Source organism: Macrosteles quadrilineatus, unplaced genomic scaffold, assembly GCF_028750875.1.
Source record: "Macrosteles quadrilineatus isolate MER2022 unplaced genomic scaffold, UCM_ALF_1.0 Scaffold_2__2_contigs__length_208266976, whole genome shotgun sequence".
Lineage (NCBI taxonomy): Eukaryota > Metazoa > Arthropoda > Insecta > Hemiptera > Cicadellidae > Macrosteles > Macrosteles quadrilineatus.
In genome coordinates, this window is record NW_026542595.1 from 129,796,544 (window position 1) to 129,916,833 (window position 120,290).

Genomic DNA, 120,290 nt, shown 5'->3' on the forward strand with positions numbered 1-120,290 from the left:
TTGCAATGTAATTTTCTGATTTTAAAATTTATTTTGTTCTGCATTATCTCATGTTTTGCAATATAACGTTCCATTACGAAAGTATAGAAACTATTACATACCGTACAGTAACACTTAAAATGATTTCTTTGAATTATCTTATTTATATCTATTGTACGGATTGGATGGTGTCTGCCTTTTTGACCACTTTTGCCAATATTTTGTCTTATCCAAGACAGATCATCATAGGTTCATGAGATTATTTTAATACATGTTTTCAATTATTGGAAAAGATTTCGATTGTGTAATACAATGCAAAATGTGCAGAAGGGCACAATAAATTTCAAATAATTTTTATAAGAAATATGTGCACGATTTAGAAAGTCATTAATCTGCAAAATGGCAATTTATTTCAGACTTTTTAGAGATGTTACTTAAATGTATTCATTCAGCTTAGTGAAAACACAATAGAGCCTTTGAATGTTATTAAACTAACTAAAAGGGTTGTGCATGTTTATACTAGCACTACTCAACAACAAAAACCATTTAATTTATCTCTAAAAGAAAGTTTGTAAAGTGCACCGGTAATTTACCAAGATAGTAACATACAAAATGCCCAAACTATATACTACAGAAAAGGTCAGGCATAGATAAAACGTCATACTTGAGGAGTATGTTTCATCTATGGTTCAGGACAGAGCCATTTTAATGCGTTTGGATTGTGGCATTTATCGATTCGGCTTATATTTTTATTAACCAACGGATTATTCATCTACAGAAGAAGTTCATCATGCCCTACTATAACTAGACTTCTCATCCCATTGTAAATTTTGAAACACGTTTTTCGTGTCTAGTTCATGTACGTGACACAAAGGCGCTAGTGTCGACGAAACTTTGTTTCTATTATTTTAGGGTTAATTTCTTGATTTGTGCTTTACTGTTTGGTTATATAACTAGGGGACAAGTTATGGTTTATGATTAGATCTTATTATTAGGTTAAGAAAGGTTTTAAATGGCTGTAATAACGGGAAACAAATTGTAAGCAAAACACGAACTCTACATAAACCGTACAGAACTAACAATAAAATTGTCCTCAGCTTTCAGCTGTTCCATAAGGATGAGAACTAAGGGTCCCTTAGTAAGGGAGTGTTTTGGTTTTATAGTATGTTTTATCATAGACTAGCCAACAAGTATGTTTTATCTATGGTTCTTTCATAGACTAACCAACACAAGTAGACTTCTCAATAAAAATCTCATTGTAAATTTTAAAGCTCGTTTTTCGTGTCTAGTAACTAGACTCTAGTTTATGTCCGGCGACACCGATCGCTAGTCTTGACAAAATTTTGTTTGTATTATTTTAGGGTTGGTTAATTTACTGATTTGTACTTTATAGTTTAGTCAAATAACTAGGAGACGAGTTATTGTTTATGATTAGATCATTAATATGTTTAATCTATCATATAATATATTCTTAATTTGTTGTGTCACATATAATTTCATATAGTAATGACTAAGTTATTTTGTGAACACGAAGTCGGTTAAAAACATAAAGAGAAAGAGACGTTATCTGATCAAGGCACCAGTGATATTTTAGACGAAAAGGTTTCTCTGTTTCTCAGCTTCGGCTTTTTGCAAATGTGTGAGCTATAAAATGAGTTTCTTTGTTCGAATTTTGCTCTAATTTTCTGATTTAAGAGTTATTTTCTATTGGTATAGCTGTTAAATAAATCCTTTATTCTTTTAAATTCATGAATATCAACCTACTCTGAAGACCAAACGTCGACACAATCATGGATATGGCACGGGAAGGTGAGCTCTGTTTTATTTTGTAATTTAAATTTTCGTTTAATTACTAGGCTAATTTTATTTCCTCTTAAATAAAAATTTGTTTTTACGGTGGTTTGTTTATTTAATAATCTTTACATTCATCTGCTTTCATGGATTAGGAGATGACATTTAACTGATTTTACAATTTTAAGTAATTTTTTTAAGCTTAGCATTTTTTAGACAAGGCCTAGGCCTAGGCTGCTCAAGTTACTGCGAACAAAACTTAAGGACTAAGTTAGCCTATGCCTTTTAAAAGTAGGGTTTCTCCATTAACCCTCCGAGTGTCCCTTGTTTTGGCCTTTAATGTCTGCCTATTTTTTTGCTCATTTGCAAGGTTTTATTAAACCGGATCTGAGAAGCTTGAAAACAATGTTAATTATACTGTTCTATATACCATTTAGTTTGGAAAATCACGGGCTTCAATATTATACATAAAACATAAGGAACATTTGTTTCAAAAAAATTTTAAGGTACGGTAAAAAAAAATATATTTTGGAAAATTAAAAAAAAAAAGGTTTGCGCTCAATGAAATTGTATAAATTATAGGCCTATAAATATTTGAAAGTAGCCACTTTGTTCTAAATTTTATGAGGATTACAAATATATAATACTTAATATAAGGAAGAAGTACTTAGATTTGCAAATAAATAAGTTATGGGCAAAAAACAGATTTCAGTACATAGCGTTTAGCTAAGAATGCATAGCCTAACCATAGCTAGGAATCTGGCTGATAATTTACATCAATATCACTACCTACTTCTTCAGGATCATCAACCAGCCCTTCAAAATCACTTAAATCTTCTTAAATAATGCATCACGTATATCACTACTTTTGATTTTTAACAATAAAACAATTATAAACGTAATAAAACACATCGGTCCGAGGTTAACCCAGCTGTTTACAAATACGCACGTCAGCTGTCTGCTACAATATTTTCGGAACTAAAATGAAAAGCGCTTAGAGACAGACCTCCTGAGAAAGCTCTGAATCTGTCAAATAAAACGATATACCTAACTCGATCCAGTTCAATCCGATTTAGTCAGTCATAGAGCCTTCGCCGTAATCAGTGTTTGTGAGTCGCTGCAGCGACAAATAACACTCGGAGGGTTAAGTTATTAAGTTTAATCCTAATTCGGCATATTAAGTTAACGACTGAAACATGTTGGCTAGAGACCTAGGGCCTAGGCCTAAGTTACTCTAAGTTAGCCTATAACTTAGGCCTATATATTAATGAAAGGCTAAATTATGACTTCATTGAAAATATTTGGCAAAAGGATAAAGTTTCTGATGGGATTCAAACCAGGGACCTACTGCTTATCAGCCGACCACTCTATCCACTACACCACGAACACCGATGGCTGTACAACGTATCGTTGTGGTAATGGTGTTCCGGGCACCTAGAACCCAGTGACGTCACTGCTGGACGCCTAATCCACGTCTGATTACCGGACGTGTATCCTCTGTGTTCAATAAGAGCATAAGTAACACAAGTCATTCTATTAGGCACTTTTGCCTGAACGTTAACTTAAATGAGCAGTTTGAACATGACTCAAGTTTAGGGTCAGATTTTGTTTAGGGTGAAGTGGGGTAAGTGCAACCACGGGGAAAGTATGGCCACGGCTGCTTATGTGGGCCTATCTAGCTAAAAATTCTTTTTAGGAAATAACCAAAATTTGCAATTTTAGAATGTTTTATAATAAGTTGTGTAGGCTAGGCTATAAAAAGCAAAATGTTTGAAAAAAATCAGCTTAGGTTTACTTGAATTTTTAATCTTAATGCAAGTTAAACCTTAAAACTTTTTATGATGTTTAATATGTAGTTTTCAGAAATAGGTTAGCTACCTATGTGCTGGATTACCTAATAAGCTAAGTAACTTTAAAATGAGAGCCGTGGCTACTCTTGCCCCGTCACTTTTTGCACACGGGGCAAGTGCAGCCATGGAAATTGCCTGGGATAAGTAGTGCAACCATGCCGGTAAAAATAAGTAAGAAAAAATTAGAAAAAGAATATTCTTATAGTTTAATAAAAATAAGAAAAATAAGACCATAAAAAAATGAAAAGTTGTAGAAATTGTGTGAATCATCCCTAAGTTATACCCAAGTAGGTAGGGTACCCTATAAGTTAACAAGCAATAAGTTAGTAATGTAGAAAAACATATTTTTGATATTTTACCCATTTTCCGATTATTGCACACATTTTCCAAAATGGCAACAAACTTGAAAAGTGGAAAACTGTGTATTTTATGGTCTTTTTTGGTATAGGGATGCAATTTTAAGACTTATTTACTCTTTGCATTTTTGCTAAAACTACTTGTTTAGGAGCTACTACATGATGCAAAATGTAGGCCTACACCGGAAATCATTTTTTCATAGGCTGTAACTCCTAAACGTAGACTTTTACTCTTACTGTTATAGAAAAAAAACCTTAGCTAATAAATTAACAATTCTTTCGCCATTTCGCTCACAGTAAAATTGTCTACAAAAAAAAGTGGTAATTGTATAACTTAGGTAGGCAAAGTGTTAAATAAAATATATTATATACAACAATTTTTTAAAAGTAAACTTAACTATTCTAATTCCAAGATTAATTTAGACACCAAATGACACTACTGTTATAAAGTTCAATTTATTCCCTACGTAGAAAAATCACAAGTTGTTTACTTTTATAAGTGTAACTAGCTGTAACCCGCGGGCTTTGCCCCGTTTAACTTCTTAATTTTCAAGATGATCTCGTTCGCATGGCTCAATCACGTCCTGGTTGAAGTTTGTTCGCTACGCTCACTCACCTTTAGGTTGAAGTTCGTTCGCTATGCTCACTCACCTTTAGGTTGGAGCTCGTTCGCTACGCTAACTCGCCTCCAGGTTGAAGTTCGTTCGCTACGCTCACTCACCTTTTGGTTGCAAATTCAATTCAATTCGTTTAGCTGTTAAATTATTTAATTAGCTGTTGTCATAAATGTAAAAGAAATAATAGTGCTGCACCCTGTTGGTAATCCTCGTAACTTTAATGCTATTGAACATCATAGAACAGAACCAACTTGTTTAATTGAAACAGCTGTTAAGATTCATTAATTCCATTTCTCATAAGGTTAACATGGGAAACTCCAGAACCAGCATGATCGGACTATGGGAACGGGGGTTTATGGGGGGTTTTATGGGGTAAAAATAGGTTTTTCCCATTTTTGACCCTACAAACACAAAATTTCACAATTTCTTTTCAAACCATGCTGTAGAGCTTAAAAAAACAAATAATTTAGTATAGGCTATTGAAGCGTTATTATGCGCCTAATTGTTACAGAAAAAATTCAAAAAATTGTAATTTTAAAATTCCCATGTTATTCTTATGGAGAATAAGCCAACTGTTGTAGTCTGCTTGTTTAAGAACATATTTTGATCAAATTTGGAAAATAAATTAATTTCTTACTAAACCACAGCACCTTTTAATATTTTACTTTAAAAAAAAATTTTACCCTCCCTGTTGCAGCAAACCTAAGTACTCATTAAACTAATTCTGTTTAAATAGGGAATAAATGTGATATTTTTAAGGAGACATTTTAGTTTAGATCCAATCAGGCAGATGGAAATACGCGAAATCTGCAGGTTTGCTGCAGCGGGGCTATTGTTATTTTAGTAAAACTTTAATAGCTTAGTAAAAAATTAGTAGATTTGCCAAGTTTGATCAATATATATAAGCAAACTACAACAGGTAACCTTTTTCTCTATAAGAGCAACAGGGGAATTTTAAATTTAGGCCTACTATTTTTTGTGCTTTTTCTCTAACCAATAATCTTACAAAAACACTTCAATATCGTATACTTAACTGTTTTTTTTTAAGCCCTTCAAAATTGTATAGAGAAAAATTAAGAATGTTTTGAGGGTCAAAAATGAGAAAAACCAATTTTTACCCCCATACCCCCATAAAACCCCGTTCCCATGGTCTGATCACGCTTATTTGCGAACTCGTTCGAATAAACATAGGTTTACACGTCTTTAAACCAAATTTCATCGAAATCGGATCATTTTTGCTCAAGTTATCATGCTAATGGACACATATATGAATTTGAACGGATAGTGTTTTTGGCCTCTTGGGACATCAAAACGAAAAATTGAATCGGTCCGGGTCCAGATCTTACCATGAGACCTACGGTAATAGCTTATTCCCTTTATGGGAAATTTGCTAAAAATGAAAAAAAAAATATTGACAGAATCAGTGAAAAACAAGCTATTAAACACTTGCCCCAGTTGTCAAATAAATTGCCTCTTATGGAGGATTCTATGCTTGGTTGCAATTACCCCAGATGCATGGGGCAAGTGCAACCAGTAGTTGACATGTTTTTTTATTTTATTTACTTTTTATTTACGGTAAAATTTTGCTGCACGGTAGGTCTACTGTACATTACCAAAAACTTTTCCCCTTAGCATCGATCCTCTGATCTAAGTCTTCAGATCAACAGATCTACACAGGCATAATCATGACATCACAAAGTTGTCGTATAGCCAAATAGGGTAAGTTGTTACAATTTGTTACAATATCAAGTTACAATTAGGCCTCTATTTAACCCCTTCGCTTACAACGACGGCGATCCGCCGTCGCGCTCCCGTTAGCCATTGTGTGAAGCGACGGCGAATCGCCGTCCGCTATTAAAACCTGTTTGTGCCGAGTTAGTTCCCCAGAAATCCAATAGATCGCATATGCTTCTTGTTCTATGATTTCCAGGCTTTCTTTTGGTTATATTTTCGTCATCTCAGTCCAGTCCAATCGGCAAAAAAACTGAAGTTGAAATGGTGCAACTTAGCAGCTGACGACGTCTACACTGGTTTCACAGCTGATACGTTGTTGTGTTTACTTCGACGATGTAAACATTGTGTTAGAGCCTTGTTTTACTTTATTATTTTATTGAAAAGTGTAGTTATCTTATAAAATAAGTTATAGAATTTACTTAGTGTAAGTTTTTATCAGTATTTTACTTTTTCGTCGTTATAATGACTGAGTTATTAGGCCTATCATGTCGTGTTTCACTTCGTCGTGATAAAGATTGAGCTACGGTATCTTGTTTTACTATATTATTCAATTGAAAAGCTTTAGTATAATACGATGAGTCTTCAAAATAACTTGGTATTCGTGGATGAATGTGGAAAAGAGTTAGATGAAAGTGACATTATAAAACTTATAGGGGATTGTGACAGTGACAGTGATTGTGACTTGTTTGAGGAGAGTGGTTGGAGTGATGATGATGATTTGGAAGGGAGCAGAATTCAAGTGAGTAATAAGTCTAATACGCCTATTGATTATGAGACCACAGTTTCCCCAGAACATAATACTAATTGTGTTAGGCCTAGGCCTTTAGAAAGTGACCAGTTGTTGCTTGAACAGCCTTCTTGCAGCTATGCTAGGCCTATGACCCCTCCAGATGCCCTTACTGTCCAATATAATTCAGATTTGTCTAGTAGGCCTGAAATATTTGATCAGCATGTATATCTTCTCCATCACGTGATGAAGAATTGCCTAAATCAGTCCAGTTTCTTGATCGGTTATACCGCGGTAGTATGAGCGCGCCTTCTCTCTCGCCTACACCGAGTGAGGAAGCTGACGACCCTGGTTTCCCTGACTCTAGGCCTATAAATGATATAGATAGTGGCAGGCATAGGCCTATGACCCCTCCAAATGTCCAATCTGATTTAGATTTGCCTATTAGGCCTGAATTATTTGACCAGCTTGCATCTTCAATCGTGCCTGCAGGTACATACCTGCCCTCTCACCTACACCGAGTGAGGAAGCTGACGACCCTAGCTTTCCTGACCCTAGGCCTAAAAGTAAACCTGTTAGGGGCAGGTCTAGAGGAAGAGGTAGGCCTATAGGAAAAAAAGCTATTTCACAACCATCTAAGCCTACTAAAAGGTCCAAAACTCAAACTAGTAACGATACAGCTCCACCAAAAAAGAAGAAAAAGGAGGGTTGGCAGTGGACCAGTACCATAGAAAGTAATATAATAAATAAAATCCCTTTTACTGGTTGTCCTGGTGTTAGAGCAAGTTTGGCTAGAAGTTTAGGCTCAGCTCCCTCTGAATTAGATGTTTTCAATGCGTTTCTTGATAATGACTTTTGGCAACATGTTGCAACAGAGACTAATAATTATGCCAAAGAAACAATTAAGAAAAAGAACGAAGCAGGCGGGGTAGGAAAAACTATATACTCAGAATGGTTTGACACAACTGCAGATGAGATGGCTTGTTTTTATACACTTTGTGTCCTTATGTCGCTAGTAAAAAAAAGAACCATACAATCATACTGGTCGCCTAATGCTGTAACTGAGACCCCTTTTTTTCGTAAAGTGATGCCATTCCGCCGTTTTTTGCTACTGTCCACATTTTTCCACCTTACAGACAATAATAGGAAACCTGTGAATGATAAACTGTGGAAGTTGAGGGATGTTATTGAGTACATGAACAGGAAGTTTTCCCATCTGTACATACCTGATGAAAACATAGCTGTCGATGAGAGTCTTATGAAGTTCCGAGGGAGGTTGGGCTATGTCCAATTTAATCCCAAGAAGAGAGCCAGATTTGGCATAAAGTTTTACAAGTGTTGTGAATCTGGAAGTGGTTATTGTTCTAAATTTAAGATCTATACTGGAGCTGAAGTCAAAGAAAATGTACCGGTTGAAGAAGGAAGTGGGGATTCTACACAGGAGGAAAAGCTGTTAACGAGTGAGGCGATAGTCGTTGAAATGACAAAAGATTTGGCAGGAAAAGGACATACTCTGACAATTGATAATTGGTATTCCTCACCTCTTCTCTTCTATAGACTTAAGCAAATAGGTTTCAATGTAATTGGAACAGCTAACTGGTGGAGATCAAACATGCCAGAGAGCTTCAAAGAGGGTAAACTTAAGTTGGGCGACTACGAGACAGCCTATAGCCACGATATGTTAGCAGTAAGGTGGCAGGACAAGAAGCAAGTTTGCATCTTGTCTACCTTTCATCAAAAAGCTGACAAAAGATCAACTGGCAAGAAAGACAGAGTTACCCAAGAAATTATAACAAAGCCAGAACCAGTGATCTACTATAATCGTTCAATGGGTGGAATTGACCGCGAGGATCACCAATTAGCGTCGTTTCCTAGTATGAGGAGGTATGCTAAGGGATACAAGAAGATCTTCTTTTACATAATGGACATTGGCCTTTTTAACTCTTAAGTAGTGTTCAAAAAATTAACCAGAAAAAAATTGGGGTTTAGTGAGTTCAAGGAGAGGTTTGTCAAGCAAATGTTTGAGTCGCGACAACTGCCACCGTACAATCGAAGAGGACGATCATCCAACTCAGAAACACCTCTGAGGCTCCAGGCAGCAACTTGGGGACATTTTCCTAGGCCTATTCCTCCAAATGAAGTCAAACAAACACCTTCAAGAAGATGTAAGGTGTGTAGTGCCCAGGGAAAGCACAGTGACAGCCGATGGGAGTGTGAGCTCTGCCTTGTCGCACTTCACATGCCAGAGTGTTTCAAGGCATACCACACCAAAATGAACTTTGCTTGACATTTGGTGAGTTTTTATAAGTGTCATACAGTATTATAGACTAGTTCCAAAACATATATGAGCCCTATGTAGCTAAAAATGACCAATAAAAAAGTTTTTTTTAATTTTTTAATTTTATTTTTATATGGTATAATAAAAAATTATAGTTATATTTTTTTTGGAAATATTTATATATTTTGAATCTACATTTAATTTTGAATAAAAAATAATAATATCTTGCATATAAATAGTAAATGTTGCCTGAAAAAAATTAAATCAGAAATGAATGAAACTAGCCACAACAAATTCGTTTGTTTTGGCCTAGGCGGGTAAAAAAAAAATCATAAGTGAATGGGTTAATTTCAGAGCTAGGACTGGTGTGGATGGGTGACATGCTGCTACAGAGTGATCCAATGATGCTCGATCATCAGGCTGACGCTCCGTACTTCACTGAGCCTCAGCCACCATTGGATAGATCTAACCTGGTATGCCCTTTTTCATATGCTACCGGTACTTAATAGTTAAGTTAGCAGAACAAGTTTTACAGTGGTAGGTAGGGTAAGCAGTCACTGTAATCTGTTGGTTATGCTCATCTACACTTAAGTCTAAAGTTAGGTACTTTGGGCTTGCGTCAGAGCAAGTTAATGGATGGTAGGGATCAGTACAAGATTAAGCATTACTAAATTTAAAAACTTTCACGATTGTGGAAAACCTCAATTTTCTTCTGCACACTTGTCAAACCCTTTCTATAATGACAGAAATAACTTACTGACTAAATGTAATCAACTCGATCCAAGTTTTTCCCGAAGTGATCCCCTGATATTTTCTGGCCAGCCCAACCCTATTAGATAAGGATCAACCGGTAAACATTAGGACCTTAAACCCTTGGTAAAAAGGTACACTTATCGACCGGGAGAACTGGGTTCTGCTGCTGGGAAAACCAGGGAAATGAACTTGAATCAATGAATGGTGATTTTTATCTGGCTTAGGCTACCTGAATAAGAAAGATAGACCTAGTCCAATCTTTCACAAGCCACATAGAACTTTTAATATAAAATAACTTAGGCATTCATACAAATTAGCTTTCTTCACTGTCACTGACAGTTTTTCAACCAAGAAGGGTCTGATTGAGAGAGAGATGTCTTCAGGTCCCTATTCAACCTGATGATGTCTCTCTCTTACCTCATAAACAATTAGTTACCTCAAAATCCATTGATTATTCTGGATCATTTCACATGCTACAAAAAATATTTACTAAAAAGAAACTTTTACAACCAATCTATTGACAAGTGTTACAACCATGATTTGTGTTAGTGTCTGGAGCAGCCGTATCAGCACGAGATAGATGGGTTCATGATGCTGGGAGAGTTTGAGGACCCATACTGCAACGATGTCTCGGACCCGAGCAAGTTCAATATGACCACATCGGCCACTCAGACTGCTGTGGAGCCTCGCTCTCGCAAGATCAAACCCATCAAACACCCCGGGCTGAAACTGCAGACTCCTATAGCCTACCAGCGGGACACGGACCCCAGTGTCATACCTATACAGCGGGACGGAATGGGTGAGTGCAAAGAATGTCGCTCATTTCTCCACAAAGACTTGTCATAGGTTTAGTCTCAGGGCAGAGGGAGACCTAGCAAAAGGGCAATTCCACGGTGTCGGACGTAGATTTCAGACACATTTTTACTGCTATTTTAATGCTTTAAAATTACTTTTTGTAAAAAACCTTAATCTTTAGTATTTTTATTTGAAAGAACAGTTCTTTAAGAACATTTTCATATGTAACATTTTTTAAATTTTAAAATCTTTAATGGCTAAAAAAATTTTTTTCTGCGGTGTCGGACGTAGAGTGCACAAAATCGATATTTCTTTTTTCCTTATTTGACTTTAAAAATCTGTGAATTTTAAAGAGATAAAACAACAGAAAAAATCATGGATGTAAAGAAACTTATTAGCTTTAAAAAGAGCCTAGGTTCAAGTTTTTTGGTTCAATAGTTTTGACACAAAAAAAAATCTCCTACGGTGTCGGACGTAGAATTTTTGGTGTCGGACGTAGGTTGTGTGATTTTTTTAGATTTACAAATAATAGGTAGTAATTAAATGTAAAAAAACGTTCACAATTTTATATGAACCCTTTTAAACATTTATTCATGCATTTAAATGAGCCTGAGCAAATAAAATTACTAAAATCCTCTATACCTGGGTTTAAAATATTTAAATTTCGAACATTTACGTTGCACAATATGGTTTGACATTTTACCTTCAGGAAAAAAATTAAAAGACTGATAAACACTTTACATCTTTTATTAGATATTTTGCTTATTTAACTTAAAAAAGTTACAGCTTCTTAATTCCTACAAATTACCCATTCTCTACAAATTAGTCTCTTTAAAAAAAATAATGAAATGAAAAATTCATGGGCACTTTGGGTTATATGCCTAAAAGTAAGACATGAGAAAATGTGTTCAAGGGAGCACATCTGGAAGTGGACCGATGATACTTTTAAATTTATAGTGGTCTCTTGTTCCTCCGTAAGGTTCAGGAGGCTCAATTTTCTTCACAATGTCTTTGGCTTTGTACATAATACAGTCTTCATCAGTTGGCCAGAAATAGTATGCACCTGACTTGGAGCAATGCATTACTTTCACTTTGGCTTCATTTTGTTCAACACACTGTACTTCACCTGGATAGTAATCATTATCGTATTTAACCACAACCCAGTCTTTTTGAGGCACTAAATCCTGAAGGTTTAGGTCATTTCTCTCTATTTCGAAACGCTCGCCATACTCCTGTTCTGAGTCATCACTGTCCGAAGACTCCGGATTTTGAACAATTTTTACTTTTCTTTTTACTAAATCGTCGCTTGTGTCGCCTACAATTAAGAAATCTTTTGATCCAGCTGCCGTCACATAATGCACTTTGTGAGTGTTAGGTACTGGTACGGAACACTCCCATATTTGCAGACCCTCAATCACTGCTTCTTGAATATCCTTACTTGAAATGAACTTAACTAAAACAGTGGGGTTCCTTAAAGCAGCAATCTCGGCAAAATCTTCTGCTGTGCTCAGAACATGACCTGCATTGGCTTTGCAATAGTTCCAAACACTTCTCTTAACGGTTCCTCCTATGCCGTCAACCACAACTTTGCCGTGGGAAGTTGCAAAGAAATGCCAGTGGATCTCAACCTCAAACTTACTCTGTAGAAAAGGGAGAACTGAAAACATAAAGCGATTCTTGAATTGAGCTGATGTTCCATCAGAAAATACATTGACCTTAGTAATATCTGGTTGGATTGATTTTAGTTGTTGTAGCAAGAAGTTCAAATAACAGTAAATTTGATTTTTTGTGTGCTCCAGATCATCAGATACAATAACACAGCTTTGACTGACATTTTCCGCAATCCAAGCATACGATGTAAAGACAGTAGCCTGGCTATGGGTCCAATGTGCTGACTGTATTTCATTTTGGTGTAGAATGGTCGCATTTTCTGAAAAATCCATTTGAAGTAAAATTTCATTTCCATTTACGCGTGTTTTGATCTTCTGGAACTCATTAGCTTGTCTCCTCTTGACGTAAGTATGGATCAAGAAAGGTTTCAACTGAGTTGTCAACTCACAAAATGCTTCCTCAACCGAACTCAATATTTTGATTTTCTGCACGTGCCCATCAACCTTCTGCCACTGTAAGTACTTTAGGGGTACATTTTCCCCTTTTGGTTTGTACAAATCAATCAGATTGACGCATAGATGGCATCCTCTAGTCATGCATAGTTTTGATTGCGAGTCACAAACAACTTTGTCAATAAATGATTTAAAAGTGGTTGAAAGTCCTGTGTGTGGTTCTAGAGACACTAATAATAAGCGATAAATATAGCGAATAATAAAAACTCAACTTAGGGTTTTATAGTATATGCAGCATGTTACGGTATTTAACATACACTACCCAATTTTAGTACTTTGGTGTCGGACGTAGAGTCGGACGTAGGAAATATTTTCTACGTCCGACACCATGATTAAAAAAAAACCATACATGATAGATTTTTTTCCAAACATGGATCATTTAGACCTATGTAAACATGCTTTGCATACTAGTTTTCAAGCTTTAAAAAAAATCCCTCTAGCCACAGTAAAACTAAACGTACATTTTTGGTGTCGGACGTAGAATTTAATCTTTCTTAATGTTAAACATCTGTAGGGTGGACGGAAAACCTTTTTCTTAATTCTAAATTGCATTAATATTTAGCTTTACTCTTAAACTATCAAAAAAATAATTCATAAGGCTTATTTGAGTAAATTTTGTTTGTTGGTTATGAAAATAACCAACATGGTTGTAAATCGGAGTGAAAAAAAAAAACGGTAGTCTATAAAAAAACATGTATATATTTTTTATTTATTTTTTTTTTTGTAACCAATGTTATCAGTGGAAAGCTACACTAACGAGCTTTCCAAAAATGTATAACAGTAATGGGTTTGATAAAGTTGACAAAAAAGTATAGAGGTTGACCATTTTATGGAATTGCCCAAAACCATGTGATTAGTCTAATTGCTTATGAATTTTTTTATGCAGTCGTGTACCAGTTGAATAGGTACCAGTTATTGCAAAAATATATTCTTTGCAAAAGAGTACCAGTAGTACTATTCGTACTTAACTAAAGAACACAAATTCTTTAAAAGTTAGAATTAGGGCCTATACCAATTACAATATTGAAGTTATAAAAAATGTTGGCCTAATGTTGACTGTACAAAAGACTTTTCTTTATTATTAATTTTAAGGTGTGATTATAATTTAAGAATTAGTAGCATGTAGGCTAATTAAGTGTGGTAATATATGGTTTCACTATGTGTGTTATAAACATATAGCCTATACAGAATAACCAAATTATAACAATAGCCTAAATAAAATGCTTAAAAAAGCCTGCTCTACAATAATATCAGAAGATGAGCTCCACTCAGTAGTCAAGCTAAATAGGCCTACCGAACCACCTTAATCAAAGCCTGTCAATAGGAATATTCACTCATCCTGGGTTTTATCGTTGCAAGTTATTCTCGATTAGCAATAGATGAAATTCAATTAGTTAATTACAGCCGACAGACAGTGGTTTATCCTTGAACAGCATTTTACCGATTTTGTAACTTAATTTGTCTTGTAAAATTAGTTTTAACAACATATGAACTCGAATGTTAGTACCAGTACTAAACAAAAAACAAACAACCTTTTGTAACTGCTTTGACTTAAAAAGAAACAGTAAGAAATAAAATATGAACGTTTATGAAAAATATAGGACAATTAATAATCTATTTATCACGATACCTGATTGAATTAGAAATAATTTTTTTACAACATATTATCATACCTTTACATAAAAGCTTTTCATTTAAAAAATGTTAATTGTTCCAATTTTTTGCAGCCGTCTGTGAGAAGTGTGGTGCCATTGGAGTGAAGCACGCGTTCTACACTAAGGAGCGCAAGTTCTGTAGCATGCAGTGTGTGCGAGGTGCTTCGGAAATGGACACTAATTGGAATGAAAACAACCAGGCTCAAGACGAGAAGCCTTCATGGGAAAATGTTAGTTGTTGTGTTAATTGCATTATTTACTATCTCTGTGTTTTAAGGCGCTTTGAGATTTTTACTTAAAATAGTTAAATTTGAGGAAAATTTTATCAAGGAAAAGAGTAATGTGTTGTGTACGTAGGGTACTCGTGAATACTGCGTTAACTTGAGAAGGCTACCTTTTTCTCCAGGTTTCTCAACTTAGATCTATAAGGCATAAGGATACAAATTTATTAGATGTTTCAATAAATTGTAGTATAAGTTAGGCCAACTAACTACAATGTGGGTGTTTGGTAATTTTTATCAGCCAAAAACGTCAAATCTTCCACTATGGAGACAATATCTCTCTATATTTTCATTGATTGCATGCAACTAAGTTCCTCAATCTGATGTAGCTGTTATGACCAAAAGTCCCTGGAATCCTCTTTGGGGTACCCCTTGAAATTATGAGTCGGCTCACAAACTCTTTTTGATATCGTTGCATTTTGGAGTAGAGCTTTAAGGTTTGTTTCGTGACAATCCAATACTTTTTTCTGCAAAGTAGCTTGTGTTGTAGAAAAATACTATTGGTCCTTTTTCTGACTTAACACTTTTGTTTAACAGCTGTACGGATACCAGCCACAGCCGCCAAGCTTGACTCCGGCCCCTCCTATCAAAATGGAACTGGACTATGAGAAAATCCCCCCGATACCTCCTCTGCCTCCTGCTCTGCCTGCTGAGGACCCCCACTTTCCCCCGGACAAGAGTCGGATCCCTGAACTGCAAGGAACATTTGACTGGACCTCTCAACTCAATGATAAGTGCTTCATGGCCGCTCCTGTTTCCTGTTTCAGACATGTGAGTGGTGTTCGACTGTTTTGATAAAATTATTGTTTACTTGTGTTAGCAAATATTAGTAGGGATGGTCAAGTCTCGAAATTTCGGGAAATTTTAAATCTCGTTACACGAGACAAGACTTCTTTTTGGCCGAGATTTTTATCGAGACGAGAATAAAAAAAAAAAAATTAAAAACGCCTGCAGAAAGTCAACGCAATACCCGCAATACAGGAGCGTGTTGTAGTTGCGTTTCCTTTGCGAAGGCGTTCTTATTTAATTAATTCTTAAAATGTAAATATTACTTTAATTATTTTAATAATATTACTTTAATAACATTTGAGAAGTTTTGTTAAGTGTAAGCAGTGTGAGGAATGTTTCATTACTATAAAAAGTCAAAACAAGTACTATTTTATAAAAATTAATATTGCTTTTATTTTAAGATTTATTTTATTTTAGGATAAGTTGAACTCTATCCTAACTGATATCACTATGTTTCCTAATCGTAGGCATTTTTAATCAGTTAGCCGTGATTAATAAAAAAATGTTATGCTGATGTTTTTTTATAAAAGATTGTAAATATTCTTGTCTATTATCAATCATTATTTTTGTAGGCCTATTTAAACAGTCATCTAACAATGTTACAAAATCAGGTAAAAATTTTGAACGTGCATTTCCCGTTGTGTATGAGAAGGGAAATCCCGTCTCGATCTCGTCTCGAAATTTTATGAGAAATAAAAAATCTTGTCTCATCTCGAACTAAAAATCCAATCTCGTCCATCCCTAAATATTAGTTTTATTTTAAGTACTAAACCTTGTTCAAAATATGCTTTTTGGGTGGTAAAGTGTAGGCCTAAAGCCGGAGTGTATTTTCCATTTTCATTTTATTTTACAGTGTGTCAAAAATATTCAAGAATACTGATGATATGTCATGAATTGGTGTCCTCAGACGTTTCACGCTCAATGAGATTGTTAGTAGGGACTGGGGTGTGCTCATTAGTGATTTTGATTTACCTAGGTATACGATTCAAAGTTTATAAGAAATGAGGTACTAGTGCATATCTCTTTACTATTTATTGTAAGTGTGACGAAACCAGTCTATTAAAAAAAAGTTGTGGAAAATCATTAAGTCAAACAAATTTAAAGAATCACTGACCTATGTTATTTGCATTTAGCCATTTTGAATTGTAGAAGTAGTTATTTGTTTACTTTTTTTTGATTATATTGATATATATAATTATATATATAGATTATACTCTAGAAATCTAGAGAATTCTATCGAAGAATTAGATGGTTCAAAAAAGGATTCAAACCTAATGCATATGGCATAAAAAACAAAGCAGGGCAAGTAATTATACAGAAAGCCGAGGGTCTAGAAGTATGGAGAGAATATTTTTGCGACCTATTAAATGGTGAAGAGGATACAAATTACACAGAACGAGCTACATTTCAGAATGTACAACCTTTTGTACCAAATCCATCCATAGAAGAAGTAAAGGGTGCAATAAACGACCTCAAAAACAATAAGGCACCCGGAGAAGATGGGGTGACAGCAGAGATGCTGAAAGCAGGAGGCCAGATAATAATAGACAAAGTACATAGGTTAATTAATGAAATATGGGATAAAGAGACTATTCCTACAGAGTGGCAAGAAGCTTTAATAGTGCCCATCCATAAAAAAGGGGATAAACAAGAATGTAATAACTATAGAGGAATATCTCTTTTAAATGTTACATATAAGATTCTGTCCAAAATTATTCAAAGAAGACTTGAAGTATATACGGATTCCTTTGTCGGTGAACAGCAGGCTGGATTCACCAAAGGCAGGTCCACTGTGGATCAGATTTTTATACTTAAGGAATGCTTAGCAAAGTACTGGGAGTTCAACAAGGAATGCTATTGTTTATTTATAGACTTCAAAAAAGCGTATGATAGCCTATTCAGAGCAAAGATATGGGAGAAAATGGAAAAATTCGGAATACCAGATAAGCTTATTAAATTAGTAACCACATGTGTCTCAAACTCTCGTTGTAAAGTGAAGATAGATGGAGAAACCACAACTAAATTTAATGTGAATACGGGGGTGAGACAGGGGGATGGACTCTCCCCCCTCCTATTCAACATTGCTCTAGAGGAAGCCCTACAAACAATAAAAAATGCACACATGGGACTAAAACTAGGAACGAATATTAATATATTAGCTTTTGCAGATGACGTAGTACTGATGGCCGAAAGAAAAGAAGATCTTAGGGTTTTAACGGAGATACTAATAAAGGAAACTGAGTATGTAGGGCTAAAAATAAATGATGCAAAAACCAAATTCATGATAGTAACAAGAGGAGAAGCTGGAAATAATGAAGAGTTTTTTCAAGTCAACAACCATGAATTCCAAAGAGTAAATAATTTCACCTATCTAGGCGTTCTACTATCTGACAAAAATACGGAAGACATGGAAATTCAGAATAGGATAAATTTAGCAAATAAGAGTTGGTACGCATGCAGTAAACTAATGAAATCAAAACTTTTAACGAGAAAGACAAAAATTAGAATCTACAAAACTATAGTAAGACCTGTACTTTTATATGGAGGGGAAAATTGGATCCTGAGCAAGAACTCAGAAAAGAAAATAATAACTTTTGAGAACTATATATGGGCCAGTATGTGAAGATGGAGTATGGAGAATCCGCCACAACCGGGAGCTAAGAGAATTATTTCAAGACCCTGATATCATTGGAGAAGTTAAGAGTAGAAGATTAAGGTGGGTTGGCCATATCCTGAGGAGAAAGGAGGAGAGTCTACTGAAGACAGCACTCAGAGGAAATCCGAGGGGAAGAAGACCAATAGGTAGACCGAAAGCCAGGTGGTGGGGTCAAGTACGAAAAGATTTGGAAAGGATGAGGCTTGTAGAGGAAGATGCATGGGACCGAGACTATTGGCGACAGCGTGTTGGCGAGGCCAAGTACCAGCTAGGGTACAAGTGGCCATGGCAGTAAGCAGTAAGTAAGTAAGTTATTTGTTTACAATGTAAGGCATGCAAGTGTGTTTGGTTTTGTTTAATCTATGATGTTAGATGTTTACAAACTTGTCTTTTTACAGTCTCCAATGGCAGATTGCTGGGACAACATAACCACCGGAATGAAGGTTGAAGTAGAGAACTTTGACTGTGACAATTTCTCTGAAGATTTCCCTAACTCTTTCTGGGTTGCGACTGTGTTGAAAGTGTCCGGTAAGTGTTAACTTGTATTTGAGCTGAAGTGTTTGATAAGGATTTATTTTTATAAAGTGTAACCCTTTGAAAACAGTTTTTTTTTTACTTATTTAACATAGGCCTAAGAATTTTTAGAGCTCCTATGTCTTATCAATTTTTACTCTTTAAGTTACTTCTATGAAGAACTTTTCAATATCCTTTTAGTTGAAAGCACAATCTAACCTCAATTAATTTTATTTTTTTATTTTTGTGTAAATAAGTAACTTATTACAGAACGAGATTAATTTTGGTTTTGGTACAATAAATGTGGCTTATAAGATTGAAGTTAACAGGTAAAATTATTTAATTCTTCCATGGATTAAATTGACAAGACAAATAATTCTGACAGTCCTTAAACTAGGATTATTCCAGATTTCTAATTAATATTCATAAAGCTAATAGAATAATAAGGAATAGATTGTAGTTAAATGGAATTGTTGCAGTTTGAACTCAATGAATTTGATGCTACTCGTATTTAAACAGCCACAACTGAAATTAGAATATTTTTGTGTGTTTTCCTTAAATATTTGTAGTATTGAGGATGAATTGTGATGAATTATTTAAGTTTATCCAATGAAATGCTCTTATTCGTTTGGGCTAAACATCCTATACTAATGATATTCCAATAAGCAATATATTTAGATTTACTCAGTCCAATACATTTGCTGTTGCTCAGTCAATTTTGCCAGTTAAGATGTGTTTTCTAATTTTATTTAAATTTCTCAGGCTACAAAGCACAATTGAGGTACGAGGGTTTCGGCACAAATTCTGAGAAGGACTTCTGGGTTAATCTCTGTTCCTCTTCAGTACACCCTGTAGGTTGGTGTGCAACTCGGGGCAAGCCCCTCATCCCTCCTAAAAGTAAGTGACTTGTCAGTAGAGTTGAGTTTGAGTCTGAACTTATTTTGAAGATCACATGATGATTTTCCTTGGCTATTTAAATTAAGTAAATTACGGCTATTTAAGCAAATTAAAAATGTACAATGGACATTGTAACAACACAAATAATAACTTTGCAAAGGTTATTTGAATTTTTTTTAAGTTATAGAGCAGTGTTGAGGTATCATGTCAAACAATCCTTAACAACTAGAGTGGCGTAACTCGCAACATATGTTTCTGTGGTTTTTATAACTCCACCAATGACAGGCTAACAAAAGGATCCACTTGTTGAGGCATCGTCAGAATAAGTTATACACAGTTTAAACACACAACAATTATAAATTATTGGGGATTTTAACATTGTTGCTTTCAATATTTAAAAATAAAAACTGTAACTTTGCTTGATGATGTAACAGTGACATTATTAACTTGCCTTGTTTAGGAAATAAAATATTTGAAACAAGTTAATGATTGTTCTAAGCATTGTTATATTTTTCAGCAATTGAAGACAAATATAAAGATTGGAAAGACTTCCTAGTCAAACGGCTAACAGGAGCTAGGACTTTACCGTCAAATTTCTATTCCAAAGTTCATGACAGTTTAAGATCCAGGTTTAGGTAAGTTTGCACTTATTATATACATGTGATCGTAGATCTTAGAATTGTACATTTTTACATAACAGCATCATTTACTTTCATATCAGCATAGTTTTTTAACGGGTAACGGACCAATGAGGTTCAAGGATTGAGAGAGAAGTAAAATTGTAGTGATTCAAACTTCAACTAATCAGCTGTTCAGGCCAATTTAATTGTTGAGTAATGCAATTAGTGTTTGGTATAATGTTTCGTTGCATCATTGGCAGAAACAATGAGAGCTTATAAAAACATAACCTCTCTTAGTTAGAAGTTATGATTGGTGATTGTTAGTAATTAAAAAACGGTTGCAGGTAAAGTAGTGTACGCAACTCGCGTTACGCGATTGTTGGCTTAACTACTATAAAATGACACTAGATCAGATGCAACAATATTTAAAAAAATGTTATCTTGGGGCAGAATCAAAATTATTATTTATCATTTGACTTTTGTCATTTAAATTTTCTTTCATAAATCAACTTTATTCCATAGCATATAAACTCTTTTCCACCAGGCATCCTCAAGAAACTAATACTGAAATTTCATAAATCAACTTGATAAGAAGCAATAGCAAGTTTTGATAAATTTTGAGTAATTAAACCCTTGTCGTGGGTAAAGTAGTGTACGCAACTCGCAAGGCTCATACCTTAAAATTTCTACTCGGGTCGTTAACACTATATTCTCGAAATTGTTGCGTGAACTACTGTAAAATACTGTTAAGGTTTTCCTCTAACAACACTTACTCATAATTTAGTTTGAGTGAGGTAGTTTGATTATTATCTTGGATAAATAAAAGTAACTACAGTATAAATATAAATTCAGTGTAAAGGAATTGTTCAGTTCTGAATTTAGTTATAGTACAAAAGTAATTGAATGAAGTAATTTAATTCTGCCTTGATTTATTTAATATAATTCTAATCTTTTCCTTCTAATCTTTTCTTTTTTCAGGTGTGATCTCAATTTAGAGGTGGTTGATAAAAATAGAATATGTCAGATCAAAGTAGCTTCGATTAAGAAGATTGTTGGCAAACGGTTGCACATTAGATACTACAACACTGATCCTGAGGAAGATGGTAAGTGGTTGAAATTTGTTTGGATATTGCTTTGAATCAAACTATTTTTTTCATCTTCCTGTTCTGTGTACGTTTTCTGTGGTATAAGTGCAATCAATAATATGTCAACTACTATTTTTTATGAAAATAACTGAAGTGTATCCCAATCCCACTGTTTTAAAAATGTTTCTAGAAAGCTACTTTGAGCATAGTTTAAATGTAATAATGTGTTACCAAAATTTATTGATTCTCGATACCAATAGGTACCTGAAATATTTATTCTCAATCCTTGATATAGATACGAGCTTTTAAAATTTTATTTCTGTATAGATTGTTTATTCTACACCAACCCCTGCCTTTATGATGCCCTTCCATAAAGTATTTTTGGACTAATGGGGTGTTTTACAAATAAAGGAAAAATGAATGCAGTCTATAAAAATTTGAATTTGCAAATTTAAGTTTAAACTCTTCTAACACATTGAATGAATGCCAGATTAAAGGTGAATAAATATATCCCCAAAAATATGAAAAACCATTTTTTTTTTATAACTAGAGGTGTGCCAGAGCCTGAGATTTTAGACCAAGTCAAACCCATGGACATCATCATCATCTCCCACGGTCATGACAAAATCATGATAATTTTCCACGACCGTGTAGACATTAATATCGTCTCCACTGGTCACAGAAACGTCATCATCATATTGCAGGATCACAGTGAAAGCTACAATTTTTGGATTTTTGAAATTGTTTAAATACTATATTTTATTTGGATTGTCTTGACTTAGAAGGAACAGTTAAGAGGCTCCAACATTTGATGAGCTTCCAACATTTTATTTTAGCTATGGTTTTACAGTACTTTTTGTATTAAATATCTTCATAACTGTGGACTATGTTTACAGGTGGGTTTTGGTGCCACGAGGACTCACCTTTGATACATCCTGTGGGCTGGGCTCGACGAATCGGACAGACTATTGATGCACCCCCTGCATACATTGATAGATGCATGAAGGTACCATCTTAATAAACTTCTTTTTAGCTATCAGATACTTATCAAAATATCACTTTTACTTGAGGTTTTGTTAAGAGAAATCCACGCGGTTGTAGAACTCATTATTATTGACCAAGGATTGCATGACATGACAAATAATCGATTAAACATAGCTTGCCGTACTCAACATGTGAACCGTAAGTTTACTTACTACTTATTTTTCGACTGTTAATCAAAAGTCTCATTTTCTGGCTACAAAAGGATCTACCTAAGTAAGTAATTACACGGTTTACACACAAAATTAAATGGATAAAGATATAACTACTGACTAGACATGAGTGTGCAGAACCAGAAGCAGACTTTCTATGTGTAAACTGTGTACTGTTACTTATTCTGAGTAATGACACTATAAGAGGTGGATCCTTTTACTTTCTCTCCCTATACATAGTATTATATGGAGAAAGTATTGTTTTTGTCAAAATTGTTCGTTTGAGTTTTGAGTGGATATAATCCATTTTGTGTCCCCCTGAAACCAAAAAAGTGGTTTTTGAAGTGATGTCTGTCTGTAAGCTATGTGTAGATGTGTACAGAGCTACAGACCACACCTGTAGTCCGATGTTGATGAAATTTGGTATGTAGGTACTAATCCATGGTATCTCCAGGCGTTTTTTTAATTTTTTTGAAATTCTGATTTTTAATGGGGATTTTTCCATAGTAGTCCTTTAGATTCTGAACGAAATTGTACAAATCCCATTTCCAAATTACGGTTCGAAAGTTATTGTAACTTAGGTTATCTTCCCATAAAAAATCCCATAAAATTACAAAAAATCAGATCTTGGAAAAAACTTGGTTTTGATTAAAATTATTGTGCTATGGTCCTTATAATTATAAACAAAATAATGCAAACCCCATAATGAACTGTAACAATTACAGTTCAAAGGTTATTGCAAACTTTTGTGATTTTTTTCCTACAAAATTATCATACATAGTTACTCCCACCGCTTACCCACGATAAAGGTTGTTGACAAGCTTATGGGATAAAGTATGTGGCTGATACCGTTTATTTTGTTGTCTGATGTTGTGTTTTAAACACAGAGAAGTAAGATACAGCGGAAACATGCGTATGGAACAACCGTACGCTTTTAGCTCGAGAATGGTGGGGCGGAAATATACTAGTAACGAGCCAGGAAGAGCCCAAACGGCTATTGTTTACAACCGCACAGGCTCTTCCTACAGCGTGAGCGCTATAGTACCTGATGGTGAGGGTGGAGAGGAGAGCGGTAGGGGACGACGAGTAGAATTTGAACCTGAAGCAAGCGACTGGTACTAGACACGACTTAAGTGAACCATTGAATTTTTTCTCTCTGTCTTACTTCTCTGTGGTTTTAACTAACTGTCAAAGAGCATAAGTTAACTACAAGTTCACATGTCAAGGATAGTTTGAAGTTTGAAGAGATATTTTTTAACTGTTTTGCCTAAAAGCTTACAATATTGTAATGTTAGCACTATCTGCCATAGGGCTCACATCAAAGCAATGTTACGTTGGATCATCTTTTTCCCAGGTCAGATTTTCCTTGATTGAAAAATGAAAAACGCTGCAACGTATTCTTCTAGTGTAAAGTGTAACTTTCTTGTTCCACAATGAATTCTTTTCCATTAATTCAAACTTTGTTATTTGCCAGGGGCTTAGAGACAAAGACGATGCCTCGGAAGAGTTGTTCCCAGTCCTGACCAGCAACCCGTTTGCTCCTGCCTCACAATGCTTCCAGGAGGGGATGAAGTTGGAGGCTGTAGATCCCCTCAACCTGTCAGCCATCTGTGTAGCCACTGTCATGAAGGTCAGCATGAGTGGGTTAAGTATTACGGGGTGAACCATTCATGGTGGTAGGAAGTAATGGTGTTTGGGGTTTTCAAATAGTTCATAGATTGGAAATGTTCAGATTGGGGACGTTTATTATGCAGTGGTACAACTTTTTTAATACCTTTGCTAATAGGCAATTTATTCTTCATTTTCTGTGTAGTCAAGTACAAAGGTTCAACTGAAATCAAAATAAGTTCATTATTTTACAGCCTAAGTTTACTTAATTAATTTTCTTTACCTCGCTTAATTTCTGACTATAAATTGGTCATGTTATGATTTTAACCTCAACAAGTGGCATTTAATTGCAGCTTGGAATTCAACGCCTCACTATAGCTTAAGTACAAGACACATGGTGCACCACAGCTGAATTAGGTTAAGTGAAAAGAATTTTAAAACCTAGTCTGGAGCGATAGTTTGGTCACTGCCACACCACAACCTTTACCTTGTTACTTTGGACAGCCCCTTCTCACTTTACACTGGCTTTAGCTCAAATATTATCCTTGGAAACTATCTGGAAATTCACAATGGGTTTTCTCTAGGTTCTAAACGAAGGCTATATCATGATCCGAGTGGACTCGTACGAGGACATAGGTGGTAAGGACTGGTTCTGCTACCACATGAGCTCCCCGTACATCTTCCCTGCAGGCTTCTGTGCCTCAAATAGCATTCCACTGTCCCCACCCAAGGCCTGGGAGAACGCACAGTTTGACTGGGCAGAATACCTCAAGACAACCGGGACCACCGCGGCACCCCTCCATCTCTTTAACAGGGTGAGTGACAGGACGAAAACCACTTTACTCCCACTTTCTTCATCTTTTTTCAATCAGATTTTGTTAACGGAATTGAATTTCATCCGAATGTGTATGTGAATTTGTTATGGATGTGTATTTAATTTTTTTTTATAATAAAGTTTGACTAACGTCTACTTTAAAGAATGTTGTGTACTATGAATGGTAGGGTAAGAATCCTTAAAAAAAAATCAAGTTTTGTTCCAACAGTCTTTAATTAAGTTCAGGGTAATTTTTTCCTTGAGGGCAAGGCGCAAACTGGTATCTTGTTTTAGGGGTCGGGTCCTCCTCTGTAAAAACTGATTTAAAACCTTTTAGACCATGGGTTTACAGTATGCCTCATTATTTGTAAATTCTTTTCGGAGATTAAGTCATCCCCTGCTGAATAAATCTTACCTGAGCCTAAGCAGGTGTTTTGAGAGACTGTCTCTTGGGTCAGCTCTTGAGCTAACTTGTTGCAATGCTGTTCATAAAGCCTTTACTACCTGTTTATCTTGTAGGAGATACCCAATCACGGGTTCGTGGTTGGTATGAAACTAGAGGCTGTTGATCTGATGGAGCCTAGGCTGGTGTGTGTGGCTACCGTCTCCAGAGTTATCGGGAGGCTATTGAAGGTTTGTCAACATTTACGCCCACTTTACAAATACATCATTAACAGACTGCTTTCTGTTAAATAATTTTGTCTGCCATAGGTAATACATCAGACATATTTGAATTTAGAAGTTAGGTTTTGATCAATTTTTTTTAATGTTCAATATCTCAAAACACAATAAACATTTAAGGTTTGTATTTGTATGGTTGCTAATTTAGGAATTGGCTATGCAATCAGGAAATAATGTATTGTCTGTTTCCCATTATAATTGTTAAAGAATACTTTTACTTTGATCATGAACTACTTTCTTCAGGTCACTAGTTTACACTCTTACGTCAATGTTTGAATAAATATAGCACTTCATCAAGCTGGGTCAAGCTTTTATCCTTGATTGCTGTAAACATCAGTGGAAATTGTGTGATACAAAATTTGTAATTTCCACTTTGGTGGGAGATTTTTATGATTATGCCATGATCACAGGAGCAGAACGATGATGATATGCGACTGTGGGGAGATTGTCAGTGATCGTTATGTACTCAATTTTTACATTTTTCTCATTACCATCCACTATTCTAGCTACCTAATAACAATAAGGGACTGGATTAGTAGTTTCATAGGTTTTACTAAAAGATTGTGTTATGGTATCATTTTATGAATTATCATGGTCATTGTTTTGCATTATCAGATCCACTTTGATGGGTGGGAGGAGGAGTACGACCAGTGGCTGGATTGCTGCAGTCCGGACATGTACCCGGTGGGCTGGTGTCAGCTTGTATGTCACAAGCTGGAAGCACCACCTACTCCGGTTAAGAACGGCGTCAATCAAGGTAGGCCTACAATCTATATAAGTCACAATTGAACTTGTTTCAAGCCACTAAAACTTGAAAATCAGCATCTTCGACTTGATTGTTGATTTTTTCAATATCAGCCACCCTTTCTCTCTCTGCTTGGATGAAATTTTCATAATTTACTAGAAATAAGTAGTTTCATACCACCAAAACTTGAAAATTGGCCACTTTAAATTGATTTTAAATACTTATTTTTAATATCAGCCCTCCCTCATCATCAGCCTCAGATAACATGATCACAAATTACAAGAAATAAGTTGTAATTATCAGCTAAAAACCATTATTAAGTAAATATTTGCAAATGAGTCAAAACTTAACTAAAAATTTTCATTTTAATTTTAACATTACTTAAAAAAAAGGACTGTACTGAAAATGCTAGGCTTAAAATAAGTGAAACTGGTGTTCACCACATTGAAAACTAATTAAATGGAGATGCAATTTGTTTTTAAATCTATGCTTACAGATAAAAATTTGGAAATAAAAGTAAAAAAATTGTGTGATTTTTTACTATCGTCAACCTATTGTTTCACCAAAATAATTTCTTAAATATTTTTGATTGATCAAATCTACTCTATATGTTCTTTTAACTAACTCTAATAGTAATAAAATGAAAATAAATGTACCAACAAGGTTGGCTTAATCTGTAAACTAATATTACAAAATAGTTTTGAGATTTTTACTGAACTCCACACCATCCTAACTCCTTTGTCCCTTGAAAGTCTCACCGAGAGGTGTCTGGTTTAGGCAAGACAGGCCGGATAGGTCGCAAGCGCCGACGCCGCATGGGAGGGAAGAAGCCTCCCGCGGTGGCGCTGCGCAAGCCCGTCACCGAGAGTCCGCTGGCGATGCCACTACGACCGGAGTACGCTGAGTGGGTCAATGAGCCTGTACAGGATAGCGTGCTGACAGGTACAATGTAGACCTGCACGCAACCACCGCACCAACCCTCCTTATCCTTATGTATGCTCAACTTCTGTGCCAAAACATATTTAAATAAAAGTCACCGAGATGTAACAGATATATTATCAAGACCTAAAAGCTATTTGGTGTAAAAATTGTTACTAATACCTTAGGACACACAGCCGGTACTCTATTCCATGTTCATTGTGCAGAACGAAGCACTCAAAGCCATCTCAAAATAGCAAACTTGGCAACATACCAGCAAAATGCTAAAAAAAAATTTATGTTTCTTAATTATTTAAATTGTCGTATTAAACATGAGTAAAACTTTCTTTGCACCTTCTCTAGGGTCGCCAGGACAATTGAAATAACTTGCAAGCAACGAAATGCAATACCTCTGTGTAGTAATTTTGTACAGCAAAACTATTTCCTATAAGACCTCTACTAAACTTTGAATTGATAATAAGTTTTAATATTTTTTGTTAGGCTGGCAGGCTTACCTGAATGTGTCCTGTAAAAACACTAACATTTTACTGCAATATAACACAAAATATGATTTTTGCTGTGAAAATCTTTAACCAAGTGATTTTTTCTTTGTAGTTCAACTGACTATTTCTTCCTACTGCTTGTGATAGTTTTGCATCTTGGTTAAATTGATGCCCAGTTATCTACCATTATACAAAGTTATGTTAAACAATTGGTAGGTGTATACCAAACAGATTTTATTATGCAAGTTGGTTTAACGTAATAATAAATAGTTTGTTTTGGTACAATTATCAACAACAGATTTTTATTCTTGTCCAACTATAAAAAATAGATGGATTGATAAAAAGTAGGATTTAAAATTGTTTTCGGCAAGTTGAGCATACTAGTTGTGTCCAGTTCTGATCCTTTATTCCCTCGCTTGCTTGGTGGACTGCTGCTTAGCTTCTGCAGACCTTGGCTGGATGTGCTTCCTCTGTGACCATCGTGTGTTTCCTGCTTTATCAAGTCTCTTCCTTTGCGCCTTTAGCTTTATTGTGTTTTGTTTGTTCTGTTTGTAGCTTTGTCTGTTTTGTGCTAAATTTCAGTTGCTTAGCCTAAAGAAGTATGTGTCTTTTCCTCCTTCAATCTGATTTAAATATATTTGTTGTTAGTTTACTCTACTTGTTTCTTTTTAAATGTTTTAGTTTTGTATGAAACATAGCCGTTAAATTGTTGGATCAATTTTTCTCAGGTGTGTGTTTTAGCATTACCAAAATACTATCCATCATTGCTTGTAAAAAAAGTATCTCAGCCTTTTTTTAACCAAATTAATAACTAAAATCCTATCTTAACCTGATGTGTTGATAATTCTGCTAATTTAAAATGCCATTTAAACCAGCTAGTACAATTTTTAGTCTCAAGAAGAAAACTTATTGGACACCAGACCTATGTAAAATTCTAACACAAATCTTTGCCACAGACGCTCAAAATAACCTGGTTCTGATAAGGCTTCTTTAAAAAAAAATACAAGTTTGGAAACTTTAGGGTAGTAAAAAAAGTGAAACTAAATCTTATCTTGAAATAGCATTATGTATCTTCTTACATTTATCTACATCAAGTACAAAATTAGCAATTACTTTTTTTTTAATGTTCACTTCAAATTAGGGGGGGTATTGCTGGTTATAGTCATAGTTTTGACTACGTTTGTTGTTGTGAAGGTGATGAGAATATGTCGCTGGTGGACGAGCTGACTGCTAGTCACCCTGAGACGGCTCACCAGCCCCCCGCTCTGACAGGGCTGTTACCACCAGCCCCACTGTGTGCTCCACTGCTGCCTCCGCCTGCTGACTGTAGCCCCTCCCCCACCCTCACACACCATCCGACCAGCACCACCACCACCAACACTGTCGTAAGTACCAACAGAGAAGTGAGGCACAGAGAAAACATTTGATGGTAAACTTCAGTGGTGCCTAGGGCAAAGTCCAACACTGCCCCCTCACCCTTATTTATTACAACGCTCACAGTTAAGGAAGACATTGAGCCCAGTGCAATAGTAATTTCTGCACTGTTTGTTTCAATGGCTCTGGGAAAACCTCTTAACCATCCAAACCATCTGATGTCGCTGCAAAACGGATCCGAACATGGATTGTAGATACATGGGATGTAGGACGTTGTAGATACGGATCGTCTATCTAACCACCAAATCCACCTGACCTAGTCACTGATAAATGGTAGAAAAAGGAGGATAGCAGCTAGCTTACCTTGAAAGTGTGGGTAGGCCATAGAACTAGTAGAAAAACATTTTGCACACAATATTTCGCCCCCTAAGGGACTTTGTCAAGTGTAGAGAGAGTTTATAAATTACAAAATGGCTGCTGTCATGGCTGATAGCTGTTGTCAACTATGTCAAACTCTCTCTACACTTGACAAAGTCCCTTAGGGGACGAAATGTTGTGTGCAAAATGTTTTTCTACTTGTTCTATGGCCTACCCACACTTTCGAGATAAGCTAGCTGCTATCCTCCTTTTTCTACCATTTAAAATCCTGGCCTAGAGCCTTTCCTTAAACAAAACTAGTCACTGATAAGTTGAATTATATCAATTTAAAGCCAAAATAAAATTTCACTAGACTCTTAAAAGTAAGTGCTAAACGACAGTTGTAATTTTTATCCAAAAAAATTTTGGAGACGTATTGGAAAAAAGTAGGTAGGCTATATTTAGAGTTACACATAGGTGTATTGACAATTTTGACAATTGTCATATTGAATAGAAGTTTTTTAAACTTGGCACATTTACTCATATACAGTACACAAGAGATTAATGGTCCCACTGATTTAAGGGGTTTGAAAAAACACAGAACTGTGAAGACTACACATGTCCACTTCCAACCCGCTATTCTCAGGTCTGGATATCAATAGGCTCTCTATCTCATATTTCTCCTGTTTCAAGTCTGACATCTTATTACTCTCTTCTTCAATTCTCACCTTAGCTATCCTCCTTCCTCTCGGACTCCTTCCCTCTTATTACTAACTACATTTTCCTAGCAATTAATTTTTGATATTCCAAAAAATCTAAAATTATTATAGCCTATTCTAAAAGCGGAATACAGAGATAGAAGTTAAACAAAATAAGTATCTTATTTCTTTAAGCCAAGTCTCATTTTTGTAACTAAGCTCTGTATATTATTTATAAAAGTATGCTGTTTGTGTTATCTATATAACTTAAAGCTGATGTTCCATCTTTAATAATTCACACTGTTGCAGCAAATGAACGGTTGGAGTAGTGGCAGCGCTGAGTCTCCGATGGTTGGCAACCGGGAACCGAGGGAGCTAGTACCTCACCTTTGGTCGGTGGAAGAAGTCGCTCAGTTCTTACAAGACAGTGACTGCGGCGCTTACACCGACAGATTTGTTAACAAGGTAATGTCAGAAACATCTAAAGTTTTAGATCTGAATCAAAATTGAAAACTTTAAAAATTGAGAACCTTGAATTAAAGTAAGAATTTTGTGAGATTTTTAAACAAAAAATGTGCAAGATTTTGTCGCAACCAAGGGAGAGGATAATGATGTTTCCGTGGGAGATGATGTCAACACAACCGCACGAGAGAGGTTTTGAATTCCGCTTGGATCACGGTTTTAATAACAATTTTTACTGTTGTTTTAAGATTTTAAAATTATTTCTGTAAGGAATTCGGATAGTTGGAGTTAGAATGATTTTAGTTCTGCTGTATTACTGTGAAAGCATGATTTCATTCCTCACAATCGTGATATTCCTGTTGTCCCAAAAAAAATTTATCTTAAAAACAATACAAAAAATGTCCTTTAAAAATGATAAAAAATATTCAACGGAAAACGTTTTATTTTGTATTTTGTATATTTGCAAGTTTACAAAAAGTACTACTGCAAGAGAGTAGCAGAGCTTAACCCAGGGCCGTCCCTAGGGTTAGCGGCGCCCGGGACAAATGTGGTCGTGGTGCCCCCCCCCCCCCCCCCAGTAATAGTCGCATTCGCATATTTTAATACTATGTTAATACGGGATGGACAGGATTGAATTTTTAGTTCGGGGCGGGATTTTTTCCTGTGCATAAACGACCGTCTTGAGTATTGCAGTTACCAAAAAAGACAAACAAAATTAATTTTTACCATTTCTGGCACTGATCTATCAAAACCAAAAAAGGGTAAAAATTTACAGGTAGGCCTATAGAAACTTGTGACTCGCGGTCACAGCGGAATCGTCGGTATGACTCGCGGTCACGGTGGAATCGTCGATATGACTAGCGGTCACGGCGCGATTGTCTGTATGACTCCGCGGTCATGATGCGATCGTCGGTATGACTCCGCGATCACGGCGCGATCATCCAAATGACTTGCGGTCACGGTGCGATCGTCGAAATGACTTCGCCTCCTGCGTTCGTGGAATTACCGTGAACATCGCTCGCGATAGCGGCGTCATCGTCACTCGCGAAGCGGCAAAATCGCCGATCGGATCAAATCTCGTCCCAAAATAATCCCGAATCAAATGTAATCATGTCCTGATAATCGGGATTTTTCCCGAAAATTTCCCAAAATTTCGGGTTAATACCAATAGCCGTTGCGCGGCGCCCCCTCAGCCGCGGCGCCCGGGGCAGCTTGCCCCGGTTGCCCCCCCCTTCGGACGGCCCTGGCTTAACCCCTTAACCGCCGTCTAAGTAGCCTAGTCAAAATCCGCGATCGCCACGTATTTTTGCCGTTTTTTGACGATTTTGACTTGTCATTTAAAAAATGGTACCAATTGTTTTTAAAGAAAATAGTTATCAATATTGTTTGTAGACATCTTCTAAAACATTAAGCTTTAACAATACTAAAATTTGAGATGGGGGGGGGGGTTTCTTGAGTTATAATAACAATTAGGCCTACAATAAAGTTTTTTAACAGTACTCACCTTTTTTTCTTGAGTTTAAAATAAATGTTCCTTTGAAGTAAATTAAAAACTAACTATTTACAATATGTACACAAGCTGGTTTAGTTCCTTTTAGTAGTGCTTCAGAGTGTGATATTCTTTGAAGCAGGGAACGACGCACAAAGCAACGCCGCAGTCCTCGCACATGTAACGCGACTCCCGCCTTGCTCGTTCCCGCTTCGACATGTGTTTGCAAACGTCGTCTGAGAAGTCTTCGCAAGGGCCTAACTGTGAACTGGGAATTTCTAACAACTCTAATAAATCGTCATCCTCAAGCATGTCACCAGCCATTACGACTAATATTTACTACTCATTCAACACTACCAAGTAAATAACCACCAAAAACCACAATTATAATGACACGCACAGTAAACGTAAGCTTCCGCAAGCACGAGTTTTACTCAGTGTTGGGAAGTAGCGCGCTACAAGTAGCGACGCTACAGTAGCGCGCTACTTTTTTTGTAGCGTTAGCTGTAGCTACGCTACTTTTAAGATTTTGTAGCTTTAGCTGTAGCTAGCTACATTTTTAAAGTAGTTGTAGCGGAATTTTAGCTACTTTTCTCGCTACATTAACATTGTTTGAGATAGTGATTTTTATCATAACCTCAACCTTACGTGAAACAACCTCTTTCAAACTGAGATTTAAAAAAAAATTAGGCCTTACTTTCTTGGCTTCATACAGCTGGTTGCAGCCGTTTCATTCCCTATTACAACGTTGTGTGGACATGGAGGCCATTAAATGAGTGTTATCCACATTTTTGGCTCTCATTTCCTTAATTTAAACTACTCTATGATTACTGTCAGTTAAAATAAAATCGCTAGATGCAGACGACGTTTAAACGTTACCGGTGACAAGAGAAGCTATTGAATGCTTGCAAGTGATTGACAGGGAAATTAGTAATCAATTTAGTTTGTTTATTATACCGATAGTGTTTCAACTTGGATTTTAATGGAAACCAACACTAAACCTTAAAATAATGAGAAAGCTGGTCTATCAACCTTTGCTTCAGCTGTTGATTGTGGTTCATCATCACAAGCCCTTCCTTGGTTAGATTACGAAGATTTTTCAAAGGTTTACTAAATTAACAAAGAGGAAATTACCTGATGTGATTTAAGATATGTATAGACTAAATGATAATTGTAACGAAAAAATATCCATATAACATGAAACTTACATTGAAAAAATAGCATAGTTTGCTCCTGGTAACAGCTCTTGTATAGGACTATTAATTCCTAGACGAATACCAAGTTCCAAGTTCAATTATTAGTAGGGATGGACGAGATTGGATTTTTAGTTCGAGACGAGACGAGACGAGATTTTTTATTTCTCATAAAATTTCGAGACGAGATCGAGACGAGATTTCTCTTCTCATACACAACGGGAAATGCACGTTCGAAATTTTTACCTGATTTTGTAACATTGTTAGATGACTGTTTAAATACTAAAATAATGATAATAGGCAAGAATATTTACAATCTTTCATTAAATAACATCAGCATAACATTTTTTTATTAATCACGCCTAACTTATTAAAAATGCCTACGATTAGGAAACATGGTGATATCAGTTAGGATAGAGTTCAACTTATCCTAAAATAAAATAAATCATAAAATAAAAGCAATATTAATTTTTATAAAATAGTTACTTGTTTTGACTTTTTTTATAGTAATAAACATTCCTCACACTGCTTACACTTAACAAAACTTCTCAAATGTTATTAAAGTAATATTATTAAAATAATGAAAGTAATATTTACATTAAAAGAATTAATTAAATAAGAACGCCTTCGAAAAGGAAACGCAACTACAACACGCTCCTGTATTGCGGGTATTGCATTGACTTTCTGCAGGCGTTTTTAATTTTTTTTTTTTTTTTTTTTTTTCTCGTCTTGATAAAAATCTCGGCCAAAAAGTAATCTCGTCTCGTGTAACGAGATTGAAAATTTCCCGAAAATTTCCCGAAATTTCGAGACTTGACCATCCCTAATTATTAGGAATCCTATCTGTTTAGTCCTAGCAAGAACAAGCCTACTATAGCCAACTTGTTACATAGCCAAGTAGGCCTACATGTTATTTTTACTTTACAAATTTCAACATGTTTAAATTAAAAGCCGATTTCAGGATAAGTTACTGGATACTGTTTTCTGTATCAACTAGGTTGAAGCACAATTTGCCCTATGCATAATGACAATAAAGGACGATTTCTTGACATTGAAAAGTGTTATTCATAGTACAAGTAACTTATCACTTAAAAGTTTATAGCAATGTCGTTTTTAACATTAAAAGAAAGGCAATAAACTCCAATTTCAGTAGGCTAGGCTCTGTAACACAAAAAAGTATTTTTAAATAATCGTTTTACAGTTTTATTGGTCTTAATTGTTGATATAAGGCATCTATATTAAAGAAATAAAATGAGCTTTTAAAATATAGTTTGGTTGTATGTCCTTTGAAATGAAATTTACATTTAAGATGCTTAAAAATAATGCAATTTTTAAAAATAAGTACTAAATATGATGGGACACCGAACTATTTGGTTCTGTTGTTGTAATGTTAGGTTTATAATGCCAAAAAATTAAATACAATCTAGGAATAATTTGTTTTCCAATTAATGTTAGATACAATACTGACTTTTTTTAGTGTTTGTTCAGTAAAAATGTAGTTGCAATTAATTTTACATTTACCTAATGTGCGTGGAATAAAAAGTAACGTCTTTGGAAAAGTAGCTAAAATTGTAGCTGTAGCTACATTTCAATGTAGCTGTAGTTGTAGCTAGCTACTTTTGCGGAACTGTAGCTGTAGCTGTAGCTAAGCTACTTTTTTGGAAATGTAGCAGTAGTTGTAGCTAGCTACATTTTAAAAGTAGCTTCCCCAACACTGGTTTTACTGAAACTACGAACAGAACTGATCGGGACCATTACTGACCACTAAAATCCACCAGATTGTAGCACTAGTCAAGCAGCACTGTCAACAACTTGTTTACGTACGTATATCAGAGATAAGGCGGGAAGTGAGCTGTTAAAAATAAAACACAACAGCTGATTACGTCAACATGAGATAACTCATTCGTGGCGGTTGCTCTGAAAACTAGTATCGCCCGGCATATCTCGTGCGTGGCGGTTAAGGGGTTAACAAAGATTGATAGTCAAAGCTGTATGAAGGGGGAAATTCAATCAATTGACACAATGTTTGATTAGTCTTTACATTCTCGTTTTTACTTGTTTCAGAACATCAATGGAGCCCAGCTGCTTAATCTCACGCACGATGACATCATGGATCTGACGGGTATGAAAATGGGACCTTCGTTAAAGATCGGTCAGCTGATTACCCAGCTGAAAATCAAAGTGAACCCAGCACAAGAGCGAATGAAGGCAGGTCTGAAGAAGTTTCTATGAACTGTGCTTTCAAACGGTTAAAGCAACTAGTAGCAATACGGAGTTATTTGTTTGAATCTGTTCCTCTGGCTAAACTGTTTACATAAATGTTTTAACCGCCTTATTTTACGGTACAAATGTGTGTTGGGTGTGAATTGTCTTAAATTATTTATATGTAATTGTTTGACTGTCGATAAGTCGTTGAAATTCAAGTTTGTTTTGATAACCAACTCGAAATTTATAAATGAAGCAAAGGTATTATATTAAACATTCTATTTTACTCTATGAATAGTGATAAACACCAATATTTGTTGTTATCAGAAACAATCAATAAGAGTGCTTCCTTGGTGTATGGCATTTGATTATTATGGCTTAGGTTAAATGTTGCCTTAAAAAAAGGAAAAGACAGAGGAACAGATATTGCTGAAATCAAAACTTTCAACATCAAAGAGTTTCTGTCTATTTTTTAGACCAGTGTGTACTATAAATTTTAAGAGACTGTTAATTAATCCTCTTGTAAATGTATATTTTAAACCTGTTAGTGAGTTTTTTAGTCCTGCGTTGTGTATTTATTTGTCAATCATGTCTTGAATATTTTAATTTTCCCAGTATTTGTGCTTTTATTAGTTTTTGTAGGCAGTATGATAACTCATTTGATCTTAATTTTGTAAGATATTATTGTATTGTCGAGATATCGCATCATATCCTTGACTTATTATTTTTATTTCAATCTTATTTGTGTTTATACTCAATTGAGAATCCAGGTTTTGACAGAGTAAAATAAACCTGTTAAAACGTTGTACTGATACTTTAATTAACTCTTCAAAACTTCTTGTCTTAATTTACTTCAAAGGCAAAGTAAATTATTATTCATCGGAGAATTGTTGAAATTTACCCTTCATTTTTAATAGTTCACAACGTATTACCAATTAGGGGACACAATTGCACACATTATATAAAAGTTTGGTTTTTAGTTTTTGCAAAGCATAACTGAATTGGTGATTCTGATTCATCCATATTTTTGGTTTTAAAACCAAATCATAAAAAATACTGGCCTAAAGGTCCCTCCCTGCACTTCACTTTGTATATTTTTATAATGTTTTGAGTAGCCTATCCTCTACTGTAGCTAAAAACTATCTGAAAACATATTATTTGTAATAGGTATTTGTCCAGATGTATTTATTTGTGTGGTGAATCTCCAGGGTATGCATATTTTGTAAGGAAATGAAAATGATTTTATTGTGTTTGTCTTACTTTGATGTTCTCATTATTTTATTTTTTTAATGGATTTGTCATAAGATTTGGTTGTATTTTGCATCACATTGCTACTTACGTTAGCTTCCTTGTCGGTGATATTCTAGTTCTAAGGAGAAAGGTGTTATATGTGTTGGTATTTTTAAATGTGTACAACTATTCCGTTGTATTCTTTAGCAATCGTTTTATTTTACAATCAAATATACAGTTTAAAATTATTTTTTTAAATAAGATTAGTCATAAATTTAACATACTCAGGTATATATTTTTGTCAAGATAGCTGGCTTAGGCCTACTTGAATGGGAAAGACACCATACAGGCACAATAAACAAAATATCTTCTTCCCTATAGAAATTCGCTAAAACTTTGAAACTCCATACTCCATAGGTTTGACTATCTCATAATTTTCAACCAAAATAGGATTGAGATGGAAAGCAAGATCTCCCATATGGTAAAAAGTTTATGGGTTTGTGGCAGAACGGATTCCTTTCCATTCAGGTAGGCCTGAGCCTGCTAATTCAACAATCGTTAAAAATCAATGCTAGTGCCCTATGTCATGTCATTGTGGATCAGCTGAAATAATTTTTAAATATAATTGTCATTGGTCTCTCGAATGTATTGAGTAACACACGATATCGCTCAAATACACACGAGCTGTTGTTGGACTTCAAAATCACATCAAAACCGCTTTTACAATAGGGTGAGAAGCCTATGAGCAATATATAAAGTCAATTGTTTAGTTTATCACAAATAACAAGACTTAAAATAACCATACTTGGCATCAAGGCATATTTCACGATGTTACGATACATTAAAATTTCCAGTTTAAAAGAACTTTGATTTATTTATTTTCAATTCACTTTATTCAGGATAAAAATTGGTCTTTGTTTTGGTTTACTGAGTTGATTCTGTAAAAAAAATGTTAAAAGATCAAATAAATATGCTATTGACTTGCTAGATGTCCCGGTGAATTCTCATACTTTCCTTGTAATTTTATTACATTGTGATATTGTGTTTTTGTCTTTCGAGCGATTTCCATAGTTTATCTTTTAGCTTTGTTACTGCATTACAAAGTTTAAAGAATATTTAACGATTTGTATATGCCAACAGTAATTATGTGAGGCTATGTTGATATACAGTTAAGCAGTCTATGTCAATAGTAATACTCGATGCCTGAAGGTACGTACCTGACATTCTACTTGTAACCCACTGCCCCTATGCCTTGGGCCAGCACTCCGAAATGTGTATATGTACATAATAAGTATAGGACGATGCCTTAACACTGTATTTTATCTGTAAGATGTACCTAGGCTAAGTTTAATTTCGTACTAGATACGATATTGAGTGAAACGTTTTTTAAATAGTTTTTATATTTTACCCACCACCCAGAGAAATAATGTACATATTACTCTCGATTTTTAAGAAGTTTTAATTGTATAATAAATTACAGTTTTGTCATACATATTGATTGAAGAATGTATTTTAGTTTATATATAAAATAATATTGTGGGTTGCACAAAATCTTTCTTGTTGGCTGATCACAAAGATGTTTCTCACCTTACTTGTCTGTTTTATTTTGTCTATTCAGAATGAAATACTTTAAATGACTGATACAAGTTTAATTTTAAGAGTGATTAAACATAATTGAGGGTTTGCAATCATCAAGTTTAGTCAATTGCTTAAAAAACGTTTTCCTCAAACTGTTTCAGCTCATTGAGTTTGAGGTTGTAAATTTTAGATCACATGAAAACAAAACATGTTAACTTCAGTGGTACAAGTGCCATGTACTCACTATATGTCTATCATGCATAAATATAATCGTAGTAGACACAATTTGTATCGGCTCATTCACTTAAGTCCTGTGTACTTAACCATCGGTTGTCAAAACTTGCCATCGTAAATAATTAAAAGAAAAGTCGTGTGTCTTCTTAAAATATTTATTGTTGAATTTCACATAATACACTTATTCCTTTCCGTTTTTATTCTGTTTAACAACTAAACGTCCACAGTGATTTCTTTTTTGTTCCCTTTAAGGGATTCTTTAAAAGTATTTCTATTCCTTTAAAATAGGTATAACTTATAGCAAGCACTGTACCTTCAACTATTTTTTTAAATACCTTGGTTATTTTTTAAAATGTCATCCCAAATCCCAATAAGATAGCGGCGAAGTAAGCTTTAACAGAAAGTAAACAAAAAATGTAGACAGCTGCTTGACTTGTCTAATTAAAAAGACCACTATCATGTCTTTATCTTTAAAATGTAAACAGTTCAAGCATTCACAATACACTGTGCTTTAAACACATTTTAAAACATTTCTGAGGCTTTTCTACAGAAACAACTACTGTATAGGGTTTCATCATAGCCTCCTCAAAGACAAGGCCCCGGCGAGACGAAAGGGGCAACACCGCTGTCCCGTCAAACCGAAAAAGCTGTTGCACTAATTTATAATGGGCGGTGTAGAAAATGTTTATCTTTACACTTTTATTATTTCTGTTAATACCATGATGGCGATAGGCATGACATTACCACACACCAACGGCCTTGTGTTAGAGGATGCTATGGTTTTATTCATGGTAGTTTTTAATATTTTTAAACTAACTACATTTGTATTTGATTTTGAATCGCAAACATTTTCTATATTTTGTTGGTATTCTTGGGTTATTTACCACAAAATAGAATACTGGGATTTTAACTACAGCTGTTTTTTTTTTTTTTATATAAGAGTTAGTTGTCAATGTGTACGGTCTCCAATAAGTTTGGTCTCCAATAAGTTTTCCGAGTTGGGATCTGGAACTAGCACCTGTTCTTTACTTAATTCCCTACTATTCTCTCAAGTTCCGATTCCTATGAGACGATTATTTTCTTCAAAATAAGCGATAACAATGTGAGGGAAAATTAACGCTTTTGCCAAAGGAGCATGAGAAAGGGTCAGTCCCTAAATTAATTTTTGCCTTACCTTTGTTAATACAACCATCAGAATTAACTTGGAATATACACATTTATTGTCCTAATTCAGACCATATTTTGGCATAAAACATTTATACCAAAATAGTTAGTTTAGAAATTTCCACAACTCAAAAAACTGATGGTAAATTTCTTTCAGGTGTAAAATATTTTACTAATCTACATTACCGTCAAGGTAAGTAAAGAAATCACCGCTAGGTTGCAGTCAAGTGCAGTTTGGAGAAATTGCGCCATGCTGTTTAAAATCATAGTTAAAGGTTATAAAAAACAAGAATGTGCACAATTAGTAATATTTTAATTTGCAATACATAAATAACTTAACTTTTTCTCTTCTTTTAGCGTTTTATACGTCATTTTTAAATTAAATTATTTTGTATTTCCTGCAGCAGAATTAGGAAGTAGCACTAGTCAACTTAGGATTTAAAATATATCATGGGTTGGGTAAAAAGTGCATTAGGAAAGATTTATATTATTTTTAATTTACTTTGATCATATAAAATAGATAATTGTGGTTAGAAATCGACAGAAGTAAAAGGTTGTTTGATTCAGAAAGTATAGATTTATTCAATGACGCCATGTTAGAACAGCTGGCATCTGTGTCAGCAGGATACTCCTACGTGGGGAGTAATAACAAAAAGTAGTTCCTTTTCATTTAGGCTATGCCGATGATAAATTAGTATTATTTAACTACAAAATCCATATTATAGTATTTATGAACTTTAATTTTGTATACGATTGGTTCGCTTTGTTTTAAAATTCCACAAAATATATTTTGAGCGTGCACGTTGCGCGGCGTAGTAATCTCTTGTAGACACACTCGTCTCTTTCAGCTGTTTCCCGCCAAACAACGCCATAGCAAACCGCTGCGAGGCGTAGTGCGTACGGCTGGATTTGGAATTAGTGAATTGTGTATTTTTCTATGCTGATAAGAGACAATTAAATTAATTGTTACTAGTGTTTTTTGTGAGAAAATGTCTACGCTGAGTAGAAGTGAGGAAAAACTCCGGCTGGAGGATTTACAACATTATGATCAGGAGGATATTAGTTACTGCAGGTAAGATACGCCCGTATTCTCTAGCACGTTATATTTACCAACAGAACAATAATTTCAAACTGTTATTTCAAATATGTGTACACATTTTTAGATTGGTTTGTCTTATTCTATCACGGTTGCCAAGTTAAACGTCATATTGTTTATTATTCGAAGTAAAACTTACACAAACTTCCATAAACTTAGTGTATGTTATGAATGACACCGGCTGGTCAGCTGTTACGATGAATTACGCCATGTTGCTCATTCCGAGGAAAATGTAAATTACAACACTCGTACGATAACTCTCCACTATTTCAGATTGTTGATACCCTATTTTTAACTTTTACTCTCGGCCTTTAATTTTTAATATGCTCTCTGGAAATCGTCACGGTTAGCCTATAGGTTAAATTAAATTTACTTGGCCTAGCCTAACTTAAAGCCAGCCAAGTAGGTAACTTATATGCTAGGCCAGGCCTGTCGCCCAGTTCTAAAGTAGGCCTAGCCTAATAATGCTGGTTTTTAGAATTTTGACCCTATCTAAATTTAATATCACTTTGCTGTAAAGTAGGCCTTTTTCAAATCATTAAGTATTTAATGCACTCTTAGCCAACTTGGTGTTTTCCAGCTAACTTATAACTTACCTTACGGTACCTAAGATTAAGCCTAAAAAGTTAAGTTTTCCAGCAACACTAACTTAAGTTAAACCTAGTCCATCCAAATCAAAACAACAAAAGATTTTGTCCTCTACGACCAACCCAAACTTGGTGTTTTAAATTTGATTAGCCTATATTAAGTAGTCCTAGCCTAATTATGCCTTTTTGAGCGGAGCGAGCGAAGCGAGCGTAGCTCTTTGGGATCAACTTCAATGCAACAAATAAAGCAACATCACTCAATAACGGCAGTACACATTTCTGCTAAACTTAACAAGATTACTTAGACTAATAGTGAGATGGTTAATAAACAAACAAATTTCAATTAGATAATGCTAATGCAATTTAAAACGAACTTAAAATTTAAAAATTTTAACATTAGGCTTATGGGATTAAAGTAGCCATATGACAGTTTTTTGTTTACAAGAAAAATGTAAACAAGATTTGTGTTGCCAGCTGATTAGAAACAGCCAATGTTAGAAATCAGGATTTAATAAGCGATATATCGAACCGCATCGAAATCGATATTTAATCCGATAATACATCACAGGTTATATTATGTTGAATTACATCGACGTTGCAGTAAGTTAATTACACTTACTAATAAAACGCAGATTGAACACTGATCTAATTTAGGCATGCGGGGAAGGTAGGTTGGGGTTTATGAGTATTCGTGACTACATTAAGTGTTTTGAAGTAAGGTTAGATCAGGGAGGTAAAGTGTAGGTTATAGGTAGGTGATCGAGTTGTTTATTTGTGTTGCACCATATAATTTTTATCTTTTGGAATAGTTGGTTAAACGGGGAAACGATTTCAAAAATGTTTGCATATGGTCTTAACAAACCATCTACTGTAATCAATAATTCTAGCAAATTACTACATAAAAACCAAATGAAAAGAACATTTGGATTTGGACCTTTGACCAAAGCAAAACTAACATATAATTTATGAAATGTGAAAAGTTGTATATCATTAAATACTATTCTGTAATATTAATAATTATTCGGCAAATCCTCATTTTAATGGCTCGGCTGAAAATGGAATCTGCGTTTTGTGAAACAGTAATTTGGTAACAATTCAGTAATTTAAAATGTTGACAACAGTAGCCTATCCTATATAAATACTGTTATTTGATTGCCAAGCCACGGACTATACATAGGCCTACGTCCAGTTACAACCGTAATAAGTAAATAATTAATTACCTGTAGGCCTACTTATAGAAGTACACCTTTAACCATGGTATGGATAATCGTCTAGGCCTGTCCAGAAGTAGGCTACTAATTTCTAATTATATTATCTACATTTTATTTTTAAGGCATGACTTCCCTTCTTGAAATACATGATTGATAATTCAGTTCATTTTAGTCTTTACATTTATTCTAGATGTTTTACATTTGAAAATAGCCCTACATTTTTCGTAGGCCTATGTTTGATCTTTGACTATCAATACAACTAGACATTCCATCCCCATGTTAAATTTGTAACCAGCTTCTTCATCAAAATCTTTTGTATCCAATAGCCAATGGTATTATTAAGGACAGTATTAAAATGCCGTCTCTAAATCGTCCTAAATAATGGTAGAAACCTAAATTCCAGTTACATTACAATCACATCCTCCATCAAGAATACTTGGTATTAACAATCATAAATTATTTCTAGCAAAGAAAGCTGAGTTTAACCGATTGCAGGGGTTGAAATGAAGACCAATGTTTATGTTGCACAGTTGAATTTAAATATAAAATTTCCCCTCCAGTTGTAATACTTTAATACTCGTTTTTTTAATAGTTACTGTTTTTTTTATACTTTAATATAGCCTACTTTAACCGATTGTAAGGGTAAAAGATGAAGTCCAATGTTTTTGTTGTAGGCTACAGTTGAATTTGAATGTTAAATTTCCTTTCTCTTTTTTATACTTTAATGCCCTTTTTGGATATTAATTCCAGATTCCAACTACTGTAATATTTTCCTGGTCAAAACTACCATAATGCACTTTTGGAAGAGGTATCTGAATAACAAGATGTAGTAAAAACAAATCTGAATTATTATAATTTTAATCAATAAAACCAGCATTAGTACATCTATTGACTTTTTTACATTTAGTTACTTATACAAATATCAAATCACGTTTGTTCCGCTCAACTGGCTTTCACCTGTCTGAAAGCAACCCTAGTTTTAAGTTACCTAATGCAAGTTGAGCCCTATGAACCCAAACAGTTTAAAGTTAAGTTACCGGTAGGCCTAAGGTAAAATTCTCTATGTTGACTAAATAAGGCTAACTTATGCCTATTCGAGTTTTTATATGTCATTAACTTACAGTTGATTTTAACTTAGGAACTTATTTAGCTTTTTAGCGAATTTCCCATAATAGGGAATAAACTATTACCGTAGTACCTACTCATGTTAAGACCTGGACCCAAGACCGATTAAATTTTTCATTTTGAGGTCTCTAGAGGCCAAATCAACATATATTTATAGCCTATAAGTTATATCTGTGTCCGTTAGCGCGATAACTCAAGCAAAAATGATCCGATTTTGATTAAATTTGGTGCAAGCATGTAAACTTACGTTTATTCAAACAAATTTGCGATCCAGCATAATCGCACCATGGGAACGGGGGTAACTTATATGGGGGGGTTTAAGTTAGGGGTAAAAATGGGATTTTCTCATTTTTGACCCTTAAGTTAAAACAAACAAAAATTTGCCATTTCTTTTCAAACCGTTTTTGTAGAGCTTAAAAAAAGAAATAATTTAGTATGTTGAAGAGCTGAATTTGGAAAATTTTTTTTATTTCATCCTATAGGCCTCCTGACGTATGGTCAAAAACACTTTTTACCTTCCCCGTAGCAGCAAACCTAGGCACTCGTTAAATAAGTTAACTTACCGATTTTTCTGATCCTAATGGCTGCTGAGAATGTGCGTGTAGAGAACCTGTGATAGGTACATTAAACTTATTGGTCGCGTTGATTAAATTTGGTGCAAGCATGTAAACTTACGTTTATTCAAACAAATTTGCGATCCAGCATAATCGCACCATGGGAACGGGGGTAACTTATATGGGGGGGTTTAAGTTAGGGGTAAAAATGGGATTTTCTCATTTTTGACCCTTAAGTTAAAACAAACAAAAATTTGCCATTTCTTTTCAAACCGTTTTTGTAGAGCTTAAAAAAAGAAATAATTTAGTACCTATGTTGAAGAGCTGAATTTGGAAAATGTTTTTTATTTCATCCTATAGGCCTCCTGACGTATGGTCAAAAACACTTTTTACCTTCCCCGTAAAGTCAAAGTCAAAGTCCAAAGTCAAAGTCCTTTATTCAACCAGATTGACAATACATTGCATTGGCCAAGTCAAGAGATTACATTTTTATGAAATTAATTAACTACTAAATACATTATATACAAATTGTTTTCTTTTATGTTTAATAAGGTTAAAGCCTACCAGGAAATTCCCGGACGCTGTAGCAGACCTTATTTATCAACATGGACTTAACTAATTTCCTGAATTTTCCGATATCCTGTTCGGCTTTCAAAGGGAGAGGGAGGTCATTAAAAAGTTTTACTGCATTGAAGTGGAAATTTTTCTGAAAGAAAGTGGTTGAGTGTCGTGGTACTGAAAGATTGAAATTGTTGCGGAGACGATAACTATGGGTACTTGGAGAGCTATATGATGATTGGTTTTTCTTGATAAATGATAATGTTTCTAAAATGTAAATGGAAGGGAAAGTTAGAACTTTATGTGATCTGAAGACATCTCTGCAGGATTGACGACGGTGAAGGGAAAAAACAGTTCGGAGAGCCTTTTTTTGAAGCCTGAATATGAACTGAGTCCTTTGGCTTTCACACCCCCAGACAGGTACAGCATATGTCAGATAAGGATAAACTAGTCCATAGTAGGCTGTCAAGAGGACCTCACACGAAACAGTATGTTTAAGAGTGCGGAGCATGAAAATCCCAACAGATATCTTGTTTGAAACATGATCGATATGCTTGTGAAATTTGAGGTTCTCGTCTAGAATTAAACCAAGGAACTTTACATCTGGGGAGGGGGAAATAGTGGTATCATCAAGAAGAACATGTATGTCAGTGGATGTGCGATGCTGAGCAATGCTAAATTGAAGGAGTGTGGTTTTGTTGGCATTTAAGATTAGTTCATTATCCTCACACCACTGAAGCAGGCAGTTGGATTCAAGAAATAGGGTCTGTTCTAAGGCCTGAATACTGGGATTTGAAATGGTGATAGAAGTGTCATCGGCAAAAAGGCATATGTTTGCAAGATTCAAGCTGGATGGAACATCATTTATGAAGATAAGGAAGAGAATCGGACCCAAGACGGAACCCTGGGGCACACCTCTCCTGACTGGGACTTCTGAAGAGGAATGGTTCTGCAAGTAGCCACTTTTATTTACAGCTGGTATCATAACAAACTGTCGCCTGTCTTTCAGGTACGAAGAGAACCAAGCATGAGCTACTCCTCTAATGCCCAGATCATTCATTTTTCTCAACAGTATATCATGGTTCACGAGGTCAAAAGCTTTGCTAAAATCAAAGAACATCCCTGCTACTTTCTGACGTGAATCCATATCCCTCACCACTCTGTTTATGAGACCAAGCATGGCACTGGTTGTCGATCTGTTTTTTACAAATCCGTGCTGGTTTTCATATAGGATGTTTTGGGACTCTAGGAAACTCCATAATCTATTAACCATTGCTTTCTCAAATACTTTACTAAAGGTTGATCGTAGCAACAAACCTAGGCACTCGTTAAATAAGTTAACTTACCGATTTTGCTGATCCTAATGGCTGCTGAGAATGTGCGTGTAGAGAACCTGTGATAGGTACATTAAACTTATTGGTCGTAGCGTAAGTTTAACTTATGGTAGGTAAATGTTTTAGGCTACAGTAAGTTATATTCTGTTAGGATTATGGATTTTTTAGAAGAGTGTCGTCAATCCTTTTATATTGCTCTGCCACGTTTTTAAGTTAGATCGGTTTATTACGGTTCAGTTTAATAATGACAGACGATATAACTTAAGTTTAGACTACCATTTAAGTTTACTTAACTAATTAGACTTTTAACTCAACTTAGGCCTATGAAAAAGGTCATGTCGATACTGCAAATACAAATTGACGCTTAAACTTATGTTAATTTGTGGCTTTAAAAATAAACAGTTCTTAATTTTTGTTTTCATAAGCTCGATCTAACTTAAGCTAGCCTTTAACTAAGTTAACCTAACCACTGCAGCACAGTATGATTAAGTTTTCTTGAAAAAGCCTTAAATGGCTTAAAACTTACTTCATTGGTTTTATAAACTTATGTGAAAACTAAGTTAAGTTAGGCCTAACCAATAAAGCCTAAGTTAACTATTTGAATAATGTACAGTAGCCTAAGTACAGTACCTATCTATTGACTAATGAACAAATAGGTAGGCTACCATAAGTTAATGATAATATAACGGAGGTTCTCTGAGGAACTGTATCTTACCTGTGCATTTCACTTAACTAGTTAGGCTATCTAAGTTAAAGTTAGCAAAGTCTTAAAAACCTAAAGTAAGATTAAGTTAGGCTGCTGTAAGTTTACATTTAAATTTGTTAACTTAATTATGTGGCAAATCTTTTTTCTGGGCAGCATGGTTTTTCGGATCTAAAGCCCCATGCAATTACTTATGGTTTTTAAGTGTATACCGGTAGGTAGGGAGTGTGAAACAATCTGCGAACAAATTAGGCTACATATCTCCTTATATACCTAAGGATGTATCAAATGTAGGGAAAGTCGCAACATGTGTTATCAAATTAATCAAAATGTCACGGTTGAGGTTAAGTTGTGCAGGTCAGGTCTCATTTGTTTAGACCAATTGACAACATACATTGTCAAAATCATAAGACCAATATTATTGACTTAAATTTTAAAATTAAGTTGAAGTGTATCGAGTTTGTCCGTCAGCAAGAAATTGGCATTCTAACTTGAGTTATTAAAATTTACACCGAGAAATGACTTAAAAATCTATGATGCCACATTTCAATGCTTTCCCCCCAATCAAATCAAGTCCACATCAGACCTAGGATGATTTCAATTAAAAGTCTGAATATTAATTAAGTGAGAATATTTTGACTTTAGAAATGCGGGGACTTAAATTTAAGTCAAATAGAGTGAAATGTTATTGGATAAAGTGGCTGATTTAAATACCTGTAAGTTATGTTTGATGGGGCGTGGATTATTGTTCTTCTTTGAAGGTGATAGGAAAAATAGGCATGTGTGGAGAAAATACACCCTAATGAGTAAGAAGTAGATCTGGATTCCATTGGACCCAACATCAATCTTCTCCCAAACATTTCCTGTGTTTACACTGTAGTTGGTTCTATTCCTGGCACTTGGTAGTCGTCTTATCTTGTGCGACTTGCCGCCGCTCGTCAGTTCATTGGCTCCTCATGAATAATCAGCTGTAATTTCACGCTTGTGCGTACAAAACTCTTGCGTGTGAACAAACAGTTGACACCGACAGTTTAAAATTTCACTTCAATCTTGCGTGTTAACATGGGAAAGAGGCGTCTCTATAAGGGAGGTGCGGAAGGGGTCGTGTTAAATCGTTACGCTGTAACCATATGTTCAGTTTTGATTTTTGTCAAAAATCGCCGGTTGATTGATTTAAATTGCTATTAATATTGTTCAAATATTTCGTTTAAATTCTTTGGATCTTCAGTTTATAAGCGTGTCAATATCAGCTGTTTACTATCTTTCTTCCAAGTGACACGTGACTTTGTTTACGCCGGATGTTATTATTTACTTCCCTGAATCATACGGCTTCTTTCCTGTCTCTCCCGGCCAGTAGAATTTCACTCGTTTGAATCAATAGGGAAGCCAGTTGAGGTATATAAAGCGCATTATTTTCTCACTTAACAACTTATGTTACCTATATTTTAATAGTTATACTTACATACATATAAAGATTTTGGAGTGCTTTGGTGTTTTACGTTATTTGTTTGAATTTGTGCTTGCGTCTTTGTATTACAACCTCATGCCGTTTATCAAGGTTTTATTTCCAGACAATGGACTATAGTATCTCTTACGAAGCACCTTCATTCGTGTTCTTTTGTGATAAAACTGTTCGAAATACAAATTTTGCTCCGTAATGTCCAATGTTTACGAGCGGACGGCACGAAATTGGCGTTGCTGTCGGAAATCTCGTTATAATTTATCGTCCACTTTCATTACGCAACATACAACCCCTTCAGAAATGTCGTGTATAAATTAAATATTTGATAGCAACAAGATTAATTATGAGACGAACCCGGAAACAAAATTACTTGTGCACATTTATGTGGTTGTTTCTACATTAGGTACAGAAATGTCATGAACTTTATTTATCGATTATTGACGCTGAAAATCTGATTTTCGTGGGAGTTTGCTGCAGCGTTTGCATAGTGGCCAAGCACTAAACTGGTGAGATAAAATTAACCGTCTCTTTACACGGCGGTTATCGCTCGGGTGGCAATTTAGTATGGTAATGAGGTGGTGTTGGGCCGAGATTGTCCGCTAAACAAACAGTAGCGGTGTGGGAGGGTCAAGTGCGAATGTCGGCAGATAATTGCTACTCGCCAGACCGTGGCGAACATCAGATACGTTCAATTTTCTCCAGAGAAACAATTTTACTGCACGTCCCCTAATGAACTCATCGGCCGTCACGGTACCCGCGCGAGGTCGATGTAACGATAACAACACGATATTGTTAGATTCGGGTGGGAATCGGCCACGGAAACTCGTTACGTAGTTAGTAGTCATACCACTTGAGTTTGAGCTCACTGTGGTGACGGGTGACGAGTTTGTAGAAGCGTAGCGACCGTGGCGTAGTCGACGTAGTGCGTAGCGTCCGGCCGGTGGCGCGAACCAACAGCTGTTCCAGCCGCCATTTTGTTTCTCCAGGTGGTCGTCGCCGCAGCTGGCGCGGTCGCATCGATACTATCGATTGTTGACAGTCGATTGTTTATACACACCCTTCACCTGTCCCACAACGCCTCCTTATCCATTATTGGTTATTTCCTGGCCTTGTGTACTTACCACTTTTGGCGCCGATGTTATGAAATATTAAGTGTTTGGAAGACGTCGGAAACTTTGATGTTAAGTTTTTCCTCTTCAGCCGCTTTTGCCTTGTTGAATACTCGTCTTCTTTATGGAAGATGTTATTTATGCTTTAGAAGTCCTTAGGCTGTCGTTGTTTGATGTAGGCCTACCCGTGTTTGCAGAAAAATTCTTTTTGATCTACGATAAAAATAAACTGTATAATAATTGGCTCACACTTTTTCTCTTTCTATTTGTATTCTGTTACTATTCATTTTTCTTAAAAATCAGCTATTTGGATTTCTCTAGCTAGACGATCTCAACACACTAGCTAGTTTTTCCGCTTATGTTATAACCAGTAATAATTTTAGTAATAATTTCATTGTTATAATATCGCTGCAATATCGTGTGATATGATAGCGGCTGTGGTTGTACCGCGTGATGTAACTGTTTGCTATCAGGCGCCAGCTGATGATTCACAGTCAGCTGACGGAACAGCTGTGTGCCAACCCGCCGAGGCCTCGCGCCGTTCCCTGCGCCCTACGCTTGCTAATCTACAAATCGATATTGATATTGTATTACGTTTTGTCAACTTTTAGAATGTGGATCATGTCATGTGTCTACGATTTGAGCTTATTCGTTCGCGTTTTGAAGTTTCAGATGGGCTGACCTTCACAAGTTGAATAGCGTGAAAGGCCTTGAGCGGTTTTGAGGCACCAAAAGGTGGCGATTTTGGGAACGGACTGCTTTGTAGAATTTGAGAACCTTGTTTTGTGATAGTAATTACGCGTTCTTCCTAAAATCTTTGATCGATATTGTGTTGTCCCGATCCTGTTGTAAGAATCATGATAAAGTCAAATGAAGTAATAATGATACACTTTCAGGTTTGCTTTCTACGTACGGTAATAAACTTTTACATGTGGGCATTTTTTATTTGATAAAGAGTCTTAAACCAAGACAAATAAGATGTAGGCCTACGTTGAATAATGTAAGATAATATTAAATTACGAGTTTTTATGCAGTGAATACGAACTCAAATTTTGCGTATTTTTACATCATTGTAGTAGTTGCGGTTTTCACGCCGCGTCTCTCAGAGGCGCCCTGACACCAGCACGGCGCGGCGACGGCGGCCCAAGATAGACCTACTTATCGTCAAAGCCTGGCAGCCGCTGGTAAGCCGATACGATACCAAAATAAAACCGGAGGTGTCGAGTAAATTTAGCAATACAGCTGTCTGGAGTAGTGCGTACCCTCCCCCCGCACTCCGTCCTCCCATCAGCCTACGCATATCCGGAATTAATAACTTCTTCCGCCTCCGTCCAGCTTAATTGGGAAAGAATAACTTTATAATTAAAACACTTCCTGCTGTATCAATTTGTATAAGCTTTGTACCGCACGCGATCGGCCAGAAATCAATCTCGACTTTGCAATTCAAAGTGTCCAGTGGGATAATATGAGAGTCTTGCCTTTTCTTCGACCTACGTCGTGTTTGGCTTTCATATATTTAGATATTGTACATAACTGTGAGAAGTAATCCTTGTTATCTCTTAACCTAGTCCAAGTCCAAAATCGTTAACCGCCTAAAATGTTGACACTGATATTGCATTTTTAGGGAACAGGTTATTGTACTTCGAATTGTTTTCATAAAACGTTCGGTCCGCGAAACCTGATCGCGACCGATGTCAGCATCGACATATTAGAATGCTGAATCATTTTTATCTGTCAGTCTGTCTTTGGACAAACAAAACCATCAGTCTCGAATCTCGCACAAACGTGTACGGTGTCAGCGTCATTTGAATTGAGGATGTGGAGTCGTCGAAACCATGTTGAATCTTGAAGGCATGTTGTCGCTGACACACTACGCCAGCAGTTTAAATTGAGGAATAAAAAACGATGATACATTGTTGAAGTTTCCAAAATAATTATGTTTTTAATGGAATAATCTAAATACAATATCTCGAAAGTACAATGTACGATACATAGCTAGTGTAGCTAATTTGCCAAAACCTCGGCTGTTTTCCAAGATATCCAAGCTTCAGTATGAAGGGTGCACTCGTCAACCTGTGGATGTCTAGGCGCCAATGCTAATACATAGTGAGAGGTGAAGCCCCAAACCTGCTGTCTGGGTCACCCCCGTCTCCAGGCCGATGCCCTTCCCAACTGGCGTTGTTTGGTAAACAAACCTTGTTTACGTTTTTAACTACTGTACCCTCCAGAAGTTCCAGTAGTGAAATGCAAAGCACTGTGTTGCCATGCTCCCAAAAGTATCCTAATGATGAATGATACTCAACATACGATATTATATGATAGGTCACTAATTATTTAATCAGTGCTTGCATACCATATTACTCGGTCACACCCCACGGCCAGATAGATCTAGCTAATTTTTACCATTACTCGGGGACTGATAACAATTTAAGGTCAAGTGTAGCACAATTTAGTTAAAATGCTGGATATTTTCTCAAACGCTTTGTCGGGATGTGAAACGTTTTTGTATTGAAACGTAACTCCCACTACTATAAACTGATACATTAACAGTGGCGCAGTAAGTTTTCGGACCTTCGCAGATCCAACAGAATGTTTTTGATCAATTTTAAAATCGGATCAGCTGTTTAACTTTAGGTTTTACAATGTTAATTGCATTGGGCTGATTTCATCACCAGTGCTGTGTTCTAATCATGGCATCCGCCAAGAAAGAAATCAAATTAGCTGAATTACATTCCATTTTGATTCAACGGAACATTACGGAAGCATACAGTACAGAGTGGCTTTTTGTTTAAAGGTTTAAAGGATATCTCCACGATATCGGAAGCAGACAGTACAGAGTGGATTGTTGCCATTTTGATATCTCCAGGTCCGGAGACTCCAGACTGTCCGTGACCTTCGGTTTCTCCAGCCTGGCGTTGTTGTGGGTCAGGCGAACGCGAGAGTGCACGCCGCTCACATTCCCAGCCGACATTGACCTCAGCCTCCTTCCTAGCCACTTCCCAGCCGTTCCTTATCGGCTAGCTCCGTGGTTTCTTTCAGCAAATCCGCGCTGGATCGGTATTCGGCGTCATTCATCAGGATAGTGGACAGAGAATCGTTTTTAACATGGAGATTGTGAATAGTGCAGTAATATTGGTGATGTTTTGATATAACATTTTGTTGTATAGTGTTAGGCTTCGTGTCTGAAGTTCGCTGGTTCGATTCCAACACAGCTCGACATTCTGATAATAACATGCCCAGGGGTTGGACCGTTCCCTTAAAAAAATTAAATAATCGTCTACTCAGTTGCGTAAAGGAAAGGGATTAGGGCCAATACAGTTTAAGTTCATCGTATCCTCGCCTAAGAAATACGGTATTTATTTTTTAATGGGGATTGACAGGATTTGAATCCAAACCCTACACGACTTTAATCCCAGGCCCTAAAGCCCCCCATACACGGGCGAGCATGTTCGCGAGCATGTTGGCGAACATGTTCGCGAACATGCTCGGCGTTGGCAACAGACGGACGAGCATGCTCGCGAACATGCTTGGCGTTTCCAAGAGACGGACGAGCATGTTCGCGAACATGCTCGTCGCTCGGTAGCGGTTCCTAGGCCTATTCTTGCTTCCCTTGTGCTCTGTGACAGTCAAGTTGTGTGTAGGCCTATTTAGCCTACTCCTGCTTTTTTGCTGCAATTACAGCATTTAGTTTTTTTTTTCTTTTTGCAACATACGCATTATTTCTTAGACATAAATCAGGGTCGATTTATTTTTAGCCGATTTTGTAATCGGCCGATCTAAAAATCGACCGTTTGTGCCAGGCCTTAAGTTATCGGATTAAATTCATCCGTCATGGTTTGAAAATAATGTTGATTAAAATTCCATAGTTGTGCAATAACATTTCTCGTAGTTTTGCTTATTCTAGCCTTTCTTATAATTATTTAATTGTGAAAAATTACTACAGAATTGATTGTACACATTTGTGTAATAATATACATATTGTAATTGTTGAACCCTCTACTTTGGAAACTCATTTAAATTTGTATTTATTGCGTTACAAACACAAATAAATATTTATTTAGCTTCTGTAAACATTGATTCTAAATCTATTACTGTAACTAGAATACATTAGAGTATCAACACCATGATGATTACAAGTGCAATCTGTCTATTGCGGCTACTTTGTAATGGCGACAACGAAGTAATCGTTTGGAATCGGAACGGTTACTTGTGATGAGTCCACGAGTGTAACTGGAATCATAGTAGCGGCTACATCGATGGAATCATTTAGCCTATCTCTACCCAAGTTGGAGCGACGAACATGCTATCGATCATATTGGTCGTCCCCACAGACAGGCGAGCATGTTCGTGTTCGGGCTCGCCAAGTCCGACGAGCCGAGCCCAACATGCTCGCCGCGACGGATCCCACACACGGGCGAGCATGTTCGTCGCCAACACCGTCACGAGCATGCTCGCGAACATGCTCGCCCGTGTGTGGGGGGCTTAACCCATACACCATTCTTTTCCACACTTTTGTAAAATCTTGTTTTAAAACATACTCTGAGGTTGTAAAATGGTGTAAGTACTTTTACCGAAGTATTTGTGTGAAATACGCGTCAATTACGTCTTCTGATGTTTCAAAATTGGGATGGTTGTAAAATACGCCTCTTGGCGGAATGCGGTCAAAAAGGTAGTAACGGGGATGAGTCATGTCAGAAGTAGGGAAATGATGCGGGACACGAGGATATCCTTATTAAAGCGTCCTGCCGCCCCTCTAAACCCGCCGTGATTTTTGTCGGTTTTAAACTGTATTAATTTTGCACAGCGATAATTAAGTGCTATCAATCGGCTCTTTTCAATGAGACTTGAGAATCAACGATGAAAGAAATTGTGTTTCCGGTATAAATACCATTGTACAATATTTACATTATGTACAAACGGAAGTTTTGTCAGTCGTTGAACAAAGTAGATATTCGGCTTTACAATATGCAATTCAATAGTGGGTTTTTTAGGTAGTTAACTGGTAACAGAAACAGACAAGCACATGATAAGAAAATTGTAATAACCCTGCGGTATGCTAAATGCATTAACATTTTGACAAATTGTGCTAAAAATTCATAGCACTTCTCTTTCAGTAAAATAACTGTAAGTCATTACGTAATGTACAAAGTAAATCAAAGATAATTACACATTTAAGAACACATTTAAGAAAAAGATTCCAATTAAGTGCCCCATTCTATTTGTTTAACAAGTTTTATTATACTAAAGCTATTTGAGTTGTAGTAGTAGTGTTGTGTAGTTGTAGTAGATAGTGGCAGGCAGCACATCAATGACGGCTGGATACGTTATGAAAGGGTCCATTGAATCTGCTGACTCACCTGATACGCCGCCTCTCGTTTCCGGCTCCATTCATACAGGGAAAGCGCGTGTAGTTGACCGTTATTTACCTTCTATGTGCAGTCTGTTCTTGTATTTGACATATTTATCCTCGGTACGTTGGCGGTACGGATCGTGGTGTAGGCCTAATTTATGTGAATGTGGTAGCCGTGTAGCAAAGCTCCTTCACCTAGATTGCACTGCGTGGTTGCTTGTATTATCAGTTTACTCCGTACAAGCCTCGTTTGATAAAGGTAGTGCTGAGTGGTCAATAAAAAGAGGAAAATCATTTGCCTTTGTATCTACTCCATGGCCATGTTGGTACAGACTCTCAATCCGTATGTGTGTTTCTACAGAATAAACTAAGTACATGCCGGAACCCTACAATGCCTTACGTTTACTCTTGTTGAGAAAGTGATTTCTTCTAATATTTATGTATCCTCGTAGATTTCAAAAGCCTTATAACGTTGAGTGTTTGAATCTCCAGCACAGAAAAGAAAGGTACGGATGAAACTTTCAAGGGTACGTAAGTGGTGTCTAGCACTAGTCGATGGTGTCTAGGGCAATGTTCAAGATTGTGGATCGCCACTAATTTGATGTTCTCCCTTGAACAGATCTCCCTTTTCCACTTAAAATCTTCCCAGTTCATATCCCCTCTCAATATCTACGGAACGCTCTCAAACTGTGCCAAAATTCAAACAAACTGGTTTACCCGTGGGTAACCTATTTTGGGCAACACTTGAGGACTCTCATTAAGATATTTTAAGGATTGCTTGTCTTTCACTACAAAGACATTGCTTTGTAACTCCCAATCGCAATGATTGTTGGTGATGTGTGTTGCAGCCTTGGGGATCGGCCGGACTCGCCTGGGCTTCGCCACCACGGCGCCATGGAGCAGGAGAAGAGGATCCGCCGGGAGATCGCCAACAGCAACGAGCGGCGTCGGATGCAAAGCATCAACGCAGGCTTCCAAAGCCTGAGGACTCTGTTGCCGCATCACGAGGGCGAGAAACTTAGCAAGGTCAGTAGAAGATGTACTTTGGCATTGTAGAATTAGAATGATCATTGCAGACTTCTGCCGGAGATCTGTTTGCAAGTAGATTCTTTAGCTTTAATTGGACACACGTCTTCTTTTTCCTACCTGCAACACCAAACCACGATTGACTTCCTTTTCCAAGGGTCTTCTTCACCTTCGCCCTTGAAGAAGACAGAGTAAAGAAGAGAATTGGGCAAAGAAGATAGGATTTGGCCAAAGGATTGGCAAAGGCTCTAAGAAGAAGACCGCGGGTAATTTCTAAATAAATCCAACAATTGTGATTTTCTATTTTGTCTATCAACATTTTCAGAATTTCATGCCGCTCTCAAAGAGCAAGCTCTTTTCAAGATCAGGTTTGCTGATGGTTTTTGTTATTAAGAGCTTTGTTGCGTGTCTTTATTATGTACCCCAATTCAAAGCAAGGTCAGTTGATTGTGAAATACTATTTTTGATATTCAGTGTACTTATGAGACCCGAAGAATATGCCATGTTCACTTCACGATCCCTGCAGAAAGACGTGAGGCGTTACCGAGAGGTTCTTCTTATTGACGACCTACTGCTGAGTAAAATCGTGAGTAACGCGAAGCTGCGGGTATAGCCGTTTAGCGATGCTTTATGACACCCGAGCGCAGTTTTTGCCCTCGTCGTCGCGTGCCCGGCCTGACAGGATGTAGAGCGTGGTAGCTGGCTGGCTGGGTCTTACCTTCTAATTGTTCTCACCAATTATCCACCTCTTTATTGGCCATTAATTAAGCATCACTCGGGCTAATGAGAGACTAGTCGTTTCCTGTCTGGTTTTCCACGACGTGGCTCGCTTTGTGATATGGAACGTCGAGGACTTGCTTCTTTTACCAGGAACTTCGCTATCACATGCAGACTAGGTTTTAGTTTGCCAGAATTTGTACGCAAGTCTCTGCTACCAATGATTAGAATTGTCCAAGGTTAAAGATTTCGTCAAGGATTAGGCTCAGAACTTTCCCAACTTTCAAGAGGGGCTATCAAAATTACTTGAGCAAAGGCATAATTAATTTTTAAGTGCGGTTTTATTCAATTTGTCCTGTTTTAAAATTACGAATTCATAATGTGTAATGAGTTATCGAAAACTGTTAGGGGCTTGCAAAAAAAATCATACAAAGTTTTCTACCCAATGATGATATTCTTCTTCCTGATTGAGCTACTCCTTACTTTGACGTAAAATAAATGCTTATAATTTCTAAAAGAACAAACGAACTACATTAACAAACTCCCACCGTGTTTGTTTCGCCATTTGTCCCCATCTTAAATAATTGATAATTGATAATAATTGATAATTGATAATTTCAGCAATAAGTAATCAACTCTATTAAAAATATTCAATTGTTTCTTCTGAGCAAACTATTATTGTTGTTTGAGTCTATTAATGTACTATAAACAACATGCAGCGCTCAGGGAAGGGTGGAATAGAACGAGAAAACAGCTGACCTAGACTGTAGACCAGACAAACAGCTGATGTAAACATCTGTTATTGTAAACAACTTGGCCGCGCCCGCCCGCCATCACGATTCCTCAATTCCCCAACGGTCTTCTGTAAATAACTTTTGTCACGGCATCTTCGTAACCCGAGGTGCTGTACGTTGGAAACTCTACCTCCACGAAGCTATGTGTTGCTAGAGGTAACGTTGTTGTGGATTTCGCTTTGTTTTTCTCTTTTGTTTTTAATTTATCCTTTGATATAACTATTGACACATGTCCATTACTAAGGGATTTCGATCATTCGTTAAGCTTGAATGAACTAGCCGGAGAGCCGTTGGCTGTATTACATCATATCCAGCATTATTGTTTACCAACAAGTTCTAGCATCGGCCCAAGTCAGTTTCTTTTGTTTTACCCGTCACTGGATCCGTTGAACGACAGGTTCCCGTCGCGATGTTTTGTTTTCTCCGTCGCCGTATCCGGTTTCCTGTCTCTTGTCCACATCCGGTCGAGGCATCACTAGCGCTGGCACGTGCGACGGCCGATGGACGTACACTGAACCTCGTTATTGCTACTTGAACCTACATGACTAGCCTACTTGAGTAAGCTGTCCACTGTCCTACTCTCAAACTTGTAGCGTTGGAAGCGAGTATGGACGAAGGGTTGATCGTCTGTTCGGAGTAGTTTCATTAAATTTGACGAATGGAGGCTTTCGTGCTCGTCCATGAACGTAAATGGAGGTGCTTATCAACTGCGGTTGGCCAATCGAAAAGAGCTTGACTCAACCTATGTTGAAAATAATGTCCATACACAAAGCTGTTCCCGCTGTATAGTAATGTAACTAACAGAAAACATTCTCATAAGGGAATACAAAAAAATCCATTGTATTTCCGAAGAAGAGCGACAATAAAATTGGTTTTGATACGACAGTTCCCAACATTTTTGCAAACATTTGAGCTGTTTTGTTCAGAGATCACACAAGAGAGAGAATTGGTTAGATTTTAAGGAATAGTCTCAGTCCACTTGACAAAAGTACAGTATACACACATAGTGTTTATAGTGTGTACGAAGGACAAAAGTATTGTTTAGGAAATGCGCCTTTTTGATTTGTTGAGAATGGGTGTGTGTGTTTTTGGACAAAGTCCTGTTATTGGGAAGAGTTATCTAGAGTATTGAGAAGGCCCTTGGCTAGAATTTTTTTCCTGTTTGTTGGTTGTAGCAACATTTTAGGTTTTAGGTTTTTGGCTTTGTCATACGTTTTTTACAAAGCTATATTGCTGCCAAACTGATGTTTTTTAGGAATCGTAATTGTGGTGTACATCGACGCAGAACATTTTGCCCCTATATATCTGCCTAGTTATGTTTATGTACTACACTTTAGTCTTGGATTACTATTGTCACACCACGGTGGTCCTGTTAACGAGCCATTGTAACCGTCAATTAGACATCCATTGTAGACTGACAGCCGCTACACTTGACGTAAACAACAGTTTGAGTCAAATTCGTAATGACCCATTCAGTGGAAATTGTCTACATGGAGGGCCTCTTGATGAAGTTAACGTCAATATTTTAACCCAACGTTTGAGTGGCAGAGTACAAAACGGTCGATGAACAAGCTGCCGTCCCTGGTGTAATTTGTTACGACAGGTGGTTTAACATGTGTTCGCGTCAGTTGCTTCTGCCTTCTGCCCTCAATTTACAGTCCTCTTTAAAACTTTTTTCAGCCTCTGTTTTATAACTGAAAAGTTTTTGAACATTTCTTCATTTGTTTACACACCGTGTAGATGTTGTGACAAATATTTTCTCAACGAAAAATCCGTATAATTTGGAAGGAGAAAAGCAGGGAATTCTTACAAGAGTCGATGGAAGTTTTTCGTGTGTCACATGATGCTGCGAAGGACCTTGGCCCGTCGCTCGGTTGTCGTGTTGCTAAATATATAGCGCGTGTGTATATGGGTCAGTCTGTACGTGCGGCGGCTCACGCTACCGATTCTACCTGTGCTCAAAATAATACTTATTTAACCCCCTGAATTGGGTCAGTCGGTTATATTTTTAATGTGTAAATTGTAGATTTTTATTACTCTGTTATTTTGTAGGCCTATTGGATTTTTGTTGATTATTTCTTAGGGGTTTACAGTGTGTGAATAAGTTCAGTAATAGATTATATTAATCGAGAGAAATTTATAAAAATGAATATGTCAAATAAATAGTGTTTTGGTTACCCCAAAAAGCGATGTAGTAAATACAATCACTTTTTACGGACTGATTTAATTTTGCTTTATCCCCCTTAAAACTTTGTTTTACAGCGTGCTACGAAAGAAAAATATACTTTTGGTTAAAGTCCTTGACACCTGCCAAACTCCAATGGTAGTAATTTGGTATGTAACAGATTATGACGCTACCATTTGGTTCGAAACCCACCCAAGTCCTAAGTCCACGTATTTATCAATTACATTTCTCCCTTGTGATAAGAACTATTTGGTATTGGAGATATTTTCACGAAAACTAATCAATGATTTTAATTGTACGTGTGTTGGCTTCATTTTACCGAGGGTGGACGGTGGAGTTGGGGGTGTGTAGAGTGTAGGGGTAGGAAGTGCGTGCAGTTGCATCACCGGTGCATGTGCAAGTGCATAGCACCACCCGACACGCGGTGTACAGTGTCCCAATGTGTCAATTCTAGGGTTTCCTGTGCGCCGAGGCGAGCCGGTGTCCGATGTCAATGGTAGGGTTTCGCGACCCCCCCCCCCTCTCCCCCTGTACCATGTACCACGTGACGTCTGGCGGCCTTCTCTCTCCCCGCGGAAGGAAGCGGTCGCTCTTTGTTGCGAGCTGCTCCCGCCAAATTTTCGCGCGCTTTGTGATCATGCGCGGTGCTCGGTGGCATTGAGTCTGCGCGGCTGGCCTTTTCGGGGCCGTCCTTGATGCGCTTTTTGTTGCTCCTGAGAGGTTTTGGAGTAGTTCTTTGTTCGATGCGTTTAATGTCGATCTGGATTATTTATTAATCCGGAAAGATTTACCGTATATTGTAGGAAATGACAGTTTTGCGTTTAGATTTTAGTTTAGTTTAGTTGTTTGGATTTAGTTTAGTTTTTAGTGTTATTGAAAGTTTAAAATTACGATTCTGCAAAGTACATGTATTTTGGCCTGTTCGTGTTGTCATTTTCTTTTTGATTCTTAATTTGTACAGTTAATAATTTGTCTTAAATTCCTCAAAACCCTACTAATTTACGCAGATTTACTTCAACTAGATACTCGTACATTTATCCATTAGTAGATCATCAATCTCAATTTACTCTGTACAAACAGTGTACGCTATGCAAATTTTATTTTTCCCACCTGTGTTGTCTATATTATATTTATCATGTCCTTTCTTTACATCCTACCTAGGACATCAAACTCTGGTCCGGAACCTTTTTTACTTTGCTTCAGGATAGTTTTAGAACGTCGCTGCTTATCAAAGAGCTTAAAGCCACTGGTGATTGACGGGATTTGAACCCGGGACCTCGTGGACCGATTTCCTGCGCTCTACCACTGGAACAGCTCGCTACCCCATATCCAACAGCAATGAATGGTGTAGGTGTATGATTACTATTCCATTGCAACATTCCTTCAGGACGGTGCAGTGCACTGATGAGGTTCTGGATGAGACCTATTTTATCCATGTAGATGTGTAGCGGTCCGCTCGGCCTCGCCTCGGAGGTGTGTGTCAACCTTGGCACCTACAGCCCACTGTCTAGACATAGACGTTCGCCTTGTGTTGTCTTGTTCACTGACCTAATTTGTCCGTTGCCAGTTGTATCTACGGTGTCCGGTTACTTGATATACTCATCCACATCTGCTTTCTGCCAGAATCGCGGTTTTTTTTTTAAATGAATTGCAGAAGAGGAAAAGTCTATGACTTTTATTAGCTCGGTACTTTAGGACCCCCTCCCTAAATTGACGTGTCAAAAACGGGTAATTTTCGAAGACTGTGAGAAACTTGTACCGTGTCATGATCCTTTTTCACAGAAATCTACGATGCGATATATACATTTTCCCTACAAATATGTTTTTGAAAGCATGTTGGACAAGAACAGCTGATTGGTGATCTCACCAGTCCCTCATGTTAATGACCAGATGACGTCACAGACCGCGTGTTATTACAGCTGACACTGAGCACGACCTCGGGTCCAGCCAAGGTGAGGCTGCCGCTGCCCTCACACCCTTTGTCGATCACCGCCCACTTCCTGGCTGGCCGAATCTTGCCCATTAGGGGCAATTATGTTCGACCTTACGGAAACTTTGGCATTGCACGAAATGTGGTGCTTAAATTGTGGTTGAGCCGCTACAGCAGTGTGAAATCGCTAAGGAGAAACATATTTAGTTACTGCAAGTTTTTTCCAAGTCCCGATGCTATTGCAGTCCTTTTCAAACGACAATTTTCTTAACTTCTATGACAATGGGAGGACCGGAAAAACAGGGTTGTGTTTCTAGCCTAGTGGTTTGTGTTTCGGACTTCGGTGTGGGGTCGACGGGTTCGATCTCCGGCTTATCCACACAAATTTTATGGGTTTGAACAGCCTCTCTTTAAGAGAGTTTGTTGTTCCTGTTGAAAATTCCACTGGGGTAGACCCGAACACTTAGATATAAAAGCGTCAATAAAATGCAAATGTGTTCGATACGGGGTGGTTACACGGCCAATTTGGCTGGGTTGTGCTTTGATACCACCTGTGATGGGATGTAGGTATATTGTGTTGTGTGAGGGCGGGGTTACAGCGTGTTGGCTGCTTAATTACAAGCTGTGCTTTGGTACGTAAACGAAAGCGGATTGGAAACTCTGCAAAACTTCTGTGGAGAACGGTGCTGGGTTGGTAAATTAAAGTTTTGAAGGAGTAATCAAAATAGAATCTTTTGCTGTTTATGCTGAAGTCAAAAGTCAGGTCGATTGAAAGTCCTAATTTATCTCTGTCAATATTCAAGAAACTGTCGGGTATGGCGTGTATATCTTGGCGAGGTAATGTACTCCTGTGTTCAGCAAGTCCAGTATCGCTCTGACCTTTATCCAACAAGCTAGACCTTTGCTAACAGCGGCCTTATCTAGCTGTTTATGTATCTCAGTCATGGACGTTTTATGGATCATGCAGACCGACTGATGTCCTCAATCGTTTTTAACCCTCACCAACTCAGCGAAAACTAATTGCTGTTCATTTTCTTCAACTTAGTCGTTGCTGTGTTGTTGTGTGTCTTAAAATATCTTATTTATTCCTTGGCAATAAGCTTCTTTAAGTACCGCATAGGAACTGTGTTATTAGACCCTTAGTCTTAACGTGTGCTATAAACCTAAGCAATAAAACCGGCTGAATAGGTATCAAAGTGGTTAGCGTGTGACTGGTAATTCAGTTGGCCAAATCGATCTGAAGCGAATCTGAAATGATCATGCATGGTTTTGGATACAATTTGGTTTGCAACAGATATTAGAAGAAGCCATTTCAAGTGTTTGCTGGGTTGACTTGATCAGTTCACGGTAGCCAACATTGTGTCAGCGAGTCAGCGACTCAACCACGGTTGTCTGCGTCTCTCTCTGCGGTCGATGACAAAGCTGAAGGCCAGGTGGAGGCGGCGTCGGGCGTCATGGTCGGCCGCATCGCACCCAAATACAACAGAGAACAGACAGACACTGCATTGCGTAACTGCTTTCTCCACCGCGGTGAATCGAAAATTAATCATTACACCTTCATGTCACGTAAAATATGAGTGAGAAGTTCCGTTCAGAAGATTTATTGGATTGTAATCGCCCGCGACCTTGAGGTTTGGAGGGAGAAAGCTGAACAATTGGGCATGCCTTCGAGTTTGGAGGAGTAATTGAATTTGTATCCAGGCTTAGTCGATTAGGGTTGAATTTGTTTAAGGAAATCGAATTTACTCCACAGTTGGTCCTTTTATTTAATTATTTGAGAAGAATACTAATGTTGTACATTCAATCGCGAGTTTCCAGACGTAATTGATTTAGGTTAATGTCAACCAAAGGAATATAAAACTTTCAACTCGAAATCAGGATTTTAAAAGTCATCTAATATTTGCTGCTAGTAAAATATTAAAAGTGATTTTAAGTTTTTTGAGTACCATTAGTGCTTTTCTGTTCAGGAAACAGAGAAAAGCTTAGAAAAGATTACTCTCTTTTGAAAATATTATTTTGGATAGAATAAACATTTGGTTCGTGTTGGCTAATTGCAAATGTTCTTGCGGAAAGCAGTGAGGTAGGTTTTGATTACTGAGCGGTCGCGCTTACGGTGATTTTGATCTTTTGCAAGGAATTTTTCCATCCAGGCTTCACAAAATTGGGAATTCTTTTCGGAAAAGTCAACTTGTCTAATGGACATTTATTTTCTGAATGTTGGCAACACGCATGATTTAACTGATGGATGCGAGGTGATTGCTGTGTGGTTCATGTTGATCGGATCTCTGCTACATTGTAGCAACACAAAGACGCTGAGAGGCCAGTGAAGGGTGACGTCGCATCAGACACGGACCAGACAAAGAGTCGTCACCGCCGTGGACCATGACCGTGGACACTGTCAAGGACACCACACAACACGCTGCCGACTCAACAACAAATCTTTCCAAACTCGAAGTTTGACGATTCCATTAGTTTAAGACATGATAATGTACAATTGGAATTGAAATCAATCATGTTTTTGTCGGTGACGTATTTCATTCCTTGAATGAGACGTGTAGGCCTATGCATTTCGTAGAAGAACCCAGTAATTTTCTCTGCACAGTTTGGCTTACATTTTAGACAATTTTCTCAAAAATTGGACGCTTGGATGAATGAGGGAATCCTGAAAATGTATTGCTCTTGAAACTGAACCCCTTCTGAATTTTTAATTACAGTCATTTTGCTGAACTTGTTGCCTAAACTTCTTTAATGCACATTTTCATTGACAGGTACTGCTTTAACCTCGCGCGTTTTCCAACCAGTTTCCGTTTCGTTGATCTAACTGTTGAATTGTCAATTGCACTTGCTAACTTAATTTCCCAAATTTCATGAACTTATTCATTGACACGCATTTTAGCCAAGTCAACTTGTATTCTGCTTGGCAGATCAAACTGGTGTTTTGCCAACGCCGGGCGTGTAGCGTATAGCGTATCGCCGGGACGTATTGTTTACCGCGAGTTGCGCGTGACAGTTACACGACACAAAGACGTGGCGTATGATTTGTACGATGCAAAAAGCCAGCAATTAAATGCAGCCTCGGCTCTCGTGGATAAAATGGAAAGTCTGGGCGGCGAGTGGGGTAGGTAGGCCTGTATTGATCGTCGCAGCGGCGACACCCCACCCTACCCCATCCACCATACAGAGATTGGATTTGAAAAATTAAATTTCACAGCCCCGTTTGTGTTCCCTTGAAATTGTATGAGGCTAGCGGTTTGAATATTTTTGCTGCTTAAGCGTTTTTACTCGACAAGTGGTTTTGCGTATTTTATAGGCGTATGGAGAAGAACTTTTACTATATTATGAGAAAGTATTGTCTATAAAGTGAAAAAAACTTCAATTTGTATAACGGATAATTTGTTTAGCATTACACGATTTTCATAGTCAATTATAACTGCTATTGTTTTCTATAAATTTCTACCTTATGATGTATCAAATATTTGTTTAGATTGTACATCTCGATTATCATGGTAGACTAAACAATGTGTAATTTATTACTGTACTTTATTTTGTTCGGAATGCTCCGTTGTTTTTCTAGTCCCTCTGTTACTTTTCAATGCAAATTGCATTTGAAAAAGAAATCTGTAAGGATAGTAAACATTCTGGAAATTTCAGAATATTTCAAAAATATTCCAAAGATGAGAATACTGTATATCAGGCAATTTCTAGGAGGTGGTCCTATTATAATCTCGGTTGTTGGCATCATTTACACCACAAATCCTACTTTTCCCCCAATAATTGATGGACTGGAGTAGTTTAGTGGCGTTATTGGGTATTTAATGAGGCTGCCGGATCTGTGACCTTGTGTGGCCTGGCTCAGCTGTTTGCTGTTATCGACCAGCTGATGATCTGCCGCCAGTCCCGCCACCAGCCCTACTATCACGCCATAGTTTACTACTCATACTACTCCATACATCGTCTTGTGCTATTTTGAATTAATGTGAGATATGTGGAATTGATTGACTAAGAATTCAATCGAATGTTGAAGGGGTCATGGTTTAGTTTAGTTTGTGTAAAAGTGATGATACTGTAGTAAAAAAATATTTTTCGTATGTTTTGTCGTAACTTCTTGCCACTAACATTCAGTTGACAGTTAGTACACAGATAGCACACAATTTTATCTTTGTACAGGAACAATTGTCTTGGTAGCAAAAATATTGAACTAACTTTTGTTTATAGTAAGTTATTTTTTGTTCTTGTTCTGTTGTGATAAACTCCTAAAATATATTTTTTTACATTTGCAATTCAATAGAGTTATATTTTCCGCAGAATTTTGCCACATTTATCCAGTTCAACGTCATGAAATCATTTTTGTAATGTTACGTCAATTGTCATATCTTCCGTTAATCGCTTAGTACCGTTCTTCAGTTCGTACATGAACTTAAAACGATTTAATTTAATCCAAGAAAATAATCTTGGAAGACGTAGGAAGCAGCGTCACCGCCATAAAGTCGACGAGCCGTCTGCAGTTGTTAATGGCCCAGACGTACGGCGGCGGGAAGGGTAGTAAGCCATCGTAAAAACGCGCGGGAACACGGGTCCGTCGGGGTGGCAGTTTGGCGGGAAGGGTGGGGTGGATCGTTACCGTTGCCATGACGACCAACGACCGGGCCTCGACATCGTCTGGTCTCTACGTCATCGTGACGTCGATACTCGATACCTACAATGCTACTATGCGCCGATTGATGTCGATTATATTGTGCATTTGGCTGCTACTTCACCCAACTGAGTTTCTGTTGAATGTTTTATTTTTAAAATAATTCGTTCGTGTCACGCGGCACGATTAACCTTTTTTACCGTAAACAACCTGTGTTGGATTTTTAGCGATGAAAATGTATAGTTTAGGGGAGAATTTTTTTTCTTTTTCTAAATTTTTGTTTCAAATTTTATAGCAAAAAAAATGCTGAAAATGTGGTGCTTTGGACGTGCCAACATTGCATATTAATGTTTCCTAGATATTTTATTCTTTTTTTTTATTTTCGACTGTGTTGACAAGGTATTGAAGAACTAAAGAACGTGTGTTATTATGTTGTGTTTGTTGACATGATTTGATGATAGTTTTACGTTTCGTTGTTTGTTTGGGGGTTTTTAACGTTCCAAACTCCAGAATTGTTACTACTTACTGTCGACCTTTTTTGTTAGATATCATAATCAATTGAGAATCGATAATCTATTAGAATCGAACCAGCGAGCGACCTTCAAATTTGAAGCTGTGCACTTTAACCCCTGAGTTGTCAACATTCTTGTTTCCCTATGGATCAACAAGTACACACTCCCCTCTCCCAGCCAGGGTCGTTGTGACAAAAAAGTAGCGAAGAGAGAAGTTTGGCAACTGGGGAGGTCGACGTTGCAACACTTGTTTATCTTAACTTGGCACATCCTAAGTTGCTTTACTGCCAGCGTCTGTCGGAATAAATATTTGTCAAATTCTAGAGTCTTCCTCCTTCTCCTCTTGACGCAACGTCAATATTAGTGTGCGTAAAATGATTTGAATGATGGCCTGGTGAATATGCTATCAACTACGACGAACGAAAAATTATTTTGATCCACAGTACTTGGGAGTTTGGCAGCAAAGAGTGACCTCTTTCGATGGTTACAACGCTATCTTTAGTCAACCTCCTAGCTCCCAGGTGGGCTTTGATTATATTTGTTTGGACTAGATTTCTGCGTGTGCTCCACAAGGACGATTTGCGGTTTTGGCGCGGTCTGTTGCCAAATTCGATTGCTGCGATTTGTCGATTGTGTAGTGTAGAAGGTCGATGGTCTAGTTATTTTAGTTATAATCGCTGAGCTTTGTATTTAGATTTAAACGCGTTTGTCGTGAAATGTTTTTTGGTTGAAATATCCATTCGGAGTCAGCAGACTACGTGTATTTTATTTTCATTTTGTCAAGCATGAAACAAAAAACTAACTAAAATATTGACGTACTGTACGATAAATACAACTGTCTTCAAGAAATTTTAATGGGCCGTCCAGATTTCCTACTCTCGAAAGTAAACAGTTTAATATATATTTTTTAAGAGTACTAACCAAGACCTAAGATAACATTGCGTTTAGGTATGAAATTTACTCATCCCCCAATTTTCCTTTTCTCAAAAGTTAAAAATTGCTGTCCAACAAACAGGCTGTCCAAAATGTTCCAAATAGAACATTCCAAACACTCCAGTTGTCTTGCACTACATTGTGAAGCGGCTCCAGAACACTCCATTGATGTTCCTGACCCAGAACAGCTTGTGACGCAGTTTCGAGTACCCCCTCCCCCCTCCTCCCACGCCCAAACTACGCCACTTTGATCTTGTATGCGCGCTTGTACGCACCCTTTGTTGCATTGTATGAATAGTTCAATTGAAATTCCAAGTATGCTGGAAGTCCTCGGCGATTTGCAGACTTGTTATAGTTTTCGGGGTTGGCTTTAGAAGGGTGAGTTGAACACTAGGGGGTAGTTGTAGATGTACTGATGGCGTGTGATGGCGGAGTTCAGCAGCTGAGTTCCCACACATGTCTCGTCATTGTCTGTCACTGTGTCTAATCGTCCAATTGACCAGCCTCTTGTGTAACACATTCACTGTACATTGTCCTGTGTCCATCCTCGTCTCCGTGACGAGGAAAACTCAGATGCTCACTGCGATGATGGTGCCTACAAAGAATGATAAGTTATTTGGATTTAAAAATACCCGGCAAGACATGATGTTGCAACAACTTTTTACTAAAAGGAATTTTAATTTTTGCAACATTATATGGAAAATTTAACGACTGGGAACACGTTGGTGAATTAGTAAATGAAACCATTGGTACTATGGTTATTTACGACGTACTGACGTTTCTGCTCACAATGCTTTTGAAATATCGAGATGGTGACAGTCAGGCGAATTTAATGTCAACTATGATTGAATATGTTTTGAATGGCCTTTGACTGACAGACTACTCAGTACCCAGTTCGCTATTCAAGACATATTAGCAGGAAATCCTCAATCGTCAAGTGCATCTTCCACGATTAGTAGGCTAAAACGTGCTTTTGTTTTACTGTAATCTAGAAACTTAACAATTAAAAGATTCATGTTTTAGAATTGGTCGTAAACAATCATACTATGTCACAATGTTATCGTGTCTGGGAAAAACTGCCATAGCCGACTGTGAAAGGTCGAAAGGTCGCGCCAGTATCGCACCTCCCCTGCGGAGCCCCAGCTCGTAGTGTCAGTGCGCCGGCGTAGTGGCCGTGGCCTTGGAGAAGAGCAGCCACCCTGACCAATTGCAGCCATTCTCCGCGGTGCGCGGCGCACACGGGGTCATCGTCATCGCGCACCGTCCTTGAACATTCCTCCTCGCAGCGCACCAGCGACGTAGTCGGGAAATCGCCGGTTCGATCCTGTCAGTCCTAGAGGAAAGTGAATATAGTGCTCGTCGAGTAGAAAATGTCGCTGGTTCGAACATGGGAAGTCAGTAACATTATGGTTCGAAATTGGATACATCTGTCTTTAAACGTTGAGTTGTTGATTAAAGGTTCTGGTTGAAATTAGCTGATATTATTCAGTAATGAAGCTGTTGTCAAGTCTTAGGTAGGTTACTATTAATTTGTCTCTATCTTAAAATGCACACCATGGCGAGTCTGCGTACTAAAGGGTTCTACTTGGCATAAGTTAAGGACGATTCCTTCGACATTTAATCTGCGTTGTATAAATTGATTGAGGTACAGTCGAAGGACATAAAAAAACGAAAACGTTTAATTTACGGATTAATAGGGGAGCTGATGCTTACAAAAATCACTAATAAAAAAAAGTGTTTCTTTAAGGTTGTGTCATAAAACGTTATTATAGTGAAGCAAGTTGTTTTACAGTACTGCACGTAAGTACTCTGTTTTTGTGTTTTAGTACGTTAAACTGATAATGAAATTGCCAAAACAATGTTGATAAATGCTACAATATGTATACAACAGCAATCCCCTATGTGTGGGAGATCAGAGGTACTCTTCATCGACTAGTCAGCTGTTTGTCGTGCTCATTGTGTGTATATTTCAATCAAACTTATATTTCGTTGTCTACGAAAAACTTACAGCGGTATTTGTACAACAGCAAATTCTTTCGTGCTTATAACATGTCTAGTCTCCCTCCTACAAGCTAGTCCCCAATTGACGATCAGCTGATGAGTAGAGTTATCAGTCAGCTGGTGAGAGGCGCGGCACGGCACAGCTGAGCTATCAGCTGACCTCAAATAGTCCGTCTAGACACCCACCCACCATGTCTCAATTGGCCGGCAGCGGCAACTCGAGTTATATCCGTCCACTCTTGATATCTGACCGCTTCTATCCTCGAGCACCCAAGTCGACAGTCACTACAGCTGATGAAAATAACTCTCTCTAGTTTCATTGTTTTATAATTCTTTTTGTAAGGGCCCCGGTTGGATTTCGAGAAAAATATTTTTGTTCGAAACTGGACCCAGCTGTCGCTGATTGTTGGACATTTCATTAATGGTCTTGGACGAACAGTTACACTCGGTAACAAAGCTTTCACATGGTCAATTCAACCTCAACTTTCATCCTTCGCTCATCTTCTACTTAAAATACGCGCAAACATAAACATGCACGATGCACGTGTAGTAAACCCGCCTTGTTTCGCTCGTGTTTTACGAGTGAAGCGTCAAAATTGGCGGGTAATCGCGTGAAAGTAGGCGGGAACGATAACTAGACCTTGTGTAACGCCGAATCGTAAACGCCAAGTAGACCGCTAATAGGGCCCTTGATGGATTAACTGCATGGACATGCATGGCGTTCGCTAGTTAACCTGGATATAATAAATCTTTCTAGATCAGATACTTTCTGGCCGGAGAAGGCGAAGTTATCTAGGTATGGTATTCCTTGTATATATAGGTGTAGGTGTAACTAATATTCATAGTGCCAGTCGCGAAATCTAGAAAATCAAATCTACTTGAGTAGCGTTGTTGACGATATCAAAACGTAACTTTTTAAATAAATTAATTTATGTGCGTAAAATGATCTGGTGAAATTTATTTACTGATTACCCAAGGAATAACATGCACTATAAGGCCCCTATTACACGAGGTAGCCTGGCGACGTCGCCAGCGACCAAACTGGCTACTCAGCTTGTCATGGGGCATTGATTCTTATGGATGTTATTACACGAGGGTAGCCAGCGACGCAGCCACACTTTGGCGACCGACTGGCTACCGAGCCCCGTCGCCACTGTGGTAGCCACTGGCTACCCTTATTGGCGACGCTGCGTTGTAGCATATGGAGCTTATTACACTAGGTCGCCAGTATCACGTCGCCACTCGGTTAGTTCATGTCACGGGGGTACTTGCACACTGTTATGTTGCGTTCTGTTGTGTTGTGAGTGTGTGAATTGTTCACTTCAGTTGATAAAATGTCTATATCATCCTTTATGACTCGAAGAAACTGGATTGTGACATACGAAAATAATTGAAACATTTTTTATTGTCCGCACAGAGCTCATCAAAAAGGGTGTAATATAACCCTTTTGATTCTCTTGCACTAAGCATTGGATGAACGTACATTTTTCTCTTCCTTTGCCTCCTTTTCTTCAGAAGTAACAGAAGGAGAAGATACTTATAATAATATAATCACTTATTATTCACTGTAAACACCGCTCATAACAAGTACAGGTGCAAGACAAGCACTCACAACAACGGCGCCACGGCGGTAAAATTCTGGCTACTCAACTGGCTACTCAACTGGTTATAGGTTTGGTGGCCAGTGCGTCGCCAGCTACTGCCGCTGGCGACGTCGCCAGGCTACCTCGTGTAATAGGGGCCTAAACATGAAGGTGCCACCCCTCCTTCGTGGTTTAATATTTAAACTTGCATAGTTCCTTCAACATGTCCTTTATTCGCTCTCCCTATTCTGCCTCCAGTTAACCCCGATTTTCAACCATAAACTTCACACCATACAAAGCGACAATGGTGGCCAAGTTGAAGTTTATTCCCCATTGAAACGTTCACCGTGAGGTGTGAGATGTCGTACTATTTCTACCATCTTTACTGCCTTTGAATGAGACACGTCTACCTTGGGATAGGTGAAGGACGAATATTTATCGTGAAAGATAAAGTGTGAGCTAAAAGACGAAGTGACGTTTTGTTTTTGAAAGTACAGTACTTGGACTGTGAGGAATTGATTTTATCGTGAAAGATAAAGTTGTGAGCTAAAAGACGAAGTGACGTTTTGTTTTTGAAAGTACAGTACTTGGACTGTGAGGAATTGATTTTATCGTGAAAGATAAAGTTGTGAGCTAAAAGACGAAGTGACGTTTTGTTTTTGAAAGTACAGTACTTAGACTGTGAGGAATTGATTTCACTGCTGTTGAAAATGTTCTCTTCTTTTCGATTATATGTTAAGTTCATTAGTACAAAATGCATTGGTGCTGTTTTCGCAACGTTAAATAAATGAAAACATGTTGATGGACAGTTGAATCTTTAAAATCATTAGCCTAGCTGCTAGCACAGCGGATAATAGGAGAGAATGGTGCAAAAGAGGATGTATTGACGTATTGTTTATATTCGTTTGACCACCTATATTTTTAAACCACAAAAATTAAATTTCTTTGTTTATTCGTCGTAGGAAAAATCAAGTGAATACTACGGTTTTCAGGAATACTTAGGTTGCATAGTAATTTTTAAAGATAACCCTTATAAAAAGTACTGTAAAAAAATTATAAAAAATGAATGCAAAAGCTGCTTACAATACTCGTGATTAGAGTAGTCGGTGGCATGAATGGGCAGCAATCCTGAGTACTTGAATGGGCGTCCAAGGCTACGTGTTGTGGCGTAGTACACACACATCTACCGGTATACACACCACTACACCACTACACTAATCAGATCAATACACTATACTCTGCGGCGATACAGTTGTATTGTTCATCCGTCTTAAATGCTAAACAAATCTCATTAGCTATAGCACAAATATTATCTATATGCTAAACATATTGGGTGCTATTTGCTGACATTCAAAATATGCTTTGGATGCTACTTGTTATTTTTTCAAGCATTTTGAAAAAGAAAAATTCGGAACCTTCAATTTTGTGTCTACAGTATGTGAGAACATAATTAATTAATAGCTCAAGCTCAGTATCTGAGTGTTTAGTCCTAGCTTAAGTTTGGTCTAGGTTGCCCGATCGATCCTGTGAAGTCAGTAGCTTGTTGGTAGTTCGAAACTGGACCCAGCAGTCACTGGTCTTAAGGCCTTTAAATAAATGATCCTGGCAAATGAAACAGCTGATCTTAGGCAGTGAAAAGGCTACACGGAACATCTCACTCTTCTGCACTACCCTTCACTCATTTGGGCTAAAATGCGCTCATTGGTGGCGTCTGAATACAGATTCGAAGATGAACAAAAATCCACTCGGCTACCTAGACACTGTTCATGGTCAAGGTAGGTTAACTGCTAATGGTTTATCCATTTCATTGGTACAAGCTAGATATTTTGTCTGTAATTCGATCAATGCTTTCGAATCTTCAAAATCCATTATCAATTGATTTGAACGGTATAAATTGCCATAAACCCAACGACTCAAAGATCTACCCCCAACCGCAGGGATCTATCTTCAAGATCTACCCCTTTGGGAACTCCTTAGCTCTCCCTCGTAAACCTTCTGGTATGCTCTGAAGAACTGTCTCCTAGATAGAAGACACCCACACCATGTCGGATGCAGCAGTTTTTCACCTGGTTATCGACGTTAGTCACAGGAAACCCCACCCAGGATAAGGTGCACTTAGTTCTCGCCTTCGTCTGCTAGGCGACCTTCATTAATCACTTCATTGTATCACACCTCCGCCTTGTTTACACTTGCACGCCAATTTAGGACACAGCTGTACAAACCCAGGTGTGAGCTGTACTGTTCATGTGATTTCACTGGTGTGCGGTAAATGTTTAAGTTTTGCAAACTCACAGTCACACACTTTCACTGTAATGAGTTAAAATGAAGTTGTATTCGAAAGGGTCCTACAATTTTTAGGACTGTTAGGAAAATTTATATTTTGCAAAAAAATTGTACCCTAAACCAAAAGAGTTTTCAAACGGGCATGCTCTTTGTGTTTAGAAATAATTTAATAGAAAAAAAATAGAATCAAAATCTGAACCAAAAAATATAATAATAGTAATTAAACAAATAAAAATGATTCTATGTAATATGCAATAAGTTTCAAATATGATTATTATTTCTTAATATAGTAAGGCCTATTAATTAAGCTGGGGACGAAATTGGGCGTACTTTAACCCAAATAATAGTGGAGGAGGAGGATGAATGTAGAATGGAAAGGTGTTCCTTGTGGAGCTTAGTTACTGACTAAACCAACTTTTTCCTAAGTCATGAATCATTTAGAAGCCAAACGATGCCTATAGTTTCGAACCATGGAAATATGTCTGGTTTTAAGAATATATTATACATTCATCTAGATGTCTTTGGCCATAAAGTCAACCATTTATTGACGTACCATATGTTTAAACTATCGCGCTTTAAACCGTTTATATTCTGGGAATCCTCGTTCTGCCTGTTGTCAGTTGTCATGGAAGATATTTAAACATTTAATCGCCAATTTGTTATCGCGAAGAGAGGTGTGTATTTCGGCGACAGGTGCAGCAGTGTGGGCCGGAGCGTAGGTATGCGAGTGCAGCGGAAGTGAGAAAGTACGCCTGGGTGTAGTGTGGGCGCTGCCGCTGCCGCGTAGGAGAATGCAGTCACTCGTCGCTCGTGTAGTCGTGTACCGGTTTGAGAAAACACACGCTACGTGTAAGTGGGTACTATAGTCTGAAAATATTTGTGATCACCTCGTGTTGAATCACACTTGTCTTATTTAGCATTTTTCGCCTCCAATAAAATGTGTTCAAAAATAACGTTTCGTATTTTTTAGTGTCAGACCCAGTGGAATTTTCAATTAAGTTGTTACAAACGCCTTTAAGGTTAAAAAAAAAAACTCATCGAATTTTGAATATGCTAGGGATTGAACCCGTCCGGCGCACCGAAGTCCATACACAAACACGAGACTAGCTAAATATAAGAATGATAAGCTGAAAGAAAGCATATGACCATCAAAGCATTAAGAAAGTCAAGTTGTAATGATCTGGTGACTGGTACCATATGTCCATTTTTTTATTTTTTATTGGCTACATTTATACAACGTTATACTGTATTGTACTCTGAATCTTGATCGCTGCACCAATTGTTCGTTGCTGTGGTGAAAGATGGATATGCAGTCAAGCACTTCCCGTGAAAGACGTTGTTATCCAAATGTATGCAGCCGATATAGCATGTACACTGTACAGTATGTAATGGTACTATGTAGGAAGGAAGGGAATGTCCGGTGTGGCTGTATAATTACAGAGGCTGCGTGTTGTGTGCGGACCCGCGGCAAGGCTGTCTCGGGGCCGCAGACAAGGGCTATTTCTGGCGGGTCTGGTAGTGGAGGGGAGGGAATGTGGCTCTCCCGGCATTCCTCTGCACTGCGCCTGCCCGCTGCGCTGCCGAGTGCCGCTCCCGCTCCCGCCAGAATGTTTGAAAATCACCGGACAAAACACCGTGTAACTGTATTTTGGAGGCTGTTATTGAACCGCCACGAGTTTTATGGCCGTCCCGAGATACTTGAACTGCCACGATCATTAGAGCGGATTATAAGGGTCAGTTTCGTAGGGTTGTAAGACAGTTGAACTGCCACGCGGGTTCTGCAGGTAGCGAGGGAACTTTTTGAAATATTTATCCCTCCAGTTTCCCACTTAGATATATGATGGACTAGGAGTCAAGTTTCGAGGCTACTGCGATCAAAAAACTGTGTACTTCCTAGTACAGAAACACAATGTTAAGTATTAAGGATTTCGTTTTCTCATAGTTACTTCCTATTATTATTTTTTTTTTAGAAACATATTACGTGTTTATTATACTTCATTTGTGTGCCAACATAAAAAAAAAAAAACACTTCAAAGATGTTTATATGTCAGTATATATTCTATATTTTATCACCTTTAAAATATTGAAGATACGTAAGCTGTTAGATTTGTTTTGGTTTTAGTTTCTTTATTTACTTTTACTTGAGTTACCATCTTGATTCTCCCATGGACTTTTTTCATTTCAAGGGAAATGACCGTACGTTTTTCTTATAATGTGGGATGGTGTTAAAACTTTTGAATTTTATTTTAATTATTATTTCAGCATTGTATATTTTTAAAACACAGCAATTGATGTTGCAGAGAAATGTTGCGTATATCCTACTCTACAATACGAGCTATGTCTGTTTGTTTGTCTGAATATAATATATACCCTGAAATCCAGCGGAAAGATTTTGACTAAATTATGGAATTAGGGACTTATAGCCCTAAAACCGTTATTGGTGACAGCCACTACGTTAAGAAAATTCGTATTTTGCTACACAGCTAATTTGAAAATTAAAAAATTTAATATTAACGTTATGAGTAATAATTAATGCTAGTTTGCGCAATTTTAAGCGATCATTTTCAACATCGTTAACAAAACATCTTACTAATATTATAAATGGGAAAGTTTGTGTGTTTGTTTGTTTGTTTGTTTGTTTGTTTGAAGTTCAATCACGCATAAACCACTGGACGGATTGGGCTGAAATTTGGCATCATGATAGCTCCCATTCCCGATTAACATATAGGCATCTTATCTCAAAAATCCTTTCGGCCTCCGCCCCAGTGGCTCTGTAGTTCCCCATGTTAACCTTATGAGTATTCATATTTCAAGGGAATTATAGAATTTAGTCTGCTGTTTCAACTAAAAAATTTGGTTCTGTGATATTCAAAAGCATTTAAGTTGCATTTATGTAATGAGGACTGTCAGAGTAGGATTGTTTACAGTTATGTTTATGTTTTTAATGTCATGAATAATTTGTGATTTTTTGAGAATTTTTAATAATTTATTCTTATTACTTTTTAGGTGAAGTGGTAGAATATTATGGCTATAGTAGATGTGTAATACCATACCGTCAATTTGAAGAAGCAAATTTTATCAAACTTTCTTCTCCCCCATTACAAACGCATAACTGCAATAAGCATTTTAAACTTATATGCCAACCCCGTACGAAGGACGGGTACTCTGCTAGTAAAAATATAATTTATATAAATAAATATAAAATATAATTTTGTTTTTTAAGTGAACTGTCGCCATTACGGCTAAGAGCTCTGATATAAAACCAGGTTAATTTGAATCCATTACAGAATGTGCTGTCATTATACATTCTAGAACTCAATTATTGGTAATTTGACCGAATTCGTTTTGTACGTTAATTCCGGTCTTTGTGTTAGCCTCATTTTGGGCCTGAAATTCCAGCCCGTACATCGACATTTTTGCGAAACTTTAAGTAATTTGTACAGGGGGTAAAACTACAACTTGGCTACACAAATAATTTTTCTTTAGGGGGGTTGAAATTCCAGCCCGTACATCGCCATTTCTCTGAAATCTTAGAAATACGTACAGGGGGTAAATCTTCCGGGGATGCGGAATACTATCCCCCGGAAAACTACCCCCCCAGGTGAAACTTGACGTCACAAAATCTGCCAACTAACCAATATGGAAGCCGTATCCGCGACTGGAATACTACCCCCCCTAGACAAATCATGCTATTTAATTTTAATTTTAATTCGAGTAATTCCATTGGATAATGGAATAGTCATGTGGTGAATATAAAACAGAATTTCGAAATGTTACAGCAAGTTTGGTTGGTTAGGTTAGGTTAGATTAGAACTGTTTGACAACTAAATTTGAGTGTCCGTGACTGGAAAACTACCCCCCCGGTCTCTGACGTCAATATGACGTAGGGACCTGTTTGGGGGGGGGTAGTTTTCCGGGGGGCAGTCTTCCGGCGACCCGAACCCGAAGAATCCACGCATAGTATAGACGGCGTGGTATTCGGTATATGCCTAGATTTGTACATAACTGTTAACATAAGCATGCAGTGAGCAGGTAAATTTTGTTTTCGCGTAAATCCTCAACCTACAATTTGCATCTTTACTATTACGAATTATTTATTGATAACAAGCTTATATCAACTATAGGATGTTCAACTTTGATATTTTTATTTATTTATACCAGGCTTGTTTAATTCTTGGCTCTAAAATATATACCAACTATAAACCAACTAAAACATATAACAAACCAGTTATTTTCCAGGATTCCATGACCTAATGAGCAAAACTGATACAATACTTTCGATAAGATAGCTGTTTTTAATAAATTGTATAACCATGTTAAGAACTAATTATGACAACTTAAAAATATGTCAAAGCTAGCTTTAAATGCAATAAAGGAACCATGTTATGATTTACATTGGCCGCAATTCTTAGTCCACAATTGTATCCATATTGTCCGTCAGTTGTAAAAATAATCACAGTTCGATATACAGTATTACACAGTCAATATATCACAGTCTGTGATATATTTGATGTATAGTTGATAAGGTTGAAAACGATTTTACCTACAGTCACCCAACAAAGTTGGCTTCCTTGCAATGTTTATTATAGTACAGAAAGCTGCTAATTGCTGCATTTACTTACTTTGTCACACGGTTTATACTTTGTCGTACTATTCATGATTTGGCGCACACCAGGATTCAAACCAAACAACACAAAACAGCGTGGTTTTATTATGCACGTAATCTGGGTACGCTTGGAAATAGGTTGGATACACTTAAATATAATAATACTATGATAACTGTACTAGAGTTATTGTACTATGATAGCCTGTACTAATAACCTAATAACTACAGTTTGTTGTTGCTTGATTTATTATTGTTCCTTATATCTTAACTCTTATTCCATCCTATATCTAAGTGGGATAATGGAGGGATAAATATTTCAAAAAGTTCCCTCGCTACCTGCAGAACCCGCGTGGCAGTTCAACTGTTTTTCAACCCTGTGAAAGTAACCCTTATAATCCGTTCTAATGATCGTGGCGGTTCAAGTATCTCTGGACGGTCATAAAACTCGTGGCGGTTCAATATTTCCCATTTTGGATCGGAATTTTGCCTAACCCGTGGCGCGTTTCGCTTATTTCTTTGAGTTTGTATCTGTAGGTTCCAAATTATGAAGTTTACTATTTAGACGATTATCGTTGGTTCCAAATAACTATGAGTTTAATAAAGTATTTTGATGAAAGTGGTTTGAGTATCTTAAAGGGGGGTTTTGCAAATGTATATAGATTCATGAAGTTGCGAGTTAGATAGCTTCGGGAAAAGATTTCGGAAACAAAGAAATGTTAGGGTATCCTACAGAAATGTAAACTGTCGGTATTTTGAGTTATGCAGACTTAGGCCTACGTTACAATTTATAATAGTACATTATGCGAAAACCTTGTTTGTATACAGGAGTACTCGCACTTCATTTCGTAATAGTGGGTAATAAATTGATTGTTCTTGTTCTGAGGTTTTAAAACTGGCTGAAACAAGGTATGAAGTTGCGAGTTGTAAATAGAATGTACAGAACTACTGTATATTGTATGACAGAGTAGATCAGCTGTTGATGGCGTGGCAGCGACGCCGACTATCTGGCGCCAGCCCGCCGACTCACAGCTGTTCACCCGCGTCATATAACCTCAAATCACCGCGACAAAGATCACGCGCTCAGTCAGCTGATCTTCTGCGTCATCTTGGCGGGAAATTATAACCAGCTGATAAAAAATGAGATGTTTATCTTTCGCTGTCTTTATCTTCATCTGCAGTCTTGTTTTCTAGGTTGGTAGCTTGGTATTGCATCAGTGACACTCCGTGTATGTGCTTGTAAACAACAAATTCTTTTGCGAGTACGATTTCGCGGTTTTACTTTATTCATCCATATTTATTTATACATTGTTAATCATCAACTACAGCAGCATCACGACAATAAAAGTGATTGTATAAAATGGATTGTGTGTTATTTTATTATATTTGTGTCTGTGTGGCCTTTAAAGTACCTAGTCTAAATCTATAGAAGTTGGTTTTAGATGACATGGAATCACATTGCTTCGAGGAATTTACCTTGTACGCTTTTGAAAGAAAGTACGATTCGTCAAATACAATAAGGCTGAATTTGTAGCTTTTAGGTTCGGTTCCAACAAATTCGTCATGTTTTCCCCTCTCGTTCGTTTCGAAATGACAGTAGAATTCTCATTTCAACCTTCGATTTTGTCCACTGAATCTTTCCTATGTATTTTTCAAACTTTACTTTATTATTTTGTCGTGTGAGGTAGGTTCCTAGTTGTTATCTATTGTTTTATCTGTCAGCTGATTCTACGCCCAATCACGGTGGTCAGCTGATGAACGACCTGAGTGTGAGAACAGCTGTGAGTGCCTCAGGCTCCCCCCTCCATGTTTAGTTTGCCTCTTGAATGGCCGCCACATTCCATCGCTGGAATGTCGTGCCGAGACCGGTGAGCACCGACATTCTCACAATGGACCCCACAGCATACAGCTTCACAGGCAGAATACAGACCGTGTGCGAACTCAACTCTGGAATTCCTGCCTCGTTTAGAAAATTTGGACAAAACCTGATTAATTAAGTGATTCAAATGTTTTCTGAGTGGGTTAATTGTAGGGTAGGCGAGATAGTTCTTCAGAAAACAAGAATCAATAGTAATATTTTAAAATTCAATATTGATAAAACTCCTGGGGATGGTGGTGTATTTCAATTGCTGTGTCTAAGAACTTTGTTGTATCCTGTAAAATTTGACGGATATTTCAGTTCTTCAGTAAAGGCCACGAAGTAACAATGTTAAATTCCAAGATACCATTACGTACTTGAGAAAACGGCATAATGTAAAACAAAGTACCATATTTTACATCACGTAATTAGATCGGGCAAAAACTACAGTATTTAAATTTACTTCAGAAAGCTGAATACGTAAAGCGTCAATAGAAAATCATCATAAAAAAAAAATAAATAAAAAAGCGTCATTTGAAAATTGGAAAATCCCATTAGTTCAGGATCAAAAGTTGATATGGAAAAATCTGACATGTTAAACAATTATAATACAGTATATCGAGTTCGTAATGTTTCGTGGAACGAAATGTATTTATACGTAGGAAGGAATGTTGTAATCTCTATTTTAAGATGGGACACAACGCCCCCACCTCCTTCACTGTCAGCTACTGGACAGATAATTACCGAATGAACAGTCGGGTCGCCCCCAGATGTGACGTCATAGGTCAAAGGTCGTCGGTTATCAGGATCATCCCAACGTTTCCGCTCTATCCACCAAATCAACATCTCGATCCCCCAGCATTTCCTTTTAATTCTCTAGTAGTTAGCGCGTTTATCAATTAGGTTTTTGGCACAAGGCTTGCATTCCGATATTCTCTTATTTGTTTCACTGTTGTAATTAATCTAATGATATGGCAAGCATCGAAGCACTTCAAGTTTGGACTGAGGATTGAAATCGCTCGGAATTATTTGCTCGTTATCGTCTAATAACATTATTATCACTAGTAGTTGTTCTGTCCGTGCTTCGTAAGAATACGTGAGTGAATAATGTGGATCTCTAAAAAAATAGTTACACACACTTACCATGCAAATTAAACAGTGAAATCTCAATCGCACGTATTGATTATTTAATGCAAATCTCTTGTGTATTTGCTCAGGGGAAAAGTAAACAAACTATAAAGAAAAACAAATCTAACAAATGATGCATCTTCAAGATTTTAGATGTGATTAAATACAGCCCTTTGTATTGAGGTTTGTGCCCTTATGGTTGATCGAAAACCCGATATAATTGGGGAAGTTGCACATCAAGACCTTTAAAGCCATTGACAGGTGTGCTGCTTACGGTTTTCTCAAGTTCGTGATCCTTATTAGCTTTATATATAGATATCTAATAATAATAATTAATAGTGTGATAAAATACTATACTGCAGGTACATCACAACCCATAATGTACCATATTCAAGCATTTCCAAACCGACTCTTTCCTACTGAAACTCACGACCAAAACGCCCGTAGAACATACAACATAAACGCCGCAATTGCCAGTCATAGTCATTATATCACTGCGAGGGCAATACATTACGTAAATGTACCTCAAGGGGGGAGGGGGGTGGCTAGACAGGAAGGCGGGTATTTATAGCATAGCAAATTACGGGGAACATTACCAGAGCAACATGCGAGCCGGGCTGACAATAGCCGCTGACCTAGGCCAACGTGACTACGATACTGGGGTAATTGGCGCGTGAATCACTACCACCACAGACACAGACTGTCTTGTCAATTGTCAATGTGGCATCTTCGATGGTCGTGCATTAATTGCGCCAATCCCTCTAAGGGTCCCAAAAAATGTTTCACTTGAGGGGTGGGTTGCCGGCAGAAGGAATAACCTTGTTTACGTGTCCTCCTTTCCTATTCTAACCTAACCTAACCTAACCAAATATACAGCCAAAGAGGGCCGCCACTTGCCACCCCGCTCCTTGGAGTAGTTGGCGCAATTCAGGCTACAGGTCAGTTGGCGCAATTCCTCTTCGACATCCCTCAGGATCCTCTATGGGAAGGCTGTTTTATTCCAAAAATGCCTCGCTTTCAGAAAAATTTAGGTATGTCGTGGATAATACCAAATTTAAGGGAGTAATCCCAACCGTTTCCCCATTTAAGCATACCTTCCGAATTGATCAGACGACTAAAAACGTAATTTCGAATTATGTAACCTTGTTAAAAAAACTATATACGTAACAACAGTCTATTAAATCTGAAACATATCCCTAATTTACATAAACCTACAAATAGTTTCATAATAAACTATAGACTAATATTTTTAGTAAATCAGCTGATCGCCCAACGCAAATCTAATGGAAATTACATTCATTATTATGAAACAGGCCCTAGTCTTGTCCTACAAAATAAAATGGAGCAAGAATTGTCTCTAGTGACGTCATCATAGCTGACAACTAATTACCAAAGAAAATATTTATAAACTTGACAGACATCGTTATACGAACAAATTAACCCAGTAACCGCATTTGTTCAGTTCAGTCTAAAACAACATTGATTACCCATCAAAACCTTACGTTCATTGTTAGGTTGTTTTGTATGGATAATTTAGAGGTTTCATTTCGGTGTTACAGGATAGCTCTGTCAGCTGTGGTGACGTAGACATGTCCATTAGCTATGACGTCACATTACGCAACGTGTTAATCAGCCCAGAGGTGATGTGCAAGTCAAAACACCTTTACAGCTGGTACTTCTTGTCATTAGTCTCTTTCGTCACTCGCTGGGAATGTTTCTCTCTCCTCCGTTATGCTTTGTAATTTCGGGTGTAATCAGAGAACGCGGTACAGGAGTTTGCTTCTCAAAAAAACCATTTGAATCGTTCTATTAGGTTTGGACTTAAAAGCATGTAATGACTTAATCTCATGACGTTAGCCCGGAACTGTTTTACACATTACCTTCAGGTTAGTCCTAGAAGGTCTGGGCATTATCATATGGATAACATATGAAAATCTATTGGTGAGTTTCGGAATTTGAACCCGGGACCTCCACTTCGAGCTCTACCACTAGACCAGCGCTCGCTCCCGTTGCCAGTAGTAGGATGCCATTGCACTTTTTCCATTGTTGGGTCCTATTTGTATCTTCTCTTATAAATGTTGTAATGGACTATTCCACAAGTGATCATCAACAATCGAGGAAATAAACAACAACAAGGAATTTACCAACCCCTATTCCACGAATAATTGACCAACTATTATCAAATCAGATAATGAAAAGGGGAATTGTATATTAATTTACGAAATTACTAAGTTTATTCGACTTTTACTTTAAAAATCGTTATCAAAGGTTACCCATTACTTAAAACAAATAGGTTGGAGAGTTTTGTAATAATCAAACCCAAATTAGGACCTATTGTATATTTTTAAATATCTTGAATAAAACATCTGTTTATTTAACGTAACACGATATATCTTCTCGGCTCGGACAACAACAACAACTACAACAACTACCGTAGTAGAAACTAAGTTTTCACCTCATACACAAGCTCACTTTGGTTATTCATGAGACTTTTCCCAGAAGACACTTAACGTATTGGTAATTCCCGTGACAAGTTATTTAAAGCATATGCAGAACTGTGACTCACTCCCAGCTGGTAGGTGACGGTGACTCTAGGTAGTGACTCGCTGGCGCCTACAATCAGTTTCTTGACCCGAACTTTCTACAACCAGCTGACCGCTAACAGCTGTTCTGCCATTGTGCAACGCACGGATCGGATTCCGCCGGTTATTCCTAGAAATGTTGTTGTTATTCAAGTTTAGTGGCTTTTGTTTTTCTCGGCAGGAATTTTAATGGATAGCAAATAGCGGGCAATTTGTGATGTTTTAGTTTTACTCGTTCCTCGTTGTCTATTGCGATTTGGTGAGGAATGTGTGGGGATTTGCTTGAGATTACCATACTGCAATTATTGGTTGGAAACCTACAAAAAAGTATACAAGCTTGTCAACAATATTTGCAAAACAAGGAGCCCTCCCCCCCCCTGAAAATAAATTCTATGAATCCCTTAACCTTCTTCATATTTTATCATTTTACCTTTTCTTTAGGAATCCACCATGTGTAAAGTCGAAAATAAAATTATGGGGGACAAGTCTACGAACAGGTTCTAGGAGCCCCTCTCCCATTAGCCCCCCAACATTCCATACCACCTGATTTGGAATCACGACCAGTCTATATATAGACACATCGTGTCGGCCGGTGCCTGAGGCTGTGATTGGCTACTTTCCTTTTGGTTTGTAGCAACTTTAATTGGCTCGAAAATCATCTTGTTTCTCATTTCCTATTTCGTATTCCTGTTTTGTGCTGGATTTGAAAATTTTTACAGTTTTGTATGTCAAGACATACTTTTAGCTAAATTTTATTTTCTGTTTCAGGTATGTATTTTCAACATCATGGGCGAGTTTTGGTAACGTATCTTACGATAAGTTTAAATGCATGGCTGATGATTGGAATGTTTATTCACTGCAGTAGATGTTAGGACAACTATAGAGGTGGCAATGACTTGAATATGAGTTCCCGCCGGATTCGCGAGCCTGCGCGGTCAATGCTCCCACATGTCAACACAGAGTAATTGGCAATATTCATAACTCAGCCACAGAGCAAGTGAGCATAGACAATGCCTGATAATTACTTAGCCTGTGCATATGGCAACCTGAATGTTAATGGGTGAATGGAAAACATGACAACTTTAAAGGAACTTAATTTATTCATACTAGTAAAACAAACATACATAATCAACAAAATTATATTAAAAATTTAAAATATCAGTTAAAACTTAAACCTTGTACTTAAGGTAAATACAGAATGCATGTTTCAAGTACACTGAACAAATTAATACTGTAATACAACAACTCAACTGAATCAGAAAATACTCATGTTTGTACAATACCAATGTCACCGGCATTACTGAATAAATAAATAAAAATAAAATAAAATAAATTGAATAAATGGTTTCAAATTGTTAAAAGTAAAACAGATTTGTAAACATTGCAAAATATCAGTTGAAATTGTAACTATGTAATTCATTAGTAAAATTCACTGGGATGTATCGAGAAATGCGAAACAAAATGCACAATAACTTAAAAACATATTGTTGAAGACCATTTTCTACCAATGCCAATGTCAAGGGCACTCAGGGTTCAGACATTGCAACCGAAGCTTATTGTGCATTGAAAAAGTCTAGAGCACCACTGCTTGTAGAAAACTCCAGTAGTTCAGTGGTTTGAGATTTAAGTAATACAGAATTTGTAAAATATCAGTTCATATCTGAACCTTGTACATTATTAAGGCTAAATTGCATCAATCTCGAGAAGTACACTGTATAACAAATTGATAGCCCAACAACTCTTCCACTGAGTCAGAAAAAATGTCTGTATATCACTTGATCCCTGCTTGACTTAAGGCAAATGCCCATCACGTTTCAAGAGCACCCTGCAAAACGCTCAGATATTCCGTCTCCTACACTGTATCAGAAAGCATACCTTTAGATCACAATGTCGATAGGTTCACCTAATTTAGGAAACCAGAAATGTGATGGCTTGAGCTTCAGCATACATGACATCAGTACTCCTGGGACAAAGCAGGTGGTGTCCTGGGGCGGTCAGTGTACTTGGAGATGACCTGCAATATCTCAGATCTGAGGGCCAGCTTGTCGGACCGAGGCACGTCCTGCATGAAGGAGACCAAGGATAGCAGGAATTGTCGGTCCTCCTCGGCATCTCGCTCCAGGAGGCTGATGTTGAGGCTTGTACAGGCAGAGGTGGAGGTAGAACTGGAAGTGGAGAGCCTAGGGGTCACATCAGCACTTGCGGAATTGTTTGTGGAGGCTGTGGTTGCAGAGCTGGAAATATACAATCAATACATCAGACTTGAATACATCAGTGAAAATATGCCCCACCATGAATATACTATTATGTATCAGTCAGAATACTGTATTATTTTGAAAACTGTTGTGACAGTTGGAATTCGCTCTGATGGTGAATAAAATACAATTTGATGTTTTATATCAAATTCTGCCTACTTTTCTCATCCGTCTATTTAAGAAAAACACAAATGTTGGGTACAAGGATGTGTAGGCTACATGAATTAGATTGCATCGTTTTGCACACTTTGACCCTCATCGATTCAGATCATGAGCCAGATTTTCACCATGACCAGTTGTTTCCATGGGATGCAATGATGAAAATTGAATAATTGTGTAGTCTTTCATCGTCCAGATATTTGCACCAATACCTTGTAAATTAAAAGTCAATTTGTGGGAAGAAATATAATCTGTAGTAGATTTGTTGTTGTTTGTGTTTGTTGTTGTTGTGTAAGATATTTGATAAAATTATTGACATAAAGTGCTAAAGATTTGTCAATAACTAATCAGTAATACTAAAGCATTCCTACAAGTATTGAAAACAGAAACATGTAGCCTAGACATTCAAGAATGAAAAATTAAAGGATGATTCAAATGAAGGAATCATAATAATCTTTAAGTATAATGAGCAAAATTTAAGATCAAGAATTACCTTTTCTTCCTTATGGTTGGTGCAAGGAACAACAGCTGATCATAGTAAGGACTTTTCTGCACTCCTCGCTCCTTTCCATCGACCTGACGGAGATGGTCTCTGACAAAAGACTGTCTCAGCCGGTCCCACTTCTTCTGCAGTTCCAGACCTGAAATTCATTCATATTTTTACTATTTGTCAATGCTTAGGTCTATTAGGCGACTTAACGCAGAATCCAAAGAAAGATCTGTGACGCTGACTAAAACTAATTATAGGTTTAATAAAAGCTGTTATCATGCCAGTTAATTATTGGCCTTCCCTAGTCTAATTTTCTCACATTTGGTCCGTTTCTCGTCCGTTGTCCGTGTGGGGAAGTCTGTCCAAGCCATCTTGCAGATCTGCTGCCAAGCGATGGCCATCTTCTTGTGTTCTTTCGCACCGTTGCTCCATATCGCCGGTCTTTTTTTCACTTGCTTGATCAATTCCGGAGACTCCATGAACAGCCTGTGTGTATATCGTGCGTTATAGTCGAAATGGCGGGAAGACGCGCGGGCTTTCTGCTTCCCATATCGGCCGCTAGGTAGCTCTCATGTCAAGGTCACAACGCCGGCATTCTGCATTGCCAAAACAAAACAATTTTGAATCAAAGATAATCATGTCGCGGTGCAGTGACTGAGTTAAATTTGGCTCTTGTTTTATCATTTTTGCGATATCACTTGAGTGTTACTTTTCGTGTCTGAGCTGAATATTACCTTTCGCAAATGGGAATTTTTGTTACAATCGCGAACTAACTTTTTATTTTTGACGCCGTGTTAGCATTTTTTTCAAAAGTTAATTTTGATAATGAAATTTATCTTAAGCTTTCATGGCACTGTGTAGTTCTAGAATTGATTAGTATACTATATCTTAGCTTTTTTATTCCTCTAAATTATAATTATATTATATAGCTGGAAGTTCGTAATCAACTGTCATTTAGTATTGTCAATGCCAGTTATTTTGGAATAACTTGTTATATTTATTTATGTAAATACCGACTAATCATTTTATATCATAATCAACCATTTTAGTAGATGCAGCAGATTTTGTTCTGATGCCAGACAAAATGCAATTTTAATTCGTCGCAAAAATAATTTAACTTAGCTTTGCAAAACAAGTTTTTGGATCAGACTTTACGCAACGTAGCTTATAGCCGTGTTTAAAACAAAAGCAAACGCTCATTGTTTACCCCAAGATCAAAGGGTGGTTTTTAATTGGACCTCCCTGTGATTAGAGAAGTAGGTCGCGGGGATGGGGCGTTATTTACAACAGCTGACCTTGCATCAGCGGCTCTGGCACGTGAACGTGAAAGAGTGAGTATCGGAGACAAAAGTGTACTTGAGTGAAGAGACGGTGACGTCACCTTTACAGCTGACAGGGCGGGGCGCGCGCAACACTACATCACAATGATAGAAAATTGCACTTGTCGATTTGGTTTGGTTTGGGATAATCGATTTCAGAGTTTTAGGGTAGTTAGTGTATCTAGATATATCAAACTATTATTTTACCAAACTATCTTCATCCCTTTATTTGTGTCCCTTTATTTGTGTAATGTTGAAAAAAAGTTTGTTAGTGATCTCACTGACGAAATGAAATTTACTCGCAAACACATTATATTGTTCTCCACCTAAACATTCAGTATCTACAATAGCATTAGCATTTACTCGAGCAACAGTTGGTGTTCGTGTAGTGTCGACGTATCATGTGATCTATTAGTTCTCCCAGTCAGCTGACTATTACACCACACATGCTAAACAGCTGATAATACGTCAACGACCGTGCGATACAGCTGATTGTTTATCAGCTGTTTTACAAATCGCGCTGTTCTAAAGATTTATTCATTTTATTTCGTTTTACGTTTAGATTAGTTTTACGATTGTTTGATCTGACCGATGAGAGAGTTTTTGATTAAAATCAACCTGACAATGTCCCCAAGCTAGTATTGGCTTTAAATCAAGCTAAAAATGTCCGATAAAATATTGTAGTTGGAGATTTAGGCGATGTTTTAATCATTTTTCGTGGCGGATTTGTATGTAAGTAGTTGAGAAGATTATTAATGATCTAACAAAATTATTAATTAATAGTAGCCTATGCAATTTGATTAGTATTTTATTTACATTAGTGTTTATGATGGGTTGTATCCCTACAGCTATATTTTGTTGTATAGTTAAAGATATTTGAAAAATAATAGTAAATCGTGTTCAACTAGTATTGATGGTCAATAATAACATTCAACGGTGTTTGTGTATATGAATTGTTTACCATTCTCAAGTCTACTGATCCATAACTAATTTTTTCTTTGCAATAACGCATATAATGCCAAATTTTGCAACATCGTACATTTTACATTGTTAAAATACAATTTTTGTGACTGATTATGTGACATTAGTGTTTATGATGGGTTGTATCCCTACAGCTATATTTTGTTGTATAGTTAAAGATATTTGAAAAATAATAGTAAATCGTGTTCAACTAGTATTGATGGTCAATAATAACATTCAACGGTGTTTGTGTATATGAATTGTTTACCATTCTCAAGTCTACTGATCCATAACTAATTTTTTCTTTGCAATAACGCATATAATGCCAAATTTTGCAACATCGTACATTTTACATTGTTAAAATACAATTTTTGTGACTGATTATGTGTGTTGAGAAACTTTATATTTGATATTTTCTAATTACAGTATTGTGCCATAATTTATGTAGCCTTATATAAAAGAAGAAGGCTATAGCCTTCTATGTAGCCTTATATGTAGGCTAAGTATAAAAGAAGAATTAATTAAAAGTTAAATTCTAATGTAAGGGTTGTTTGAGACGAAAGTTCTGATTTCTAATGTAAAATCCATCCAAGTAGGACGTGGAAGTAGGAAGAGACTGGAAGGCAGGTTATTTGAGGAGTTTGGGGCCGTGGCTGTTGACCCAGGATTGTGCGGGTGTTACCCCCAACCCCATCCCCCCAACCACCCACACCCGCACCCTCAACAGACCAACGCCCTTGATGCGGCTGCAACGCCCAATATCGCAACTACCCTCTCTTGCTCCAGGAAAAACCTTTCGACATGCGAATTTGACGATTTTAAAATTTAAACTGTATGGGTTTGTTTTTTGCTCTGCCAGTATTGTTAAATGTTTGGATTTTTGTGGGAGCATAGATTTTGATGCATCTCGCGACTCGCCCTTCCTTTACCAAACATTACTTACCTTGAGTCATAGTAATTTAAAATACGTGAGTTGTGCGCTTGTGAAAGGTTGAGCTGTTCATAGGGTTCCTTGTCGCACTAGGTCTAAATTTAATTAAAACCCTAGCTAAATAAGCTGAAATCTATGAAAGACAGATTGAGAGGGAATTTGTAAAATCATTGTGTAAGAAGAGTTTAATTTCGGGTGTTTTTCAGAAAAAGGCCGCCACTATTTAGACTGTGGAAAACCCACAGCTTAGGTTAGTGACACGTTTTTGTTATCTACTGATCAGAAATAATCACAAACACTCAAAGATAATCTAGCACAGTTCAAATAGTGGCGACACTCTTCTGAAAAATATCATAAATTTTCACTAAATAATTGTTTAATTGTTTGTATTGTTGTAATGGGTGAAATTGGTACTCCCAGGAAACACGTTTTAAGAGTCATCAACATCAATATCTGGGTTCGATTGGGATTAGTAATAACCCGATCAAAACGGTGCGAATTCGGAAATAGAATCTGTGTCAGTCTATTCGTTGATGGTAAAATTACAAACCGCTGACTCTACAATGTGACACGATGTGGATTGATTTGCCGGTAATGACGGGTAAGTGAATGGCACATTTACAACCTGGTTGTAGTGGGGTTGCCGTGTCCCCTGTATTGATCGGGGCGTCGCGACGGTGGCGCGGGGGACGCGACGCCGGTGGTCGACGTCGGAACTACACGTTGGGCGTGGTCAGGCGTTGACGTCATGTCTGACCGTCTCGTCGCGACGCCCGACGCCGCCGATACTGCAGAACCCTTGCGTAACAAATTCATCATGGGTATATCTGGGGTAAAAATGTTAGACCACATTACAATAATACAATGTGAAACTATATTTGAAACTAATGTGGTTATATTTGCCGCTCAAAATCGAATATTAGCTTGGAACTAGGTCAGTATTCTCTGTTTCACTCCTGTTTTACATGTGCTCAATGGATATAATTTATTAAATATGTGTCGAAATCACCGTGTTTACTTCACTCATGATATGTGGGAAAATAAGGCTGAGTTCAGGCAAAAAACCATTCCTAGTACATTAAGTAAAGATTAACGTTTCCACAATTTCCGTCGAATATTCCACTCCACGTTAGGGAAAAGCTCGCAGATTTTTGCATTGAGGTTAGAAAATACGAAGAGTTAAAAAGTGGTATGTGCAGTGTGCAGTGTTAGTCGAGTGGCGGCATTCTAGAGGCGGTGGTTATATAATGAGGCTGCAGGTGAATTAATGAATGAATAAACTAGTGGATGTGAGTGTGAGAACCTTGACGACGACCACGGGTGAAGGAACCCAGCGGCCTTGTAGAGTGCATTGCTGCATTGTAACAAACTCGCCGGTGTTATAGTGCATCACGCGTAAACGTACGAGAAGTTGTACTAGCTATCTCAAGAGTTTGCACGATTGATAGTATTGCTTAAATCATCATACTGTTCAGGGACGCGACTTGTAGTTACGGTACAGGGTCTCAGTTTAAAGCTACTGCTCCGAGAAGCAGCTTGTAGATACTGCTCAGAGATGAAGATTAGTTTTCTGCTCAGAGACGCAGTTTAAAGCTACTGATCAGAGAGGCAGCTTGTAGTTACTGCTCAGAGATGAAGATTAGTTTTCTGCTCAGAGACGCAGTTTAAAGCTACTGATCAGAGAGGCAGCTTGTAGTTACTGCTCAGAGATCGATATTAGATGCTTTTCAGAGACTCAGTTTAAAGCCACTGTTCAGAGAGTCAGCTTGTAGTTACTGCTCAGAGACGAAGATTGTTCAGAGACGCGACTTGCAGTTGCGGTTGAGAGACGCAGTTGAGACTCTTCAGAGATTCTGCTGTAACGTGAAAGTGCGTTTCCCAATGACAAAACAATAAAAACTACACTACGGCTCAAGTTGCTTACCGTCGGCGTTACTGTAGTTGGTTTGTTGCAATGCTGAAGAGTTTTTAGTTTAGCTGGGTTCGGTACGGCTCAAAGACCAGCCGCAGGCCGCAGCTAGCTAGAGACGGCTGCCGTTATCTCTCTTATCACCAGCTGATTGCGCCACCTGTGTGCAGAGTTTTACACCGGCTGATAAGTGATAAGGGGAATCAATAACCTTTGCACCGTGTCGAGCCTTCCGGCCTTTAACGAACACTATTTAATGTTTATAGCCGAGAAACTTCACAATCTGCTTAACTCAGTCAGCTTGAACATTGCAACGCAACTCTTCGAAAACATAGTGGCGAAACAGTTACAATATCGTTAGTTATATTTTGCTTACTAATTCTCAAATTAAATGGCACTAGTTTGTCTCGGCCTTGAGAGAAGCTGAAAAGGCGTTGGGATGAAATGCAATTGTAGAATCGGTTCGTTTTTGTCAGTATAATCATCAAAGGTTATCTCAAGAGTTTCATGAATAGCAGTCTCTATAATTAGGTCTTGATCTTAAAGCATATTGGTGAAATTCCAATTCAACTGTAGTAACGATTATTATTGTTGTTACCTCAAAGGTCAAGGTCACGTATATTTACCAAGTTACCAACAGGTGGCGCTACGGTTGTCGTTGACAGTGTGAAATCTCGTCTTATTTATTCTCTTTCTCCCCCTGTTTTGCTGCATAAAGTCTGTCCTAAATCTTTGATAGAAAGATCCTTTACCTTTGAGGTCAGTTTCGAGAGTCTTGTGTAGCCTCGTCGGCGGAATTTCCGTAAGATACGACGTTTTATCGCCACGTCCGGAACAATATGGCGCATTCCTTCCAAGAATGGATGGCGTCAGCGGAAACCGTTTCTGATTAATTCTTAGCATCCGTTGGTCTTGACTTCGGTCTCAATCAGTAAAGTCAGTACAATGGCAAAGATTGCTGATGTGAAAATTTAGTTTTTATGTATTTCCTTGGGGTTTGCTGTTCCAAATTCCCAAAATGAAAGTCCAAAAGTGCATGTCTCTTAGAGGCATTTAATTTTACTATTTACCTCAACTGAATTTTTACGTTGCTGGTTGTCCACCGAAACTATACTTTAGAACACAATATTAAGTTTCGCATGATTACAAACAATTGAAATGCTTGGAGCGCCGAGTCAGCAGGATTTGCTGCGGCGTTAAATTAGCGAGAGGATGATGCTAACGATGATTAAATTCGACCGTCAGCATTCGGCGTCAAGCGGCGTGAATAATGTAATTGTAAATTGACTAATTACAGCGCCAGGGTAGCGGTAGAGTGCGCGGCTATATATAGCTTGTGGTGCGGCGCGGCGGGAAACTACGCGGCGGCCGCCATCTTGGAACAGCTGACAGGGGCTCCCGCCGGGTGTTCAACAGCTGATCTCAACATCTGCCGCTCCACAATACAAAGTTGATGCTACATTGTCTCTATGATAATGTTTCACTAGTACGCAGCTGTTTTACTTTCTAGTAAAGAACTGATTATAATTTACATATACTTAGCTTCACAAACTAACCTTGTTAAGTTTACGGTTTTGGTATTCCTTTACTGTAGTACATTTGATATCACTAAATATTCCTTCAGTGACTCGGGTGGGGGATAAGTAAAGTCGATGTTTTAGCAATTATTCATTTAGCGTAGTATGGTCTGCAGTGGGCGCAGATGTGAAAGTGGTGGCCGGATATAGTGGGCTGATCAGCTGTGTGGCGCGGCCGTGACTCATGTCTGTGCGCCAAGGTTCCGCCGCACCATTCATGGACTATGGACCAATACAATCCTTTCTACTTTCTTTGAAGTTGTAAAATCTAATGTATATGCTGCTGCATAAATTATGGCCCAACTATAGCCTGTGGTCTATAAGTTGTGGATATAAACTACCCCTAAGTTATTTCACAATCCTTTCTACTTTCTTTGAAGTTGTAAAATCTAATGTATATGCTGTCGCATAAATAATGGCCCAATTATAGCCTGTGGTCTATAAGTTGTGGATATAAACAACTTGTTTATTACCCCTAAGTTATTTCACCTCGTTTAGTTCCTGCGTAATCTATACACTGCTGGGACAATTTATCAATTGTGGTATCGGTGTAATATATAAGAACGGTTTAGCCTAATTTACGAGCTAAATATAGTTGACGCTTGGTATTTAGTTTCATATAATTGTGTGATGTTACTTTTCCGCAAAGTATATTTCATTGTGTGAAATAGCATCGAGGTAAATATTTTGATGGACGAGAACCCAGTATTTTTAGTTCCGTAATAACCCCGACTCATTGCGCAACGCACGGTTCAAAATGGAACTGCGGGTCTATTTTCGTCAGAGGGCGGCTCGACGGCCGGAAACAGCTGGTTGGCCGGATATACTTCTTTGTAGAATTATTGCATCAAAAGTCTGTTGGCATGGGCTATCGGACCGCCTTGTCGTTATCTTAGCAGATGGAGAAGGGGGAAGCATAGATGTCTATTTAGCTGAGCCTAATTATGTGGTCAGAGTTGTAAACGTCTAAAAATATCCGGCAGAGGCTGAAAATTTAAAACGAAGTTGGGTATTGCGAGTCCATCAAACCACAAATTGCTAGACGGTGCTTTCTAAAACGTAATAGAGATTTTGGAATCGTTAGTGACCAACGCGTTAGGTGTTAAGAATTTTAGGTCAATTTGATCTTTTTGAAATACAACATACTCGAATCGCCAGAGATCGAATTACAACAGATAAGTGAGTGTTTACCTATTTACCTTGTATAACCCCAAAAAACTTAAATATAAAAAACAGAGAAATTTAGTAAAATGAACGGTGCGGCGTGTGTTTTCAAAACGAATTTACAAGTAAAGCACGTGGTTTTGGCTGCTCCAGTTTGAGCGCCTCGAAGGGACGAGAGCCGAACAAAGACGATGGCTTCCTTTGTTCGCTCAAGGTCTCGGGGGCCAGGTGGACCGACCAAACTTTGGTGAGGGGAGGGGGGGGGGGGCTCGAAACCAGTTCCTCTCAGCTGCTTCTGCTCTACGATTCTGGTGCCGCGCCACTCTATTTTTGTCTTGTCAGACTCCTTTTACGAAACTCTCCTCTCACGCCTCCTATCCCCTCCCACTCTTCACCTTCTTGGCGGTCCCACGTTCCCGCTCTTAGAAATTTGTCCTTTCTCGGAAACTGGGACCGACTTTGTTCGATTCCTACAAAAAATACGTGGTGGGAATATATCCAGGAAAAGTTGCTCACGACCTCAATAAATGATTATTTTGTGGTAGTAAATTTTCATGCAAACTCGGAACGTTATTGTACGCTAATTTGGTACCACTTTGGAGCGGTGCTAAACACATTGAGTCAAACAAACATGTTTGTGTCGACAGTTATTTGTTATGCAATAGTAAGTAGGTATGGATAAAGATGCCGCTGAAAATATACAACTTACGTTGAAGATGCCGGCTATTTGTCAGCTGGTGAACAGCTGTTTTCCCCCACCTGACGCCCATCAGCTGTCTGCCTTTGTTGTGTTTTGGTTTGAAACACCTGACTCTCCTCCACTAAATTTAACTGCTACAGGCTTCTTGATAAGATAGTACTGAGTAAAAGTAATTTTTATGCTTATACGAGCATCGAAGACTGGTTTTGGCTACAGCAGTCTAGGAACGACAAATAGATGAGGGAGGAAGCTAATTCAAAGGTGCATGTATCCAGTGTGAGGCAAATTCAACTGTAGCAATAGCCTGAATGCATTTTTAGCCTACTTAAAAGTGTCTTATAGACAGAAATCAACACCTTGGAGATCACTTGACTGAGGAACAAAAGCCTGATGACACAGAGCGGTGTTATGTGAGTGAGAAGTGGCAAGTGCAGGCATTAACAGTGTGGATGTGTTCTTTGATGTGCCCTGTAGGTGTTGTCAAGTGTGCTTTGAGCTCACATGAAGACCTCTCCAACACGTCCTGGATCATGATTCTGTAGTGTGTGTTATGGCCGACAAATAACTGTCTTTGGGTGTCTAAGTCATAATGTAGGCTAAAAGTCTCAGCAAGACACACGCTTTGACACAAACTACTTTATTCTTCCCTTAGAAAATGAAGAAATACTGATGGAACAAATTATGCCACTAGAAAAAGCTTGTCGATGTTGTCGGTCTAAAATGTCCGATAATATATTTCATTGTTGAGGAAAAAAGTCCTTACACTTAAGATTTCACAAATCGTAAAATAGGGACAAAGTTAAGGGCGATATAGAAATAAAAATGTTTGAGAGTAAGGTAATGAAATATCAGTTTATCTTCGCCCCTGTGAACTTATCGGCATTCAAAGCATGGTCAATACTGTACAAGAAAGATGCATATTAGGTTAGTAAAACTAGTGGCTCATGTGACCTCGCTGCTTCCAAGTGACTGGGAAATGCACTTTCAACTCATTAGTTCATAAAATATGAAAATAATGCAATATGTTTATATTTTGGAACTGTTTGTTTCAGGCGGCCATTCTTCAGCAGACTGCAGAGTACATCTATCAGCTGGAGCAGGAGAAGACCAGGCTTTTGTCTCAAAACTGTCAACTCAAGCGACTCATCAACCAACACGAGGGAGAAACCAACTCTGCTGTCAAGAAGAGGAAGACTGAGACAGGTAAACATACTAAACCTTATTACAGTAATTTGAGAATGTTGATTGTTTTGTTTAAATACTCATCAAACTCATTCTGACAGATAATTCCAATTTTTTGTGGGGATTTTTTGAAACAGTGTGACATTCCTTTTGTTCAGTCTGATTCTGTTCTGAAACAGGTGAGAAAGTATATAAAAAAATAATACGATTAGTACACAAATACAGCCAAAGCTGGGGAATCACAAAAGAAAGACCACACCCAGACAACAGTAGCGTATGTGCCAAAATAAGAAACCAAAATTTTTGAAAGAATATAATAATTAGTAGTACTGAAAAGGGGAAACGCAATATGGTGGCTCAGGCAAGACTAAGGAATCATAATCCAGATAAAAAAAAATTCTACAAGAACGCCTCAAATAACTCTTCTACCTATTTTTTAAGGTTGTGAGGTATGATTTACTTGGTAGACTGATTTGTTTGTTGGTTGTGACAGGCATGGTAGTGGTGACAGAAGAAGGCGTAGTTGCAGCCGAGGCAGGGTCTGCCAGTCCCACACTGCTAGATATAGACCAGGCGGCTACAAACTCTGAACTCATAGAGCTGAGGGTGCAACTAGACCGGGAGAGAGGACTACGGATGATCCTGGAGGACCAGGTTCGCAGTCTGGAGACCCAACTGTATCCGGAGAGAATCCGTGAGATCACCCAGCAGGTGCAGATGCAGTACAGCCAACATCAGCAAGAGGTGAGGCCAAAAACGACTCACTGTTTTATTTGCTCTCAGGCAGTTTAAAACTCTTGCTACATACCCTGATTAGTAGAATAGGATGTTCATAAGACCCAGGCACATTCTGGCACTTACTACAAGAATGGATGCTTAGAAAGGTGCTGAGAAATTTTCCATCTTAAGATTACTAGAATAATTGCTATTGTTAGGCATATTTAACATGATTGGGATGTTTATCACTGATTTCTTATAGGGTTTACAAACTTAGTTTCTACATTACCTGTTCAAGGGGTTAAGACTTGTTTTAAGAACTGATGATGTGTTGCAGGATGAACCAGGATTGCTAACACCAGTGAGACGAGAGAGTCAGTCGAGCACAGGGTCGGCCGAGAGTACAGAGACGGCCGGCACAGTGGCGACATTACAGGTGGTGTCTGCTGCTAGTCTACAGCCCGTCAGTCACACAGAGACGGTGATAGCCACAACACCCACCCCTCCACACTCCCCCACACCTTCACGCCTCCCCTCGCTACTGGAGGCTGCCATCAAGTCTGAGCCCAAGGCAGAGGCAGAGCGACTACCATCCCCTAGTGGAGCCAACGGAGAAGAGGTCGTTCCACAAGCCAGGTGAGCATCTACAAATGGCCTCCACTTCAGTGAAAAATATGTTGATTTCACTTAAAACTGCTGTAGATTATCTTTTGATTGATGTATTAGGATGTGTGTGTAGGATGTATTAGGGTGTATGTTTTACAGATTCTTGCTGTATTAGTGTTCTTGAACAATAAAGCATGGTTATGTCATAGATAAAACGAACTCCCTTAGACGATTTCTCATCCTTATGGATCAGCTTAAGACAATTTTATTGTTAGTTCTGTCCGGTGCACTGTAGAGGTCGTGTTATGTTTACAACTTGTTTCTTGTTATTTCAGTTACAGTATTTTAAACCTCAATTAACCAAATAAAACGATTTAATCATAAACTATAACTCCTCCCCCAATTATATAACCAAACAGTTTTGTATACAATAGCGCTCAGTGTCGCAAACACAAAATAAACTTTCTGCCCTTTTGGAAAAAGTTGAGGCATGATCAGAAGAGTTTGCAGGCTATGGGACGATGTCAGGCGTAATCAGAAATCCGGCTGATAATGTTTTTTGACTGTGTTTTAGTCATATATTTCTTAGTAGGTGCTCAGTAATAGTGGCTTTTTTTACTGTAGTCTTGTCTTTATTGCAATATTCTTTCATGCTTACAAAATGTGATTTCTACATTTGCTAATAAAGTTATGTGAATTACAGGGTGTACTTGGCAAGCACTTCACGCCAAAACCTGGAGACCATCGTGGAAGCCATCCGTCACCTAGAGGGAGACGCTTTCATCAGTGACAGCACGACAGCGTCAGTGACAGCGACCGCAACAGCAGTCCCTGCAGACACTCCCGCGGCCACACTCTCCAAGCAGCAGCGTCTGCTTAACCCCTTTCTGCAGTTCCACCCTCCGCAGCAACGACCGGGTGTCATCGTGGTCAAACAACACACGTGATCCGCTCCTCGCCCCCGCCCCCACCCCCTCTAGTGGCCTAATTATTTCACTCTTTCTAATTAGTTACTTGTTTGTTATCACACATTCGTGTATTCTCTTTGATAATGTTTACCGATCGGTGTTTCATTCGATTTGTGTGCGGACCCTCCGCAATCGTCCTCTTTCTACTTAATCTAGTAAAATCGCAGTATTAAATTCTAGTGTTATATTGTTAGTGAAACTCGCATCTGCTCTTCCTATTGTGGAGTGTAGCGGTTTTGTGAAATGTTATAAATGAGATTTTGCCGTGATTGTTGGATTTTGTATTTCTCTAGAAGAGTGGTTTGTACGGGAACAGACAATTCGGTATTTGTGATTTAAATTAATCGTTATCTAGGCACAATTTAGGTAGGGAGGTGTCGGGGACAGTGTGTGGATCCCGGTCATAATATTCTTAAAGACTGTTTGTGTTATCAGGTAGTCGATTCTATCTCGACTCTCTGCTCTTTTCTCTTCCCTATTTTACTGAAGTAATTCTAGTTCTTACTTGTTTTAAGTTATGTATAAAATTGTTTTGTGTTTTTGTTGTGCGAGAAACTAGAAAAAATATAAAAAAATTGTTTTTATATGTGTGATAGAACGACGGATGGCTGGCCCTAGCTTATTGTGGATATGTATACGTACAATTAAAAATTCCGTAGTTAGAATAGATTGTCTGAACAAAAGTATAAAGGGCGCATTGTGTCATTTCTTGTGTCAATGTGCAGCATTAGTCGATTTCCTCTCATTTTGCTGATGTCGATGTTAACATTTCTCTATTATAAGTGTATGTGATGAAAATTGTGTATATTGTGTATGCCGCTTCTTAATGTAGAATTTGGCCAAACCTTTTTTAACATTTTAACGATTATTTATTTTTCTACTTGTAAATTTTTCCAACTGTTTTGGACTGATCATTATTTAATGTTGTATAATTTTGAAAATCACATTTTGAGTGTTTTTTCTCCTCTTTTGTTACTCTAGTTGGTGTACACGATGATCTGTTAGTAGCTGTACATAATTCGCTTATGTAAGGTTCATAGTCCAAGGGGCCTCCCTCTTCAGGGGATTGTTATGTAATTCAAAGTTCCTTTTCAGATCATAAATATTAGGTATAATATTTTGCATTTCATAATCACTTGTAGTAGGTCCTTAGTTCGCATTAGCACGTGTATGGATGCGCTGCTGTAAATATGGCCTCGTGGACACTTTAATCTTGTTTATTTTTTGTTTAAACATTGATGCTGTTATTTAAATAAGGAAAACAGATCTGAAATACAATATTTCTGTTTTCTATTAATATTTCAAGTAGTTCTTACTTGGTAAACACAGCATTTTACTTACTTTAATTTTCTTGTTTGGTTTTGTGTTCAGTGTTTTTGTTAATTTGTTTTTACTAGTTGCTTGCTTAATCAGTTATTCCTATCAATTGTTTTCAATAACAATAACGTATAGTGTTTCATCCCTTCTTGTTATTATCTGATACAATAGCTATTGCATTCCTTAGTCAATATTGTTGTATCGGATGTGTTTTTCTTAGTAAAAGAGATACAGCATAAATGTTATTAATGAAAAATGTGTTAGCTGCAGTCAGAATTTTCAAACAGGATTATTGCTCAACGATTTCCAAAGGATTTGTCTAAATGTTGTACATTTTTCTGTCAATCAAAGCTTGTAGCTTTGTATATTTGGTCACTGATTCATTTGCACATTTTGTCATTTATTGTGGTATCTGTGAATACATTAAGTAATTTTGTAATAATTTCGAGTATTAGTTTATTTTGCAATAACTAAAGATATTTTGTTGCCTGTGTTATGGGTAGTTGTAGCAACAATTGTTTACTATAATTGACCTTTGGTATGATTGGTTGTATAATGTACACTATTTGAAAACAAAAGACTTTGAATAAAATCAGATCATTCATGTATTGGTTAAAATTTATTAACCTTTAATCCTCCTAGATTAGTCTTGATAAAGGGCTCTAGGCAAGATAGGTTTGATTTAGCTTACGGTCGTAAGAGCAGGCTTGTCTGTTTAGTGAGTCAGTCTTCTAAATACAGTAGACTCCCTCTAGTTCGGCCACCTCGGGACCGGACCACTGGCCGAACTACAAAACGGCCGGACTAACCGGTTGTAGTGCATTTTACATAATCAAAATACAAATAATAGTATTGCGCAATTGTGATATGTTAAGTCAATAACCTTGGTTCAGTAATAAAAACTGTAACGTTAAAATCACGCTTACTCAAGCAAAACAAAAATTACACAACACTGAACGTACAGCAATAAATCACGTAAAGAACAGAAAAATAGAAAGTCTAGTACTGCAAGCTACTGCTACCGTAGTCAGCATAGGCTACTACTACATGTTGTTTCAGAACATAAGAAAGTCGATGAAAACATTAGACAACTAGTCTTAAAGATAATAACGACAGTCGTCAAATAAGATAAAGATAGCAATAGATGACGTAAAACACTGCTTATCCTTTCTTCTTTGTTCTTCTATTCTTTCTTTGGTTTCTCTTCATCCACACATTCAACAAGTTGCCATGGTTACAAATCACCCAATCACAAACTGTTTTGTGAGATAGCAAACAAGTGCACAGCAGACATCAGTTGTGTAAAGAACAGATGATTGTCAGTGCAAGCGGATAGCTTGACCTTTTGAAGCTAACGATGGCTATTTCTTTGTTTTGCTTTAATTTATTTTTGTCAAAAAACTGTGGTGTTTTAAAAATAATAATGGGGGAACCTACCGCATAAAAAAATGATCCGAAATATATAATTATACACTGCATTTCAACTTATTAGACCTAAGAAAAACTATTTATAAAATGTTCTCGGTATTTTTGAGGTTATGTAACATAGTTTTAGTTTTACATAGGTAATATGCAACAATTCACCCATAGAAGCACCCGTCAACTAAACTGACATGAATTGTTTACTTCTTTGGCCGGAAACTAAACATTCAAGTTAAATCCTGTCGAAGGCAATTCACCCGTGACGATGTGACTTGTCCCCCTGAGACCGGGCCGGACCATCCGGCGGCCGATCCAACCGAAGCCGAACTAGAGGGAGTCTACTGTAGGAATCACATATGCATTCGAAAAATTGTAATAATTTCATGGTCACTGACGACTTTGTCAATCCACAAAGAAGTAAGGTACGGAGGAAACTGGCTTATGAGACGACCATGTGCTTTCTGCTTTAGTATATTGTGCTAGAGATATACTGTGACGAGCAAGAAAGAACCCGAACGGTGAACGCTGTGTGGAAATTCCTATTCACCTAAATAACTGTGCAACCTTGATGCATCTCTTTGGCAAAATGGTAAAAATTGGATGTCATTATGTACTTGATCAATAGTATATTAATTATAACTCTTGTTGTTTTTCATCACTCTGTACAGAAATATTGTCAAAAACAGCTAATATCAAAGAAAGAGATGCTCTAAGAGCTTTGACTGTTGAAACAACTAGTCATTCCATCCTCATGTTATAGTTTTTGCTAGTTTTCTTTTTCAAAATCGTCTTAGTTGATGTGACCTACCGACAGACTGTGCTGACCTAAATTACTTATTTCCGTCGAATACACTAACTAACTTTTTTGCGAAGTCAAACTTATGGAAAGACGTATTGTGAGCTACAGCAACTGTTATGACCCGTCAAATTGGTCAGTAACAAAAATAAGGTAGAAAATGGAAATCTATACACCAGCGCATTCTGTGACTGGCTCACACTACTACGTTCTTTTTTTAATTGAAAATTGTCAACAGCTGGTATATTATTATATAGATGGGACGTCTACTTCAGTATCCAATAGTTATTAGAGCAAGGGAAAACTGATCAACTGATTTTCCCTTGCTCCCAATCAGTTCTCATTTCCTCACTGTGCACTATGTGCTGTTGCTGTTGTTAGTTACCTTTTGGGACATCAAAACAAAAAAGTAAACTAGTTACCAGTCTAGGTCCAAGGCCCCACTAGAAAAAACAGGCCATGCTGTAGCGCGTGTAGCGCAACACTACGTCACAGTGGTGGATAGTTGTACTAAACTCTTACCATTAAAATCTTACAAACAGCCAGCTTTTTTATTTACCTAAAACATATGGGAATGGTGATGGCAATGAATTTATCAATGGAATCTATCCACTAGTGTGCCGTCATGGATCCTGCAGCATGGCCTGCTTTTTCTAGTGGGGCCTTGCTAGCTAGGTCTTACCATAGATGAAGTAATTACTTCATCTGTGGTCTTACTTACCATAAGAACTACAATCATGGTGGAAGGAAAAAACATAGGTGTGCTATTGTCACTCGGATTGCAAACAAAAGATCACCTGATTGTAACTGTCAAATTAGTATAGCCTATGTATTTGTTTTTATTTGGTTGTTATTGTTTTCATAATGATCCTTCCACCATGAACTACAATGGTAATACAGTGGCTTATTAGTTATTTTATACATCTAAGGGAAAATCGCTGAAAAAACATGATTGATCGTATCAAAAATGTGTTTGATCATTAATCTAAGCTGAAGATTCAGTAAACCATGTTAAAACACAATACCAGTCCAATGAACAAAGAATGCCTCAGTCTTATTTTTGCTTTAACAAGTTTTGAATTTTTTGCTACGGTTGTTGAAACCATTAAATATATTGCCCAATGATAAAGCCCTGTTCCCAAGGGACGTGAGACATCGGAGTTAGCCTCACATCGTGAAAATTCGCTAAGTGGGAACGACGCGTAGTAAATTTTCTGTGACGTCACCAGGCATGGCAATAATCCACAAACGGCCAAGATTCGAACTAAACAGGTTTAATCATGAAGGTTAGTCATGAAAAACTAACAGTTTTGCATTCCTGGCTGTTTTTTGGTGGTTTTGTGTGCAAGTTCCCTGTTGATCAATCGATGCACCTCCGCATCATCCCTTCTTAGAATCCCTTTTCTAACCCAAAACCGCAGTTTCTTCTTTTTTTTAATCACTTACCGTGACCTCAATTTTTCGGTAAAATGTGACTTATCACAGCAGAACTTACAACCCGTCAACTCTCAACAATATGCTCTTCCATTGTCTCAACTTGTCGATTAATTTCACAAAAGCTACTAAAATTTGAACAATTGTACTGCACAACTCTCAAACACCCTGCCGTCATTGACTTTATTTACTGTGGCGGTGTCCTGTATTCCAGCTACTAGGAGGTCACAAACTGTGGATATTTATAGGCATGCACTGTGGATCCGATACTCCCTGGTGTGGATAAACGTCCGCGAGTACTACGCCTATTTGCAGTATCCTGATAATTGACTAATTCATTAATACCAAGGCAAAAATGTGGTTCGGATTCCACTATAAACTGTATGTCCCTTAGTTTCCATTAGCTGTATGTGCTATTAATTAACAGCTGTGTCTAAGGCATACGTCAGCCTTAGTCACTAACAAGACTACAAGATCGCGCCACTCAATCTACACTCGACTCATCTCCATTGATACTTGGCTTAAAATACCTCTACTTTGTATGGTCGCCATTTCAATGAAAAGTATTTTACAGTATTAATACTCTGAGGTAAACTTAATCCAAAAGACAGACATAAAGGGTGGCTCGTTTGAACGGTCCACGCCTTACAAGAGGCGGTATTCCCATCCCCACCACAGAACGAGGCTAAAGTAAGCGAGCTGAAGAGAAAATTCATATCCCTTGGGAACCTGGCTTGATGGTTAGGAGTTGAAAATCATGTAGTTTACCCTAGAAGCAATTTCAATTAGAGATACAAGTTGCTTTTGAAACCCCTTTAATCAGGTGTCCCAAGACAAATTCCAACCATTCCTTTTGCATTGCTGAGTGAAGACCAAACCAAGACGCCAACCACTATTCTAACAAGACATCCCAAAGCACATTTAAAGGTTAAGCACTGTAAATCAGATTATATCTTATTTTTACGATTCTGACTGCTTGTCAGGGTGCATATTTTAAGGCGAAAATTGGTAAAGATGAGTGTTGAAAAAGAGATAACAGCTTTGTTGCTGACTAAGATTAGAAGGTTATTTTGCCAGGATCAAACCCGAGCTTAATGAGGGGCGTATATATCCCCCCATCCCTCCCTGAGACCGTCTCTTCACTTGCGATTGCTTACAATCGGAGTTTAAAACACATAAAACTTTGTGTGTGTTTTTTAACACGACCACGACTTTTACTCCCTAGGGGCTCAAAAGGCTTTTTTACTCACTGCTGCAGAGTATGATCGAAAAGCATTTATTTTTATCAAGGACAGTTGGGCCCAGTTTGAAACCATTAAAAAGATTTTAGTTTTCTCAGGATCGAATCGGTAAACTTCTGATTCCTAGGTGAAAATATACCCTTTCAATACCCAGCAATAGCACAGAGAAGTAATTAAGGCACAAAGGAAACATTCAATGGTGCACTTAGGTGATGTCTAGCACTAGTTGCTGGTATCTGTATAGGGCAAAGTCCAACACCTCCCCCTCGCTCATGATGGAGAAAGCCACTGTGCCTTGTGTGATGAATTTAGTCAAAGGTGATAGGAATTTCCGACAGTACTCGCTGCTTGCTTTTCACAAATATATTTCCGGCTCAACATACCAGAACTGAAAGAGCTTGGTTGTCTTATAAGCAAAATTCCTCTGTAGTGTACTTAACTTATATGTAGCAATACACTGTTTCCATTGTATTGGGGAACTAGAAATAAATAGAAGGTCTAGGGAATTTTCTTTATTCATCTCATCTCATAACTTCTGCAAGTTCAAATATTATTTTGACCTTGCTTTTGACCAAAAAACTAAATAAATAACCTGAGTTGGCGCAAATATAAGGTACTGGGCAGGTTTATTAAACCTTATCATCTTGGAGCTTCCTTAACTTCGTTTGAAAATGCATCCATTCCTCTGTATTAAAAAAACCCCCACACAATTTATTTAAAATCCTGTGAACTGACTAACATTAAATACTTGTCAATATTTCAATTGATCAAATGAAACTACGTCCTAAGATGCCCAAGGATGTATTTAAACCTATAGTGTGATGTATCATAGCATTTTTAACAACATGATTTGATTTCATCAGTGAACAAATAAATATTTAACCATGGAAACCAAAATTCTGTTTCTCAATAACTTTCGCACTGTAAACACGTAACTTACTTTGTGGCAGTATGTTGAGGAACCCATTAGCTGTAAACGTAAGGGAAGGGTTGCCTTTACCTGATGAGGTCGCTCTGGAAGCGCTTGACTGTTGTGACGTTCTTGACCCCTCGGTGGAGGACGCGGAGGAGGCTCAAGAAACACCACAGCCAAGACTTCGAGTGTTGACCGAACCGGGCTCAACCTATACGCTTCAGTTTGTTCGATTTAAATTGTCAGCGTCTTACGCTAAACGGTATTATCATACCACTTTCATTGAGTAGATTTTTGGGCTATGGGTTGTGGGCCCCCTTCTGCCAAGTGACGTACGAGCTCTTGGCCAAACGGCCCTTTTCAGGGCCAACACATTTTTAACTCCGCTACACCGGTCCCCAGCCCGGGACCTCTCCTGATAGTAGAGAACATCTTCAAAGGATTATTTCAAGTTTGAGAAAAGAAAATGTTTGTACTATTGGAGAGGGAGGAGGAGGGAAAATGTGGACATGGATGTGGTCTTATATATATGAGAACTAAAACTCAAACCACAAAATAGAACCAATACAAAAGAGAGGAGAGAAAGAGTGTTTCTATTGTGTTTGATATTAAGTAGAAAAAAAAGTGAAAAATTAACAAAAAAATAATCATAAATGTATATTTACAATCTTCTAAAATAAGAAGTAACTTTTAAAAGGTGTTTTTGGTGTTAAAACACAAAGATATTTAAAAGTTTGATGAAAAAACAAATACTAAACTAATGATTTCATAAACTCGTATAGATGTGTTTGATGTGTATAGGCGTGTGTTAACTTCTCAAGGGCCAGTGGGTCCAGGGGCACAAGAGGTTTTATGTTTGTTGGGGGTGCAAATAAGAGAAAGGTGTGCAATTATCTTTTCAGCCCATAGTGCCACATGCACGTGAACCTTGACCTTCTCCATGTTTAGGGTGGATTAGCGAGTTCTGGAGTCAGCCAGTTCCTAAAGTAAAAAGGTTGCAGGTTCCGGACAACTATCAATTTAGGAGAGGGGGCACTTTATGACATATGGAGCATTTTTTATGCATCTCCCAAGTTGGTTTTATAGCATCAAAAAGTATCTGTAAATGTTAGTATAATAACATCACAAACATTTATACTTTCAACATGTTTGCTGCCGACATATTAGAAGAATTCCTTCACCACATCACAGACCAGTCTCAACTATGGTTGACGTAAGGATTTTTGCCACAGACCGGCTTCAACTATAGTTGGTGCTGGTCTGAACTCACTGGACCAATGTTAACTGTTGTTGACGCCCACATCCATACACTTTATGGCTTGTTACAAAAATGTACGGTTTATTTTATTGACTTGGTTGTTAGTTGTAGATCTAATGGAATAGCCCCTATGCTGTTGCTGTGGTTTCCATGTGGGTGGTTTCTTTCCGTACAACTGGAACAATTTGTTTTGGTCATAAATTTATTCAGGTCTCGATGCGTTAGATGACCCAGTCCTCTTAAAGTTAGTTGGTGTGTGTTTATTTTATATATACAGTACTAGCAGAGTACCCATCCTTCGTACGGGGTTGGAATATAAGTATTAAATGCTTATTGCTTTTGACCAACAAACTAAATAAATAACCTGAGTTTTTGGCACAACTATAGGTACAGTAACACCGGTATTTGGGAAAAGGCAGGTTTAACCCCTCATCATACTTTTTACCTTCAAACTTTCTCATTATGTATTTAAAAATGCATCCATTCCTCTCTATTGTTAACTGGACATCTCTAAAACAAAACTCCATACACATTTAATTTAAAATTCTTTGAGTTGACTTTCTTTAAATACTTTTCACTTGCCAGTATTTCAATTGCTTTAATTAAACTATGTCCTAAGATGCCCAAGGATTTATTTAAACCCAATAGTGTGATGTATCATAGCAGCATTTTAACAACACCATTTCAACAATGAAATACCCCCGCCGCAGCAAACCTGCCGACTAAGCGAATTTCCATTTGTCTGAATTGATTTTCAGTTAAATATATTTTAATAACATTAGGTTTAACGAGTACCTAGGTTTGCTGCTACAAGGAAACTAATAAAGTGTGTTTTTGAGTAAAATATTTATAGCTTAGAACAAAATAAATAAATTTGCCAAGTTTGATCAAAATATATTCATAAACAAGCAAACTACAACATTTGACAATATTCTCCATAAGAAAAACATGGGAATTTTAAATTTACAATTTTTTTAATTTTCTCCGTTACTAATAATCGAACAAAAATACTTTTATATACCAAATTATTTGTTTTTTTAAGCTCTTTAAAAAGGTCTAAAGAAAAATTGGGAAATTTTGTGTTTTGAGGGTCAAAAGTGAGAAAAACCAATTTTTACCCCATAAAACCCCCCGTAAAGCCCCGTTCCCATGGTCCAATTGTGCTGGTTTGCGAACTCATTCAAGTTTATCCCGCTTTACACCTTTAAACCAAATTTCATCAAAATCGGACAAAAATTACTCAAGTTATCGCGTTCACGGACGTATATCTAATATATAAAATTCTCGTGTCACAGTGTTTGTCTGCAAACTCCTCCGGAACGACTTCACCGATCGTTATGAAATTTGGGGTGTAAATTCTGTAGGTATGCGAATAGGAAGTAAACTATTTCCCGTTTCGAAATTCTTAAAAGGGCTCCGCCCCAGTGGCTCTGGAGTTTCCCATGTTAACCTTATGAGAAATGGAATTGAATCTTAACAGCTGTTTCAATTAAACAAGTTGGTTCTGTTCTATGATGTTCAATAGCATAAAAGTTACAAGGATTACCAACAGGGTGCAGCACTATTATTTCTTTTACATTTATGACAACAGCTAATTTGCAACCAAAAGGTGAGTGAGCGTAGCGAACAAGCTCCAACCCAAAGGTGAGTGAGTGTAGCGAACGAACTTCAACCAGGACGTGATTGAGCGATGCGAACGAGATCATCTTGAAAATTAAACGTAACGGTACTTTCTTTCCATCGGTCTGTCTTAGGGGAAACCTATAACTTAGGCGATACGAAGTTCGCCGGGTCAGCTAGTATATATATATATATATGTCTATATATATATATATATATACATATATAAAAATTTGAACGAATAGTGTTTTTGGCCTCTGGGGACATCAAAATGAAAAAGAAAATCGGTCCCGGGTCTAGGTCTTACCGTGCCACCTACGGTAATAGCTACTTCCTTATAGGGAAATTCGCTAAAAATAAATATATTTAACCATGGAAACCAAAACTTCTGTTTCTCAATAACTTTCGCACTGTAAACACGTAACTTACCTTGTGGCTGTATGTTGAGGAACCTGTTTGCTGTAAACGTAAGGGCCTTTACCTGATGAGGTCGCTCTGGAAGCGCTTGACTGTTGTGACGTTCTTGACCCCTCGGTGGAGGTCGCGGAGGAGGCTCAAGAAACACCACAGCCAAGACTTCGAGTGTTGACCGAACCGGGCTCAACCTATACGCTACAGTTTGTTCGATTTAAATTGTCAGCGTCTTACGCTAAACGGTATTATCATACCACTTTCATTGAGTAGATTTTTGGGCTATGGGTTGTGGGCCCCCTTCTGCCAAGTGACGTACGAGCTCTTGGCCAAACGGCCCTTTTCAGGGCCAACACATTTTTAACTCCGCTACACCGGTCCCCAGCCCGGGACCTCTCCTGATAGTAGAGAACATCTTCAAAGGATTATTTCAAGTTTGAGAAAAGAAAATGTTTGTACTATTGGAGAGGGAGGAGGAGGGAAAATGTGGACATGGATAAATGTCTTATATATATGACAACTAAAACTCAAATCACAAAATAGAACCAACTTTTGCGTTTGTCGAGGGTTCGCCGTTACGTGTTCGTCGACGTCAGTTCCCACTGATGTTGGCCTATTGCATGACCGGACACAAGAGCCAAGGTCAGACAATAGATTCAGTCGGTGTTGATTTACGGACCGATTGCTTCACGCACAGGCAACTATACGTCTTGCTCAGTAGGGTCAGACATCCAGACCATATTGTTGTTCTCGTACACCCCGAACGTGTCCGAGATGGAATCGCATACGCAAAGAACATCGTGTATGGCGATCTCCTTCTCTAAACCTGATTTGACATTAGCAGTAGGCTAGGGGATCTGCTTAATCAAAACTCTCCGTTGTGACTTGACAACATCGGCAGTACGATAGGGGGCCTGCCTTATCAAAAGTCCCCGTTGTTGTATAAAGTAGTTAGTAAAGTTTACTAACTTGTACATTTGTAAATAATTGTAAATATGGTTCCGACGTTTCCTGGCCTCCCCGTGGCGGAACTGGATATGCCATAAATTGTATGGCTAACCGACAGGGAAACAAACATTACTTGATCTATTTTCATAAATATATACATGAATATCTACTATAATCTATTTAATTCATATGATACTTTACTATTATCAACTTATTCACTTATCAACCGACATACTAATCAATCTACTCATCTTATACAACAGTTCTCTAATTTGTACATTTGTAAGTAATTGTAAATATGGTTCCAACGTTTCCTGGCCTCCTCGTGGCGGAACTGGATATGCCATAAAGTTTATGTCTAACCGACAGGGAAACAAACACTACTTCATCTATTTTAATAAATATATACATGAATATCTACTTTAATCTATTTAGATCATATAATACTTTACTATTATCAACTTGTTAACTTATCAATCTACTTATCTTATTCAAAAGTTTACCAACTTGTATATTTTTAAAATAATTGCAAAAATGGTTCCGACGTTTCCTGGCCTCCTCGTGGCGGAACTGGATATGCCATAAAGTGTATGGCTAACCGACATGGAAACAAACATTACTTAACCTATTTTCATTAATATATACATGAATATATACTATAGTCTATTTACTTCATATAATACTTTACTATTATCAACTTATGAACTTATCAATCTCCTCTTATATATTCATGAAATCATTATTACTTTAATGTAGATTTTCACTATAACGAACCCTACTATCCTTATATTTGTACTTCGCTTGACCAACAACTCAGTTATTAAAATACTTAACTAACATACTCTCTTACCGCAACTTTAAAAATGATTTTTTTATGAGGTGTTCCTTAAGGTCGAGCTCGAAGTTAACTTATATAACTTAATATTGACGGTTTCACTTCTCGCTTTGTTACAACTTAACTCTAATCTACTAATGACGACTAACAGCTAGCTGGATTAGCTGTATACTAATGACGACTAACAGCTAGGGGGCCTGGGGGCGGAGCCCCCAGCGAGCCAAAGGCGAGTGTCTTATATATATGACAACTAAAACTCAAATCACAAAATAGAACCAATACAAAAGAGAGGAGAGAAAGAGTGTTCCCAGTAGAAAAGGAGCGACAAATGAACAAAAATAATTATAAATGTATATTTACAATCTTTTAAAGTAGGAAGTAACTTTTTAAAAGTGTTTTTGGTTTTGAAACATAAAGATATTTAAAAGTTTGATGAAAAAACAAATACTAAACTAATGATTTCATAAACTCGTATAGATGTGTTTGATGTGTATAGATGTGTGTTACCTTCTCAAGGGCCAGTGGGTCCAGGGGCACAAGAGGTTTTATGTTTGTTGGGGGTGCAAATAATAGAAAGGTGTGCAATTATCTTTTCAGCCCATAGTGCTACATGCAAAGCGTGAACCTTGACCTTCTCCATGTTTAGGGTGGATTAGCGAGTTCTGGAGTCAGCCAGTTCCTAGAGTAAAAAGGTTGCAGGTTCCGGACAACTATCAATTTTGGAGATGGGGTCCTTGACATATATGGAGCATTTTTTATGCATCTCCCAAGTTGCTTTAAAACTTAAAAAATTATCTGTAAATGTTTGGATTGTATAACATCACAAACATTTATATACTTTCAACATGTTTGCTGCTGACATATTAGAAGAATTCCTTCACCACATCACAGACCAGCGTCAATCAGTTGACGTAAGGATTTTTGCCACAGACCGGCTTCAACTATAGTTGGTCAGTTGGTGCTGGTCTGAACTCACTGGACCAATGTTAACTATTGTTGATGCCAACATCCATACACTTTATGGCTTTGTTACAAAACTGTACGGTTTATTTTATTGACTTGGTTGTTAGTTGTAGATCTAATGGAATAGCCCAACACCTCCCCTCACTCATGGGCCACTGTGCCTTGTGTGATAAATTTAGTCAAAGGTGATACAAATTTCCGACAGTACTCGCTGTTTGGGCTTTTTCTTGATTATCACAAGTATATTTCCGGCTCAATATACCAGAGCTGTTTCTGTGCTGTTGCTGTGGTTTCCATGTGGGTGGTTTCTTTCCGTACAACTGGAACAATGTGTTTTGGTCATAAATTTATTCAGGTCTCGATGCGTTAGATGACCCAGTCCTCTTAAAGTAAGTTGGTGTGTGTTTATTTAATATATAGTATATATTTTTTATATCATGGATAAATTGACAACAAAACTAATTTTTAAATACATGATTGCATTTTTTATTGTGATTTAATGTAAATAAATATTATTTTTTCTACAGTCACCTGGCAAAGTGACCTTCCTTGCACTGATTAAAGCATAGGAAGTTTGCTAATTGCTGCATTACTTAGTTTTGCCACACACTTTTTAATTTTTCCATGCAGTTTTTATGTTTTTTTCTGCCACACACCAATTTTCCAACCAAACAACACAAAACACCGTGCTTTCATTAGGAATTTCTTACTTGCACTGGGAAAACTTGTTTTAGTCTGCGGTCATGGTGAAATCAGCATCCGTCATACAGCAAAAACGTTAACACCTTTCGAGGTCACGGTATAATGAAGAACATCTTCCGCGGTCCCAGCAAGATTGAGAAAATTTTCTGCGGTCACGGAAAGATCGAGAGCTTATGCGGTCACAACAAAATTATGAACTTCCTCCGCGGTCACTGTAAAATGGAGAACATTGTCTGTGATCGCAGTGAAATTGTAAGCACCTTCCGCGGTCACGGGAAAATTGTGAAAATCCTCAGTAGTCAAGACAAAAATCGTCTTCCTCAGTTATGTTAAAAAAGACAATGTCATTTGCGGTCTTGGTAAAATCATTAACACCTTCTGAGGTTAAAAAAACAACAACTTCCACCCACGGGATCTATTGTTCTCTCCCACGATCATGGTAAAATTGTCAATTTTCAATTGCACATCTTCATAAACGATTTCTGCGGTCGTGGAAATTTGTGCTCGGTTCGGCTCCATATTTGATCCAAGTTTGGCCTGATAAATCATTGTCTGCCCTTTCGGATCTCTTGTGCTAACCGTTGGTCCGACCATATCAGAAAATACCCGCAGGCCCCTAGTATATGGTGAACTTGGGGACTAGGAATCACGACCGGGAAAACTAGTATTACTGTCAGGAAATCTGGGAATATTAGTGAATTTTAACTATGAGGCCCAAAATAATTTTTTTTTTCCATATTATGGAATAAAACATTAAAGTTAAACAAATCACACTATGCCAGCAACAGTAGTAAATTTTAAAAACAATGACAAAGCAAATTATGAAAAAGTGTAAAATTAAACATTTTGATATACATTTTAATAACGTTTCTGAAGTGAAGATTACCCTTTTTACTAAGGTTAATTCCATACTCCATCCCCTGCCCTATTGAAAAGTCAGATGGACGCCCATGTCTAGAAGCATTTCAATTCTTTAATTATTTTAATAATTAAACTGGCTTTATACACAATCTTATCTAATCTTATTTAATCTTATTTCATTTATCTTATTTAATCTTTATACACAAATTACTTACCCTTTAATCTGGTGTCCCGAGAATTCCATCCGTACCTCAATTGCTGCAGACCAAAAAACAGATGCCACTATTCTAACAATACATCCCAAAAGAACATTTAGGGGGCCAAGTGTAAAGCAGGTTGTGTTAGATTTTTAAGATGCTAACTATGCCAGGGTGCATATTTTAAGGAGATATTTAGCAAAGATGAGTGTTGAAAGAGAGACAAAAGCTTTTTTGCTGACTAAGATCAGCTTCTGAGCCAAGCAGGGCCAGGATCATTGATTAATAATATTTCATCACAAGGGTGTAAAGTGACTCTTTTCAACCTGAGCTTGATGATCGAGTGCTGAAAGACACTTTTCGGATGTGTGTGTGTAAGGGGGGGGGGGGGGGGGTTACACTGGGCAGGGGGTATGTAATTGGTGGATAAAGACACTGAGCCTTGTGTGGTAAATATAGTCAAAGATGATAGGAATTTCCTCACAGTAATTGCAGCTTGGGCTCTTCCTTGCTTATCCAGTTATCACAAGTATATCGGATTCGGGCACAATACCAGAGCTTAAAACACTTGATTGTCCCATAAGCAAGATTCCTCTGTACCTTACTTCTTTGTAGCAATACTCTATTTCCAATTGTATTGTGGAACTAGACTTATATAGAAGTCTTTCTTCATCTCAACATTTCTGCAAGTTCAAATATAATTTTGTTTGACCTTGCTTTTGACCAACAAACTAAATAAATAACCTGAGTTGGCACAACTATAGGTACAGTAACACCGGTATTTGGGAAAAGGCAGGTTTAACCCCTCATCATACTTTTTACCTTCAAACTTTCTTATTATGTATTTTAAAAATGCATCCATTCCTCTGTATTATTAACTGGACATCTCTAAAACAAAAATCCATACACATTTAATTTAAAATTCTTCGAGTTGACTATCTTTAAATACTTTTCACTTGTCAGTATTTCAATTGCTTTAATTAAACTATGTAATAAGATGCCCAAGGATTGATTTAAACCCATTAGTGTGATGTATCATAGCAGCATTTTAACAACACCATTTCAAAAATGAAAAAATAAATATTTAACCATGGAAACCAAAATTCTGTTTCTCAATAACTTTCGCACTGTAAACACGTAACTTACCTTGTGGCAGTATGTTGAGGAACCCGTTTGCTGTAAACGTAAGGGAAGGGTTGCCTTTACCTGATGAGGTCGCTCTGGAAGCGCTTGACTGTTGTGACGTTCTTGACCCCTCGGTGGAGGACGCGGAGGAGGCTCAAGAAACACCACAGCCAAGACTTCGAGTGTTGACCGAACCGGGCTCAACCTATACGCTTCAGTTTGTTCGATTTAAATTGTCAGCGTCTTACGCTAAACGGTATTATCATACCACTTTTATTGAGTAGATTTTTGGGCTATGGGTTGTGGGCCCCTTCCGCCAAGTGACGTACGAGCTCTTGGCCGAACGGCCCTTTTCAGGGCCAACACATTTTTAACTCCGCTACACCGGTCCCCAGCCCGGGACCTCTCCTGATAGTAGAGAACATTTTCAAAGGGTTATTTCAAGTTTGAGACAAAGAAAGTTTGTACTATTGGAGAGGGAGGAGGAGGGAAAATGTGGACATGGATAATTGTCTTAACTAGGACTAAAACCCAAATCACAAAATATGGAACTAAAAAATAAAAACACAAAGTTCCCATTAGAGGAGTGGCAAAACGTCCAATAAATCTCAAAATGAATATTAATTAAAGGAAGTAGGCATAACTTTATAAAAGTGGTGTTAGTTTTGAAATATGTTTAAAAATGTTTGATTTACTTAAAAATATGAAGAGAAAACTAATTATTTAACTAACGATAAACTGGCATAGAGACATAAATTATCATTTGACCTTCTCAAGGGGCCGGTTGGCCCGGGCCAAGGGGCACAAGGCACAAAGAGGTTTTATAAAATCAAGTTTTACCTATAGAAGTTGGGGGCGCAAGGAAATGAAAAATTTCCTTACAAGGGGCCCACAGTGTGTCACATGCAAAGCGTGGGCCTGTACCTTCTACATGTTTAGGGCGGATTACCGAGTTCTGGAGTCATGGTTACAGTTCCGAGAGTGAAAAGGTTAGCGGGTTCAGGACACCTATCGATTTTAAAGATGGGAAATTGAGCATTTTATATAATGGAGTATTTTTTTAAGAATCTCCCAAGGTGGTTTTGTAGCTTTTAAAAGTATCTGTAAGATTTTAGAGTCGTATAACATCACAAACATTATACTTTTAAACTAGAGGATTAAATTTTAAAGCACACTTAATTGTTTTAGCAAATTACCTCTGTGAGAAATAAGCTACCTATTATTGTAAGGCCTCATGACACGAGACCAAAACACCAATTGTTTAAACTTGTATTATATGTAGGCGCTTACCGGTATGTGTTTGTAAGCACCATAACTCAAATTGGGAGCAAAAGTCATCTAATTTTTATCAAACTTTTGGTACAAACGTGTACACTGCTTGTCTTATTTGAATGAGTTTAGTTTACTAACTATGGTGGAACTATCTATGCTTGGAACAGGATTTTATGGGGTGAAATATGGTTTAGTCCCTATTTGTTACTTCAAAACATGTTAATTAATTTGCAATAATTTGTTTTGAAACTATAAATCATGATACAATTTCAGTATCTTTTAACACATCCGCTATGCCGACATGTTAAAAAAAATTCCTTTACTAACAGACCAGCGTCAACTATAGTTGATGTAAGGATTCTTGCCACAGAATCGTGTCAACTATATAGTTGACATGTGGTCTGAACTCGAACCGTCAACTATTGTTGACTCCGAATCCAACATCCAGACACTTTATGGCTTGTTACAGATGTACGGTTTATTTTTTCTTCCAATGGAATAGCCTCTAAAATATGCTGTTGCTATGGTTTCCATGTGTGTGATGTTTTCCGTACAACTGGAAGAATTTCTTTAGACATGAATTTCTACCGATGCATTAGTTGACCCAGTCCTCTTCATTCAAGTGAGTTTGTGTGTGTTTATTATAACATTTTTTGTGTGTTTTATATCATAAAGATTGAAATACAACTAATGGATAAAGGCATCGTTACATCAACAAAACTAATTATACCTGAGCCATAACTTGGCAATTTTGGCGGTGTTTGCTTTCAGTTGCCAAACAATGTCTCTAGTCTATGACTGACATAAGGATTTACATCACCCCATTTTCGGACATTCTTTTAGTTAATACACCTAGAAATATTGAAACTTGCTTCATCGGAAAAGAGTATCTCTTCTCTTCAAAAAATCAGCATCAGCACTGCAGTTAAATCTGCTAATTTTACCCACTCTAAACATACTCTTTGCTGTCCATCATGATTTCTGGGTTTCAGTTCTGGTGTTAAGTGATTTTCTAAGGGATTAAGTGTAAAAATTCAAATGCAAAATGTGCCACAAGGAAGGCTTACAAAATTACTTAAGTCTGTGAATGATGACAAACAATGAATGTGGCTAGACAAGTTAAAAATGTAAGAAATCAAGGCGTACAATGTGGATGAAGAAGTACTATACAACTCGTAATTTTCTTATTTGATTTAACTTAATTATAATTTTAATTTTATTTCTTTCTTTTTTTATTAATAACAAACTCTGTATGTCCCACAAACATACATAAGATAATCTTTTGAGAATTCTGAGGTTTCTTAGTTAATCATATTGCTTCAAAAAGCCACAACACGGACGACTTGTCAAAAATGTAAAGCAATTGCAAGTTTAAACGCACAGAAATCCAAGGCTGGTGGATCCAGAGAGCACGCGGTGGATCGTCTTGCGTTAGCTGTGCGCTATGGAATGGAGCTCATTCCTTTCCGACTCATTTCGGACATGCCTTGATGCATGCTTGCGTTACTTGCATCCATCTGTGACAAGGCATGCGCTAAGAGGCATGTGCTTGGCGCACACAGAAACGCACGAGTGTGGACATAGCTTTTGTTCACACTATCACTCATAGTGTCAACATCTTTGACTGAGCTAGTCTGATGTAAAGATTTCAGCAGTTTCCTCAAATTTGCTGTGTTGTGAATCGTTTGCTTGGTAGGATGGTTGAATTGACTGACTGTAATACATTTCTCTCTAATTTCGGTATAGTGTTCTTCATATGGAGTTTTTATTTCTGTAGAACACCTGAGCAACTTTAACAAGTTGATCAGTGTTTCAACATGTTTTCGTTGTAACTATAAAATGATATATATATATAGTACGGTTTACCCTTGGTAATATCTTGGATGGTGTCAGTAATAAAATACAATGGCAAATTACAAAAACTGGGATTTATTTCAGCAGAATAAAATGACTGGTTTTATTCACAAAGCAAAACAACATAAATAACTTTACTTGTAAACAATTCAACATATGAAAAAACATGACTGTAGAATTAAAATGAGAAACAAAACAGTCTTTCAGAAATAAATAAAAACCAGTTCTCCAGCAAATGTTAATTTTTAAAAGAGATTTTGAGGTTTTTCAACTAAAGCCGATTAGGCATATATCACAACATTTTTTTTAAACAATAAATTTTTTGTAAGTAAGTTGGTATAAACTGACTAATGTGTTGAGAACGCACAGAAAACATAGGCCTACTACTATGATTTCTGTGACATGGGTGAGCTAAGCTATGTTATGTTCAGTGGTTAGGCCGGACGCACACTGATCCAGCATTTCACCTGAAGCAAAATGTTGCACAACGATTTGCTTTAAGCGTTTTGTTTCTTTGCTTCTCCAGTGTGCGAGAGGTTCAAGCATGATGCAGCATTTGGTTTTAAGCAAAAATAAATATTATTTGTCCTGGTACTCTACAGTATTGTTTTAACATGTGTGACGAGGAAGTCAACGTAGCTATTGCTGTATGTCAGTCTTTGCAAATGCTAGACTGAGTAAGAAAACATGGGGTTCACTCAAACAATCAGATAGACATTAATGCTCTCAGAAATTAAATCAGATCCAGGGAAATTTTACAATTATTATTGTCGAATACTTGTTACACTATTTTATTGGAAGGGTTTTTAATAACGTAAGTGATATCGTTAGAAATTATTATTTGATAATGTGTGATGGTTATAAATAATGAACTAAATAACATGGGTTGTTTCTTAATTATCTACTACCTGTATGGTTATCAAAGAGGTAGCAAGAACAATTAAACAACAATGTGGGAAATTCAAAAAAAATAATTTTTAAGTTGTAATGAAACTTGCATTTTTCAAAGAGTAATTTTGTAAACAACAAAAGGTCGATTGAATTTTGAAAGCCACTAAGCTTTACTAGCTAGAAGGGATTTGGCGCATGCGCAGAACGTTTTGCTCCTTGAAACATCAAACATCGTGCTGTATGGGATCCATTCGTCGAGCAACTGCTCAAATGTTTCAAAACGTTTGCTTGATCAGGGTGCGGCGTCCGATTGAAATACATGGAGCGCTCGTACCCAGCGAAACATTTTGCCTCGCAACACTTGCTTCAGGTGAAATGCTTGATCTGTGTGCGTCCGGCCTAGAATAGAGCAATTTATTGTTTAGTACAAAAATCCAATCAAATCAGTATAATGGAAATTTGCTACCGGTACTTAAAAATTACCTCCTGGCAACCCAGACAGCACACTTTCTCCTCAGGACATCCCACGGATATTGCGACAGGATATGCAAGATATCCCATAGTGGTCCTATGGTCAACTTGGGATATCACAGGATATCCACAGGAATGCGTAATGTCCCCGCCCGGGGATGTCCTACGGATAAGCTCACACGCATATCCGTGGGACATCCGAGGTCATCCCAGGGTAGTCCTCAGGACATTCTCAGGACATATGGGACTACTATGGGATGTCCCTGGGATAAAGTGTGGTCTGGGCCTGAACATAAAAAACACAAAATAATATAGATTTAGTATGAAAAGCTTAATTATAAGTTTAGTAAATTGATTAAATAGTTAATAAACACAAATTTTCAAGAAAAAAACAAGAAAAAAGTTTTTGGCCCAGACAGGTTTCGAACCTGGTACCTTCGCCTTGTGAGCCTCTTACCTTACCTCCTGAGCTATCTGCGCTTGTTGATTATGGGTGTTTAGGTGTTTTCAAGTGGTTAAAGAGTAGCCGACAGTTGCAATGGTCGCAATACTTAAAATATTTTTGATACTAACATAGGCTATATATGATTCTGTTAATCTGTTTAGGCCTCAAGTAGTTGAATTGTTTTTCTGGTAGTTGGAGAGGATACTGGTATTTGAATATAGATTATTTAATCACCATTAGATTAGCACTGTAATAATTGATTGTTATATGATTAAAATTAGTTTTTTGTTGTTTTATTAATTTAAAGTTAGAATTAAATTCACATTTCACACAACTATGATAGAACTCTCTAGTTTTCCTGAACTCAGTGGTAGTAATATGTCAGTAAAGTAAAGTCAACCCTTGCTAGCCATAGTATTAACAAGACATATTTTCAATCTGGGAAACCTTAAACTTTTAAAATAAATTATAAAACCTCGACATCTTAATGCGTGGGAATCTTATTTTTACAAAAAAAAAAAAAAAAAAAAAAAAACAGACCAAAATTATTTGTTAAATAATGAAGACGGCCCAGT

At 37.4% G+C, this 120,290-nt stretch overlaps 3 protein-coding genes across 4 annotated transcripts; 2 read left to right on the forward strand and 1 right to left on the reverse strand.

Annotated features, from left to right (window-relative positions):
* The first annotated feature begins 1,580 nt into the window (after positions 1-1,580).
* LOC128985454 (polycomb protein Sfmbt) lies at positions 1,581-38,827 on the forward strand. 2 transcript variants are annotated; one of them, XM_054404941.1, is made up of 18 exons: positions 1,581-1,788; positions 9,687-9,805; positions 10,635-10,884; positions 14,731-14,888; positions 15,477-15,710; positions 18,783-18,912; positions 19,660-19,794; positions 20,312-20,429; positions 21,393-21,517; positions 22,396-22,505; positions 24,167-24,322; positions 24,885-25,115; positions 25,634-25,747; positions 26,411-26,552; positions 27,318-27,482; positions 29,156-29,346; positions 30,700-30,855; positions 35,599-38,827. In XM_054404941.1, exons 1-18 carry the CDS (start codon positions 1,770-1,772, stop codon positions 35,764-35,766), a joined length of 2,721 nt encoding a protein of 906 aa, XP_054260916.1. In that variant the 5' UTR covers positions 1,581-1,769; the 3' UTR covers positions 35,767-38,827. The 2 variants fall into 2 exon arrangements, with proteins under 2 accessions (XP_054260916.1, XP_054260917.1); XM_054404942.1 differs by lacking the exon at positions 27,318-27,482.
* A 1,924-nt stretch (positions 38,828-40,751) lies between these two features.
* On the forward strand, positions 40,752-100,664 carry LOC128985681 (transcription factor AP-4). The gene is made up of 6 exons (XM_054405454.1): positions 40,752-41,017; positions 55,883-56,060; positions 96,319-96,469; positions 96,942-97,192; positions 97,503-97,801; positions 98,475-100,664. The coding sequence occupies exons 1-6, from the start codon at positions 40,935-40,937 to the stop codon at positions 98,716-98,718; spliced, it is 1,206 nt and encodes a 401-aa protein (XP_054261429.1). The 5' UTR covers positions 40,752-40,934; the 3' UTR covers positions 98,719-100,664.
* Positions 85,009-87,292, reverse strand: LOC128985683 (uncharacterized). Its single transcript, XM_054405455.1, has 3 exons — positions 87,026-87,292; positions 86,710-86,857; positions 85,009-86,036 (listed from the first exon to the last, which is right to left on the reverse strand). Exons 1-3 carry the CDS (start codon positions 87,183-87,185, stop codon positions 85,757-85,759), a joined length of 588 nt encoding a protein of 195 aa, XP_054261430.1. The 5' UTR covers positions 87,186-87,292; the 3' UTR covers positions 85,009-85,756.
* Positions 100,665-120,290: the final 19,626 nt, after the last annotated feature.

What these genes read in the sequence shown, in the direction of transcription:
- LOC128985454 (XM_054404941.1), top strand. An exon ending in ACAGGATAGCGTGCTGACAG is followed by an intron (nt 27,483 to 29,155) that starts GTACAATGTAGA and finishes GTTGTTGTGAAG; the next exon opens with GTGATGAGAATATGTCGCTG. An exon ending in CCGACAGATTTGTTAACAAG is followed by an intron (nt 30,856 to 35,598) that starts GTAATGTCAGAA and finishes TACTTGTTTCAG; the next exon opens with AACATCAATGGAGCCCAGCT.
- LOC128985681 (XM_054405454.1), top strand. Translation starts at nt 40,935, where the DNA reads ATGTCTACGCTGAGTAGAAGTGAGGAAAAACTCCGGCTGGAGGATTTA. An exon ending in GAAGAGGAAGACTGAGACAG is followed by an intron (nt 96,470 to 96,941) that starts GTAAACATACTA and finishes TGGTTGTGACAG; the next exon opens with GCATGGTAGTGGTGACAGAA. An exon ending in ACAGCCAACATCAGCAAGAG is followed by an intron (nt 97,193 to 97,502) that starts GTGAGGCCAAAA and finishes GATGTGTTGCAG; the next exon opens with GATGAACCAGGATTGCTAAC.
- LOC128985683 (XM_054405455.1), bottom strand. Translation starts at nt 87,185, where the DNA reads ATGGAGTCTCCGGAATTGATCAAGCAAGTGAAAAAAAGACCGGCGATA. An exon ending in GGACGAGAAACGGACCAAAT is followed by an intron (nt 86,858 to 87,025) that starts GTGAGAAAATTA and finishes AATGAATTTCAG; the next exon opens with GTCTGGAACTGCAGAAGAAG. An exon ending in CCAACCATAAGGAAGAAAAG is followed by an intron (nt 86,037 to 86,709) that starts GTAATTCTTGAT and finishes GTATATTTCCAG; the next exon opens with CTCTGCAACCACAGCCTCCA.